Source organism: Sorex fumeus, unplaced genomic scaffold (genome assembly GCF_029834395.1).
Source record: "Sorex fumeus unplaced genomic scaffold, SorFum_2.1 ptg000111l, whole genome shotgun sequence".
NCBI classification, from domain to species: domain Eukaryota; kingdom Metazoa; phylum Chordata; class Mammalia; order Eulipotyphla; family Soricidae; genus Sorex; species Sorex fumeus.
Genome location: NW_026606168.1, coordinates 659829 through 804007, shown reverse-complemented (window position 1 = coordinate 804007; position 144179 = coordinate 659829).

Here is a 144179-nt window from a genome sequence, read left to right as displayed (position 1 = left end):
AGGGCTCTAGGGGGCTACCTGGTGATCTCAGAGCCCCAGGAGATCCCAGTGTGCCAGTGAGCATGGCCTCAACTCCACATTCAGTGTTGTCCTGAATTCTGAATGAGGGGCAGTGGGAGACTGGTATAGGTACGCAGGAGAATGGAATAAAGAGCAACTGATCACTGAGAGTTCACGAAGTAAAATGCGGGGGTGCTGTGAACCGTTGGCAGTCCAGAGCCGCCTCCTCACTTCCCCAGGCTTTTCCAACAGAGAAAGACAGACTGATGGTGAAAATGGTCTATGTAATGCAGAGCAGCTACCATACTTATAGAACATCTGAAGGTGGAGGTTAAGGTAAGGACATAGGTGTGATTGATCATTTACATATATAAACATTTGGCAGAGGAAATTCTCTTGGGGAGACTCATGCAAGGAGACACTCTGTCTCCCAGGAACACGTACATTGCTTTTATCTTTCCCTCTATAGGAAACCACTAGAACAATGCTAGTAAATATGTACTGTTGGCTGGGCCAGAGCGACAGCACAGTGGACAGGACATTTTTCTTGCATGCAGCTGATCCACGTTCAATCCCCAGCATCCTTTATGGTCCACCAAGAATTGCCAGGAGTATTTTCTGAGTGCAGAGCCAGGAGTAACCCCTGAGCATCGCTGGGTACGATCCAAAAAGAAAAAAAAAAAGAGTGTACTGCTAGTGGAATAGGCTCACATAAAGGAGTGAAAAGGTGGTGGCTAGAGTGATCGGTCACAAAGTAGGGGTCTGGAGGAAGGAGAAGTTCCCCAATCCAGTATTTTCAGTGACTCTGTAGCCAGCCCTGGAGATGCAGAGAGGAACTGATCTAGTAACAACTTTGAGACCCGAAGAGAGAATGGAACAGAAGCAAAGGCTTCTACCCCTTAATAACACAAGAGCAGTGGACACTTGTCTACAAGGAAAACCCTAGGAGGCAGTTTCAGAAACAAGGTTTCAAACCAAGAGTATGCGGCCAGGGGCTGGAGTGAGATAGCATAGCAGGTAGGGCGTTTGTCTTGCACGCAGCTGACTTGGGTTTGATTCCCAGCATCCCATAAGGTCCCCTGAGCACCACCAGGAGTAATTCCTGATTGCATAGCCAGAAGTAACCCCTATGCATCACCGGGTATAACCCAAAAAGAAAAAAGAAAGAGTACCTGGCCTGAAGGGTAGTGCAGTGCGTTGGGCACCTACCTTGAACTCGGTCAACCTGAATTCAGTCCCTGATATTCCCCAATGGCGGCATGGGAACCATGAGAAGTAACTCTTAAGAACTGTCAGGTTTCCCCCAAAACAAAAGTATATAAAACAGCATATAGACCAACCCCCAGAAAGGAGGGGATAACAGGCAGCAAACCACACTGGTCACTCTGCATCCTGGCTTGGCCTTCTGCACATATCTACATGGTGTTTACCATTCTGGTGAATATTACATTGTTAGGATTTTAATGCTTCCAAAGTAAAAATCTCAAAACATTTATCCTCAATGTTTGTATAAATTGAATGGAAACCTGAATACAAGGAATGGAGATATGCTACAGCAAGTAAAGTGATTCCTTGCACGTGGCTAACCTGGACACCAAATATAGACAGCACAGCGGGATGTGGCTCCCCAAAATATAACACAAAAGGGCCTGAAGATTGGAGGTTTGACTGTATAACCGAAGTCAAAAAGTTCTCTGCAGTATCATGGTTAATCTCTGCCATGATCCCCGCAAACCAGGGCCTCTGAGCCAAGCCAGAATCACAGCAACGAATGTAACCATAGTAAGCCTTGACAGTACCCAGCAAAATGCAATTTTTGTAACTATTTATTTATTTATTTATTTTGCTTTTGGGGTCACACCTGGCGACGCACAGGGGTTACTCTTGGCTCTGCACTCAGGAATTACCCTTGGTGCTGCTCAGGGTACCATATTGGATACTGGGAATTGAACCCGGGTCGGCCACGTGCAAGGTTAACTCCCTACCCACTGTGCTATTACTCCAGCCCACAACCATTTTTCCCTAAGTTTCATTAGTGAAACAACATGAGGTACATTTGTAGACTTACAAATTTTTGTGCCTGGGTTTCAGTTATACAATGATCGAGTAAACATTGCCCATTCTCCACCACCACTAATCCCAGTATCCCTCCCACCCCGCCACCCCCCATCCCACCCTGCCTCTGTGCTAGGGCATACCCTTTTTTTCTCTCTCCTTTTGGGTGTTGACGTTTGCAAAAGAGGCATTGAGTGGCAGTCATGTTCAGTCTAGAGTCTACTCCCAGCATGCATCTCTCATCCTCTAGCCCCCAAGTATTTACGTTTTATTTTATTCCTTCCACCTCGATTTATCACTAAGATTTATTATTTACCAGTTCACATATTGTGAAGGCAAAATGCCAGGGCATTGTCATAGCCTCGGTCCAGGTGATAATCAGCAAGTACCTTTCCCATATAGTACTAATGTCACAGGAAGCTTTTACATGCACCAGGATGATTTCCTTCCGGACTATACTTTTGTAGCAATTCCCCACCCACTTGTCGAAACTAAAATTGTTTTACCTAAGGGCCATGTTGTGACCCAGGCCATTGTTATTAGGGAATTGATAATTTACTAAGGCTTGAGGGGAACATGAAAGTCTTCCTATATTCCTTACTCACACAATTTTTTGCAATATTAATTCTCTTATACCTTTAAAGGCTGCAGGTGCGAATGATAGACTTCCCATGTTCTTACATGTATATGTGTGTATATATATTTATATACATATATATATATATATATATATATATATATATATGTATATAGTTTCTCCCCATTGTGAATTCTCCTATGCATAGTAAGGCCTGCAGATCCAGGCCTTTCCTTTCCGCACTCCTGGCATATATAAGGTTTCACTCTGAAATGACTTTTCATATGTGTGGTAAGTGCTAAAGGACAAACTGATGACTTTCCTACATTCCTAAAACTTATGAGGTTTCTCTCCAGTGTGAATTTTCCTGTTCAGAAAGTTTTGCTAATTGCATGAAAATCTTCCTGCAGTCCTTACATATGTAAGGCCTCACTTAATCACTTAAATATCACTTAACTTCCCGTTAGTCGTCGATTTGCTCGAGCGGGCGCCAGTAACGTCTCCATCTGTCCCTGTCGCGTGCTAGTGTAGCCCAATGGCATCTCTTCGCTCCGGGAACATGGAGGGCCTCAAACCGATCGTTCATGACCTTGACAAAGAAGTCTGACCATCTGGTAGGTGGGCGGCCACGCGGTCTCTTGACATCCCGTGGAATCCAATCAGTAACAGCTCTAGTCCAACGGTCATCTTTAAATCTCATTACGTGACCAGCCCATCTGATTTTCGACACCTTGGCAAATGAGACAGCGTCCCTGATCCTTGATCGTCGACGGATGTCAGAACTCCGGATTCGTTCTCTCATTTGAGTGAAACGTGATATTCCAAGCATAGCTCTTTCTATTCTTCTTTGGGAGACCTGAATGGCGTTCTCATCTTGTTTGCGTAGGGCCCAGGTCTCTGAGGCATATGTTAATGCAGGAAGAACAGTGGAATCAAAGAGATGTGCCCGGAGCCGGAGGTTCTTCGTCCTCTTAGCTATTTCTTCGACGTTCTTGAAGGCGTTCCAAGCCGCTCTCTTTCTCCTGCGCAGCTCGGGTGCCAGGTCATTTGTCATGTTGACCTCTCGACCTAGGTACACATAGCTGTTGCATTCGGAGATGGTCGTTCCATTGAGAGCGAATGGGGCGTCAGGAACAAGGCTGTTTCTCATAAACATTGTCTTCGTAAGATTCAGCTGTAGTCCTACCTTTCCACACTCACGGTCAAAGTCGGCCAGCATTTGTGCCGCTTGGCTGATGTTTGGTGTTATTAAAACAATGTCATCAGCAAAGCGGAGGTGGTGTAGTTGCCGACCATCTATCTTCACTCGCATTCCTTCCCATTCCAGTCGTCGCATGATGTTCTCGAGGGTGGCACTGAAGAGTTTTGGTGAAATGGTATCACCCTGTCGCACCCCTCTCTTGACATCAACGATCACTTCTTTGTAGAATGGTGAGATCCTGGTAGTGAATCCGCAATACAGCTCACGGAGGATCCTGATGTATTGGGCTTGAATGCCCTGATTGGCTAGGGCTTCAATGACCGCTTCCGTCTCAACAGAATCAAAGGATGTAAGGCCTCAATCCTGGAAAAATGTTTTTTACGCAAAGCAAAGTGTGTGGATTGAGTTAAGATCTTCCCACACCCTAATATATGTTTTTTTTCGAGTATGAGTTTTCCTATGTTTAATAAGGAGTTAAGGGGAAGTGAAGACATTGCCAAACTCTTTACAAACATAAGGTTTATCTCCAGTATGAAATTTTCTGTGCCTCAAAAGGCTTGCAGAATAAGCAAAGGCCTTGCCACACTCCTTACACAAAAATGGATTCACTGCAGTGTGGGTTTTCTTGTGGACGAAAAAGTTTGAGTATAAAGTGAAGACCCGAGCTGGAGTGATAGAAAAGCAGGTAGGACGTTTGCCTTACATGCAGCCGACCCCTGTTCGATTCCCAGCATCCCATATGGTCCTCTGAGCACTGCTAGGAGTAACTCCTGAGTGCAGATCCAGGAATGACCCAAAAAGAAAAAAAATAGAAAGTGAAGACCCTCCCACAGTCGTGACATGAATAATGTTTCATTCCTGTATAAACTTTCCTATGCTCAGAAAGAACCTGAGAATAAATGAAAAGTCTTCCCACCTACCTCACATATATGAGTAGAGCCAGTGCTCCCTCCTGAAACAACTCTAGAGACAGTCAGCCCTGAAGGCCTATGCGCTCCTATCATTGCATCATATCATCTTGTCACTTTCCTCCTCCCTGTGGATGGTGGGTAGGACAGGGCAATATCATCTTCTCCCACCTATAATTCCCGACAATCATCAGGAAGCTCCGGTGCAAAGATCTAGAGGCGTCAGCGCTGTGAGCATGACAGAGGTGCACAAACTCCAGGGTCCTGACCAGAAGTTTCTGCTTTGGAGTCTGAAATTGCTCTCAGGGAGGGCAGGGCAAGCAGCTGACTTGCTCTCCTAACTCACGGGTCGTAGATCCACTTGAAATGAAAATGTTATGATATCTAAACAGAAATATAGTGTAACAGAGAAGAATTAGGACCCGGGCCAGAGCAACAGCATATTGGGGAGGGCAATTGCCTTGAATGCAACTTACTCTGGTGTGGGAAGCCAAGAGCCCTCTCATAGACCCTGGCCGTGGTTCCCATGTTAGGAACTGCTTGGGACAGACATTGGTGACAGTCTCCCAGGACTTCCTGATCTCAGCGGATACCTGATCTATAGCCACACATCAGGCTGACAGCTTATCTGGTCTTATCTATAGTAACCTCCAGGATGCATCTACTCCCTAAGCCCCTTTGATATACAAATGTAAAGCTCAGGATGCAGCTACTGCCACAAGACCCTTTGATGTACAAATGTCTACCTTGAATGTTAGGTAAAGCTCTTGTTGCTGACCTTACCATATATGGTTGTATTGCTTCTGCTCCTGACTGAGCTGCCCTGACCCTATATAAACAGCCTGTATCCCTCAATAAAGCCTGCCCCTTTTTCTCTTTGTTTCTAAACTGTACTCTGTCTCTTGTGTCTCGTGTTCATTCGGTTGGTCCCTCCTTGCACCATCGGATCAATCCTCAGGCCACCTCCGCAGGCCGGAGAGTGGTTGCCGGGGGCCCCCTGCAACTGGCGCCCAAGCGGGGCGGTGTCTAGGAGACGACCTCCGGACTCCCCTCCAGGAAGCAGGAAGCGGCGGCCGCCGGGATGCACAGAAAGGTGAGTGCGTGCCTAATCAAAATCCCCACCTCGTGATCGAGGCCGAGGGGGCAGCATCAGGGGAGAATTGAGTGTTCAGTCTCATATGAGGTATATGAGACGGTCACTGGGTTGGATAAGGCCTCCCCCGCGCTCCTTTTTTGTGTCCTTTGTGGAATGTGTGTGTGAGTGAATGAGCGGTCAGAGGCGTCCTCACCTCTGATTCGAGTCTGTGGTTCCAAGGCTGGGCGCCCTTAAGGTCCCCAAAAAGGCTATGGAATCTGGTTGGGCTGTCTGGTTCCAAGGGGAACATTCGCCTTTCTCTTATGGCTAAGTTTCCCACTGGCCAGACAAGCACCTGAGTGGGCCCCTTTGTTGGGCCTCCCCCGTGTCTTGCATCTGTTTTTCCCAGGTATTCACGCGGGGCTTCAGCCTTCCAGTGACCCATCTCCTGTCTCGTCTCTATTCATGTTTTTTCTTTTCTGCCTTCTAGTCCTTCTATCTGTGTCACAATTGAGTGTTCAGTCTCATATGAGGTATATGAGACGGTCACTGGGTTGGATAAGGCCCCCCTGTGCCCCTTTGTCGTGTCCTTTGTGGAATGTGTGTGTGAGTGAATGAGCGGTCAGAGGCGTCCTCACCTCTGATTCGAGTCTGTGGTTCCAAGGCTGGGCGCCCTTAAGGTCCCCAAAAAGGCTATGGAATCTGGTTGGGCTGTCTGGTTCCAAGGGGAACATTCACCTTTCTCTTATGGCTAAGTTTCCCACTGACCAGACAAGCACCTGAGTGGGCCCCTTTGTTGGGCCTCCCCCGTGTCTTGCATCTGTTTTTCCCAGGTATTCACGCGGGGCTTCAGCCTTCCAGTGACCCATCTCCTGTCTCGTCTCTATTCATGTTTTTTCTTTTCTGCCTTCTAGTCCTTCTATCTGTGTCACAATTGAGTGTTCAGTCTCATATGAGGCATATGAGACGGTCACTGGGTTGGATAAGGCCCCCCTGTGCCCCTTTGTCGTGTCCTTTGTGGAATGTGTGTGTGAGTGAATGAGCGGTCAGAGGCGTCCTCGCCTCTGATTCGAGTCTGTGGTTCCACGGCTGGGCGCCCTTAAGGACCCCAAAAAGGCTATGGAATCTGGTTGGGCTGTCTGTGGTTCCACGGGAAATCCACTACGGCTAAGTTTACCACTGTCCAGACAAGCACCTGAGTGGGCCCCTTTGTCGGGCCTCCCCCGCCCGTGTCTTGCGTCTGTTTCTCCCAGGTATTCACGCAGGGGACAGCCTTCCAGTGACCCATCTCCTGTCTCGTCTCTCTTTATGCCTTGTCTGCCTTCTATTTCTTTCATCTGTCTTACTCCTTCTCTCCTTCCTATATTTCTCATTTTCTATATTCATGTGTATCTGTATATCTGAACTAAGCAAGAAGGAATTGTTTGTTCGTGGTTTAAAGACCTCCCTTAAGCACCGAGGAATCTAGGTAAAGAAAAAGGACCTTGTCAATTTCTTTCTTCTTCTTGAAAATGTGTATATAAGAAACGTAGGGGCTGTGACTGTCTTAAATCCCCATCTCGGCCTTTTCCTACTGGCAATGAAACTTAGAGACCTTCTTAAAGGGCTACGGCTCTTCTGCTCCACAGTCCCCGGCCCTTCTCGGCCTCCCTCTATCCCCTCCCCCTCTATCAGCCCAAATGTGTTTCAGGTGACCCAGTTAGTGGGCCGATCTCTCTCCCTCTCACTCTCTCATTTCCCAGCGTTTCCTCCCTGCGGGCACGGGTTGAGCACTTAAAAGCCGCTAGGGCGCTCGCCACTAGAAGACTCCCGTGACAGGATGAGGGGGTCACAGCCGCGATTCCCAGAATAAAATCATGTCCCCCGTGGAAGAAAAACCTGTGCAACTTTAGGTACTCGTCAGTTAAGCACATCCACGTCCCCAGATTTGAAAACACCGCCTTTCTCTTTCCCTCTCCTTCCACCCTCCTTTCTTAGGACCTTGGGAAATTCGCTTAGCAAAAGGGAACTCTTTGTTGTGGGTCTTAGGGACTCTCTCCCGGTTCCAGTTACTAGCACTACAGAGTAGCTTTGTCATGTTAAATGAGATTGAAAAAAAAAACAACAACAACTTGGGAGTGCCTGAATGATTTCAATCTGACCCTTGGCCCAGGAGAGGTCCCTGGAGCCTTGTGGATTGTAGGGCATTTTGAATCGGATGTAGAAGATGCTGTGAAAGATTCAGAGGCCTTCTTACGAGAGAAAAATCTCTCGGGCCTCCTCTCCCGTGAAGAAGTCCATGTCCCAGTGCCCCTCGGTTACTATCCTCATGTCTGTTTCTGAGGCTAATGTTCCTCGTTTATACCCAGTTCTTAAGGACAATCCCACAGATCCACCCTTTGCTCCCCACCATGACTCCCCTTCTGTCCTATCCCCAGAGGATGAGGCAGACCTCCAGCAGGAGGCTGCCAGATATCAAGAGCCCAAATGGCCCCCACACCTCCCTACCTTTTCTTCCTGACTTCCCCCTTACAACCCTAAAATGTATGCAAGAGAAAACTGACCTCTTTTTGGCTCCAGAATTCCAGAGTTATGCACTGCTAATTAGTAACTTGATCTGGAAAACCTGGCACCAGGAGAAGACTTGGAAGAACTGAAACCCCAAAGGTGAAAATCACGTACATGCCCTTTGGGCAAATTCGGATATCTCTGTGTGACTGGTGAGTGTGGTGCGCACCCGTGTAAGTGGAGGACCGGTCCGAGCGAGTGTAGGAGTGTGACCTGTGCGTGTGTTCCTAGTGTGTGTATTGTCTTAATATCTTTCTCCTAGTTCTGCTTGTTAAGATTGTTTGACATGGGTCAGAATCGATCGACCCCCAAGGCTTTAATTCTTAATCACTTCTCTGAGATCCACAGGAAAGCTCAGGATCTGGGCTTGAGGGTCAAGAAGGGTAAGTTTGGCTTTTATTGTTCATCAGAATGACCTTCCTTTGGAGTGAATTGGCCCCCACAAGATTCCTTCTCAACAAAACATGTGGCTCCAGTGAAAGAGGTAATCTGTAGAAAATCTGCTGTGAAGGTATACTCCCCTGGAAATCTCTAGGGGGCACGGGGAAGGAATGTGATAACCTCTGTGTGAATGGTCTCTGCAAAGAGGCACCCCTCCTTTGTCTGTTTTGCATCACCCTCCATTAGGAGGAAGCCCACTAATGAGAAAGACTCTGGGAAACTAAGGCAGGCCAATTTCCAGGCATAAGATCCTTTTCTCCACCCAGGTCTAACTAGAAGATAGAGGTCAATTGAAATGCTAATGAGACCAATTTACAGGGGGTTAGAATCCCCTTGGAGAGGCCAAAGTGACAGACCTGGAAAAAGTTTTGCCAAGGAACCATTCTTTTTTTATATAGATTATTGCTTGCAATTAGAAAAACATCCTAGGAGCCTTCAGCTAGGTAGTTTAGATAAAGAGTATCTTGTTGACCCCCATAACACCGTGTGGCCTGAGTATAGTGGGGAAAAATAGCCAGTGAATGGCAGTTTGCATTACCAGATCATTTTGCATTCAGATCTTTGCAGGTAACAAAAGAAATAGGAGAGTATCAAAGCAGAGGAGGCAGGAAAATGCAAGATCTTATGATTAACAAAAAAGCCTATCCCCATGTCTGATAAGAAGATACTAGCTCCCTGCCTCAGAATTAGTCTTGGCCAAAAAATGGTAACATCTTTGTGATAATTTATTTTGCCAGCTTATACCAACAAGCTCTTTCCTGACCCATTTTAACAGCAGGAGACTGGCTGTTTAGGCTGGGAAATGGGGAGCAGTGGTCCCAATCGGCTGAGAAGGTTTCTTCGCCATGGGGACTGTTCCTTCCTTTCTCAGACCATCAGTTTCTCCCTGTCATCTTTTGAAGGGTCAGATTGATCGACCAACTGCAGATGTGTGCATATGTATGTTTGGTGTTTTAGTCAGTTCATTGTCTGTCTGTCTGTATGTCTGTCTGTCTATGTGGAACACTCGAGTGTTGGAACCAGGCTGAAATAAGTAGTAGAAATTTTAGAGAAGTTAGTGATATGCTACCCAGTGATTTAAGAAATGCAGTTGTTTTTGGAACCTGTCAGACAAGGGTGAATCCTTATCAGAAGGTTGAGCCTATAGAGAAAGCAGAATTCTCAATCTAAATTTCTTGATAGAATAACATTAATAATTATGTGATTAACAGTTGAAATCCTTTTGAACTTAAGAATCTTGTTCTATCTAGAAGAGCTATGGAACTAGAGCCTGAAACTAAAGTGAAATAAGAGTTCAGAGAAAGCAAGACTTTATCTTACAAGCCTCAGCTAACTTTAATGAAAAAGTAGGCCGCTTTTACAAATTACAGAGGTACTGAAGCCATTAAAACGAAGTTTCCTTATTTTTCTAAACAGTGGCAATTTATAGGATAACAATTGGATTTGTCCATTCTCCCTTGACACAAGGAGCTAAGGTTTATCAGGTTACACCCATCACAGTGCTCCTGAGTCACTTCCATTCCTTTGTTTTTCAGTAAGCACTTCTATATGCTCTCCTCCCCAACCAGTTAATCAGCTTTTCTCCTAGTCAGAATCTGTTAATTTGTAAGATCAGATCCTTCTTGGACACTGAACTTGTATTGTAAATTGTGAGTCGATCTGCTAAGTGAGAATCTGTCCTAGAAGAATGTCCTGACTAGTTTGGATGAAGCTAAACTTTTTTTCCCTTTCAAACTGCCTTCAGTAAATAATTTCAGTATACTGCAAGAGGCAGCTTCCCTTATCTCACAGAAACCTTGCTGTTAGAGGCAGCTTCTCTTATCTCACAGAGCAGATCTCACTCAGGTGATAGCCAGGCCGGATCATTGGGATGTAGATGCCAGGCTCCAGGAAGGCTGATCTTTGAGAGGTAGATTGATCTTTGATGTGCTAATCCAAGTGCTTGTAACTTGTAAAGGTAAGGACAAAATTACTGGCCTGCAGATGTAAAGAAGCAATGTATGTTTTGCTGCCTCAATGTTCTTTCTTCTTTTGATGACATCACTATATTGCCCTTTTAGAGGTACCATGATCTATATCTGGGTGGAGGATGCTCGACTCCAATCCGAGTAGGCTTGGAGGTCTCGGGCCCAGAACCCGCGTGAATTTGTTCCTCTGCCAGTACCTTCATGTGTGCGGAGAGTGGTCTCAGCATGGTGATGGCTGGTCCTGGAGGTCTTGGGCTGCAGGAGCCCTGGTCGGGGCGGGGAGGAAAGCGCTCAACCCGCTCTGGATTGGAATCGAGCATCCTCCACCCAGATCATCCAAATTCCAGTAGGCGGGGATCACACCCACCACCTGGCCCCCTGGCGCCGTGTAATCCCATCAACAGTCAAGACTCAGAGACTATAAAATCCAGATCCCAGACGAGAACAATGCAGTCTTCTGCCCCCGCGCCTGGCTGTTCCTTGGCGGGGCCCCTTGGAGGGGAGCGGGTTGAGCTTTCCTCCCCGTCCCGACCAGGGTTCCGGCAGCCGAAGACCTCCAGGAGCAGCCACAACCATGCTGAAACACTCTCCGCACACATGAAGGTACTGGAAGAGGGACAAAGCCACACGGGTTCTGGGACCGAGACCTCCAAGCCTACTCGGATTGGAGTCGAGTATCCTCCACCCAGATCCTCCAAATTCCAGTAGGCGGGGGTCACACCCACCACCTGGCCCTCTGGCCGCGCGACATCTTATCAAGACATCTTTTTATGACATCTTATTATCTCATTCCTACTTTGGACAAACTTGCAGGCTATTTAATGCAGCCTGCCCACAGGGCAGAGTCTGGCAAACTCCCCGTGGCGTACCAAATATGCCAAATACCAGTAACAATGATGGGTCTCATTCTCCTAAAGAGCCTTGAATATAATCTCAGGGCTAGAATGAAAGAGACATTACTGGGGCCTGCTCGAAGCAATCGACGAATAACAGGATGATGAAAATGATCTATATGAGGAGATTTCAGGGCTCTCTACTAGGAGGTCTGAGAGAACAGGGGAAAACATGTTTGAGAGAACCTGAGTTTCTTTTATGGGATATAATGAGACTGTAAGAATGGGCTGGGAGAGGCAGAAGAGATACGAGAGTGAATGGAGAGAGGATTGGAATAAACTGCAACTAAGGTCAAGCAGCCTGGCCATAAGGTTTCCTTCCTTTTCCTGCCCATTGCCATCCACCTCCCTGGAGTTGGGGAAACTACTGAACGCGGGTGGTGGGAAAGATAGATTGCTGCCATCCTTTTTGTGTTCACACAGAAATTCAAATATTTTCTTATGCTAATATCAAAGTTTGGTTAAAAAATGCAAAGGGTTTTTCTGTGTCTGAAAGCATGTTTGCATTTTTGTAGAATTGTTAAAAATATCTGGTATAGAAAGCTCATGATTTTAAATAATTAAGGTACAAGAACTATTGTAATTAAGCCAAAGAAGTTTTTATCATGTTTTGTAAAAATTGATCATAGGTCTTATGTTAATGTACATATTTGTATCTGCATTGGATTAGAATATTTGATCTAGAAGGAGTTAAAATAACTATGACACATGTAAACAGGTTCCAAAAAGTAATGGTTTAGTTTAAACATGAGTTTCTAGAGTTATAAAATTTGTTGCAAAATTTGTCCTTACCAGTGCTCTATCTGATCTCTGAGACTGGGCCATTTGGATCATCAGTCTGTGGTTCCCCATCTCTTTCTTCCTCTGCTAGGGACCACCATGCATAAACTCACAGGGACCCCATGGGATGCCAGGTATAGAGCCCATGTCCATTGCTTGCAAGATAATCACATTCCCCCACTTTACTATAACTTTAGGCCCAGCACCACATGTACTTTCCTGAACCCCTCTCGAAGTGATCATTAAGGGATGTAAATCCAAGAGCTTAATAAATCCAAAAATGGCCAAAGATGGCAAGACATCCCAATTGAAAAAAATAAAGTATCCATACAGACAGCACAGAAATGCTGCACTTGCCTTGCTCATGGATCATCCAGGTTCATTTCCTAATATTCCCTAGAGTCCCTCAAGCCATCCAGGAATGATCCCTGAGTGCAAAGCCCAGGAGCAAACCCTGAGTCCTGAGGAAGTCTCCCAAGATCCATTCAAGTGACCCTGAGCATTGAAACATGGCAGCATCTGATGGGGTAAAACGAAAAAAAGAATGAACTGTGGTGGGAGAGATATTACAGCAGGGAAGACAAATGTGCTGCCCACATGTACAGGTTGATCCCAGGCAGCCCTTATGGTTCAAGGGCATGGCCAGGCCATTTCCTAAATATATAGTCTTTGGAATTCATAACAAATTCTAGGAAATAAGAGATTTCTGCGTACTAAAGTATACAAATCACAGAAAAAAAGTTGCTATTCTCCCACCTTACAGTTAATGATTAGAGAGCATGTAAGGAAAAAATTATTTTCCAGAAAAAACTTTCTTTCAAAAGATTATTGATGACTTAGGTCAGAACCACTCTCGGGAATTTTCCAACAGGTGAGTCCTCAGCTCATGTCCTCAAGGCATCCTCTTGGGATCTCGTGCACCCGCTTCCCCTGAAGGCTTCTCACACTGGATTGTCTATGTGTTACTGTTTTTTATGTGTTACTGTTTTAAACTTTTTTATTTACATTTATTTAATTTTTCAGGGTATCTTAAATATCCCACCCACACAGCAGAGCCTGGAAAGCTATTCCTGGTCTATTCAATATGCCAAATCCAATAAAAAAAAAAGTGGATCTCATTCCCCTGACTCTGAATACAGCAGAGTCGAAAAGGATGTGGAAGGAGAGGCTGATAAAATCCCAAGGCAGAAATAGGCTGCCAAAACGAAGAAAGACAAAAATGATTGTCTGTACTTTCAATGCACGTATGCTGGCATCTGATGCATCCATCGAGGACCTGATGGTACAAGCGCGGAAGATCAGGTACAACATCATTGGTCTGACCGAAACGAGAAGAAATCGATCACATCATGCCGTTTTCAACAATGGAGAAGAACTGTTCATTGGAACATGTGACAAAAGAGGCGTTGGTGGTGTCGGTATCCTTGTCAACACGAACTTAGCCATGAGCATTGATTCATTCGAATGCCTAACTACCTGAATAGGATGATTACACTTGAATAGATGTGGCTCACTGCCAGCAGTTTCTATCTTTGTTGTTTATGCACCAACATCCAATTATGGTGAAAGAGAAATTGAGAAGTTCTACATGGAGCTGGAGAAGTTCTATAAAGAAGATCACACCTTCTACAAGATCATTGTTGGTGATTTTAATGCCAAGATAGGACCAAGAAGATCAGCCAATGAACTCCACATTGGGACCCAGGGCCTAGAATGGAACGAACAGGGTTACATACTGACTGAGTTCATCATGTCAACCAAGACCTTCCATGGTAACTCACAGTTCCAAAATGCTGAATCTAAACGTTGGACATGGGAGTCTGCCGGTGGACGGTTCCACAATGAAATAGACCACATCATATTCAATCGGCAGTTTTGCCTAACCGATGTTGCTGTTGTCCCAAAATTCCAAACGGGATCGGACCACCGTCTCCTTCGTGCAAAATTTTCCCTCACAGAACAGGGAGAAAAGAATGCAAAGTTTAAGAAGAGAACTCCCAGAAAAACCACCAACTGGGAGCTCTTTGGCTCTGTTGCCGCAACAAGGGAAGATGCAATCACTGACAACATTGATGAGGAATACGATCGAATGATTCAGCACCTCCATGATTGTGCGAGGAATGCCAAGAGAGAGATAACCACAGAAAATGCCTTTCTTCGAACACTCTTGAAATTGTTCGCCAACGTGTCTTGGCACATGGCTCAGGCAACTGCAAGCGAACATCTGAGCTGGCAAAACAATGCAGAGAAGCCATCAAGAATGACCTCAAAGACAGGAGAACAGCGGTGCTTATAGATGCGGCAGAAGCCAGGAAAAGAATCCATAATGCCCGCCTGTCCTTCACCAATTACAAGACCAAGATGACTGGCCTCCGACATCCTGATGGATCCATCACATCTCCCAGAAGGGCAATGGAGAAGATTATTCATGACTTCTACTCAGATCACTTTAATGGCCATGTCCACTTGCCCACATACCACATTCCGCACGATGGATATATCGTTCCCAATGTTCTCCCCTCCGAAATTCAACATGCCATCTCTTCAGTAAAGAAACAAAGAGTACCTGGCCCAGACAAGATCAGACCTGAACACCTGAAGAACTTACCATCAGTACTCATCAATACACTGGCTCGGCTCTTCACACGCTACCTGTCTGAATGCAAGGTTCCATCCCAATGGAAAACCAGCAAGACTGTACTACTATATAAGAAGGGAGACATCCACGACATTCGAAACTATCGCCCAATCTGCCTATTGTCTGTCATCTACAAACTGTTCACTCGAGTCATCCTGAATAGGATTAGCAGAACACTAGATGAAGGACAACCATGTGAACAAGCTGGGTTCCGAAAAGGATTCAGTACCATCAACCATATCCACATGATAACAAAGCTCATTGAGGTTTCTCAGGAGTTCAAGATGCCGCTCTGTCTAACGTTCATTGATTTAAAGAAGACCTTTGATTCTGTTGAGATGGAAGCGGTCATTGAAGCCCTAGCCAATCAGGGCGTACAAACTCAATACATCAGGATCCTCCATGAGCTCTATTACGTATTCACTACCAGGATCTCACCATTCTACAAAGAAGTAATCATCCATATTGAGAGGGGTTCGGCAGGGTGATACCATTTCACCAAAACTCTTCAGTGCCACCCTCGAGAACATCATGCGATGACTGGAATGGGAAGAAATGCGAGTGAAGATAGATGGTCGACAACTACACCACCTCCGCTTTGCTGATGACATCGTTCTAATAATACCAAACATCAGCCAAGCAGCACAAATGCTGACCAACTTCGACCATGAGTATGGAAAGGTCGGACTACAGCTGAATCTTGTGAAGACAATGTTTATGAGAAACAGCCTCGTTCCTGATGCTGCAGTCGATCTCAATGGAACCACCATCTCCAAATGCAACAGTTATATATACCTACGTGGAGAAATCAACATGATGAATGACCTGCCACCTGAGTTACGCAGGAGGAAGAGAGCGGCTTGGAATGCCTTTAAGAGCGTTGAAGAAATAACTAAGTGGACAAAGAAACTCCAGCTACGAGCATGTCTTCGATTCCACTGTTCTTCCTGCATTAACATATGCCTCAGAGGCCTCAGCCCTAAGAAAACAGGATGAGAACGCTATTTGGGTCTCTAAAAGAGGAATTGAAAGAGCTATGCTTGGAATATCACACCACTCAAATGAGAGATAGAATCCGGAGTTCTGATCTCCGTCAACGGTCAAGAATCAGGAACGCTGTCTTATTTGCCAAGGCATCAAAAATCAGATGGGCTGGACACGTAATGAGGTTTACAGACAACTGCTGCACTAGAGCCATTACTGACTGGATTCCACGGGAAATCAAAAGATCGCGTGGACGCCCACCTACAAGATGGTCAGACTTCTTCATCAAGACCCTGAATGATCAGTTTGAGGCTCTGCATGTTCCTAGAACGAACAGATGCCATTGGGCTATGCTAGCATGCAACAGGGATGAATGGAGACGTTACTGGCACCCACTCGAGTAAATAGATGAATAACGGGGGATCAAGTGATCAAGTGACTGTTTTAAACCAATGAGGCCCTTTTACTTTTAGAAAAGACAGTTTTTTTTTTTTGGTTGGGGGGCAGATAGGTTGATTGCCTTGCACGCGGCCAACCCTGGATGGATTCCTCCACACCTCTTGGAGAGCTCGACAAGCTACCAAGAGTATCCTGCACACACAGCAGAGCCTGGCAAGTTCCCCCTGGCATATTCGATATGCCGAAAACAGTAACAACAAGTCTCACAATGTAGACGTTACTGGAGCCCACTTCAGCAAATTGATGAACAACGGGAGGATAGTGCTACAGTGCATAGTCAGGAATAAAACCTGAGCATTGCCACGTGCAATCCTGAAACCAAATCAAAAGAAAACAAAACAAAATTATTGAAACTTGACCGCATGGTGCAGTTGTACTGGGGGTAAGACAGCAACCACTAAAGCTGAACTGGAACAGTTGTGTGTGGAGGATGGAAAAATGCCAACTGATCACCAACCATCCTGGTGGCCCTGTTCCCTCCTTAATGCATCTGTTGGAGGTGGCTGCCGGTCGGGGTGGGAGTAGCAGCTCATGGCCACCAAAAGCATGTGGTGGACGAGAAACAACATGCCACTGCAAGTCTAGCTGACTTACTTATTCTGTGAACTTACAGAACTCACCTGCACATACACCTCTCTTCCCTAGGCCTCAGGGCTACTCCTTCCAGCCAGATGACCACAGGTTTCACCCAGAAATGCCCTAAACCTCACAGACACATCTGTATGAACCTGCATCTAGCACTCACTCTTGTACAGAAATATACTTGAAAATTGTGCAACAATTTTGCTGTATCGGAAAATTATTCTAATATCCAGGGTGTTTACTATACACCAGGATGTGAACTGTGTTTTCCAGTCCAAGAATCTGGAGTGACACTACATTTTTGTGGGAGGTCATACCCGGTGATGCCCAGGGGTTACTCCTGGCTCTGCACTCAGGAATTACGCTTGGCAGTGCTCAGGGGACCATACGGGAAGCTGGGAATCGAACCCGGGTCGGCCGCATGCAAGGGAAACGCCCTACCCACTGTGCTATCACTCCAGCCCCATGATTTTACTTTTAAAAGATGAATATTATACTTCGGAGCCAAGGTGGTGATTCAGTAGAGAAGGTGCTTGCTTTGCATTTCGCTGACCCAGATTCAATACCGGAGCACCCCAAATGGGTTCCTGACCCTTGAGAGAAATGATCCCTGAGCTCAGAGCCAGGAGTTAGCTATGAACACTGCATGGTGTGGCTCCCAAATACTGCAACAACAAGCAGTAACTAATGAAGAAAACAAAAGCAAAAATAAATTCATGTGCAAAGAAAAACTCTACAGTGAAATACTTAAAGGATTGAACAGTGGGTCCTTAGGTAACTTTTTTTTGGGGGGGTCACACCTGGCTTTGCCCAGGAGTTACTCCTGGCTCATGCACTCAGGAATTACTCCTGGCAGTGCTCAGGGGACGACATGGGAAGCTGGGAATCGAACCCGGGTTGGCTGCATGCTAGGAAATTGCCCTACCCACTGTGGTATTGCTCCAGCCCCGTTAGATCACTTTTTTACTTATTTAGTGCTGAAGAAGCCCATGATTTATCCTGAATACTTATTCTTTTTTCTCTTCTCTAACATCCTGTGTGTGTGTTTGCGTGTATGTGTGTGTGTGTTTGCATGTGTTTAGTTTGAGGGCAATAACCAACAATGCTCAGGGATTATTCCTAGTCTGGGATGAGGGATAAGTCACGGTGCGCTTCAGGGAACATATGCAATGCCACACATACACAGAACCTGGGTTAGATGCTTGCAAGGCGAGCATACCTAGTATATGCTGTACACTGGCGCTTTCTAGATAATTCCAGCACACCAGCAGTAAGCCCTAGTCGAAGCTCCTATTTACCAAAAAATCAAATATATTACTTTAAATATCTTATTTTACCAGCACTACACAAAACAACACTGAGGGTAGCCTGCTAAGGGAGAGATGAAATGAGTAAGGTGCTTTGCTCCTTAATATATTCCTACATACTCTTTTTTTTTTCTCTTGGGTTCACATCTGGAGATGCTCAGGGTTTCCTCCTGGTTCCTTTTTTTTCTTTTTCGGTCACACCCAGTGATGCATAGAGGTTAATCCTGGCTCATGCACTCAGAAATTAATCCTGGAGGTGCTCGGGAGACCATATGGGAAACTGGGAATCGAATCCGGGTGGGCCGAGTGCAAGGCAAATGCCGTACCTTCTGTGCCCAATTAAAATAAATCAAAATAATCAATCAAAATAATCAATCAAAATAATCAAAATAAATCTCTCCAGCCCAATCAAAATAAATCTTCTATTTTATATTTTGGAGGCCACACAGCTGATGCTAAGTGGTTATTCCTGGCTCTGCACTCAGAAATCAATCCAGGTTATGCTAGCAGGATGGAACATGGGTTTTCAATGTGGAAAACAAAGACTTTCAGTGCTCTGATATAGGTCTCTCAACCCAAGACCTGCAGTCCCTGTGCTCAGCCCCACTCCCTCCCGCCTCTAACTATTGCTGACATGGAGGCAGTCGTGGCTTCAGGGTCCCCCCAACATCATGGACTCACACCAGGTACCCTACACCCTGGTACAGCCCCCATCATACCCCGCAAAACTGTGCCCCCCGAGAGCCTCCACCGCTCCTTAGGAACCACCTGGATATCAGGGAACAAGTGAAAAAAAAGTGTGAAAGCGCCCCACAAGCTGGTGCAGCTACCCCACTTATAATGCAGAGACAGGGAAGTGTGGGGTGCTCACAGGAAGCCTCGTCTTCTGCCACAAAATTGGCCTTCACAGTCAGCTTTCCAAGAAGAGACCCTACTTTGTACTTTATCCACGAGAACGACTGCTGGGCCTTGTGTCCAGGACACCAGCAACTGGAGGGCCCTGAGTTCACTCTCACGGAGTGCAGAGTCAGGAGTAAACCCAAGCATCCAAGCAAGGACAAGGATGGAAAGTCCCCGAAATTTATATTAAGCTAAAAACAAAGGGGAAGATAGAGGGTAGCAAGTATTACAGCAGGTGGGGCAATGGTCTTGCCAATGGTCAGTCCAGGTTTGATCCCCGACAACCCCATACTGTCCACCACCTGCCAGGCATGATCCCTGAGTGCAGAGACCAGGAACAAACCCTGAGTCCTGTTGGTTTGGCCCAAATCAAATTTTAAAAACCTAAAAGAGTCCAATGAAGGCAGGGCGACAATGCACAGGATTCAGAAACATGCTTTGCATGAAGAACTTCTGATTTGATGCTGGGCGCCACCTGATCACCCAAGGTCACTTGAAGTGACCCCAAGCACTGAGAATAACAGCATATGAGGGGGTGAGACTCTAAGAAATAAATGATCTTAGGGGCTGTAATGACAGCATAGCAGGCAGGCTTGCATGCAAACCACCGGAGTTGGAATCTCAGCATCCCATATGGTCCCTGAGCACTGCCAGGAGTAAATACTGAGGAAAGTTCCAGGAGTAACCCCTGAACACCACTGAGTGTGGCCCAACAGCCAAAAAATAAATGAATGGAATGTAAACGTTACAAATGAAAGAAAATAAAAATTCTAAGTGTGTCCCCGAAACAATACCAAGATCAAAAGCAAAACACAAGTTAAATGTGGAAAGAGAAGTACATTTATTTGGTTTGTTTTGAGTCACACACACAGCAATTTATAGGGTTTATTCATGGCTCTGGACTGAGGAAATACTCCTGGCCATGCCTGGGTTCCATATTGGATGTCAAGTATCAAACTAGTAGTGATTCCTGAGTGCAGAACTTGAAGTCACCATGTGCATTTCCAGCTGGACCCCAAAATGAAACAAAGTAAAAAAAATTAAGTTAGACTCATAATAAATAAGGCCCACAACTGGGGAGATACTCCAGCAAATTGGGGCTGACCTGTACCCTGCACACACTTAGCATTCTGGCCCCCGTCCATTCCTCCGGGGTGAAGCTCATGGCCACATCGGGGAAGGTCACCACGTCCTGAACCGACATACACAGGGGACAGGAGTGAGGCCATCCCACCCCGTACTATGGTGTAGGGCCTGACCACAGCTCCCTCAGGCATAAGACAGCTAGGTGGGAAGAATGAAGAATTGCCTGATTTTTGATTCACAATGATTCTCAGCAAATTATGGTTGATTTTTGCCATAAACCCCTTCAAAACAGGGCCTCTGGGCCAAGTCAGAATCAGAGCAAAGACTGAGACAATGGTGAACCTTGGCAGTCCAGAGTGAGGGGTGGTGATATATGTATGTATTTAATTTACTAAAGAGAAAAATCCCCAACTGCTAATAAAATTTTAGGATTAAAATTGATGAGAAAACAAACTTGCAATATCAATAGATGTAAAGTAAAGTAAAGTAAAGGCCCTTCCGTTGTTCATCGATTTTGCTCGAGCGGGCCCAGTAACGTCTCCATTGGAAACTTTGTTGTTACTGTGTCTGGCATATCGAATACGTCACGGGGAGCTTGCCAAGCTCTGCCGTGTGGGCGAGATACTCTCGGTAGCTTGCCAGGCTCTCTGAGAGGGGTGGAGCAATCGAACTCGGGTCAGCCATGTTGGCTGCATGCAATGCAAACACCCTACCGCTGTGCTATCGCTCAATAGATGTAGTAATAAATTTATGTGGACATTGTTATATTTGATTGCAGGATTTTAAGACTCTAAGAATATTTGAAGCTTTTTGTTGCTTCAAGAGGTTTTCACGTATTGATTTTTAATTTTTATTTAGTCACCTTCCTCTTAACTTTCATCACCAAAACCCATTATTTACAAGTTAACATACACGTGAAGTCCAAATGCGAGTACACTACTAATGCCGAAGCCCGGGTGATAATCAGCAAGTACCTTTCCCTTATAGTACTGATGTCACTGGAAGCTTGCCACACGCTACCTGGATTACTTCCTTCTTGGCTGCACTCCTGCAGCCCCCTAACACTCCTGGTCCAAACAAAACTTGTCTTCTCCAGGGGCACTCCTCTGAATGTGGGGATAGTTATTAGGGATCGACTCATCCAGTGTGCAGTTTATGATGTCTAAAAGGCTTGAGGCATATGCAAAGGCCTTCCCACATTAACAAATATAAGATTTCTCTCCGGTATATGTTTTCATATGGCTAGTAAGGGTTATGGGTTCAGTGAAAGTCTTGCATTTTTCTTACATATTTAAGACTTCTCTCTACTATGACTTTTTTTAAACTTTTCTTTCATAATCTTTTTTTCTTCTTATATTTCTTTATTGAATCACTGTGGAAAAAGTTACTAAGCTTTAAGGTTTGTCTCGGTCATACAATGAACAAACACCTTTCCCTTCACCGGTACTCATTTTTCACCACTAAGAACCCCAATATAACCCCCTCCCACTCCTCCCAATGCCTGTGAGGCAGATGATTTCTACTTAACTCTTCTTCACATTGATCACATTCATTATTTCTACAAAAGATGCACCATTATTGTTTAGAATTCCCCCCCAACAATCAGAATTGCTGAAAAGGCATTGTGAAATACTTTATTTTCTATAGCTGGTTATGAGAATCATATAATGTCACATGGCCACGACTTCGGATTTCTATTTACGAGATTGGTTTCTGTGCGTCTGATGTTATGGTTCGTGGGGGGCAACTCATGACCTCGGTAGGGTGTGAAGGACGAGCCGGTACCGCCCCCCCTTCCCATGAGACAGCAGTTGTCCTGTCACCACCAGCTCATACTTGGTTTTCCAATAAGCCCTGAGGCAGCAGCCACCTTGTATGTGGTCCAGATGCATTTCTGCCCAAAGCTACTGGGTTTGGAGATTTGTTTCTGAGTCTCTGGGATCATGGCCATTAATCAGCTTGATCAGGTGCCAGAGAGGCCATTTGTAGGTGGTGACTCAGGATCTCGCTGGGATGGGGAAGAAAGGGCCGGTTCCAAGCCCATCTGGTGAGGCCTCGTGTGTCTCATCACTGCACGCCCAAACCTGACTGTCCAGTGCCCTCTGGAGGATGTCAGTCACTGGGCTGCCATGGGGAACAGGCCAAGGCACGAAACCTATTCCCACCTAGAGTGGCCCAGCGCCAGTAACCTACTGCAGGAATAGGATGCATTTCTGCCAAAAGTCTTTGGGTTCCGAGATTAGTTTCTGAGGCTCTGGGATCATGGGCGTTAAGCAGTTCAATCAGGAACCAGAGGGGCCATGCTGCCAATTATATAGCTGAGCCGGAGGTGGTTTCTGGGTGTGTCTCTCACATACCAAACTTTTGGCCATTTACTTTATTGGTAAACTTTGGCCAACTTTTTGGGGTCTGGCCAAAGGCACAGCAGCAATTTTGGGGTATCTAAAAGTCTGACGGTGCCATCAGGCTTCTGATGCACTTGCCTCACAGGTACAGATTGACCTGCTGGTGGCACAAACCCCCTTTTACTATGACTTTTAAAATGCACAGAAAAGCTACAGGGTAGAGTGAAGACGTTCCCACATGTCAGACATTTATATGGTTTCTTTCCACTGTGATTTTTTTCTCTGCTTAGTAAAACACCAAGCTTGAATGAAAGCCTTCCCACAGTCCTTCTATATGTAGAGTCTGTCTCCAAGAGCAATTTTCCTGTGATTTGAAGGCTTGAGGGCATAATGTAGGCCTTTCCGCATTGTTGACACATGTAACTTTTCTTTCCATTATGAATACTACCATGTGTAATAAGGAGGAGTAAGTGAATGCATTCCCACAGTCCTTACATATATAAAGGATGACCCGAATTCATCTCAAAGATGGTAAAAGTGATTCTATCCTAAGGTTCTCTGCTCCAAATCCCTGGGACAGGCACATGCCGAGAACTTCATACACAGCATCATCTGAACATAAGACTGTGTGACTGAGCAAGTGAGGCTCTCAGAGCAGGAAGGACAAAATAGGAGAAACACATGTCCTGGGGCCTTAGACATTTGTAGCCATCAGGGTACATATATAAGTAGCACACCTGGGTTCCCCTGATGCCTGTCAAGGGTTAATCTGGAGCACAGAGCCAAGAGGAAGCCCTGAGTATCTCCAATGTAGCACAAAAATAAATAAACATGAAAGAAAATAAAGCAGTAGGATGGAGTAACAGGAAAGGTGGTCTGGGGACAGTGGGAAGGGCTGGTAATACCGCCATCCCTTATAGTTCCTCAAGAACTGGCAGATGGAAATCCTTCGTACAGAACCAGAAATAACCGGAAAATCACTGGGTATGGCCCGTCCCCTTCAACATCTTTCAAAAACAAACAAACAAGTCTAATCAGCGTTGGACCCCTGGCATCCTATACAGTCGGTCTCCCAGTCCTGAAAGGAATGATCCTTGAGCACCACTAAAATGGCCCATTCAAATCAACAAAAAAATAAAACAGTGACCACAGAGAGCTGATCAATCAGGCCAGGAGCCGGATCCCCAGTCTCCTTCCTGAAACAATCAGAGACTATCGACCTGGGAAGCTTGTGCTACATGTCATTGCACTGTGTCATCTTGTCACTCTCCTGCCTGAAGATGGTATGGCAGAGGCCATCTCACCTTCTCCTGCCTGTTTTTCCTGTGGACCAACAGGAGGCTCCTTGCAAGGACCTGAGTCGTGGGTACCAGAGAGGAGCACAACCAGCCCCAGCCCCCACCTGCCCAGAAGTCCCTGCATTGAAACCAGAAAGGTAGTGACCAGCCGGATATTTGGACACTGGCTCACAGAACCATCCATGGTGAGACACTGACAGATGTTCCTTTCTCTCGGGGGAGAGAGAAATGGTTTGTGACCCAGCTGCTGTCAGGACAGGAGTGGTTGAGACCTACAGGGGAGGAAACCGCAGCACTGCCTGAGCCCCGGGACTCTACCCTGGGAACCACACAGGAAGGTCACTAAGGCCAGAGACTTACTCTGAGGCCAGGAGCTCCCGTGCAGCCGCAGCCCCTGCAACCCCAGTGACCACAGCGCCATTATTGGCTCTGCCGTGGGGCCAGCCACAGGAACTCAGGGTGGACAAACCTTCAGTTTCCCTCTTGCAGAGTGGATGGGACATGGGCCTGGGCGCTCTCTTCCGGGCACCACGGTCACTTCTGGGCTCGGGTAGGCCCCAGGCAGTCCCAGCTCTGACGCTCTGGACCTGGACCCATCCTGGTCATGATTTACTCTAATCCCCCAATCAGCACATGAGCCTCATCAAGCACTTTCTCCTATTTTGCAGGAACAACTCTGAAAATCATTTAAACAGTGTGTTGTATCACAAAAGTATCCAAATAACCAGGGTGTTTACTATGAACCATAATGTTATGTGTGTCTAACAAATGGAATTTCTAGAGTGAGTCTACTTTTTTTTTTTGCTTTTTGGGTCACACCCGGCGATGCAGAGGGGTTACTCCTGGCTCTGCGCTCAGAAACCATCTCTGGCGGTGCTTAGGGGACCATATAGGATGCTGGCAATCGAACCCGGATCGGCCGCGCGCAAGGCAAACACCTTACCCGCTGTGTTATCACTCAAGCCCGTGAGTCTACTTTGAAACCATGAATATTATATCTTGGGGCCTGGAGTGGTGATACAGTGGATAAGACATTCACCTTGCACTTGGCTGACCCAGGTTCAATATACTAGAATATATATGGGCCCTTGATCCTTGTAGAAAATGATCCCTGAATTCAGAGGCAGGAATAAGCCACGGACAATGAAGGGTGATTACCAAAAATACTGCAACTTCAAAAGGTAACTCTAATGAAACAAGAAAACAACAAAAAATACCCAAGTGTGAATTCTGAGGCACACACACCAGGTCGCCAGATGTAAAGAATAGTGAGTTGGTAGGTCACATGGTAACACATTCAGTGTTCTGTCTCTCCAAAGAAATACAGACATAGGGACCTCAACAACTGTTGGCCAATGGATAGTGATTGGTCATCCTTTAATTCATAACCGAATAGCATACTTATATAACATCTGAGGGCGTCTGAGGTACAGAACTGCATGTATTGTGATTTACCATTTACAGAAGTCAAGCATTTCAACAGAGACAATTCTTTGCGGGTGAATTAACTCAAGAAGACGTTCTGCCTGAGACTTTCCTGAGAAATTCGCTCACGGGCTATATGCATCTGTGTTGCTTTTTTCTTTCCCTGCTCGTACATATTAAACAAATAAATTTACTTCTTATTAATAACACTCAGCTCCTGGGAGAGAACAAGACAGAGTCTCCTACCCTATGCCTGACTGTCTCCACCAGGGCCCAACAGCTGAAGACCACCGAGGCCCAGCCAAGGCCTTGCTGAGAGCACTCTCCACACACTTGGATGAGCCTCACGCATAAAAGAACTGACAGAGGAACCCAGGTGTGTGGGACCCGGGGCTGAGATCTCCAAGCCTGTACAGTTTGGGACTGGACCTGCCAGTAACTAGACAGTTACACCCACCAACTGCCGTGTAACTCCAACAACGGCCAGGATCCAGAGATCATCACACTCAGCTCCTGGAAACGCGCGGCCGCATTCGCGGCCGCGCGACATCTTATCATCTCATTCCTAATTCGGTCAAACTGGCAGGCTACCAAATGTAACATGCCCACACGGCAGAGTCTGGCAAACTCCCCGTGGTATACCCAATATGCCAAATACCAGTAACAATGATGGGTCTCATTCTCCTAACCCTGAAAAAGCCTTGAATATGGCACTTTAAAAAAAAAAATCTCAGGGCTAGGACGAAGAAGACGTTACTGGCACCTGCTCGAGGCAATCGACGAACAACAGGGTGGTCGTGATCGTGATCATGATTAATATTTGAAATTATCGATACACACAGTAGAGAAACATTCCAAAACTTACTTCTCTGGGGCCAAGGATCTAAGGTTAAAAGCTGGCTGGGATCCAGCTTTCTGCGGTTAAAGACTATGGCAACTGAAGCCTGAGTCAATAATTATGACGGATGCCCAGAAGTAAATATATTTTAGAATCAATTAACTCACAAATATTAAGAGCTTAGCATTAACGATTTTTCTGTTTTGAAGCAAAGAACATTGCTCTATAGTGATAGATTATAGATTATATAGGTTATAGCAGAAAGAGAAATGCAAATAAATGACTACAGATACAAAGTCCAGAGTCACCAGAAGGTTTAACTTTATGATTTAAGGATAGATTAGGAGTGCTCATTAGAGCACTATAACCTTCTCTGAGGGGAGGAAAAGTGGAAATTTACTGACCAAGCCTAAAACACGTAGGGTAAAGACAAACTCTAGAGTGAAACATTAAAAGTAGATCCTTAAGCCACCTTTTCTCAGTCCTAGTGGGGCTCAGGGACTATATGGATTACTAGACATAGAAAGACCTGGGTTGGCTCCTTGCAAGGAAAGTACCCTACTTGCTGTACTATTGTTCTGGCCCTTTCTAAATGAATTATTTCCACCACATAAGGAGTGACCCTGAGCAAAGCTTCCCCAACACCACCACCCTCCCTGGAAATCAACTATTTCTCTTAAAAAAGAAAAACAAAATGTTATCCCCAGTATTCACAACAGCTAGGGGTCATCTGGTCAGGGAGAGATTACATATGTGGGGTGCTTTGTAACTGGACCTTAGGATGGAGAAATTTTTAACCTAGGGAAAAAATACAAAAACTGGGAACAGAGACAGTAGGTGGGTAAGGAACTTGCCTTGCCCGCAGCCAACCAAGATCAATTCCCGGCATCCCTTATGGTCCCCGAGTACCACAAGCAGGAATTCCCGACTGCAGAGCCGAAAGTAAACCCTGAACATCACCAGATGTGGTACAAGAGCCAAACCAAAATGATAATAATGAAAAAGTTTCATTTGCAAACCCCACCCACCTGCAAGTACAGAGACACTGGGTGGTCCTACCCCATCAGGGCACTCAATCAAAGGACAGAGAACAACAGGGTCTCCTGCTGCAGTGGGGCTGGGGCCCTGCCCTTCTAAGTGAATCTGAAGGTTCTACACTAGTGATGCCAGGGCCAAAGGCTCCGGACAGTGTCAAGCACGGTCTGGTGCTGGCAAGTTTGGGAGGGCTAAGCCCCGCCCTCTGCAGGTCCTGCAGCCCAGGCCCACCGGCCTCTGACCCTTCCAGGAGCTGGAGGAGATCCTGGCCAAGGGGGCCCCCTAGGATCACTTGTTTACACCTGCGACCCCTGCACCTGGCACAGCCCCCGCTGCACTTCCCAAAGCCTCTGGGCCCCCTGAAAGCTTTTGCCTTACCTCACCTCAGGAACTGCCTGGAAATACTTAACAGTGGAAAACAATTGCGAAAGCGCCCCCAAATCTGGTGCAGCCTCACCACTCACAGTGCCAAGACGCAGGGCGCTCACCTGAGGCCACTTGCGTTCTGCCACAAAATCGGCCTCACAGTTTCCCTGTCATGCCAGGCACCAGTTCCTCCTCTACCCAGGAGACCAATGGTGGCCAGAGCCAGGCAACCACAACTAGAATAGAAAGGATTTCTGAATGGTTCGTCTATGACATCACTTCTGCCAGGAGCCTTAAAGGGCCATGGTCCAGATGCAGAGACCCTCTGTGCCCACCAGGTGAATCCATTGCTGCAAGGGGGTTGGACTGGATAAAGGAGTGGAGAGGCAGTTGCTAGAGTGTTTTCTCACTCAATGGGAGCCTGGGGATAAGGGGAGGACTCCTGATCCTGTAATGGTCAGTCTAACATTGAAAGAATGCTCTCACACACAGTCCATCAGGAAAAACACATGTGCGTTGATCCAAGGTCAAACAGGCAGGTTGGTACAAGGCACCTGACATTGAGTTGCGTGAGGAAGTAATCAAGATGGGGTGAAAGCAGTGGAAATAGCAGCCTTCTATGACCCTCAGATTCTTCCAGGGAGCACAAAAAATTCCCTAGAGGCCCAGCCAGAGGCCTCAGGAGTTCCTGAGTACCAGCACCCCCTGCAGGCAGGCAGCTGTGCTGCCCCTGGGAACTACAGCCTGGAATGTGGCTCTGCCATGGGGAAAGCCACTGGGACTTAGGGTGGACAAACCTTCAGCCACTCTCTTGCAGGGTGGACAAGGTCATGCGCCTGTGCACTCTGTCCATGGGAACAAGGTCACTTCTGGGTCCAGATGATCCTGAGGCACAGCCGTGCTCTGTTCCGCTGGACCTGGGCCCATCTGAGTCCTGATTTACTCTAATCCCACATCAGCACATCTGCGTGAGTTTCATCCTGTGCTCGCTGCTGTTGTGCAGGAATGTATTTGAAAACGGTGCAATCACCCAGGTTTATAGAAAATAAATCCAAATAACCAAGGTATTTATTTACTAAGGACCATAATATGAACTGTGCCTGACATTTGGAACTTCTCACGACTACTTGTACTTTAAATATTCTATTTTGCGGTGGAGTGGTCTTACACTCAGCTGACCCAAGTACGATACTTGGCCACCCTGGGCCCTGGCTGCAGTGATCCCTGAGCTGAGTCAGAAGTAAGGGCAGAGCACTACAAGGAGTGGCCAAAACTACAGCACCAACAAGACAACTGTAAGGAAGCAAAGCAAACAAACAAACGAAAAGCATGTGCAAAGACAAACTAGCGAGGAACATTTAAATAGTAAGAGTGGGTTCTGAAAAGTCTGTTTTCTGGCATTTCCATAGTTTCCCAGAATCCTTATTATTGTCTTTTCTTGCAATCACACGTATTCTGTGTGTACAAGTGTGTGTGTATGTGTTTTTCTTTGAGCCAAAATAAGCATTGCTCAGGGGGTATTCCTAACTCTGTACTCAGGGTTTCACTCCTGGAAGCTTTGGGGATCACTAGGATGCAGGAGACTGAACCCAAGTTGACTGTGTGCAAGGCAAGTATTTGCTGTACTTTTCTCCGTCCCTTCCTACATGAATTTCTTCCAAAAATACCAGGAGTCCTGTACAAAGTCACACACACACACACAAATAAACAAGTATCTTCCTTTGAATAAAAAGGGAAAACATATTAAAAACAACAACAAAAATCTTTACCCAGTATTTATCCCAATAGCCATGGGTAATCCGCTCAGGAAGAGATGAAGAGTGGAAGGTGCTTTGCAACTTGACATGAGGGAGATGAAACTTGTGATCTGAAAAGAAAAAGGAAAAGCACCAATAGTGTGGTTAGACAGACAATGAAGTCTGTAGGGTTGGGACTGGAGAGATAGCACAGCGGGTAGGGTGTTTGCCTTGCATGCAGCCGACCCAGGTTCGATTCCCAACATCCCATATGGTCTTCTGAGCACCGCCAGGAGTAACTCCTGAGTGCAAAGACAGGAGTAACACCTGTGCATCTCCAGGTGTTACCCAAAAGGCAAAAAAAAGAAAAAATGAAGTCTGTAGGGCACTTGCTTTGACCCGGTAAATTCTCCACGTACCTATGTCCTGCAGCAACAGCAGCAGGAATCATACCTGAGCCCAGAGCCAGAGGAAGCCCTGAGCATCTCCGGGGATGCCACTCCCCCCAACGCCCCACAAAACAACCCCCAAACCAAAAAGAGCCCCAAGAGAACATGTTCACTGGCAAACCCCAGTCACCTGCAGGTCCACTGCCCTGAATGTTAGGGATCAACATGGCGGGAATGAAAAGGATGAACAGGAAGGGGACCAATGGGTGGGCTGAGGGGGGACTGCGGCTCTGCCCTTCAAATCTGGAGATTCTACAGCTACGAATTTAGGGCCAAAACTTTAACATGAGACTGTCCGGAGGGTCGGGACAGCCAAGCCCCTCGCTCTGTGCAGGTCCTGCACCCCCGTGCTCAGCTCCTCCCCCCACCTGCCCACCCGACGCTGCCCCATCACGGAGCTAGAGGCCATCGTGGCCTCAGCGGCCCCCCAAGACCATGCACTCACACCCGCAACATTACACCCCAGTACAGCCCCCACAGCGCCCCCCAAAGCTCTGCATCCCCCTAAAGCCTCCGCCACACCTCAGGAACACCTGGATGACAGGGAACAAGTGAGAAACCAGCGCGAAAGCATCCCCATGCTAGCGCGTTACTCACAGTGCAGAGACGGCGAGTCGCCCCCATCCTGCCCCAAAATCCGCATTCAAGAACCGCTTCCAGCCAGTTTCAGCCATCCTTCACCCACGGTAACAATCGTGGGACTGACTGAATCATCTGTCAGCAAAAACACAGGAACCCGGAAGACCCTCTCTGTGACGTCACTTCCGTTTCCACCCGCAGACCGAAAGGGCCAGGCTCCAGGTGCAGAGAGATCCTTTCTGGACACCCAGGTGATTGTGTGCTGCAAGGGGTAGGGCTCACAAAAAGGAGGGGGAGGCAACTGCTGAGGAGGCCAGTCACAACATGGGACTCTGGGGAGTAAGAAGTTCCCTGAGCCTGCACTGGTCAGTCAAACATTGAACCAATGCACTCACACACGTGTCCATCAAGACAAATGAAGTCCCACACCATGGGACTCTGGGGAGTAAGAAGTTCCCTGAGCCTGCACTGGTCAGTCAAACATTGAACCAATGCACTCACACACGTGTCCATCAAGACAAATGAAGCAGGTTGTTTCACTAACTGGCACATAGGTAGCAGCTGGGGACAGTGAGTTTCTCAGGGAAGTAATAATCCAGATGGGAGTAAAAACAGTGACTCCAAAGCCAGCCCTGGAGAGGAACAGAACAACCCTGAGAGCAACAACCAGAGAGTTGAAGAAAAACTGGAATAAGAGAAAAGAGCTGCTAAGAGTATCTAGAGCACAATAGGTTCAACACTCTACCCTCTGACAACACGCAAGCAATGGACACCTACCTACAAGGAATATTCCACGGGGAGGCTTCAGAAACACACATTTTCAAATGCAAAGCATGGATCAGGTGGGAACAGTATATTGCACTGGACTTGATCAACTTGATCTCCATCCCTTAGTCAGCATCCCAAATGTTGACTAAGAGTGACACCTAAGAAGTGCCAGGTGTGACCCCCAAATAAAAATATTATCTAAAAAAATAAAACCTAGCATAAGGACCAATCGAGAATGGAGGTATACGCAGAGTTCAGAGTTAGCAAATCTTACTGATCATTTTATTGCCTTGCTATCTAAGTGGATCTTAGCATTCGAGTGGCCACTAGATTCTTGCAATTTTAGTGCTTCCAAAAGTAAATGTTTCTGGTTTCCTTATCTCTAATAGTACTGAAATGAGAAAGGAGTGTGATCCACGAATGTGACCATCTGTATTGTCAGTAAGCACAGCTGAATGGAATTGCCTGCTGAGATGGGGGAAAACTTGAGGTCTCTCCCATGGCCCCACCATTTGTAAAATATTTCACTCCAGGGACCCTTTCCACCCTTTCCATTCTTTCAAAAAACTGGCACAAGTTCTTCTATGCACAATAAAATGCATTTAAACTGTCTCCCATCCACCCTATGAAAGAAGATTTCTAGGAACATTTTCTTAAGATGATAGTTTTTGGAAATAAACATTATCAATACTGATTTGAGTTTTCAAAAAACAAAAATCCCAGAATACGAGATATACAAAGATGCGACAGTGGATAAGGTGCTTGTCAGATATGCCAACCTGTATTCCAACCTCAGTGCTCCACAATGAGAATTCCCCTATGAGAATTCCCCCAGGTATGTAGCTCTGAGCTGAGAGCCAGGTGTAGGGCCTGAGTACAGCGCCCTACAATATAACACAGAAAGGCCTAAAGAATGAAGTTTTGGCTGATTTTTGATTGAAGATGATTCCCTGCAGCATTGTGATTGGTCTCTGTGAAAACCCCCCAGAAAACAGGGTTTTTGGGCCATGCCAGGATCAGAGCAAAGAATGGTCCAGCGGTGAACTTTGATGGTCCAGAGTGAGGGGTGGTTATTTATTTAATTTACTAAAGAAAATTAGTAAATTATTTATTTAATTTACTAAATTAGAAAATTAGTAAATTAGTAAATTAGTAAATTATTTATTTAATTTACTAAAGAAAATTAGTAAATTAGTAAATTATTTATTTAATTTACTAAATTAGAAAATTAGTAAATTAGTAAATTAGTAAATTATTTATTTAATTTACTAAAGAAAATTAGTAAATTATCGCTGGAGCGATAGCACAGCGGGTAGGGCGTCTGCCTTACACGCAGCCAACATGGCCGACCCGAGTTCGATTCCTCCGCCCCTCTTGGAGAGCCCAGCAAGCTACCGAGAGTATTCGATATGCCAGACACAGTAACAACAAAGTCTCCAATGGAGACGTTACTGGGCCCGCTCGAGCAAATTGACGATCAACGGGAGGGCCTTTACCTTTACCTTTACCTTTACTAAAGAAAAAGAAAACAACAATTGTTGATAAAATTCTATATTAAAATTGATGAGACAGGGCTGGAGCGATAGTGCAGCAGGTAGGGCAATTGCCTGCATGCGGCCAATGAAGGTTCGATTCCCAACATTCCATATGGTCCCCCAAGCACCGCTAGGAATAATTCCTCAGTGCATAGCCAGGAGTAACCTCTGTGCATCGCCGGATGTGACCCAAAAGGCCAAAAAATGAATAAAATAAAATTTGAGATAACAAATTTACAATATTAATATCAATAGGTGGAGAAAATAAATTCATGTGAACGTTGTTATATCTGGTTGTAGGGTTGGTAAGATTGTCTCATTAATTTTTAAAAGCTTTTGTTGCTCCAAGAGGTTTTTCCTATTTATATTTGGTACTTATTTAGTCACTTTCCTCCTGGCTTCCATCACCAAGACTGTTATTTACAAGTTAACATACATGTGAAGTTCAAATGCCAGGACACTGGCATAACTATGGCCCTGGTGATAATCACCGAGTACCTTTCCCTTATATGATGATGTCATGGGAAGCTTGTCATGCGGGATTCTTAGCTTCTTGGCTGCAATTTTGTAGCCCCCTCCTAACCTTCCTGGTCTAAATAAAACTTGTCTTCCCTAGGGGGATTGTTCTGAACTTGGGGATAGTTCTTTGGGGTCAACTCATCCCATGTGTATTTTACAATGACTACAAAGGCTTGAGAAGTACGCAGAGGCCTTTCTACATTTACAAACATAATCTTTCTCTCCAATATGTATTTTCCTATGGATCATAAGAGTTGAGTGTTGAGTGACGGCCTTTGCACATTCCTGAAATATGTAAGACTTCTCTTCATTATGAATTTTTCCTATGGCTAATAAGGCTTGAATGTAGAGCAAAGGCCTTTTTTTTTACCATGTATGGGGTTTCTCTCTGGTATGAAATTTTCTGTTTAGTAAGACATCAATTTTGAATGAAGACCTTCACACAGTCCTTCCATATGTAAACTGTCTGCCATATGAATTTTTCTGTGATCACTAAGGCTTGAGGACATAATGTAGGCCTTCCTACTTGCCTTACGCACATAAGGTTTCATTCCAGTATGAATGTTCTTCTATGTAACAAGGAGTGAGGGGTAAGTGAATGCCTTCCAACAGTAGTCCATATATATATATATGTATATATATATATTCTCTATATATAGATATTCTATATATATATATTCTCTATATCTATATAGATATATATATAGATATTCTATATATCTATATATAGTCTATATATATATATATATATTCTCTTCAGTGTGTGTTTTCCTGTGCTTAGTAAGTTCTGAGTACAAAGTTCTTAGTAAGTTCTCTTCAGTGTGCGTTTTCCTGTGCTTAGTAAGTTCCACAGTCCTTACATGAGTAAGGTTTCTCTCCTGCATGAATTTTCCTGTGCACAGAAACCCCTGAGAAGGAAATAAAGGTCTTTATACATTCATTATCCTTACATGAATAAGGTTTCTCTAAATGAATTTTCCTATGCTTACTAAATCTTGAGGACTTCCAATATTTTTTGGATGAATAGCATTTCTCTCCTTGTAAATCTGGTATTAAGATCGACCTAAGACTTCCCACATTCTTTACATGTCTACAGTTTCTCTCCTGTGTGGATATTCAGATGATCACACTTGTGTGGCGTCTGACTCAAATTGTGTCTGTGCTGCTAACAGCCCTGGGACTTTTCCCATCTGAAGACTTCCTGCCTATCTCAGAATCCCCACGGTGATGCAGGCACCACTGCTCACTCAAGATTGTCACAGTGTTCAGGATCAGAGACATTCCACTAAGGCTGGTTGCTTCCCTGGAGAACAGCAGAAGAGGATTCTGATTACGTCTTGATTTTATGAGAGTCTCCATGTCAAAAAACAAGTCGAACCCTGCAGGTTTGATGTCTAACATTTGCACCATGAAACACAATTATTGACACATATATGGCTTTTCCTGGAATGACCAAATATTTTTGCAAGAAGTTAATGCAAAATTTACAGAAGTGTTGTCATTAACATGTGTCCATTTTTTTCTCCACTCAATGAAGAACACATTAAGTGGAAATAATTTCTATACAGAAAAAGGAAGCACCAGTTTCAAGCAAATAAAAATACACCCAGTCTGGGTTTGGTTATATCTCAGTATGGAGTTTGAGATGCATGTACGAAGGCAAGGCTGCGTCCCACAGAGCTGAGAACGCAGGGCCATTGAAAACATCGAACCTAATTGAATTAATGTCAGGATCAATGAGGTTTTGGGGTTTTTTGTTTGTATTTATTTGTCGTGGCAGTGTCACACGAAACAGTGCTCATAGATCACTCCTAGTGGGGCTGTGAGGACCATACTGGGTGCTGGGTATAGAACCTGGTTTCCATTCCTGCACAAAGCAGTGCACTTTCCACTACACTATTGCTAGGGCCAACGAACCAGTTCTTTTCAACAAAGACCACAAGAGTTTATACTCTATAAAAGAAAAACTCAGTATTATTTTGGTATTTAAAAAAAAGAATGTCTTTAAACCTTGCAACTACTGATTTTAGCACCCAACGAGGCTAAGAGTCTATTACTCTTGGCATAAGGATGTGGATTTCCTCCCTGCGGTGTCCAGAGTCTGGAGATCTGCTGACAGCAAAGGATGCCAGGTGCCCCCATTCAAGCCACATGCTTGGTCCACTGAAAATCCCACCGACATAATAATATTTATTCTGAACATGCAAATCTTTCCAGCTCACTTGTAATCGATGATCCTGTTGTACTGGATCAAAATGTGGTAATACTGAATCCCAAAGTTGGGGTTTTAGTTGTGAACTCAAACAAAACAGAATGTAAGATTTACTCAGTGGATAGTAGAATGAGGCCCAGCAGATAGCGGATATCTTGATAGTTCTCACAGTCCAAACAGGCACACAGAAAAGGGTAGATCTTTTGTGTGATCACTGTGAGGAGCTTGACATTACCCAAGTAGCTTTTGGGTTTTATATTTTGATCAAACTGGATAATGGGACCATATGGAATGCAGGGGATCAAAAATCGGTCAGCCACCTAAAATGCAAGTGTGCTCCCGGCTGTACCTGTCCTGACCCAAATAATTTTGTTATGGCCTCATTCATTATTTAAAAACAAAGGCAAAAATATGACTAAGAGGAATACGAGAGAACAGCACAGAGACCATGTGCTTAGCTTGAGGCAGACAGGCTCAGGTCTCAGATCCCTGAACACCTCATGTACAATTCCTGAGCGGCTGGCCAGGAATGAGACACCTGAGACCCATGAAGAGTCACGTGTGACTATGGGTGGGCGCAAAACCTAAACAATGATAAATTTCTTACTCGAAATCATATAATGATCCTAGGGCAAAGATAAGCATGGTGTTAGAGAGGGTAGAGGGGGTTCGGCTGCTCCAGAAAAGGGCACCCGGAGTTCAGGCTGGACAGCCACCCTGCTGAGGCACATACAGGAAGACCAAAGGCTGAGAGTCCCATGGACTATTCTACACACCTGACAGATGTGGAAGATTAACAACAAAGCCAGGAAATTAAAGCGCAGATCATTCCATGATGGACAGACTAGGGGAATGAAGGGCAGCATAAACTTGGCACAGAAGCCTGGATCCAGGAGCTTGAGGCCCCGTAGCCTCAACAGCAGAGAACTGGGCACTCAGGCTCGGAGCCACATCTCATGTTCCGTCCTGAAAGAACCCAATATCTGAGAATCCTATGCGCTCCTGTCACTGCACTGGGTCATCTTGTGGCTCTCATGCCTGACGATGGTGTGGCAGATGGAATGACACCATCTCCTGCCTTTGTTTTTCTTGCAGATCAGCAGCAGGCTCCATGGAAAGACCTGAGCCATGAGCACCAGAGTAGCACAGCCAGCCCCGTCCCCCACCTGAACAGAAGTCCCTGCATTGGAGCAAGAAATGTAGTGACTTGCCAGACACTTGTACACTGGCTCACAGACCCATGCGCAGGGATACACTGCCAGATGCTCCTGCCTCTCCAGGGGACAGAGAAGTGGGTTGTGACCAGGCTGCCTGTTGAGAGAGGAGGGATAGTCTCAGCCTACAGGGGAGGAAACTACAGCCCTGCCTGAGGCCCGGGAATCCACTTGGGGCCCTACAGGAAGGTCCCTAAGGCCAGGGACTAATTCTGAGGCCAGGCGCTCCCGTGCAGTGACCGCCCCTGCAGGTCACAGTGACAACAGGCCCATTAGTGGCTCTGCTGTGGGGCCAACCACAGGAACTCAGGGTGGACACACCTTCAGCTGCCTTCTTGCAGAGTGGACGGGGACATGGGCCTGGGAGCTTTATTCCAGGGAAGAAGGTCACTTCTGGGCTCCGGTGAGCCCCAGGCAGTCCCATGTCTTACCTGCGGGACCTAGGCCCATCCTGGTGACGATTCACTGTAATCCCAAATCCGCACATGAGCCTCCTCCAGAACTTGCTCCTATTTTGTAGGAACAGCTCTGAAAACCATGTAAACAGTGTCTTGTATCACAAAATTATCCAAATATCCAGGGTGTTTACTATGAACCATGATTTTATGTGTGTCTGACAACTAGAATTTCTGGAGTGGGTCTACTTTTAAACCATGAGTATTATATCTTGTGGATTGGGGTGGTAATACAGCAAGTAAAACATTCACCTTGCACTTGACTGACCCGAGTTCAATACACTAGCACATATATGGGCCCCTGACCCCTGCAAGAAGTGATCCCTGAGCTCAGAGGTAGGAATAAGCCACAGACAAAGCAGGGTGTTTACCAAAAATACTGCAACTTCAAAAGGTAACTCTAATGAAATGAAACAACAACAAATACTCAAGTGTGAATTCTGAGGCTCTCTTCCCAGGTTGCCAGATGTGAAGAATAGTGAGTTGGTAGGTCCCATGGTACGAGGTATTTGGTGTTCCGTCTCTCCAGATAAACAAAGACACAGGGACCATAACAATTGATGGCCAATGGACCATTGCACAGTGGACCTTTAATTCAGAGTCAGATAGCATACTTAGAGAACATCTGAGGGAGATCGAGGTACAGGACTGCATGTATTGTGATTTACCATTTACAGAGGTCAAGCATTTCAACAGAGGCAATTTTTGGAGGGGAATTAACTCAAGGAGAAATTCTGTCTGAGAAATTCACTCGGAGGTTACAAGATCTGTGTTGCTTTGCTCTTTCCCTGTTTGTACATATTAAAGAATTACGTTTGCTTCTTATTAATATTTGCAGTTATCTGGCTACACACAACAAGAAACATTTCAAAAATTACTTCTCTGGGTCCAGGAACTAATGTTAAAAGATGACTCTGCTTTTTCCATAAATTACCCACGAAGACCTTGGCCCAGTTACCCCATGGGTTCCAGTCTTTTAGGTCATGACGGTTTGAAAACAAGACTGTGCTTTATGATTTCTAGACTGTCCCATATTGAAGCCAATGTAGCTTTGATGCTTGCCCCAGGCCAAACCAGAGATTCTCGGTGGGATCCAGTTTTCTGGGGTTAGAAAATACGGGAACTGAGCCTGAGTCAAGTAATTATGACGGATGCCTAGGAGTAAATATATTTTAAAGTCAAATAACCCTCAAATATTAATCACTTCATATTAACTTTTTTCCTTTTTGAAGCAAAGAACGTTGGTCTATAGTAATAGATTATTGATTATATAGGTGAGAGGGGAAAGAGAAATGCAAATAAATGACTACAGATACAAAGACCAGAGTCACCAGAATGTTTGACTGTATAAGTTAAAGATAAACTCGGGGGACTGGGAGTGCTCATAAGAGTACTGTAACCTTCTCTGAGGGGAAGAAAAGTTGGCAATTCACTGATCAAGCCTAAAACAATTAGCGTTAATGTCCAAAACTCATGTGTAAAGACAAATTCTCGAGTAAAACATTAAAGCAGGTCCTTAAGCCCCCTTTTCTTTTTTTTCTATGCTGCAGAAATCCATATTTCCTCTTAAATACTAGTACTCTTTTTCATTGTTCTCATATCCTATGTGTGTATATCTGTGTGTGTGCATGTGTTTCAATTTTGGACCACAACTGGCAGTGCTCAGGGGTTATTGCAGCTCTGGGATCAGGGCTCAGTCCTACTGGGGCTAAAGGACTATGTGAAATACCATACGTAGATCGAACCTGGGTTGGCCGCTTACAAGGCAAGAACCCAACTGGCTGTACTATTACTCTGGCCTTTACCAAGTTAATTATTTCCACCACATCAGGAGTGATCCTGAGCAAGACTTCCCCAACAACAACACACACCCCAGAAATAAACTATTTCTCTTTTAAAAAGACACAAAATTTACCCTCAGTACTCACCACAACAGCTGGGGGTTATCAGGTCAAGAAGGGATTACATGTGTGGGGTGCTTTGCAACTGGCCCTTAGGAAGCAGAAATTCTTGGCCTAGAAAAAAAGACACAAAAGTTGGGACGAGAGACAGTAAAGTGAGTAGGAATTTGCCTTGCACGTTGCCAACCCAGATCAATCCCTGGCATTCCATATGATCCCCGAGTACCATCAGCAGGAATTCCCAACTGCAGAGCTGAAAGTAAACCCTGAGCATCTGTAGATATGGTACACAAGCCCAACCAAAAAATAATGAAGGGGCTGGAGAGATAGCAGAGCCAGCACGGCATTGGCCTTGCATGTGGCCGACCCAGGTTTAATTCCCAGCATCCTATGTGGTCCCCTGAGCATCGCCAGGAGTAATTCCTGAGTGCGGAGCCAGGAGGAACCCCTGAACATCGCTGAATGTGACCCACAAAGAAAAAAAAAGAAAAGAAAAAGTTTCACTTGCAAGCCTCAACTATCCACCGAGAATGAGCCACTGGGTGGCCTTTTCCCATCACAACAGTCACTCAAAGCACAGAGAACTGGGTCTCCTACTGCAGGGGGGTTGGGGCCCTGCCCTATGAAGTGAACCTGAAGGTTCTACACTAGTGATGCCAGGGCCAAAGACTCTGGAAACAGCCAAGCACCACCCAGTGCTAACAGGATTGAGAAGGCTAAGCCCCGCCCTGTGCAGGTCCCTCACCCCTGCACCCACCCACCTCTGAGCCTTCCCAGAGCTGAAGGTGATCCTGGCTAAGGGGACCCTGTCATGATCACTTGTTCAAATGTGCGAACCCCGCACCCCGGCACAGCCCCCGCTCCACTACCCAAAGCCTCTGGGTTCCCGTAAAGCCTTTACCATACCTCAGAAACCACCTGGATATAAGGAATGAGTGAATAACAAGCGCAAAAGCACCCCTCAAGCTAGCCCATTTCTGCACTCACAGTCCAGGAGACTGGGAGGCCGTTAGTATCCTGCACAAAATTGGCCTCCACAGTCCCCCTGTCAAATGAGCCGCCAATTCCTCCTCTACTCACTAGACTAATGCCGGCCTGAGCCAGGCAACCACAACTATAATAGAAAGGATGATGAAAGTACCATTTCTGTGACATCACTTCCGCACCCGCCAGGATCCTTAAAGGGCCATGATCCAGATGCAGAGAGACCCTCTGTCCCCATCCAGGTGAATAGGTGCTTTAAGGGGGCGGGACTGGATAAAGTAGTGGAGAGGCAGCTGCTGGAGTGGTGGATCACACAGTGGAGGACTGGGGGTAAGGACAAGAGCCCTGATCCTGTACTGGTTAGTCAATTATTGAAACAATCCTCTCACACACAGTCCATCAGGAAAAACACATGTGGTTTGATTCAAGGTCAAACAGGCAAGTTTGTACAAGGCACCTGACATTTTGTTTACTGAGGAAGTAATCAAGATGGGGTGAAAGCAGTGACTCTGAAGCCAGCCTTGGAGAAGCAGAGAATAACTGGCCTAGCACCAGCCCAGAGAGCTGGACAGACACTGGAAAGGGGAAAAGCCTGGTAATATCATCAGAGAGCACTGTCCAGCCAACACACTACCTCTTGAAAATGCCTGACCAGTGGACTTTTGCCTACAAGAAAAACCACAGGAGACAATTTCAGAAACACAATTTGAAATCCAGAGTATGGACAAGAGAGGTAGTATGGTGGGACGGGCGCTTGCCTTATTTGTGGTCAATCTGAGTTCAATCCTCACAGTTCCAAATGGTCCCCTGAGCACCATCAAAGTGAAAATCCAGGAGTAAGCCCTGTGAACTGCCAGGTGTGTACCACAAACAAACATACATACATCATCAATTTCTCCAGAGGGCCCAGTAACGTCTCCATTTGTTTTGAGACTTGTTGTTACTGTGTTTGGCATATTGAATAGGTCACGGGTATCCTGCCAGGCTCTCCGAGAGGGGCGAAGGAATCGAACCCAAATTGACCAGGCTGGCTGTGCGCAAGGCAAACGCCCTACTGCTGTGATATCGCTCCAGCCCTCATCACTTAATCACTTAATCACTTAATTCCCGTTATTCATCGATTTATTCGAGCGGGTGCCAGTAACGTCTCCATTCATCCCGGTTGCGTGCTAGCGTAGCCCAATGGTATCTGTTCGTTCTAGGAACATGCAGAGCCTCAAACCGATCATTTAGGGTCTTAACGAAGAAGTCTGACTATCTTATAGGTGGGCGTCCACGTGATCTTTTGATGTCCCGTGGAATCCAATCAGCAATGGCTCTAGTCCAGCGGTTGTCTGTAAACCTCATTACGTGTCCAGCCCATCTGATTTTTGATGTCTTGGCAAATGAGACAGCGTCCCTGATTCTTGAGTATTGAAGATCAGAACTCCGGATTCTATCTCTCATTTGAGTGAATCGTGATATTCCAAGCATAGTTCTTTCGATTCCTCTTTGAGAGACCCGAATAGCGTTCTCATCCTGTTTTCGTAGGGTCCAGGTCTCTGAGGCATATGTTAATGCAGGAAGAATAGTGGAATCAAAGAGATGTGCTCGTAGCTGGAGGTTCTTTGTCCTTTTAGTTATTTCTTCAATGCTCTTGAAGGCATTCCAAGCCGCTCTCTTCCTCCTGTGTATCTCAGGTGCCAGGTCATTCATCATGTTGATTTCTCGACATACATACATATATATACATATATATACATATGTATATATATGAAGTATTTGTGTTAAACATAAGCGATAGCACAGCGGGTAGGGCGTTTGCCTTACAAGTGGCCAACATGGCCGACCCGAGTTCGATTCCTCCGCCCCTCTCGGAGAGCCCGGCAAGCTACCGAGAGTATTCGATATGCCAGACACAGTAACAACAAAGTCTCCAATGGAGACGTTACTGGGCCCGCTCGAGCAAATCGACGATCAACGGGAGGGCCTTTACCTTTACCTTTTACCTTTACCTATATCAAATTTATATTTATGTACATATATTTACACATAAAAAGTAAAGTATATTCTGTCCCTCCACCCAGATCCTCCAAATTCCAGTAGGCGGGGGTCACACCCACCAACTGGCCCCCTGGCGCTGTGTAATCCCATCAGCGGCCAAGACTCAGAGACTATAAAAACCAGCCCCCGGAAGAGAAGAGTGCAGTCTTCTGCCCCCGCGCCTGACTGTCCTCGCTCGCCGGGACCCCTTGGAGGGGAGCGGGTTGAGCTTTCCTCCCCACCCCGACCAGGGCTCCGGCAGCCAAAGACCTCCAGGGCCAGCCACCACCATCCTGAGACCACTCTCCGCACACATGAAGGTACTGGCAGAGGGATAAAGTCACGCGGGTTCCGGGGCCGAGATCTCCAAGCCTACTCGGATTTGGGCCGAGCATCCTCCACCCAGATCCTCCAAATTCCAGTAGGCGGGTGTCACGCCCACCAACTGGCCCCCTGGTGCCGTGTAATACCATCAGCAGCCAAGACTCAGAGACTATAAAAAACCAGCCCACGGAACCGCGCGACATCTTATTATGACATTTTATTATCTCATTCCTACTTTGGACAAACTGGCAGGTTACCGAATGTAGCCTGCCCACAGGGCAGAGTCTGGGAAACTCCCCTTGGCGTACCAATATGCCAAATACCAGTAACAATGATGGGTCTCATTCTCCTAAAGAGCCTTGAATATAATCTCAGGGCTAGGATGAAGAAGACGTTACTGGGGCCTGCTCGAGGCAATCGACGAATAATAGGACGATTTGTGATTTTTGTAATTGTGATATTCTGACCCAAAGAATAATAGGATAATAGGCAGAAAACCATTCTGGTCACTTTGGAGCCTTTTATGGCCTTTAAACGTATCTGAATCATTTTTATCATGCTGGTGACTACGAGATTGGTGGGACTTTGCTCATTCCAAATACAATACTTATTTTTTTCTCTATTATTGAACTGACGGGTGGAATCCAGGAACTTGACGAACCTTGAGAGTAATCACAGGGAAATGGAATGGCCTGCTGGGATGTGGGGAGCATGGGGAGTGCTGGGATGTGGGGAACTGACCCATATTCCCAACTTTTGTCAGACATTTGAATCAAGGGGCCTCTTCCATCCTTTCAAACGTCTTTCTACGCACAGTAAAGTTCATTTAAACTGTTTCCAGTAAGGGCCAAAGAGATAGGACAGCAGGAAGGACATTTCTCTTGCATTACTTTTAATAGGGTTCCAGAGCACCACCAGGAGTAATCACTGAGTATTTCTGGGTGTGACCCAAAAAGATGGTGCAGGCCCAGAACTGCAAACAGAGAAGCGAGTGAATGCGGGACTGTGTGACCAAGCAGGCAAGGCTCTCCAGTGCAGAAAGGACAAAATAGGGGAAACACATGTCTGAGATCCGAGTCACCGTAGCTGACAGGGTGAAAACGCGGCCAGCACAATCCGGGGGAACCGTGATGCGCATCAGGTGGAAATCCAGAACACAGAGAAAACAAGGCCTGAGCACCTCCACTGTGACACAAAAATTAACAGGAAAGAAAATAAAGCAGCAGGATAGAGTAACAGAACAGAAGGTCAGGCTGTGAACCCAATCTTCCCATATGGTCCCTCAAGCACTGCCAGGTGCAATGCCAGAGTGCAGGGCCAAGAATAATTCCCAGAATCACTGGGTTTAGCACTCCAAACAAAATACCAGACGCCAGCCTTCGACCCCCAGCACCTCATATGGTCCCTGAGACATCTCAGGAGTCAACCTTGAGCACTAAGGTATTAGTACTCTTTAAGCTGGGTGTGGTTCAAAATCCAAATACAACAAAACTGAAACAAACATGATTTGTTTTTCTGATTTTCCAGAGGATTTTCCTGAGGATCAGAGACCTGGGGGAGGAGTCAGAGCAGTGAGCACTGGAGAGGAGCACAACCCGCAGCCCTGACCAGCCACACCCTTGGGCACTGGCTCACAGACCCAACTGGCGAACAATGTCTAATGCTTCTGTCTCCCCAGGAGAAGGAAAATGGGGTGGAATCTGTGTTCCCTTTAGCAACACAAGCTCTCTGCTTGGTAAGAAGGGAGAAAACTCAGTCCTGCCTTGGCCTGAGGACTCCTCCCTGGGTCCCACAGAAGGCTCTCACAGGCACAGCCAGGCTCTGACTCGGAGGCCAGATCACGTGCATCAGCGGCGCCTGCAGGCTGGCTTCAGGACTACCCCGTACATCCATAGCTCAGAATAGTGGCTCTATCACGGAGACAGCCATTCTCCTCTTTAAAAACCCCACTTTCTACACACACACACACACACACACACACACACACACACACCTTTTACCCCCAGTACTCACCTCAATGAACAGGGGTCTAGAAAGGGCTTTACAACTTGACGTGAAGAAGCAGAAATTCCTGTTCCAACAGACAGTAAAACTAGTAAGATGCTTGCCTTGTTGACACCAATCAATCCTCTGCATCCCTATGCATCCCTATGGCCCTCAGAGAACTCCAGGAAAAATACTTGATCCAGGAGCCAGACTAAGCCATCAGGGTATCTTTGGGCATGCAGAGCCGCCGATTCTCCACACCAAAAATAGCCCCAAAAGGAAACTAAAACCCCAGTCATCTATGATCCACTGCTCCGTATGGCCCCGTCATACAAGGGAAGCCATTGAAAAAGCCGGACGATAACAGGGTCTCTTGGCATTGCGGGAGCTGCGACTCTGCCCAAAGAGAATCTGGAGATTTTACAGCAGCGAGACTGGGGCCAAGGTCCCAACGTAGGTCAGCTGGAGGTCAGGATGGCCAAGCCCATGCCCTCGGCAGGTCCCTCACCCCCAAGGCCCGCAGCCCCCGCAATCAGCCCCGTATCCACCCACCGCTGCTCCATTTCAGAGCTGAAGGCAATTGTGGCCGCAGGAGTCCCCCAGGATCACTCACTCACATCCTCCTCCCTTAACCCTGTCAAAGATCCACCACGCCTCAGGAATCGCCTGATATCAGGGAACAAGTGAAAACCAAGTGCAAAAGTGCCCCCCCCCCAAGCTGCCGAGGACCCGCAGCTCAGTGTGGACACCAGGGGAACCACCAGGCATTCACGGGAGATCACCCCCATTCTGCCACAAAGTCGGCCTTCAGAGTCCCACTTCCTCACAGGGGCCCTACACTGTCCGTTACCCACGTGAACAATAACACTGACACAAATTCCAGGAATAGAAGCACCAGGAAGGGCTTCCTGTGATGTCACTTCTGTTGCCGCAAGCAGCCTTAAAGAGCCAGACTCCAGATGTGGAGAGAACCATTATGCCTACCCAGGTGAATCTGTAGCACCAGGGGGATGGGCTCACATAAAGGGGTGGAGAGGCAGGTGCTGTACTGGCCGGTCACACAGTGGAGGACTAGCAAGGGGTAAGAAGTCCCCTGGTCTCGTACTGGGCAAACAATGAGTCAATGCTCTCACACACAGTCCATCAGGAAAATCGCAAAGGGGGTTCATTCAAAGTAAAAGAGGCAGATAGGGAGCAGGTGGGGCACAGGACAATGAATTTCTCCAGGAAATCATCAATCAAGGTAGAGTGAAAGTAGTGACTCTAAGCCAGCAGAAGAGCAGAGAGGAACTGGCCTAGAGCAGCCCAGAGTGCTGGAGAGACGCTGGAACAGTAGCAAAGGCTCATAGAACACTGTCCACTCAACACTCTATAAATGACAACATGGAAGCAGTGAACACTCATCTACAAGGAAAACCCAGGAGGTAGTTTCCGAACCCTGAGTGGGGCTGGAGAGATAACACAGCGGTTAGGGCATTTGCTTTGCATGCGGCCTACCAGGGTTTGATTCCCAGCATCCCATATGGTCCCGTGAGCTCCGCCAGGAGTAATTTCTGAGTGCAGAGCCAGAAGTGACCCCTGTGCATCGCTGGGTGTGACCCAAAAGGAAAAAAAAAGTAGATTCTGAGCATCTCTGGATGTGGTACACAAGCCAAAACAAAACGACGATACTGAAAAAGTTTCATTTGCAAACCCAAACTCCGGCAGGGACCAAATAACCATGTGACCCTGTCATATCACGACAGTCAAAGCACAACTGGGTCTGCTAATACAGGGGTCTGGAGCCCTGCCCTTTGAAGTGAATCTGAAGGTTCTACACGAGTGATGTCAGGGCCAAATGCTCTGGAATAGGGGAGAGCAAAGTCCCATGCTGGATGGGTCGGGACAGCCAAGCCCTGCCCTCTGCATGCCCCGCAGGTCCCGAGCTGAGCCCCTGCGCTCAGCCCCACGCCCACCTGCTGTGACCATTCATGGAGCTGAGGTGATGGTGGCCAAAGGGGATCCCCACTATCACCCACACACACCGCACCCCCTGCACCCCCTAAAGCCCCTGAGTTCCCCTAAAGCATCTCTCATGCCTCAGGAAATGGCTGATATCAGAAATGAGAGAAAAACAAGCACAAAAGGGTCCCCCCAAGCTGGAGCGGCCCTGGCACTTACAGGGTGGAGAACGGGAGGCACTGGGTGCTCACGAACCGCCACTCGCGTCCTGACAAAAAATAGGTCTTCACAGCCCCCCTTCCACGAATGGCAACCATTTCTTCCTCTACCAACAGACCAATGGCTTCCTGATCAGGCAACAGTGGGAAGAGAAAAAATATCTGAAGCTCTCTGGCCTGGAACGCCACTTCCACTGCTGCTAGAACCTGAGCCTTAAAGAGCCCTGGTCCAGATGCAGAGACCCTTTTTGCCCACCCAGGTGAATCTGTGCTTCAAGGGGTATGGACCTGATAAAGGTGTGCAGAGGTGGCTGTGGAGAGTGGTGGGTCACACAGTGGGAGGGTGGGGATTAGAAGACCCCTGATCCTGTACTGCTCAGTCAAACAATTACCCAATACTCTCACACACAGTCCATCAGGAAAAACGCAGCTGGGGTGATTCAAGGTAAAACAGGAAGGTTGGTACAATTCAATGGATGCTGAGTTTCTTGGGGAAGTAATCAAGATGGGGTGAAAGCAGTGATGGCAAAGCCACCGCTGGAGATGCAGAGAGGAACTGGCCTAGCAGCAGCCCTGAGAGTTGAACAGACACTGGAAGAGGAGCAGAGGCTGGTTAAAACATCAGAGAGCTCTGTCTGGTCAATGCACTAACCCTTGAAAACACCAAACCAGTTGACTCTTGCCTACAAGGAAAACCGTTTCAGAAGCACAATTTTAAATCCAGTCTATGGGGCAAGGCCTGGCTGTCCTCGCCAGGGCCCCTTGGAGGGGAGCGGGTTGAGTTTCCCTCCCCGCCCCAACCAGGGCTCCTGCAGCCGAAGACCTCCAGAACCAGCCACCACCATGCTGAGACCACTCTCTACACGCATGAAGGTACTGGCAGAGGAACAAAAAACTATAAAACCCAGCTCCCGGAAGCCTTATTATCTCATTCTTACTTTGGACAAAATGGCAGGCTACCGAATATAACTTGCCCACACAGCAGAGTCTGGCAAACTCCCCGTGGTGTACCCAATATGCCAAATACCAGTAACAATGATCTCAGGGCTAGGACGAAGGAGAAGTTACTGGGGCCTGCTCGAGGAAATCAACAAACAACAGCCCAACGTGATCGTGATCGTGATGGGGTAAGGTTAGTACAGTGGCTTGGGCATTTACCTTACATGTGGCCAATTTGGGTTCAACCCTCAGAATTCCAAATGGTGCCCTGTGCACCATCAAAATGCAAAGCCAGGAGTAGGCTCTGAGCACTGCCAGGCTGCACCAACAACAGCATCAGATATTCCGACCCTAAAAATGGAGGCTAATGGGCAGCAAGCCGTTTTAGTCACCTTGGAGCCTTTTTTGTCCTTTAAGCAGATCTGAATCCTTTTTATCATTCTGGTGACTACTACATTGAGGGGAAGTTGATAATTCTAAATACAACACTTAAATTTTTCTGTAATATTATTGAACTTGGAGGGGGGGGATCCAGGAACGTGACCAACCTTGTGAGTAATCATAGGTAAATGGAACGGCCTGCTGGGATGTGGGGAGCTGACTCATATTCCCAGCATTTGTCAGACATTTGACTCAAGGGGTCCATTCCATCCTTCCATGTCTTTCATTTAAACTGTTTCCAATAGGGCCAAAGAGTAGGTACAACAGACAGACATTTGCCTTGCACCAGGTTTAACAGGGTTCCCGGAGTACCACCAGGAGTAATCTCTGAGTATTTCAGTATATGAACCTGGCCACACGACATCTTATTATCTCATTTCTACTTTGGACAAACTGACAGGCTACCAAATGTAACCTGCCCACACGGCAAAGTCTGGCAAACTCCCCGTGGCGTACCCAATATGCCAAATACCAGTGACAATGATGGGTCTCATTCTCCTAACCCTGAAAGAGCCTTGAATATGGCACTTTTTAAAAAGTCTCAGGGCTACGATGAAGGAGACGTTACTGGGGCCTACTCGAGGCAATCAATGAACAAAAGGATGGTCGTGATCATGGTGAGACCAACCCCTGAGCTCTGTGTGTCTCCCCCAGCCAGATGCTTGCCGCCCTCCACAGCCCCCCACATTAACTTGCCCCACAAGTTTCTCTGGCTTCTTATTTGGGTGTTCAGAATTTGCAATTTCTGGTGGGGTTTTGGGGAACATAAAGAAACGTGATCCTCATCCCCTCCCCACCCACCATACTGACTCACTGGGCAAATGACACTGGGTTCTTTATTGCGGAGGGGGGGGGTCATCCAAACAGCAGAACTTCTGCAGGCACTTAGGGACCTTACATAATGCCGGGAATTGATCTGTGATGAACACAAAGCATTGCCTCCCCGTATTCCATCTCAAATAACCCCCTCTGAAAGGTTTTCTGTCTTGGTCACCCCATACCTCATCACCCCATATTTCAATAAATGCCCTTTCTTTATTCTATGTGTAGGTGATGAGGTCGAAGCAAGATTTAGTTCGGTACCCCAGGTCTAAGGTGAAGGAATCAGCCGACAAGGAAACTGAGGTTATGGTTTTTGTTTGCTAGTTTGTAATTAGGGGCCACACCCGGCAATGTTTTGGGGTGATCCCTGGCTTTTCTTTCCTTAAATACTCCTGTAGGTGCTCAGGGAACTATATGGGGTGCCTGAGATAGAACCCGGTTTAAGTGCTGCAAGGGGAGCCGCTGTTCTACCCAGTTTTCTCCTGCTCTATTGCCTGAAGCTTGATCCTTAATCGCTGAAGCAAAAGCCAGCACTGGAAATCTTCCCTGTAGACCCAGGATGTGCCTCAACCCCTCCGTCACCACAAGACAGTGCTATGGAGCATGTTCGTCCCTGCCCAGGGTCCTTTCTCTCAGTCCCTGGTCCTATCTCCTTCCAGAACCTGTTAAAGCTCCTCGGACACTCTGAGTTTTCTGCAGAGAGATCCCCAATTCTCGCTCACCTCTGCAGCCCCCCACACTGCCACACCAGTGCTCTGCTTTGTTTAGGAGTGGCCACAGCACAGGAGTGGGGATGCAAAGCTTTCGCTAGTGTGGGGGATCAACCCCGGTTGGCCAAGTCAAGGCAAGAGCCTTCCAACAGTTCTGTCTTCTTTTCTCTACCGTTTTATTTTAAAGATTTCTCATCACGGTATTGAAAGTATTTCTTTTGCAGAAGGGCTGGAGCGATAGCACAGCGGGTAGGGCGTTCGCCTTACAAGCGGCCAACATGGCCGACCCGAGTTCGATTCCTCCGCCCCTCTCGGAGAGCCCGGCAAGCTACCGAGAGTATTCGATATGCCAGACACAGTAACAACAAAGTCTCCAATGGAGACGTTATTGGGCCCGCTCGAGCAAATCGACGATCAACGGGAGGGCCTTTTATAAGAAACTTTTTATAAGAAACTCATCACGGTCATCCTCACACCCCTTTCCCATACGTACATTATTTTTTTGCTTTATTCATGATACTTAATTACAGCACATTATAATTTGGTATTATTTACTACAATTGGATTACAACATGAAAAGAACATTTCAAAAAACATAAACCTGAGGGCTGGAGCAATCCCCAACAATCTCCAACCTGTGGTGTCCGTGTGCCCTGGTGCACTTGGGACTGACAGGCATTCCCAGGTGATGGACAGAAGAACAGGTTGCAGACTGTTCACCAGAAAACAAACTTTATTGAAAAATAAACAGGGCTAATCTGGAGAAAGAGGAACTGCTAAAGAGTGGGGGATGGGGATAGAATGGGAAAAATGCAGGGGACGAGCAAAGGAGGAGTTGAACATAAGCTGGAATTTAATACACATGGAAAATTGTGAGTGTCCTTGGGGAGTGTGAGACACGGATGCACTACAATGGGAGGCAAGTAACTCAAATAACATAATCGTCAGCAAGGCAGAAAAGTAGACTCATCATAAAGCCCAACTGCTTGTAATAGAGGGGCAATAATTACACACAGCAATTACAAAATATGACGGGAGAGTGCCCCTTCTAGGAATGCCCTATGCTATCTCTGCAGCAGTACATCTGAAGCCCTCCCACCTCCAGGGGAAGCCCCAGATATTTCTTCAACAGGGTGGTACCCTCAGATGACTCGGAAACAGTGCCTACGTGAACCCAACACATGACGATACACTTGCCTTGCACCAGCTGACCAGAGTTTAATCCCCAGCACCACATATTGTTCACGAGAAACTGCCAGGAGTAATTCCTCAGTGTAGAGCCAGAAGACAGCCCTGACAATCACTGGCTGTGACTCAAATAGCAACAAAATCTATAAACCTGATCAAAATAGAGTCATTAAAAGGCTCTTATAGATATAGAGTGGACATGGCTATCGAAGAGATTTGAGTAGAAGTCATGGATAATCTTCTCCATTGCCGTTCTGAAGGATGTGATAGATAATTCAGGACGTCAGAGGGCAGTCATCTTGGTCTTGTAGTTGGCGAAGGACAGGGGGTGTTACGAATGCTTTTCCCGGTTTCTGCCGCATCTACCAGCACTTCTGCTCTTCTCTCTTTGAGGTCTTCCTTGATCGCATCTCTGCACTGCTTTGCGAGCTCGGACGTTCGCTTGCGGTTTCCTGAGGCATGCGCCAAACCATGTTGGCGAATAAGCTCAAGAGTTTTCAAAGACAGGCGGTTTTTTTGTGGCTATCTCTCTCTTGGCGTTCCTCGCACAATCATGGAGGTGCTGAACCAGTCGATCATATTCCTCGTCAATGTTGTCAACAATGGCATCTTCCCATGTTGCCGCAATAGTGCCAAAGAGCTCCCAGTTGTTGGTCATTCTGGGAGTTCTCTTTTTAAACTTTGCAGCCCTTTCTCCCCGCTCTGTGAAGTAGAATTTTTCACGAAGGAGACGGTGGTCCGATCCTGTTCGGAATTTTGGGACAAAAGCGACATCGGTCAGGCAAAACCGTCGATATGTCATTCCCAATGTTCTCCCTTCTGAAATACGGCATGCCATTTCGTCAGTAAAGAAACGAACAGCACCCGGCCCAGACAAGGTGAGACCTGAACACCTGAAGAACCTGCCGTCAGTACTCATCAATACGCTGGCTTGGCTCTTCACACGCTACCTGTCTGAATGCAAGGTTCAATCCCAATGGAAAACCAGCAGGACTGTACTACTGTTCAAGAAGGGAGATATCCATGACATTTGCAACTATCGCCCGATCTGCCTATTGTCTGTCATCTACAAGTTGTTCACTTGAGACATCCTAAATAGGATTAGCAGAACACTAGATGAAGGAAAACCATGCAAGCAAGCTGGGTTCTGCAAAGGATTCAGCACCATCGACCATATCCACACGATAACCAAGCTCATTGAGGTTTCTCGGGAGTTCAAGATGCCGCTCTGGCTAATGTTCATTGATTTAAAGAAAGCCTTTGATTCTGCTGAGATGAAAGCAGTCATTGAAGCCCTAGCCAATCAGGGCATTCAAGCCTAATACATCAAGATCCTCCGTGAACTGTATTACAGATTCACTACCAGTATCTCACCATTCTACAAAGAAGTAATCATTGATGTCAAGAGAGCGGTTCAGCAGGGTGATACCATTTCACCGAAACTCTTCAGTGCCACCCTCAAGAACATCATGCGACGACTGGAATGGGAAGGAATGGGAGTGAAGATAGATGGTCGGCAACTACACCACCTCTGCTTTGCTGATGACATTGTTTTAATAATACCAAACATCAACCAAGCGGCACAAATGCTGTCCGACTTCGACCGTGAGTGTGGAAATGTCGGACTACAGCTGAATCTTATGAAGACAATGTTTATGAGAAACAGCCTTGTTCCTGATGCCCCATTCACTCTCATCGGAACGACCATCTACGAATGCAACAGCTATGTGTACCTAGGTCGAGAAGTCAACACGACAAATGACCTGGCACCCGAGCTGTGCAGGAGGAAGAGAGCAGCTTAGAATGCCTTAAAGAGCGTCGACGAAATAGCTAAGAGGACAAAGAACCTCCAGCTTCTGGCACATCTCTTTGATTCCACTGTTCTTCCTGCATTAACATATGCCTCAGAGACCTGGGCCCTATGTAAACAGGATGAGAACGCTATTCGGGTCTCTCAAAGAGGAATTGAAAGAGCTATGCTTGGAATATCACATTTCACTCAAATGAGAGAAAGAATCCTGAGTTCCAATATCCGTCGACGATCAAGAATCAGGAATGCTGTCTCGTTTGCCAAGGTGTCAAAAATCAGATGGGCTGGTCATATAATGAGATTTAAAGACGACTGCTGGACTAGAGCTGTTATCGACTGGATTCCACAGGATGCAAAAGTCCGCATGACCGCCCACCTACCAGATGGTCAGACTTCTTCATCAAGATTATGAATGATCGGTTTGAGGCTCTTTATGTTCCTAGAGCGAACAGACGCCACTGGGCTACACTAGCACGTGACGGGGACAAATGGCGACGTTACTGGCGCCCTCTCGAGCATATCGACGACTAACGGGAAGTCAAGTGATCAAGTGATAGATGTAGAATTTGAGAGATTCACTTTTAATGCTCATCAAATACTTATAAATATACACAATAATTTATAACATATAGAAATAAGTAAGCAGGACTGAAAAGATACTATAGCTGGTTCAATATCCAGCATTCCATCTTGTATCCCAGCCAAAAGGTAGTAATTCCTGAATGCAGAGTTAGGCGGAAACATTAATCATCACTAATTTTGACTGAAAAAGTAAATGTACATATACATGTATATATTTATATATGGTTTAGAGATACCATGAATATTCAGGCTGACATTTTTTTCATTTTTTATCATTTTATTTATTGGATCACCATGAGAGCAGTTACAAAGCTTTCGGGTCTAAGTCTTGGTCGTACAATGATACATCCATACCTTCACCAGTGCCCATTCTCCACCCCCAACAACCCAAGTATACCACCATCCTATGGCCTCCCCCTACCTGTGGGGCAGATGATTTCCACATTACTCTCTCTCTCTATTTTGATCACATTCAATATTTTGACACCAGACCCACCATTATTATTTGAGATTTTACCCCAACACTCAGATCGGCTGAAAAGGCAACAGTAGACAATTTGTTTTCTATTGCTGGTTATGAAAAACATATGATGTCTCATGGCTACAGTAGTGGCTGTGCGATTTTGAAATTCCCAAATTTTAACACTTAAATCTGGAGGGGTTTCTGTAAAAAACCTGCTGGGTTCCGAGATTTGCTCCTGAGTCTCTGGGATCATGGCCGTTAAGCAGCTTGATCAGGAGCCAGAAAGGCCGTTCGTGGGTGATGACTTGTGGTCTCGTTGGGTTGGGGAGGACAGGACTGGCTCCACCCCCATCCCGTGAGGCCCAAAATGTCTCATCACTGAAGGCCCAAACCTGACTGTCCAATGGCCTCTGGAGGATGACGGCTATCGAGCCACGAGGGGGAAGCAGGTGGAGGGAACGACACCCTTTCCTCCCTGGGGTGACCCAGCGACAGTAACCTACTGCGGGGTCCTGACACATTTCTGCCAAAAGCCGCTGGGTTTCAAGACTTGTTTCTGAGTCTCTGGGATCGTGGCCATTAAGCAGCTTGATCAGGAACCAGAGAGGCTGTTTGTGGGCGATGACTTAGGATCTTGTTGGGACGGGGAGGACAGGACAAGCTCCACCCCTATCCCGTGAGGCCCAACAAGTTTCGCTACTGTGAGCCCAAGCCTGACTGTCCAATGGCTTCTGGAGGATGACAGCCACCAAGCCGCCAAGGGGGAGCAGGTGGAGTGACAACATCTTTTTCCTCCTTGGGTGGCCCGGCGACAGTAACCTATTGTGGGGTCTGGATGCATTTCTGCCAAAATCAGGGAAGCAATTCGTGGGCGATGACTTGGGGTCTCGTTGGGATGGGGAGGACAGGACCGGCTCCACCCCCATCCCGTGAGGCCCTGCGTCTCGTCACTGCGGGCCCAAACCTGACTGTCCAGTAGCCTCTGGAGGATGGTGGCCACTGGGCCGCCAGGGGGAACAGGCCAAGGCACGAAACCTATTCCCACCTGGGTTGGCCCAGCATCGGTAACCTACTGCAAGGACCAGATGGATTTCTGCCAAAAGCCGCTGGGTTTCGAGATTTGTTTCTGAGTCTCTGGGATCATGGCCATTAAGCAGTTCAATCAGGAACCAGAGAGGCCATGCCTTCAATTATATAGCTGAGCCGAAAGTGGTTTGTTGGTGTGTTTCCCACATACCTAACTTTTGGCCGTTTACTTTCTTGGTAAACTTTTCCCCAAGTTTTTTGGGGGTCCAAAGGCACAGCAACAATTTTGGGGTATCTGGAAGTCTGAAGGCGCCATCAGGCTGCTGATGCACTCGCCTCACAGGTACAGGTGGACCTGCTGGAGGGACCATACTGCCTAGGCTGATTTTTTTAATCCTTAAGAATTATCATAGGAATATGATGCCATTAAAGCCCCAAGAAATGCCGGATAAAGAGCTCAGGGCACAGAACCCAAAAGGATCCACAGAGATGTTCATGTACAAAGCAAATTCGACTTTGTCTTCAGTAGCAAGTAATGATACTAAAATGCCTTTTTCAGCAATGTGATGGAACCAAAAGATTTTGTGTCAAGTGAAGACAAAGCATTTCAATGGTTGCTATTAATTTAGTCATGGTGAGAAAACACTTGGCCTCAGTTGATCAAGAATGTAGAACAGCACCATGCTGACATTCTTGCACTCAGCTTCTCCACTGCATGTCTGCTGACCATGCGCACTGCTCCAGCAGAGAAACAGACATGAAACCTTAGTGTGCAGAGAGAGCTTGTGACACATTGGGAGGTAGTGTGATAACGAAATCATTCGTATGGGCTGGAGAAAATATGGACTTCAGGAAAAAAGTAAGCTTTCATTGAGAAGTGGAATGCATGACCAGAAACTGATCTGTACACTGTTCACAATAGCCAGAAGCTGGAAACAACGCCAAAACAAACAACTGGTTACAGAAACTTTGGTACATCTACACAATGGAATACTATGCAGCTGCTAGGAAAGATAAAATCATGACATTTCCTTATAAGTGGATGGTCATGGACAGTATCATGCTAAGTGGAATGAGTCAGAAAGAGAGGTACAGATGTAGAATGACTGCATTTCTTTGTGGAATACAAAATAACATATTATGAGACTGACACCCAAGGAAAGTAGAGATAAGGGTCAGGAATATTGCTCCAAAGTTGGAAGCCTTCCATATGAGCTGGAGGAGAATTTGCTGGGATAGAGTGCAGATCCCTGAGTTGATGATGGTTGGAGGGAGCACTCAGGATGAGATATGTGTGCTGAAAGGTGATAAAGGACCAAACGTGATAGTCCCTCAGTATCTATATTGCAAAATCATAATGTCCAAAAGTAGAGAAAGAGTATGGTGAAAATTGCCACAGAAGCAGTGGGAGGAGTGGGTGGGTGCAGATACTGGGGACATTGGTGGTGGAAATTGTTCACTGTTGGAAGGACGGGAGTTCTATCATTGTGGGACTGAAATTCAAACATGAAAGTTTTGTGAGTGTATCTCATGGTGATTCAATAAAAATAATTTTCATTTATAATCTTTATTTTATTAACTAGGAGGAGATTTGGTTATTCCCACAAAAAATCGTGAGAGAAAAGTGATTCCTCTCCAAAAGGCTGTCAGAGCTATTTGATCAGAGCAATGAGAACTTTTGATTTACCTGTGAGTACCCAAATATCCCCAAGTTTGTTTCGTGTTCTGCTCCTGCAGAACTCTGAGGACTCAGTCTGATGAAATGGGAAAGTTTCTGAAGTGAACACCTGAGGGAGACTCTCATTAAAAACTTTTGTAAATTGATCCTTTTGAAACTCAGACAGTAATTTGTGAGTCCATGGGCACATCAAAAAGTTTCCTGAGCATAAAGTGACAAGGTCTCTGGGGGCCAAGTCACTGGTGTGTTTTTATAGCCCTGGACTAACACACAGGCATTCACCCGCAGCCTGGCAGAAAATCCCGTCAACTTCGCCAGCTTCAGACTCAGTAAGTACCTCCTGTCTCTGCTCCTGCTTGACGGAAGAGACAGGGATTTTTCTTTAGGAAATTTCCTTTCCCTGGGACTGAGAGTTAGAGCAGGGGATATAGTTTGCCTTACACATGGCTGACCCGGGTTCTAAAATTCCCAACTTTCCATAGGCTCCCTCTACCACTGACAGGACTATTTCCTGAATGCAGAGCCAGGAGTAACCAGTGCATCACTAGGTATCACCCAAAATGACAAAAAAGGGAAAGAATGAATTTATTTTTCTGATTCTGTTTTTGTGCAACACACTTTATAATGCTAAACTCACCTGAGTTCCTACACTCATGATATTCAGGGGTTGATTTCATCTTTGTTTTGTTTTATGCTTTGAACATCACAAAGTGACGCTGAGGGGTTACTCATGCCACTGCAAGCAGGAATCACTCCTGGTGGTGCATGGGGGACCATCTGGGATGGTAACTTCTCAGCTGTGTGCAAGACAAGCAGGAATTACTGTGGTCGTGCTCAGGGGATACTGGGAATGGAATCCTGGTTGGCTGTGTGAAAGGCAATGCCCTACCCACTGTACTATCACTCTAGCCCCATCAATTTATGATTTTTTTCTCTGAAGTTTCAACTATATACTTTGTTATAATTTTTATTCTACTATACTTTCTCTTTTATTTCACTTTGGTTGTTTGGGGGCCACACTAACGGTGCTCAAGACTTACTCCTGGTTCTGTGTTCAGGGATCACTCATGGTGGGTTCCAGAGACCCTACACAATGCCAGGGATCAATCCCAAAACCACCACAAGCAAGGCAAGCATCCTCTGCACTAGACTATCACTCTGGCCCCTTTTATTGTTCTTAATCTGCATTTAAACTTTAAACTTTGTTTTCTGAGTTCACTTTTCTTTTGTTTTCCTCCCCCAACCTATGCATTTCTCATTGATTTTTTTTTTCTTTTGGGTCACAACGATGATGCACAGATGTTACTCTGGTTCATGCAATCAGGAATCACTTCTGGTGTTGCTCAGGGACCATATGGGATGGTGGGAATCAAACCCGGGTCAGTCTCGTGCAAGGCAAACGCCCTACCCTCTGTGCTATAGCTCCAGCTCCTCTCTTTGATTTTTAACTTTTCTCCCAAATGCCCTTTTTACATGTATTTTTCTTAGAGCCTATGATCTAATAACCAAAGTATTAGAACTATTGGGGGCAACAGTGCAGCAGGGAGGGCTCTTGCCGTGAATGCAGCTGATTCAGGTTTGATCCCCGATAGCTCACAGGATCCCTGAGGCAACCAGGAGTGATCCCTGATTGCAGAGACAGGAGTAAGCCCTTAGTACTGCTGAGTTTGGTCCCAAAAATGAAAAAAAAAAGAAAATTAGAACTATCTTATCTAGTTCAGCTTAATTATATGATTTTAGGGTTGTTTGGGGATTTGTTTTATAATTTTTAGCATTTTTTATGTAGGAGTACTGCTATTTATTTAGCCACTGATTAGGCTGATTGAATTGTGCATGAACTCCACTGTTTTATAAATTGTAGAGTTTTTAATTTTGGTAAGAATTTTCTACCGCAATACCAGATGTTCTGATTCATAAGTATTTTATGTCTTCAAATGTCTTTTTCTGTCATCCAAAAATATCTTTCTACCATTTAAAATGCTTTGACCCAGAATTTCTTGGACCATTTAGAATTATTTTATATGAGTAAGGCTGTTGAAAATCCTTTAACTTTGCAACTGCTTTATGACTTCTGTCATCAGAATGATAGTTTTCTTCGGAGGTTTAAATTATTAACCAATGTAATTTTTTTTTTTTGCTTTTTGGGTCACACCCAGCTATGCTCAGGGATTATTCCTGGCTCTGCACTCAGGAATTACTCCTGGAGGTGCTTGGGGGACCATATGGGATGCCAGAGATCGAACTTATGTCGGCCGCATACAAGGCAAACGCCTTACCCACTGTGCTATCGCTCCGGCCCCTCAATTATTAACCAATGTAGATCATTCATTAACATTGAATTAAGACATCTAACAATTTATAATTTCCAACATTTATCTTCTTTATTGCTTTATCATACTATTGAAGATAAAATGGAATAAAGTGGGCTTATGATAGTTGATATGTTCACACGTATGACCTAAAATTGTGAGTTTGGCACCTTCTATATTTTGTTATAATATCTTGAATCAATTATTTCTCCCTTATTTATAATATTTTTGTAATACAAGATTTTTTTTTGTTTCTCTGTGGGCCCATACTGGGTGATGCTCACAGTTTATCTCCAGCTTTGAGTTCAGGAATTACTCAGGGTGGGGTCCGGGACCGTAAGGGATGCCAAGAATCAAACCCTATCAGCTGTGTGCCAGGCAAGTGCCATCCCTCTGTGTTATCACTCTAGCCTTTTATGAGGTGTTTGGTCTGTTGGCTGGATTTTCTTTCTGGATCACACCCGGCAATGTTCAGAGGCTACTCTTGCTCTGCACTCAGAAATTATTCTTGGGAGTGCTGTGGGGACTATATGAAATTCCTGGATCAAACGGGTTGACCACTTGCAAGGTAAATGCCCTCCCCACTGTACTCTCACTCCAGCCCCATGTATGAGATGTTTCAAGGATAGAGCTGCCTGTCTCATTTGTCATTTGGTAATCTGACCTATTTTGCCAAATCTTAAGTTAATATGTTCCTATGATTCCTAATGTGATGATATTTTAGCATGTTTGTGAATTCCCTGAAGGCTTACACTATTTGCCTTATGTTCTTTTTGCTTTTAGGCCACCCTGCTGTGCTCACTTACTCCTGGATCTGTGCTCAGGGATCACTCCTCTGGGGCTCAGGGGATATGCAGTACCAGAGATCGAACCCAAGACAGCTGTGTACAAGGCAAGTGTCCTCCCTGCTGTGCTATTGCTCAGGAAGGAGAAAGACTCACACATACAACAGGTTTGTGTGTGTGCATGTGTGTTTTTAATTGAATCACTGTTAGATAAAGTTACAAGCTTTCTTGATGGAATTACAGTCATTCAATACACCCATTCCTCAACCAGTGTGCGAATCCCACTGCTAATATCCCGAGTCTTTTGCCTCTGTCTCTGTCTCTGCCTCTGTCTCACTCTGTCTCTCTCGCCTTTTGAGCATTATGATTTGCAACACACATACTGATAGTTCATCATGTTTGGCCCTTTACCCACATTCAGCACACATCTCCCATCCAGTGCAATCTGTTCCAACCATCATTGTCATAATTGTTCCTTCTCTATCCCAATTGCCTTCTCCAGCCCTGAGACAGGCTTCTAACCATGGACCAATCCTTCTGGCCCTTGTTTCTACTGTCGATGGTTGTTAGCCCTACACTCTGTGGTGTTTTTTTTTTAATCTCACAAATGACTGCAAGCATTCTATGTGTGTCCCTTTCCCTCTGACTCTTCACTCTGCATGATACTCTCCATGTCCATACTTTTATAAGCAAATTTCATAGCATCCTTTTTTCTAATGCTGTATGGTATGCGGGCCATTTCAGGCTCATGACCCTGCTCCAGCCCAAATGCTGGCCTCACACAAAGGGAAAATGGGACCCACAGAAATGGCCTTGGATTTCCTCCCCTGGGTTATTTCTTTTTTTTAGGCACCACACCAGGCAAAGCTCAGAAATCACTCCCAGCAGAGCTTGGGCACAATATGGGTTTCTGGGAACGAACCCACGTTGCCCACTTGCAAGGCAAATGCTCTACCCCAAGAAAGAGTTCTTGAGAACCTGTGACTCATGGTAGAGAAGTAGATGAAGATAATATCCAGGAAAAATACTGAGACCTTCACTGAAACAAATCTACCTATGAATTCATGGAAACTCCAAGAGACCCGGGTAGGAATAGTGAGATGTGGGAAATTCACTGCCTAAAGGAACTCCATGATCGGGATAGCTCCCTAAGAAAAACAAGTTTAGACCAAAGGGAAGCAGACAGACATGTCCAGACCATAATAGATTAGCAAACTGTCACTGAATCAATCTATCCTTTAAAGATGCTGCTGATTGTCAGTTAGCAATATCTGGGTCTCTTTCTTCATGCACCCCTTAATTGTGCTGTGTTTACTCACAGTCATGAACATGTCTGTCAAATTCAATGGTGGCTCACATAAGGGGAACCAGGATGCTGGAGCGATGTGGGTGAAAAAATGGCCTGTCTGCGTGATCCATGTTTGGGTGACCCTAAAACTTGGATAGTCATGACTTTTTTGTCACATTATCTGTGACCAGATTTTCAGAAGAGATTTTCAGAAGAGAAATCTAAAGAATCAGATAGTCCTGTGATACTCTACGACAGGATCGGGAGAGAGAACAGAATGATGTGATGTAAAATGGTGATCCAATAATATGATAGAAACGATTGAATGAGGGTCGGAGTGATAATATATATGGGAGGGCATTTGCCTTGCTCATGGCACACCTGGATTCGATCCCCAGAACCCCATATAGTCCCCATATAGAACCTCCTGGAGCAATTCCTGAGTGCAGAGCCAGAAGTCACCCCTGAACATCACCATGACTGAAAAACTCAAAGGCAAAAAAAATGACTTAAATGATTTTAAGTTTCTGGAACATATTCCAAATTACAGAAATGCATTAAAGTTGTCAAGTTAAAAATAATCAATTTAAGTCTCATATTACTAAAATATAACCTCTCTGTTATAAAATATATAATCGGTTCAAAATGTTCAACAAGATACTCAATTTACCTCTTTGAAAATAGTCAACTGAAATAATCCAAGAAAAATGAAAAACATAGTTGGGTAGAGACAGTAGAGCAGGGAGGGCGCTTGTTTTACACTAGCTGATCCCCGCCATTCCATTAGATCTCTCAAGGACCACCAAGAATAATTCCTGAGTTGGGGCTGGAGCAAGAGCATAGCAGGTAGGGCGTTTGCCTTGCACGCGGCCAATCCGGGTTCGAGTCCCAGCATCCCATATGGTCCCCTAAGCACCGCCGGGGATAATTTCTGAGTGCAGAGCCAGGAGTAACCTCTGTGCATTGCTGAGTGTGACCCAAAAGGCAAAAAAAGAGAATCATTCCTAAGTTCAGAGCCAGGAGTAAACCCTGAGCATCGCTGCGTGTGACACAAAAATCAAAACCGAAAAATATGGTATCAATAAATCCTGCTAGGTCATATTGATAATCCTCTAAAAATTTTTTGGACTAATTCTTCATTTTCTGAAAAATGACAGTGCTTTTTCAGAGTCTATTTATGTAATGTGTAAGTCACATTCACACCAGCATGTCATGACATTTCTCTCAGGTTCACCAACAAATCTGTTATTTATACTTGGTGCAGGTCTTTATCCAATGAACCAGGAAGCGATGGACACAATAGTTCTGCAAGATGTGATTTGGGGAATATTATTTTTCTTCCAATTCATATTTGGTTTTACTGGAAATTCGCTGCTGCTCATGATACACATGAACACCTTTCTGCAAAGAGCAAAGCCAATAGATTGGATATTTACCCACTTAACTTTAGCCAACATGATGACAGTTTTATTTGCCGGAATTCCAGAATTAATATTTTTCTTTGGAATAAGAAATTTTCTGCACGACACTGGTTGTAAGGCAGTTTTGTTCTTGAACAGAGTGGGCCGGGGTCTTTCCCTCTGTACCACATCTTTCCTCATTGTGTTCCAAGCCATCGTGATCACCAACAACCATGCTCAGTGGGTGTGGTTCAAATCAAACATCTCCTCATGCATTTCTTCTGCTTTCCTCTTCTTCTGGATACTCAACATGCTCATCTATAGCCAGGTCATCATGCAATGAAAGCAACACTCAACACTACTGGAATTAGACTAGTTTATAACCAAAAATACTGTATGGCACATGACTCAGAGACTCTGCTGGTGTCTGGATTTCTGGGAGTAATGGTTTTAAGAGATTTCCTGTGTGTGTCCCTCATGATCTGGACCAGCGTGCATATGGTAAAGTTCCTCTTCAACCATCGCAAGAATGTTCAGCTCATCCTTAGGCACAGTCTCTGCCCACAATCTTCTCTTGAGATCAAGGCCACCCACACCATCTTGGTCCAAGTGAGCTGTTTTGTCTTTTTTTACTGGTTAAGCTGCTGCCTTAACATTTATATAACATACAATCGTGAGGTTCAAGGGTTAGGAAACATCACTGTTTTTGTTTCTTCCTGCTATCCAGGGATCTGTCCTTTCTTGCTGATAAGAAGCCACAGAGGCCCCTTTCTGAACTGCACCTTCTTAAAGATGAGGAAAGCTCCACAAACTACTGCCTTCAGAGACTTGAATACTCTCACACCATCTCTGACACAAAGTGCTCAGACACAAAGTACTCAGGACAGGACATGTTAAGTGCTGTGGGGCTAGAGAGATAGTCTAGGGCACTTGTGTAGGGCACTTGCCTTGCACATGATCTGCAACTTGCTAGGAGTGGTTTCTGAGTACAGAGCCAGGAGTGAGCCATGAGCGTCACCAGATGTGACCAGGATGGAAAAGGAAAGTGGAAAGCTGAGACTAAGTGATGTAAAATGAAAGAAAATAACAACTTAAATGTACTTGTCTCCACCTCCACAGCTTACTGTACATACTTGATAAATGAACAGCCAGATGGAATAAAAAACATCATGGAAAGACTCACCTACAGGGGATGGACATCTGGCTGTGCCTTCCAACCAGGTTGGCTGCGTGCCAGACAAGCACATTACCTTCTATACTATCACTCTATGCTCCCCTTTATTTCATTTACATAATAATTTTAAATATTCATCCCTGAGAATATTGAAGTGGCTCTGTGGAACTGATTTATGTAATGTGACACATTCCTCAGATAATAAAGAGACCAAACCTAGATCTCCCATGTGCAGGGCAAGTGTTGTAACCCACTGTGTTTCTCTCCAAATACATAGACCCATAGCCAAACCGAACTGCTCATAGCAGAGGGGCAATGATTACTCAAAGCATTGACAAATTATGGGGGGACAGCGCCCCTTCTGGAACTACCAAAAAGCCTTTTTCCTTTGTTTTTGATAGAGCCTATGATCTAATGACCAAAGTCTTAGAACTATTGGGGGCGGCAGCCACAGTGCAGTGGGGAGGGCTCTTGCCAGGCATGAAGCTGATGCAGGTTCCATCCCGAAAACCCATAGGGTCCCTGAGATGGCCAGGAGTGATCCCTGAGTGCAGTGCCAGGAGTAAGCCCTGAGAATTGCTGAGTATGGTCCAAAAATAAACAAAAGAAAACTAGAACTATCTTATATAGTTCAGCTTAATTAAAATATTTTAGTGTTGTTTGGGAATATGTTTTATAAATTTTGGAGTTTTTAATGTTGGTAAGAATTTTTATCACAATACCAGATGTTCTGATTCATAGATATTTTATGTCTTCAAATGTCTTTTTCTGTCATCCAAAAATGGGTCTGGAGCGATAGCACAGCGGGTAGGGCATTTGCATTGCATGCAGCCGACCCTGGTTCCATTCTCAGTATCCCATATGGTGCCCTGAGCACACAGGAGTAATTCATGAGTGCAGAGCCAGGAGTAACCCCTGTGCATTGCCGGGTGTAACCCAAAAAGCAAAAAACCAAACAAACAAAAAAACAAAACAAAATATCTTTCTACCATTTTAAATGTTTTTACCAAGAATGTCTTGGAGCAATTAGAATTATTTTATATGAGTAAGACTGTTGAAAAACCCTTTTTTATTAGTACCCATTGAACTTTATTTATTTTTTACTAATAGTATTTTTAAAATTTTTATTAGTGAAACACCATGAGGTACAGTTGTAGACTTACAAATTTTTGTGCTTGGGTTTCAGTTATACAATGATCAAGTACCCATCGCTCAACCAGTGCCCCTTCTCCACCACCACTTATCCCAGTATCCCTCCCACCTCCCATCCCCCCTGTTGAAAATCCTTTAACACTGCAACTCTTTTATGACTTGTGTTATCATAGTTTTTTTTGAGGTTTCATTATTAACCAATGTAGATCGAGACATCTAACTGTTTATAATTTTCAACGTTTATCTTCTTTCTTGCTTTATCATACTATTGAAGATACAATGGAATAAAGTGGGCTTATGATAGTTGATATGTTCATACTTATGTTCATACTCAGAGATTACTCCTTCTGGGGCTCAGGGGATATGTGGTACCAGGGATTGGACCCAGGACAGCTGTGTGCAAGGCAAGTATCCTCCCGCTGTGCTATTGCTCCAGGCCTTTTCCTGTACTATTTTGAAAACATTGTTCATTACTTACATGCATATTTTGTACTTCATTTAATAGTTGACTGAAATAAATTCTTCTTTAAATAATCCTGTGTTCGTTTCTCTCAGGACTATCCCTACTTTGGAAATGTTGTGCAACCTTTGCTTCTATCTAGCTGAAAAATTACATCAACCCAAAGGGAATAAATGAGTTTATTCCTATTCCTAATGACAATTTTTTTCTTTGCCACACATGGTGATGCTCAGGGGCTTCTCCTGGTGCTGCACTCAGGGTTTACTCCTTGCAGTGCCCAGGGTTCCATATGGGATGCAGAGCTTGTACCCAAGCTGGCCTCGTGCAAAGCAAATGTCTCACTGCTGTACTATGGCTTCAATCCAGATAACAAATATCTATATTGTGAGCAGAATAAGAATGTGTGAGGAAGGCCAAAACCAGAGTGAGAAGTGACGAAAAATGAATGTCAGAGGGTTTAGGGGGATGGGTACCGAAAATGAGTTTCCTTAGCATTGCACTACCAAAAGGGAGCAGGGGCTGGGTTAGGCAGTGCCACCGCGAGCCAGAATCTATGGAGGAAAGACATTGTTTGAGGTTCAATGAACTTGTCTGCAGGGAAAGGGACAGAGGTTGTGAGTGGATGAGTAGTATTTCAAAATGAGTGACTGAGAATCAACTGGAAGTAGGCTTGGGATCAAAGGGAACATTCCTATCCTCGGGGGTGTATTTAAGGGGCAGGACGGAGAGAAACTCAAACATTCAAGAAGTGTGTGTGTGTATGTGTGTGTTTTAATTGAATCACTGTGAGATATAGTTACAAGTACCTTAGCACTGCGTCAAGGCTCACTCCTGGCAGTGCTTGGGGGACCCTATAAGATGCTAGGGATCAAACCCAGGTTAATGGTGTGTAGGTCAGTGCCCTCCCCTCTGTGCCATCACACTGGCCCCTGGATTCTGAGACAAGCCGTTCTACCCGAATAGCCGAGTTTGGGTCCCGGGCCTGGTCTACTTGGGAAAAACAGGTTCTCTCTCTGTCTCTGTCTCTGTGTCTCTGTCTGTTTCTCTCTCTCTCTCTCTCTCTCTCTCTCTCTCTCTCTCTCTCTCTCTCTCCTTCCTCAGAGCGTTCAGTTTTCACTCTAAAGAAGTCGGGCCGCGGCAGTTCCGCAAAACGCTACGAGATGGCGCTGTGGGCGTTTCCTTCCCTTCCCAGGTCCGTTCTCTAAGAATTTTCCACCCTTGGATTGGCTTCAGCTTTAAGAATGGGATAATTAAGGACCAAGCAAGCCACTTTCTTTCACTTGGGGAACTTGGGTTCAATTCCAGCCTTCATATCTTGGGAGGTACATAACTGAATCTCCTCCTGGGTCGAGTGGGTTGTTCCAGCGTTGTTTCTGTACCACGAGGGGATCAGAGGATTGAACCTGACGTGTAACGAGCAAGGCAAAGTTAATTTTATTTTATTTTCTGGTCTTTTCACTCTGAGCTAGAAGCCTTCTGAAGCCACTTTAGTATGTCTAAATAGCTTTAGAAATATTTCCTATTATGGGCAACCAACACCCCATCACCCAATGTTCTGAGAGTGCCCAAACCCCTTCTACAAGGAAGAGGCAGCGTGGATAAAGCAAGATACAGCTCAGAAAGCCCCATGTTGGGATGAGGGAATCCTGCAATAAGGGACTGTGGCTGTTTTGGTTTCATTTGGTTCGTTCATGGTTTAGGGGCCATGAACCAGGCAACGCTCATAGATTCTCCTGGCTCTGAACTCAGGAATCACTCTGGCATGATGGTGAGCCTGTATGGACAGCCAAAGAAAGAACCAGGGCCTGTGACTGCAAGCCAAGAGCACTAACTGCTCTACTCCCGCTTCAGCAACCCAAGTGGTTTGCTTGTTCCTTAATGACCCTATACCTAACATTGAAGCAAAGAAATGACTGGAAATCTTAAGTGTTGGAAAGTCGGGCTGCGGCAGTTTTGCTGAAACTCCTCGAGATGGCGCTGTGGGCGTTTCCTTGCCTCCCCAGGCCCTTTCTCAAAGAATTTTCCACGCTTGGATTTGCTTCAGTGTTAGCACTGTAGCACTGTAGCACTGTCCTCCTGTTGTTCATCAATTTGCTCGTGCAGGCAGCAGTAACGTCTCCACGGTGATACTTGTTGTTACTGTTTTTTGCATATCATTACGCCAAGGGTAGCCTGCAAGGGTCTACCCTGTGGGTGGGATACTCTGGGCTCTCTGAGAGGGATGGTGGAATTGAACCCAGGTCAGCTGCGTGCAAGGCAAATGTCCTACCCGCTGTGCTATCGCTCCAGCCCTTTGTTGATATAAGCCAGCAAAATAAGCTTTTACAAACTTGTTGAAACCTAAGGTGGTCAGATGTTACCGTATTTTGGTCAAGGCTAGTTCTGAGGCAGGGAGCTAGTATCTTCTTATCAGACATGGGGATAGGCTGCCTTAGTGACACACTTCTTTCTGATATCAAACAGTTAATCATCTAATCTTGCATTTTCCTGCCTTCTGTTTTGATAATCCTCTTTCTTTTGGTACCTGCAAAAAGATCTGACTGCAAAATGGTCTGGCAATGCAAACTGCCATTGACTGGCTATCTTTCCCCACATTCTAGCTTATACTCAGGCCACATGATGTTACATAGGTCAACAAGGCACTCCTTATTTAAACTATCTAGCTGGAGGTTCTTCCAGTGTTTCAATAAGCAAATCAAAGTAGAATATTTGGGAATCGATGTAGAATTTCCCGTGTCTCCTAAGTGCCAGCAATAACCTATGAGAAGGAAGGAAAAATCCTAAAATAGAATGATTCCTTGGCAAACTTTTCTCCTGGTAATTTCTCCCAAGGGGCTTTGTCCCCTTCTGCCTGAATTGCCATGGTTCTAATGAGTTCCAGCGCAGACATGACCACAACTGCATGCTGGCCTATCCTGGGTCAGAAAATCACAAGCGAGGACATCTCCATCAGTGATCTGCCCAATACCCCAGGTGTCCCTGGTGCCTGCCCAAGCGTCCACACGACCACAGCTTGCGTGTGGAGCCGTATTTAGAGTGCTGTGGGTTTCTGAGAAACCTTGCTACTTTGAGGGGAGAAGAGAAAAAGCTCCGCTAGTTCTTAGCTTGCTAAATGTTCCATTGCTCCCAGCTTTCTTCCTCAAACTTCTTACCTGCCTTTTACACTTTTTTTTTCTTTTTGCCTTGAATTGCCTAGAGTGAAAACTGAAACGCTCTGAGGAAGTGTGAAGCCGCGGCCCGACTTTCCCACACTTAAGAAAGACTGAAAATTATAAAAAAAAAATGAGTGACTGAGAATGAACTGGAAGTAGGCTTGGGATCAAAGGGAACATTCCAGTCCTCGGGGGTGTATTTAAGGGGCAGGACGGAGAGAAACTCACACATTCAAGAAGTGCGTGTGTGTATGTGTGTGTTTTAATTGAATCACTGTGAGATATAGTTACAAGTACCTTGGCACTGCGTCAAGGCTCACTCCTGGCAGTGCTTGGGGGACCCTATAAGATGCTGGGGATCAAACCCAGGTTAATGGTGTGTAGGTCAGCGCCCTCCCCTCTGTGCCATCACACTGGCCCCTGGATTCTGAGACAAGCCGTTCTACCCGAATAGCCGAGTTTGGGTCCCGGGCCTGGTCTACTTGGGAAAAACAGGTTATCTCTCTGTCTCTGTCTCTGTGTCTCTGTCTGTTTCTCTCTCTCTGTCTCTGTCTCTGTGTCTCTGTCTGTTTCTCTCTCTCTCTCTCTCTTTCTCTCTCTCTTTCTCCTTCCTCAGAGCGTTCAAATAAACCCTGTTCTTATTTTAAAAGAACAAGGGTATGTGAGGCCGGAGGGCCAGAGAGATAGTTCAGTGGGGAGGTGCTTGCCTTGCATGCAGCTGGTCCAGGTTTGATCCCCGGTAGCAGGTAGGGTCCCGCAGATCCACCCGGAGTCACTCCTGAGTACTGCCAGCTATGGCTTGCAAACAAAATTAATAATAATAATTGTTTGTCTTCGGGTCACACATAGCAATGCTCAGGGATCACTCCTGGCAGGGCTCTGGGAACTCTCTGAGATACCAGGGATGGAACTCGGGTTGGCTGTGTGTGAGGCAGGAGTCTCCAGTATTATCTAGTCACCCCGAGGGCAAGAGGGGAATGGTGGGTGGTGACAAGCTGGGAGAAGTGGCCCCAAGGGAGCTTGGTTACATTGTCATCGTTGGGAGTACTCGGCTTCACTGGGGACATCTGGGAGACACTGTGAGGCAGGCAGTACTTGAAAATTGCCCCACAGAGGCTGAGGGGGAGCCAAGAACCAGGGGCATTTGTCCACCAGCTCCATCTGTCCATCATTGCTCGACTGAACAGTGGGTGCTTGATTAAGCCTTCCCTGAATCCCACAAACACTCTGGGAGACCCTGATGCCTCAAGTTTCCAGCCTGGGACGACAAGGCCACAAGGGTCAGGGCAGGGACAGGGGAGGTAGCTTAGAAGATGGGGTGCATGCCTTGCACATGCAAAGACCAAGTTTTGATCCAATGTCACCACATGTTCCCCACACACAGGTATAGCCTTGGTGGCCCTCAGCATCTCAAGGCCCGAGCAACCAGCTCCCACCAGGAGGGGCCCCCAACCCCCTGAGCACTGCTTAGGAAGTTGAGCCCCCCAAAAATTATGCCGGTGGCAAGCACCCAGATGCTGTGTTCCACCGACCCCCTTTGTCCCCCAGGTGAATTGGCGGCTGCCGGCTTCGGACAGCCTTGTCAGAAGTTTGGCTCCCAGTTGGGGTCCATCTACTTTAGCAACTGAGAGTCTCGGGGGTTGTGAAGGGGGGACAGACAGCACGCACCCACGGGGGCACTAATGGTACTGAGGCCTCAAGCTGCCCTATTTATCGTCTCCTGCAACTGCTCACGGTCAGACAAGAGGAATCTCCTTCCTTCTTCAGGATCCGGGGGGAACCCCAAACTTCTCCCCTCTGTTCTTGGGGGACACAGTGAAAGTTTAGCTGGAGTTTAGCACCCCTGCACTCCATTCGAAGGACTTCCAGCTTGGAGCTAATACAGTCCCCCAAAACCTGCCTCCCGCCCTGTTCCCCAAAACTCTGGTGATTCCGGAACTCCTTGTTGACCAATGGATTCCATCCTATCCGAGAGAGACTGCTCATTGGCTTCCCCTGACATTTGGGGGAGCAGGGCAGGCGTGGGGTCCCGAGTGTAGAAACCAAAGTTTGAATTCAGAAGGAATTGGCGGAGCTCTGAGCTCCCCCCCAGGCCCACCTCCATCGCTGCCCCACCCCTGCCTCCGACCCCCTCCTCGAATCATCGGGCCAGATCAGGAGGTGTGGACAGGGTCAGGGGGAGTGGGGGTGAGGGGGTGACCCGAACCCCAATGGTGCTGCCTTCATTCTCGAGGGATCCGTGTGCCAAGAAAAGGCTGCCTCTGGTGGATTTGACTCACTTGTACCCGCCGAGTGCTGGAAGGAATGAGAGAGTCCAGCATCTTTCGGCCCTGCCCATGCCCTGCTGGGCCTCAGGTCAGAGAATAAAGTGGTGAACTGTGTCTAGTTGTCTATGCTGCCTGGGTCTCACCCCACTGACCCTCTGCGTGGATAGACAACCAGTGGGCAGTGCTCCAGAGCCAGCTGCCCAAGAGCGAATAGGGTGACACAGGAGAGGCTGCGCCTTCCCACAGTACGATGTCTCCAACCAACTTAGTTTAAAGGTCTCCAGAACCCACTCCCCACATCAAAGCACCCTACATTACTGAGGGTGCCATCTTCTGTCCTGAGTTTTGGGGTTCCTATACAAATTAAAAGTCCCATGTCTTCTGTTCTCCGTGGAGAAGGGTGACAAAGGCCAGATTCAACTCCAGCATTTTCAGATGCCTGAGGTGAAGGTAACAGCCATGAGAGGAACTGGGGGTGGGCTAAGTAGAATTTTAATTAACACAGGAATAATGAACCTAAGACTGGGAAATCTCCTTCCTGGAAATTATAAATAAAACATTTCTGCCAACTATTTTTTTCTTTACTTTTGGGGTCACACTCAGCGATGCTCAGGGGTTTACTCCAGGCTCTGCACTCAGAAATTACTCCTGCGGTACTTGGGGGACCATAAGGGATGCTGTGGATTGGACCCGGTCGGCTCCATGCAAGGCAAACACCCTACCCGCTGTACTATAGCGCTGGCTCCAAGGATTCTTTTAGGGGGGTCTGCTTTGGTGTGGGCACACAGGGTTCTGGGGATCATTAAGTACCTGGTCGGCTGCAGGCAGGGTGAGATTATTTTGTTGTTGTTCTGTTCACTTTGACAAGAAAAGTTCTGAGCCCACTTTGCTCTGTCTGTGGCCCAGCTCTTCGGAAAGGTTTCCAGTTTTACTCAATCCCACGTGCCATCACCCCACATTCTGAGGGTGGCCCAACCCTCTTCTACAAAGAAGAGGGGTCAGGGATACAACAAGATACAGCTCAGAATCCACCACGTTGGGGTGGGGGAATCCACCATCAAAAGACTGAGGCTGTTTTTGTTTTATTTGGTTTGTTCATGGTTTGGGGGCCACAAACCCAGCAATGTTCAGGGATTCTCCTAGCTCTGAACTCAGGAATCACTCTGGCATGATGGTGGGGCTGTATGGAGAGCAAAGAAAGAACCAGGGCCCTGTGACTGCAAGCCAAGAGCACTAACCACTCTGCCTCCGCTACAGCGAACAAGCAACTTGCTTGATCCTTAATCACCCTATACCTAACATCTAAGCTAAGAAAATGTCTGGAAATCTTAAGTGTGGGAAAGTCGGGCCGCGGCAGTTCCGCGAAACGCCAGGAGATGGCGCTGTGGGCGTTTCCTTCCCTCCCCAGGCCCGTTCTATAAGAATTTTCCACCCTTGGATTGGCTTCAGTTTTAAGAATGGGGTAATTAAGGACCAAGCAAGCCGCTTTCTTTCACTTGGGGAACTTGGGTTCGATTCCAGCCTTCATATCTTGGGAGGTACATAACTGAATCTCCTCCGGGGTCGAGTGGGTTGCTCCAGCGTTGTACCACGAGGTACAACCACGTGGTACACCAGGTTGTACCACGAGGGAATCAGAGGATTGGACCTGACGTGGAACAAGCAAGGCAAAGTTAATTTTCTTTTATTTTAGGGTCTTTTCACTCTGAGCTAGAAGCCTTCTGAAGCCACTTTAGTATGTCTAAATAGCTTTAGAAATATTTCCTATTATGGGCAACCAACACCCCATCACCCAATGTTCTGAGAGTGCCGAAACCCCTTCTACAAGGAAGAGGCAGCGTGGATACAGCAAGATACAGCTCAGAAAGCCCCATGTTGGGATGAGGGAATCCTGCAATAAGGGACTGAGGCTGTTTTGGTTTCATTTGGTTCGTTCATGGTTTGGGGGCCACAAACCAAGCAACACTCAGAGATTCTCCTGGCTCTGAACTCAGGAATCACTCTGGCATGATGGTGAGCCTGTATGGACAGCCAAAGAAAGAATCAGGGCCTGTGACTGCAAGCCAAGAGCACTAACCGCTCTGCTCCCGCTGCAGCAACCCAAGTGGCTTGCTTGATCCTTAATGACCCTATACCTAACATTGAAGCAAAGAAATGACTGGAAATCTTAAGTGTGGGAAAGTCGGGCTGCAGCATTTTTGCTGAAACTCCTCCAGATGGCGCTATGGGCGTTTCCGTGCCTCCCCAGGCCCTTTCTCAAAGAATTTTCCACGCTTGGATTTGCTTCAGTGTTAGCACTGTAGCACTGTAGCACTGTCCTCCTGTTGTTCATCAATTTTCTCGTGCAGGCAGCAGTAATGTCTCCATTGTGATACTTGTTGTTACTGTTTTTGGCATATCGTTACGCCATGCGTAGCCTGCAAGGGTCTACCCTGTGGGTGGGATACTCTGGGCTCTCTGAGAGGGATGGTGGAATTGAACCCAGGTCGGCTGCGTGCAAGGCAAATGTCCTACCCACTGTGCTATCGCTCCAGCCCTTTGTTGATATAAGCCAGCAAAATAAGCTTTTACAAACTTGTTGAAACCTAAGGTGGTCAGATGTTACCATATTTTGGTCAAGGCTAGTTCTGAGGCAGGGAGCTAGTATCTTCTTATCAGACATGGGGATAGGCTGCCTTAGTGACACACTTCTTTCTGATATCAAACAGTTAATCATATAATCTTGCATTTTCCTGCCTCCTCTGTTTTGATAATCCTATTTCTTTTGTGACCTGCAAAAAGATCTGACTGCAAAATGGTCTGGCAATGCAAACTGCCATTTACTGGCTATCTTTCCCCACATTCTAGTTTATACTCATGCCACGTGATGTTACATAGGTCAACAAGACAATCCTTATTTAAACTATCTAGCTGGACGTTCTTCCAGTGTTTCAATAAGCAAATCAAAGTAGAATATTTGGGAATCGATGTAGAATTTCCTGGGTCTCCTAAGTGCCAGCAATAACCTATGAGAAGGAAGGAAAAATCCTAAAATAGAATGATTTCTTGGCAAACTTTTCTCCTGGTAACGTCTCCCAAGGGGCTTTGTCCCCTTCTGCCTGAATTGCCATGGTTCTAACGAGTTCCATGACCACAACTGCATGCTGCCTATCCTGGGTCAGAAAATCACAAGCGAGGACATCTCCATTAGTGATCTGCCCAATACCCCAGGTGTCCCTGGTGCCTGCCCAAGCGTCCACACGACCACAGCTTGCGTGTGGAGCCGTATTTAGAGTGCTGTGGGTTTCTGAGAAACCTTCCTACTTTGAGGGGAGAAGATAAAAAGTTCTGCTAGTTCTTAGCTTGCTACATGTTCCATTGCTTCCAGCTTTCTTCCTCAAACTTCTTACCTGCCTTTTACACTTTTTTTTCTTTTTGCCTTGAATTGCCTAGAACTGGGTGGGAGTGATAGCACAGCGGGTAGGGCGTCTGCCTTACACGCAGCCAACATGGCCGACCCGAGTTCGATTCCTCCGCCCCTCTCGGAGAGCCCGGCAAGCTACCGAGAGTATTCGATATGCCAGACACAGTAACAACAAAGTCTCCAATGGAGACGTTACTGGGCCCGCTCGAGCAAATCGACGATCAACGGGAGGGCCTTTACCTTTACCTTTACCTGCCTAGAACTAAGCCTGCTGGCTGCCTCCATTAGTATTTGAATTGACCTCCAGCTGATCTTCAGTTTAGACTGGGTGGGGAAAGGATTTTTTGCCTAGGATTTGATCTCTGGCCCTACGTTTCCCAGAACCTTCTTACTAGTGAGTTTTTCTCCCATTCCTCTCATAGTGAAGGGTGCCTATGTTAAGTGTAAGTATGGGGCTATTAAGGATCAAGCAAGTGGTTTCCAGAGTTGCAGCGGTAGGAGAGCCTATGTCTATTGTCTTTCACTTGAGTAACCTGGGTTCGATTCCAGCCTTCAGATCTTTGTGGGGTACATAGCTGAATCTCCTCGGGGAGTCAGTCAGTGGGTTGACCTAGCTTTGTGTATGAACCTCGAGGGGAGCGGAGGATTGAACCTGGCCTGGAGCAAGCAAGGCAGCGTTATTTTCTTACATTGGTTTTTCTCTTCGCTCTGAGCAAGAAAACTTTTGAACCCCCATTGCAATGTCTGTGTTGATCAAGCCCTTTGAATGTTACGTGTAATAGGCTACCCAAACAACTCAACCCCAAATTTGGGTTGTCATGGGCAACCCAAATTTTCTAAGAATAAAAAATTCTTAGAGAAACGGGCCTGGGAAGGGTCGGAAACTCCCCACAGCGCCATCTCGTGGCATTTCAGCAGAAATGCCATAGCCCGACTTTCCCAGGAGTAAGATTTCCATCCCTTTGTTTGCTTCAATGTTAAGTATAGGGTCATTAAGGATCAAGCAGGCAGCCTAGGGCCATGGATCAAATATTGAGTCAGGAAGGCGCTTGTCCTGTATGAGGTAATCCAGGTTCCATCCCTGCACCCCATATGTCCCCCCCCCCCTCCCAGCACCATCAGGAGTGATTCCTGAATGCAGAGGCAGGGATGATCCCGAATATCGCTGGGTGTGGTCCAGAAACACAAACAAACAAAAGCCTTTCATGGAGGATTCCTTCACGCCAAAGTTGGGGATGCCGAGCTGAGTCTTGCTTCCACCACCTTCCTCCACGGAAGACCGTGAAGTTGTGTGGATAACCTGGACAGGAACCGTTAGCAAAAGGGGGCTTAGAGGGAGAGATTCTACTGCGGGCAAAGCAGTTGCCATGCTGCTGGGTTCAATCCCGATGCCCGGGTCGCCCCATATGAAGCAAGCGCCCTGGATGCTCGTCTACCGCTGCACGGCCTGAGGTGGCCTGCTGGATCCTAGTGACACACAGGGTAACATGAAAGCGAACCAAAGGGCTGGAAATCTTTAGGCAGGAAAGTCGGGCCAAGACTCTTCCGCCAATGCACCACGACAGGGCGCTGTGTGGCGGCTCCGTCCCTCCCCCTGGAATGTATCTGTAAGAAAGATTCATTCCTGATCCTGATCAGCCTCTATCACCCGCTATAGCTCCCCAGGACCCTCAAAATTTCTGCAGGGAAAAATTATTTCTGTACAGAGGAGCTGTATCCACAGCCCCCAGAGCTGACTGGCCAAGCTAGTGTCTCTGGCTTATTTTAGGGTGTGTGCTGTGCACAGCCGCAAACTTTTACAGGGCAGCCCAACATGACCCTATATGGTGCCTGAGATGGAACCCAGGGGGAGAACAGAAGACAACTGTGCTTTCCCACAGTACCATGTCTTCAATCCGACCCGTTCTTAAAGGTCTCCAGCCCCTGCATCCCACACGTCAGCTCCCCACATTTTTGACCGTGTATCTTCCTCCCTCCCTAAGAGATCTTTGGGGTTCACATACAAATCCCAAGTGCTCTGATCTCCATAAGGAGAATGGCAGAGGCCAGATTCAACTCCAACATCTCCAAAGTTTGGGGTGATGGTACCTACTGTCAGAGGAACTTGGGGTCAGTTAGGAAGAACTTTTATTTAAAATTGTAATAATGAGCCTCGGCAGCCAATCTCCTTCCCTGGAAATTCTAAATACAACAAATCTGCTGAGGATTTGTTTTCTTTTTGGGTCACATCCAGCTATGTACAGGGGTTACTCCTGGCACTGCATTCAGTAGTTACTTCTGGTGATGCACAGGGGAACATATGGGCTGCCGGGAATTGAACCCGGGTCAACCAGGTGCAAGGCAAACGTCCTAACCGCTGTGCCATCGCTCCAGCCCCACTGCTGAGGATTTTTAATTTTTATGAGGGTTTGGTGTGGGCCCACGAGGTTCTGGGGACCAGTAGAAATGCCTAGGATTGAACCTCATCTGTCACAAGGAAGGCAAATTTTCACTTTTTAAAAATTTAAATTAAAATGTTATGTTCTCTCTCTGAGCAAGGCAAGTTCTAACCCCTCTCTGTTTATTCTCTGGCTGAACTACGTAATGAAAGTTTCCTGTAATTGTGCACCCACAACCTGACACCCCAAATTTCTGACGGTGTCCTCCTCCCATTCTGTGAGAATGAGGGATGTGGAAGCAAGATTGATCTTGGTACCCCACTAAGGTTTAATCCAAAGGAATCTGACGGCATTAGATTGCAGATGCTCTGATTTCTTTCCTCTTTTTATTTTTTGTATTTTTTCATTATTGGGCTGGAGCGATAACACAGGGGTAGGGCATTTGCCTTGCACGCAGCCAACATGGCCCACCTGAGTTCGATTCCTCCACCCCTCTTGGAGAGCCCGGCAAGCTACTGAGAGTATATCGCCCGCACGACAGAGCCTGGCAAGCTACCCGTGATGTATTCGATATGCCAAACACAGTAACAACAAAGTCTCCAATGGAGACATTACTGGGCCCACTCGAGCAAATCGATGAACAACGGAAGGACAGTGACAGTGACATTTTTTCATCATTATTATTATTATTATTTTGCTTTTTAGGTCACACCCGGCTATACTCAGGGGTTACTCCTGGCTTTGCACTCAGGGATCACTCCTGGCGGTGTTTGGGGGACCATATGGGATGCTGGCAATCTAACTCAGGTCGGCCATGTGCAAAGCAAACGCCCTACCCGCTGTGGTATTGCTTCAGCCCCTCCTTTTTTATTTTTTGGGGGTCACAGCTGACGATGCTCAGGGATGACTACTGGCTATGGACTCAGGAATCACGACTTGCATAATTGGGGGACCATATGGGATACCAGAGAAGGTACCCAAGTCTGCAGAATGCAATACAAGTGCCCTAAGGGTTTTGCAACTGCTGCACGCCCCAGGCTGCATGCTTAATCCTTAATTACCCCACACCTGAAGCAAATGCAAGGGTGGAAATTTCTTACAGAATTGGGCCTAGGGAGGGACGGAAACGCCCCCACAGCGCCATCTCGTGGCGTTTAAGCGGAACTCCCGTTGCCTGAGTTCCCCACCCTTAAGATTTCCAGCTCTCGGATTGGCTTCAATGCTGGGGGTCATTAAGAACCAAGCACGTAGCCTGGGACCATAGTGGGGTAACAGTGGGTAAGGTCTTGCATCAGTTTGGAACTCTGGACCCCATATAGACCCCAGCAACCGACAGGGATATTTAACAATGGGCAGGACCAATCCCTGAGCATTACTGTGTGGAACCCCCCCAAACAGATGCTTGCCGCCCTCCAGAGCCTCCCCCCCACACACAAACACACTGACTCCGCAAGAGTCTCTGGCTTCTTAATTAGGTGTTCAGAATTTGCTGTTCCTAGTGGGGTTTGAAGCAACATAAAGAAACATGATCTTTGTCCCTTCCCCACCCACCATACTGACTCTCTGGGCAAGTGACACTGGGTTCTTTATTGGGGAGGGTGGTCGGTGGCCACAGCAGACCTTCTGCGGGCACTCGGGGACCCTACATAATGCCGGGAATTGACCTGTGTTGGGCACAAAGCATTGCCTCCCCCCCCATCTTCTATCTCGAAGAACCCCATCTGAAAGGTTTCTTCTCTTGGTCACCCACATACCTCATCACCCTACATTTCAATAAAAGTCATTTCTCTGTTCTATGTGTAGCTGGTGAGGTCGAAGCAAGATTCAGCTCGTTGTTACTCCGGGCCTGAGGTGAAGGAATCCGCTGACAAAGAAACTGAGGTTATGGTTTTCGTTTGCTAGCTTCTGGTTGGGGGCCACACACAGCAATGTTCTGGGGTGACTCCTGGCTATTCTTTCCTTAGTTACTCCTGTAGGTGTTCAGGGAACTATAGGGGGTGCCTGGGTTCAGATGCGGTTTAACTGCTGCAAATGAAGCGCTTTACTACCCACTTTCCTCCTGCGCTATTGCCTGAGGCTTGATCCTTAATCACTGAAGCAAAGCCCAACTCTGGAAATCTTCGTGTAAACCCGGGACGAGACACTTCCTCTCCGTCGCCACAAGATGGCGCTATGGAGCATGTTCGTCCCTGCCCAGGGTCCTTAATCTCAGGAATGTTCACCCCGGCCTCACCCAGTTCCAGAACCTACTGAAACTTCCCAGGACTCTCCAAGCTCTCTTCAGAGAGACCCCTGATCCTTGTCCCACTCTGTAGCCCCCAACACTGCCACACCAGTGCCCTGGATTTATTTGGGGGTGGTCACAGCAGGACTAAATGTGTGGGGAGTGCAAGGCTTTCTATGGTGTGGAAGATGGAACCCAGGTTGGCCAAGGCAAGCCAAAAGATTTCTCAGAGTTCTGTCTCCTTTTCCTGACCCTTTTTCCATCATGGGCATCCTCACACATCTTCCCCCTATAAAGTTTTTTGCTTTTTGTCGTCACACGGGATGTTGCACAGGGGTTACTCCTCGCTCGGTACTCAGGGATTACTTGTGGCAGTGCTCAGGGGACCATAGGGGATGCTGGGTATCAACCCCGTGTCGACCACGTGCAAGGCACACACCCAATTTGCTGTGCATTTGGGAGGACCCCAAAACTTGTCTTACTCCCTGCCAGAGTTCTGGGGATTCCGTAGATTTGAGATGTTCAAAACATTGTGCTTGTGGCACTTTTGTAGCAGCCACGAAGTACACTTTCTGCACTCCCCACTCCCTTGGGCAAACAAAATAGGTTCCACTGAGCGATCCTGTTCTGATATTGTGAATTTTTATTAGTTATTCTATATGGAGCTGGAGCGATAGCACAGTGGTAGGGCGTTTGCCTTGCACGCAGCCAACATGGCCGACCCAAGTTCGATTCCTCTGCCTCTCTCGGAGAGCCCGGCAAGCTACCGAGAGTATCTCGCCCGCACGCCAGAGCCTGGCAAGCTACCCGTGATGCATTCGATATGCCAAACACAGTAACAATAAAGTATCCAATGGAGACGTTACTGGGCCCGCTCGAGCAAATCGATGAACAATGGGAGGACCATGACTGTGACCGTGATCGTGACCATTCAATATGAATTTTACCATGTTTCCAAAGATCAGAGGGAAACAAGGTTTTCCCAAATTCTTTACTTACATAAAGTTTTGTTGTGTAAGCCTTTTGATACAAGCAGTATATGAGGATGTAGTAAAGTGGCTGGAGATGTAAATAAAGGTCTACCCGCATTCTGTACAGGTATGTGGTTTCTCCCCAGTGTGGATTCTCCTATGTACTATAAGCTTTGAGGATCAAGTAAAGGATTTCCCACACTCCTGACATATATTAGGCTTCTCTCCAGAATGAGTTTTCATATGCATAGTCAGGGCTGAGCATTGAGTGAAGGCGTTACCAAACACCAACATTTATGAGGTTTCTCTCCACTCTGAATTTCCCTATGTGTAATGAGGAGTCATCTGGTATGGAAGAGCTTTCCCACTGACCTCAAATATAACAGGCTTTTCTCCAGTTTGTATTTTCTTGTGCTTAAAAAAGGCTTGAGGGATTGGAGCGATAGCACAGCGATAGGGCGTTTGCCTTGCACACGGTCGACCCGGGTTCGATTCCCAGCATCCCATATGGTCCCCTGAGCACCGCCAGGAGTAATTCCTCAGTGCAGAGCCAGGAGTAACCCCTGTGCATCGCCGAGTGTGACCCCCAAAAAAAAGCAAAAAAAAAAAAAAGCTTGAGTAAGAAGCAAAGGGCTTCCCACTGTCCTTACATCTTACATGCATATGGTTTCTCTCCGGTATTAACTCTGCTATGTATAATAAGGTAGGAGGATTGATGTAAGACCTTCCCACATTGTTGACACGTATATGGTTTCTGTCCTGTGTGGATGTTCACATGGTCACACCGGGGTGATGCTGGACTCAAAGTTTGTCCTTGCTGCTGACATTCCTGGGGATTCTGTCCACCTGTGTGGTTTACTAAGGAAACACAAAGGTGTCGAGGACATGGGAAGGCTCCCCCACATTCCTTACACTTGAACGGGTTTGGGCCACGGTGTTTTTGCTTATGAGAATGTCGGTGTGAAGGACTCTCTATAAACTGTGACCTCTCCCACCGTCCAGGGGCTTCTCTCCTGGGGCGGTTTGTGTCCATGGACTGAGCAGAACAGTCTCTGAGTAGCTTTTCCCAGGGGAGAGCTTGGCATGCTCATGGGGCTGAAAAGACAACTGGTCACTCGACATTCTGTCACAGTGCACATGATCAGACAACCCACCTAGGCTGGCTGCTTCCCTGAAGAACAGCAGAGAAGGCTTCCAATTAGTGTGCTGTACCTGAGAGTCTCCTTGTCCAGAAGGTTCTACATCTGCAGGTTGGTTTCTAACATTTAACCCCCTCAATAGAAATTCTGGCATGTGACCAGATTTTCCAATCAACAACTAATGTTTCAATAAAACGGACAAGCAAACGTGACCGATGCGGGGTCACATAGCTATATAATTTTTTTTCAACTCAATGAACCGACATAGTAAGTGGAAATAACTCCCTCTGCAGAAAAATGAAGTACTAGTTTAGACTGAAAATAAAAGGGACCTGAGACTGGGTTTGGTTCCAGCTCAGTGTGGAGCCCAGGATACATTTGCAAAGGCAAAGATGCATCTCCACACACCCGAGAGGGACACTGTGAAAACATCTCACCTGAAGCAGATTCCTCTCCAGGATCAATGAGTTTTTTCTTTCTTGTTCTGTTTACTTAGGTGGGGAGAGGGTCACACCAAACATTGCTCAAGGATTCCTGCTGCTGGGGCTCTGGGGGACATGTGGGGTGCTGGGATGGAGTCCAGGTTCCCTTCCTGGTGCAAAAAAGTGCCCTTCCTAATGCAAAATCAATAGTGTTGCACCATCCTGTTCTTTTCAACACTCGCCACTTGTCTTTGCTGTCTATTCAATGTAAAATCACAGTATTTCCTCTGTATTAAGAAGAGATTTTGGAGGCTCAGAGCCATAGTACAGGGGTAGGGCTTTTGTCTTGCATGCGGCCGATCTGGGTTCAATCCTGGATATCCCATATGGTCCCTCAAGCATCGCTAGGAGTAATTACTGAGTGGAGGGTCCAGAGTAAACACTGAGCATCGCTGGGTGTGACCCAAAAAGGAAAAAGATAAATAAATACAAAGAAGTTTTTTTAGGTTTTAGAATTACTGATTTTATGCAGCAACAGGGTTGGAACGAAAAGATACTGTGTTGCATAAAGTTAGGCAGAAAAAGAAACACAAACAAAATGATGTCACTCATCTGTGTAACAATGGATGCAGAAATTTACTGTAAAGGGTGGGCTTAAATCATCCCTGATTCCAGTATTTAGAGACTGTCATAGTGCACAGGATCAGAGACATACCATCGAGGCTGGCTGCTTCCCTGGAGAACAGCAGAGGAGGATTCCAATGATTTCTTGATTTCTTGAGTCTCCCTGTCAAAAAATGTCAAGCGCTGCAGGTTTGGTGTCTAACATTTCCACCAGGCAAATGCAATTACCGACACATGTATGGCTTTTCCTGGAATGACAAAATGTTTTTGCAAGAAGGACATGCAAAATTGACAGAAGTGTTGGCCATTAACGTGTGTTCATTTCTTTCTAAACTCAATGAAGAACACAATAAGTGAAAATAATTCCTATACAGAAAATGGAAGCACCAGTTTCAAGCAAATAAATATACACCAGAGTCTGGGTTCGGTTGTAGCTCAGTATGGAGCTCGGGATGCATGTACGAAGGCAAGGCTGAATCCGCACAAATCTGAGAACACAGGGGCCACTGAAGACATCGAAACTAATTGAGTTAATGTCAGGATCAATGAGGTTTTGGGGGCTTTTTGTTTGTGTTTATTTGTTGGGGCAGTGTCACACGAAACAGTGCTCACAGATTACTCCTAGTGGGGCTGTGGGGACCATATTGGGTGCTGGGTATAGAACCTGGTTTCCATCCCTGGACAAAGCAGTGCACTTCCCACTACACTATTACTAGTTCTTTTCAACAATGTCCACCTGTGCTTACTTTCTGTAAGAGAAAAACTCAGTATCATTTTGGTATTTAAAAAAAACAGAATGTCTTTAAACCTTGAAACTACTGATTTTAGCACCCAATGAGGCTAAGAGCCTATTACTCTTGGCATAAGGCTGTGGATTTCCTCCCTGCGGTGTCCAGAGTCTGGAGATCTGCTGACAGCAAAGGATGCCAGGTGCCTCCATTCAAGTCACATGCTTGGTCCACTGAAAATCCCACCGTCATAATAATATTTATTCTGAACATGCAAATCTTTCCAGCTCACTTGTAATCGATGATCCTTTGTAGTGGATCAAAATGTGGTAATACTGAATCCCAAAGTTGGAGTTTGAGTTCTGAACTCGAACAAAACAGAATGTAAGAGTTACCCAGTGGATAGTAGAATGAGGCCCAGCAGATAGCGGACATCTTGATAGTTCTCACAGTAAAAACAGGCCCAAAGAAAAGGGTAGACCTTTTAGGTGATCACTGTGAGTAGCTTGGTTAACAAACTAGCTTTTGGGTTTTGTATTTTGACCAGACCAGATAACGAGACCATATGGAATTCAGGGGATCAAAACTCGGTCAGTGTCCTAAAATGCAAGTGCGCTCCCTGCTGTACACGCCCTGACCCAAACTAATTTTGTTACGGACTCATTCATTTTTTAAAAACAAAGGCAAAAATATGACTAAGAGGAATATGAGAGAACAGCATAGAGACCGTGTGCTTAGCTTGAGGCTCAGGTCTCAGATCCCTGAACACATTGGGTACATTTCTGAGCGCATGGCCATTAATTATACCTGAGACCCACAAGGAGTCACGTGTGACTATGGCTGGGCGCAAAACCTAAACAATGATAAACTTCTTACTCAAAATTATATAATTATCCAAGGGCAAAGATACGCATGGTGTTAGAGAGGACAGTGAGGGTCTGGCTGCTCCAGAAAAGGGGACCTGGAGTTGCAGGCTGCACAGCCACCCTGCTGAGGCACATACAGGACGATCAAAGGCTGAGATTCCCATGGACTTTTCTACGTACCTGACAGATAAGGAAGACTAACGACAAAGCCAGGAAATTAAAGCGCAGATCATTCCATGATGGAGAGTCCAGGGGGATGAAGGGCAGCATGCACTCAGCACAGATGTCTGGATCCAGGAGCTTGAGGCCACCCTGCGTGCTCCTGTCACTGCACTGGGTCATCTTGTCGCTCTCATTCCTGAGAATGGTGTGGCAGAGGGCACATCACCATCTCCTGCCTTTGTTTTTCCTGCGGATCAGCAGGAGGCTCCAAGGAAAGACCTGAGCCGTGAGCACCAGAGGAGCACAGCCAGCCCCACCCCCCCACCTGACCAGAAGTCCGTGCATTGGAACAAGAAATGTAGTGAATTGCCAGATGCTTGTACACTGGCTCACAGACCCATCCGCAGGGATACACTTCCAGATGCTCCTGCCTCTCCAGGGGACAGAAGTGGGTTGTGATCAGGCTACCTGTTGGGACAGAAGGGCTAGTCTCAGCCTACAGCGGAGGAAACTGAAGCCCTGCCTGAGCCCTGGGAATCCACTATAGACCCTACAGGAAGGTCCCTAAGGCCAGGGACTAACTCTGAGGCCAGAAGGTCCCATGCAGAGACGAACCCTGCAGGTGACAGTGACAATTGGTCCATTAGTGGCTCTGCTGTGGGGCCAGCCACAGGGACTCAGAGTGGACAAACCTCCAGCTGCCCTCTTGCAGAATGGTCAGGGACACAGGCCTGCGAGCTCTAGTCCAGGGAACAAGGTCACTTCTGGGGTCAGGTGAGCCCCAGGCAGTCCCATGTCTGACCTGTGGAACCTAGGCCATCCAGGTCATTATTTACTGTAATCCCAAATCAGCACATGAGCCTCATCCAACACTTGCTCCTACTTTGCAGGAATAGCTCTGAGAACCATGTGAACAGTGCCTTGTATCACAAAATTACCCAGATATCCAGGGTGTTTACTATGAACCATGATTTTACGTGTGTCTGACAACTGGAATTTCTCGAGTGAGTCTACTTTTAAACCATGAGTATTATATCTTGTGGATTGGTGTGGTAATACAGCGGGTAAAACATTCACCTTGCACTTGACTGAACCAGGTTCAATACACTAGCACATATATGGGCCCCTGACCCCTGTCATAAGTGATCCCTGAATGCAGAGGCAGGAATAAGGCACAGACTAAGCAGGGTGTTTACCAAAAATACTGCAACTTCAAAAGGTAACTCTAATGAAACGAAACAACAACAAATACTCAAGTGTGAATTCTGAGGCAACTTCTCAGGTTGCCTGATGTTAAGAATACTGAGTCGGTAGGTCGCATGGTATGAGGCGTTTGGTGGTCCATCTCTCCAGAGAAACAAAGCACAGGGACCACAACAATTGATGGCCAGTGCACAGTAGACCTTTAATTTAGAACCGAATAGCATGCTTATAGAACATCTGAACATGCTTATATAAAGGTACAGGACTGCATATATTGTGATTTACCATTTACAGAGGTCAAGCTTTTCAACAGAGGCGATTCTATGGGGGAGGGGGGATTAAATCAAGAAGACGTTCTGTCTGAGAAATTCACTCAGGGGATATAAGATCTATATTGCTTCACTCTTTCCCTGTTTGTACATATTAAATAATTAAGTTAACTTCTTATTAATATGTGCAGTTATCTGGATACACACAGTAAGAAACATTTCAAAACTTACTTATCTAGGTTCAGGAACTATTGTTAAAAGATGACTGTGCTTTTTCCATAAATTCCATACGGAGTCCTTGGCCCTGTTACTCCATGGGATCTGGTCTTTTAGGTCATGATGGCTTGGAAACAAGAACATGCTTGCTTTTTGGTTTCTAGACTGTCCCATATTGAAGCCAAATTATCTTTGATAATTACCACTGGTCAAACCAGAGATTCTCGGTGGGATCCAGTTTTCTGGGGTTAGAAAATACGGCAACTGAAGCCTGAGTCAAGTAATTATGATGGATGCCCAGGAGTAAATATATTTTAAAGTCAATTAACCCTTAAATATTCAGCACTTCATATTAACTTTTTCCTTTCTGAAGCAAAGAACGTTGCTCTATAGTAATAGATCCTAGATTCTAGACTATATAGGTTAGAGGGGATAAAGAAATGCAAATAAATGACAACAGATACAAAGTCCAGAGTCACCAGAATGTTTGACTTTATGAGATAAAGATAAACTTGGGGGATTGGGAGTGCTCAAAAGAGTACTGTGACCTTCTCTGAGGGGAAGAAAAGTTGGCAATTTACTCATCAAGCCTAAAACACTTACGGTTAATATCCAACACTCATGTGTAAAGACAAATTCTAGAGTGAAACATTTAAAGCAGGTCCTTAAGTCCCCTTTTCTGTCTTTTTCTATGCTGCAGAAATCCATATTTTCTCTTAAATACTAGTACTCTCTTCCATTGTTCCACACATCCTATGTGTGAGTATGTCTGAATGTGTGCATGTGTTTTAATTTTGGACCACAATTGGCAGTGCTCAGGGGTTACTGCAGCTCTGGGATCAGGGCTCAGTTCTAGTGGGGCTCAGGGAGTATGTGAAATACCAGACATAGATCTAACCTGGACTGGCTGCTTAAAGGTAAGCTCCCTGCTGGTTGTACTATTGCTCTGGCCCTTTCTAAGTTAATTATTTCCACCGCATAAGGAGTGACCCTGAGCAAGGCTTCCCCAACAACACCTTACACCCAAGAAATCAACTATTTCTCTTTAAAAATGACACATAATTTACCCCCATACTCACCACAACAGCTGGGGGTCATCTGGTCAGGAAGGGATTACATGTGTGGGGTGCTTTGCAACTGGACCTTAGGAAGCAGAAATTCTTGACCTAGAAAAAAAGACGCAAAAGTTGGGATGAGAGACCGTAAAGCGGGCAGGGAATGTGCCTTGCATGTTGCCCCCCCAGATCAATCCCTGGCATTCCATATGATCCCCGAGTACCATAAGCAGGAATTTCCAACTGCAGAACCAAAAGTAAACCCTGCACATCTCCAGATACGGTACACAAGCCCAACCAAAAAAATAATGAAGAGGCTGGAGCGATAGCAGAGTCAGCAAGGCCTCTGCCTTGCATGCGGCCAACCCTGGTTTAATTCCCAGGATCCCATGTGGTCCCATGAGCATCGCCAGGAGTAATTCCTGAGAGCAGACCCAGGAGTAACCCCTGTGCATCGCCGGTTGTGACCCAAAAGGCAAAAAAAAAAAGAAAAAGTTTCACTTGCAAACCTCACCCACCCACAGGGAATGATCCACTGGGTGGTCTTTTCCCATCACAACAGTCAATCAAAGCACAGAGTAGAACTGGGTCACCCGCTTCGGGGGGCTGGGGCCCTGCCATTTGAAGTGAATCTGAAGGTTCTACACTAGTGATGCCAGGGCCAAAGGCACTGGAAAGAGTCAAGCACAGTCCAGTGCTGGCAGGTTTGAGAGGGCTAAGCCCCGCCTTGTGCAGGTCCCTCGGCCCCGCACCCACCCACCTCTGACCTTTCCTGAACCTGGAGGCGATCCTGGCTAAGGGGACCCTCCCACAATCACTTGGTCACACATGTGAACCACAAAATCGGCCTCCACAATCGCCCTGTCAAACGCGCCACCAATTTCTCCTCTACCTACTAGACCAATGGCGACCTAAGCCAGGCAACCACGACTAGAATAGAAAGGATGCTGAAAGTACCAGTTCAGTGACATCACTTCCGCACCCACCAGGATCCTTAAAGGGCTATGGTCCAGATGAAGAGAGACCCTCTGTGACCACCCAGGTGAATTGGTGCTTTAAGGGGTCTGGACTGGAAATAGTACTGGAGAGGCAGCTGCTGGAGTTGTGGGTCACACAGTGGGGGGGCTTGGGGTAAGGACAAGAGCCCTGACCCTGTACTGGTTAGTGAACCATTGAAACACTGCTCTCACACACAGTGTATCAGGAAAAACACATGTGGGTTGATTCAAGGTCAAACAGGCAGGTGGTACAAGGTACCTGACATTGAGTTTCGTGAGGAAGTAATCAAGATGGGGTGAAAGCAGTGACTCTGAAGCCAGCCCTAGAGATGCAGAGAGAAACTGGCCGAGCACCAGCCAAGAGAGCTGGACAGACACTGGGAAGGGGAAAAGTGTGCTAAGACCATCAGAGAGCACTATCCAGCCAACATGCTACCTCTTGAAAATGCCTGACCAGTGGACTCTTGCCTACAAGGAAAACCACAGGAGGCAGTTTCAGAAACACAATTTCAAATCCAGAGTATGGACAAGAGGGGTAGTACAGTGGGGTGGACATTTGCCTTGTATGTGGTCTGGGTTCAATCTGGGTTCAATCCTCAGAATTCCAAAGGGTCCCCTGAGCACCATCAAAGTGAAAATCCAGGAGTAAGCCCTGTGAACTGCCAGGTGTGTACCAAAGACAAACATACATACATACATACATACATACATATATACATACATATAATATATGGAGTATTTGTGTTATACATAATATATACCATATAAATTATATATATCAAATTTATATTTATGTATATACATGTACACATAAAACCTAGAGTATATTCCAAGCCTAAGAATGGAGGATAATAGGCAGCAAACCATTCCAGTCACTTTTGAGCCTTTTAAGGCCTTTTAACTGATCTGAATCCTTTTCACGATGCTGGTGACTACGAGATTGATAGGACTCTGCTCATTCCAAATACAATGATTATTCTTTTTCTCTGATATTATTGAATTGACATGTGGAATACAGGAACTTGACGACCCTTGTGAGTAATCACAGGTAAATGGAAGGCCCTGCTGGGATGTGGAGAGCCTGGGGAGTGCTGGGATGTGGGGAACTGACCCATATACCCAACATTTGTCAGACATTTGAATCAAATGTTTCCGTCCTTTTTAACGTCTTTCTACATACAGTGAAGTTCATTTAAACTGTTTCCAGTAGGGGCCAAAGAGATAGGAGAGCAGGGAGGACATTTCTCTTGCATTACCTTTAAGAGGGTCCCAGAGCAGCACCAGGAGTAATCCCTGAGTATTTCTGGGTGTGACCCAAGAAGATGTCGCAGGCCCAGAACTGCAAACAGAGAAGCGAGTGAATGCAGGACTGTGTGACCGAGCAGGCACAGCTCTCCAGAGCAGAAAGGACAAATAGGGGAAACACATGTTTTGGGATCTGAGTCACCGTAGTTGACAGGGCGAAAACGGGGCCAGCACACCCGGGGGACCTGTGATATGCATCGGGTAGGAATCCAGAGCACAGAGAAAAGAAGGCCTGGGCACCTCCACTGTGGCACAAAAATAAACAGGAAAGAAAATAAAGCAGCAGGATGGAGTAATAGAACAGAAGGTCGGGCTGTGAACCCAATCTTCCCATATGGTCCCCCAAGCACTGCCAGGTGCAATGCCAGAGTGCAGGGCCAAGAATAATCCCCAGAACCACTAGGTATAGCCGTCTAAACAAAATACCCAGACCATAGTCCCTGAGACATGTCAGGAGTCATCCTTGAGCACTACTTTATGAGTACTCTTTAACCTGGGTGTGGTTCAAAAGCCAAAAAAAAACAAAACTGAAACAAACATGGTCTCATACAGAAAGATTCGGGCCCTCCAACAAGAAGGCACAATGCAGGATCCTTCCTGGAACAACTCAGAGACATTAGGCACAAGAAGACTGAGCGCTCCTGTCACTGCATCACCTTATCTTGTCACTCTCCTCCTACCTACGGATGGTGTGTCCAATGGCACGTCACTATCTTATCCTGCATCTGATTTTCCTGAGGATCAGAGACCTGGAGGAAGAGTCAGAGCAGTCAGCACTGGAGAGAAGGACAACCCCCAGCCAGGACCAGCCACACCTCCGGGCACTGGCTCACAGACCCGCCAGGGGGAAACTGTTTAATGCTCCTGTCTCCCCAGGGGAGGCAAAATGGGTTGGCATCTGTGCTGCCTTTCGCAACACAAGCTCTGGGCTTGGTAAGAAGAGAGAAAACTCAGCCCTGCCTTGGCCTGAGGACTCCTCCCTGGGTCCCACAAAAGGCTCTCACAGGCACAGCCAGGCACTGACTCGGAGGCCAGATCACGTGCATCAGCGCCCCCTGCAGGCTGGCAGGAGGGCTGCCCCCCACAACCATGGCCCAGAATGTGACTGTATCACACCACAGCCCTTCTCCTCTTAATAAAACCCACTTTCTCCCCATGCTCCCCCACCCTGCGTCTGGGATCATTGGTGGTGGATAATGGGCACTGGTGGAGAGATGGGTACTCAATCATTGTATGACTGAAGTGCATTCACGAAAGTTTGTAAGTCTTTAATTGTACCTCAAATAAAAAATTAAAAAATAAATAAATAAAAAAACAATTTCTGCACACACACCCTTTACCCCAGTACTCACCTCAATGGATAGTGTCTAGACAGGGCTTTACAACTTGATGTGAAGAAGCAGAAATTCCTGTTCCAAAACACAGTAAAACTAGTAAGATGCTTGCCTTGTTGACACCAGTCAATCCTTTGCATCCCTATGCATCCGTATTGGCCCTCAGAGCACTCCAGGAAAATACTTGAGTCAGGGACCAGAGTAAACCCTCAGGGTATCTTCAGGCATACAGAGCCCCCCACTCCCCACACCAAAAATAGCCCCAAAAGGAAATTAAAACCCCAGTCACCTATGATCCACTGCTCTGGATGGCCCGTCATACAAGGGAAGCCATTGAAAAAACCGGACGATGACAGGGTCTCTTGGCATTGCAGGAGCTGCAACTATGCCCAAAGTAAATCTGGAGATTTTACAGCAGTGAGACACGGGCCAAAGTCCTAATGTAGGTCAGCTGGAGGTCAGGATTGCCAAGCCCATGCCCTCGGCAGGTCCCTCACCCCCAAGGCCCACAGCCCCCGCACTCAGCCCCGTATCCACCCGCTGATGCTCTATTGCAGAGCTGGAGGCAAATGTGGCCGCAGGAGCCCCCCGGGATCACTCACTCACATCCTCCTCCCTTGACCCTGTCAAAGATCCACTGCACCTCAGGAATCGCCTGATATCAGGGAACAAGTGAAAAACAAGTGCAAAAGTGCTCCCCAAGCTGCCGAGGACCCGCAGCTCAGTGTGGACACCAGAGGAACCACCAGGAGCTCACGGGAGATCACCCCCGTTCTTCCACAAAGTTGGCCTTCAGAGTCCCACTTCATCACAGGTGCCCTACACTGTCCTTTACCCACATGAACAATAACACTGACACAAATTCCAGGAATAGAAGCACCAGGAAGGGCCTCCTGTGATGTCACTTCTGTTGCCACAAGCAGCCTTAAAGAGCCAGACTCCAGAGTAGGAGAGAACCATTATGCCTATCCAGGTGAATTTGTAGCACCAGGGGGATGGGCTCACATAAAGGGGTGGAGAGGCAGCTGCTGTACTGGCCGGTCAAACAGTGGAGGGCTAGCGAGGGGTAAGAAGTCCCCTGGTCTCATACTGGGCAAACAATGAGCCAATGCTCTCACACACAGTCCATCAGGAAAATCGCAAAGGGGGTTCATTCAAAGTAAAAGAGGAGATAGGGAGCAGGTAGGGCACGGGACAGTGAGTTTCTCCAGGCAATCATCAATCAAGGTAGGGTAAAAGCAGTGACTCTAAGCCAGCACAAGAGCAGAGAGGAACTGGCCTAGCAGCAGCCCAGAGAGCTGGAAAGACGCTGGAACATGAGCAAAGGCTCGTAGAGAACATCAGAGAACACTGTCCAGTCAACGCTCGATGATTGCCAACACGCGAGCAGTGAACACGCATCAAAAAGGAAAACCCAGGAGGCAGTTTCTGAACCCTAAGTGGGTCTGCAGAGATAACACAGTGGGTAGGGCATTTGCTTGCGTGCAGCCTACCTGGGTTCGATTCCCAGCATCCCATATGGTCCCTGAGCACCACCATGAGTAATTTCTGAGTGCAGAGTCAGGAGTTACCTCTATGCATCGCTGAATGTGACCCAAAAAGACAAAAAAAATGTAGACCCTGAGCATCTCTGGATATGGTACACAAGCAAAATCAAACAAATGATACTGAAAAGGTTTCATTTGCAAATCCTAGCCTCCTGGAGGGACTGAACCAACATGTGGCCCTGCCATATCATGAAAGTCAAAGGACAGAGGACAACTGTGTCTGCTACTACAGGGGGGCTGGGACCCTACCCTTTGAAGTGAATCTGAAGGTTCTACATGAGTGATGCCAGGGCCAAATGCTCCGGAACAGAGCAGAGCAAAGTCCCATGCTGGGAGGGTTGAGACAGTGAAGCCCTGCCCTATGCAGGTCCCACAGGAACCGAACTCAGCCCCTGCGCTCTGCCCCATGCCCACCTGCTGCTGACCATTCATGGAGCTGGAAGTGATGGTGTGGAGAAGCAGCTGCGGAGAGTAGTGGGTCACACAATGTGGGGCTGTGGATACGGAGACCCCTGATCCTGTCCTGGTCAGTCAAACAATGACCCAATGCTCCCACACACAGTCCATCAAAAAAAACGCAGCTGGATTGATTCAAGATAAAACAGGAAGGTTGGTACTATTCACCGAGTGCTGAGTTTCTTGGGGAAGTAATCAAGATGATGTGAAAACAGTGACTGCAAAGTCAGTCCTGGAGATGCAGAGAGGAACTGGCCTAGCAGCAGCCCAGAGAGCTGGACAGACACTGGAACAGGAGCAGAGGCTGGTAAGAACATCAGAGAGCATGGTCTAGTCAACACACTACCCCTTGAAAACACCAAACCAGTGCACTCTTCTCAAAAAAGAAAACAGTTTCAGAAGCACAATTTTAAATCCAGAGTATGGGGCAAGAGTGTAGTACAGTTGCTTTGTCACTTGTGGTGCTTGCCTTTCATGGGGTCGATCTGGGTTCAACTCTCAGAATTCCAAATTGTCCCGAGAACCATCAAAGTGCAAAGCCAGGAGCAGGCCCTGAACACTGCCCGGTTGCACCAACATCATATATTCTGACCCAAAAAATGGACGTTAATTGGCAGCAAGTCATATTGGTCACCTTGGAGCCTTTTTTGTCCTGTAAGAAGATCTGAATCCTTTTTATCATTCTGGGACTTTGCTAATTCTAAATACAACACTTGGAGGTCACGAGTTGCTCCCCACGAGTGGGTCTCTGGCACGACCATGGCTCCAGAAGCACAAGGACTTAATGCAGAGCCCGGCAGCTTGCAGCAGAAAAGTAAATGGACTATGCTTTAATCCATGCCACCATGCCTGCCCGGAGGGGAAAGGGTGTTGCTCCCTTCCTCCTTTTCCCTCTGGAAAGAAAGATGGCAGCTGCTCCGGAGCTTTATGGAAAGCCAGGTATGAGCTGGGCGTGATGGGGCAACTGAAACCTCATGGGCATTCCCAGCTTGTTCTTCACGCCCTACCGAGGTCAGGAGTTGCCCCCCACGAGCGGCTCTCTGGCACAGCCACAGCTACAGAGCACAGAAACCAATCTCATAATTATCTGACTCTCAGCAGAAATACTTCCAGGCTTAATAAGCAAAATACCAGAAATCCAAAATCGCATGGCCACAAAACATCATTTAATTCTTGTGACCAGCTGTAGAAAACAAATTATCTCACAATGCCTTTTTAGCATGTCTGATTTGGGGATGTAAACTATAAATAATAATGGTGAATCTTTTGTCAAAACAATGAATCTAATCAAATAGAGTGTTAACTAGAATTCATCTGCCTCACGGGCATTGGGAGGGTTGGGGGGGTTACTGGGGTTCTTCGTGGTGAAAAATAATTATTGGTAAAGGGAAATGTGTTTGATATTTGCATGACTGAGACTTAAACCTGAAAGCTTTGCAACTTTCCCCACAGTGATTCAATAAATAAAAATAAATAAATATATAAATACAACACTTACCTTTTTTCTGTATTATTATTGAACTGATGGGGAACGTGACCAACTTTGTGAAAAATCAGAGGTAAACATAACGGCCTGCTGGGCTGTGGAGATCTGACCCATATTCCCGGCACTTGTCAAACATTTGATTCAAGAGGCCCCTTCCATCCTTTTATATGTCTTTCTACACACTGTGAAGTTCATTTAAACTGTTTCCAATAGTAGGTACAACAGACAGGAAATTTGCCTTGCACCAGGTTTAACAGGGTTCCCGGAGCACCACCAGGAGTAATCCCTGAGTATTTCAGGGTATGACCCAAAAAGATGGAAAAAACAAAGTTTAAAATTTAAAAAACAAACTGTCTTCACGGCACTCCACTAAGGAACCTTGCCTGAGTCATTTAACTAAGATAAAACTTTCAGAATTATTTATCCTTTAAACTGACACAAAACTAACCAGTACCTGAACACATGGGTGGCAGAGATGGCATGGGGGAAGGAGCTGGTCACACACAGCCCACCTGGATTCCAACCACAGTACCCCATAATGATCTTGAGTCCCCCAGGTATGGGTGACTGAGCTGAGAGCGAGGAGTAGGACTCAACTGGTTGTGGCTCCGAAGAACAGGAATCAGGAGGCCCTGAAGAACGAAGATGTGGTTGTTTCTCTGCCATAATCCCCCAAACCCAGGGCCTCAAAACCAAGTCACTGGGACTTGAGCAATAGTCCAGAGGGGAGGGCTTTTTCCTCGCATGGGGCAGCCAGTTTCAATCCCTGCCATTCCATATGGTCCGCAGGCCCTGCCAGGAGTAATTACTGATTGTGGAGGCAGGAGTAACCCCTGAGGATCACTGAGCGGGAACCAAAAAGCAATAAAAAAAGTCAAACCAGAGTCACAACAAAGAATAAGACAATGGTGAGCCTTGACAGCCCTGAGAGAAGAGATTTTTTTTTGCCTTTTTATTCACATTTTTTAAAGATTTTTATTAGTGAGACACCATGAAGTACAGCTATAGACTTATAAATTTTCATGCTTCGGTTTCAGTTATACAATGAACAAATACCCATCCCTCAACCAGTACCCTTTTCCCACCACCAGGGACCCCAGTATCCCTCCCACCACCCATCCCCTCATCCCACGCTTTCTCTGTGGTAGGGCATTCCCTTTTGTTCTCTCTCTCCTTTTGGGTGTTGGGGTTTGCAAAAGAGGCACTGAGTGGTAACCATGTTTGGTCTATATTCTACTTTCAGCATGCTTCTCCCATCCTGGGAGGATCCTCCTAACACCCTTTATTTGGTGCTCCCTTCTCTAACTGAGCTGCCTTTTCCCCTAGCAAGTGTGGCTGGCCTCCAAGCTATGCAGCAAAATCCTGGTATTAATCTCGGCCACTCTTGACCTTGACAGCCCTGAGCAAAGGGAATTTTTTTGCATTTTTATTCACATTCCTCTTAGCTTTCACCAGAAAATCTAAAAAATACATATTAACATACACATCAAGTTCAAATTCAGGGACACTGGCATAGACTTTCTCTTATAGACTGACATCACAGACAGTTTGTTACACATTACCAGGATTATTTCCTTCCTGGCTGCACTTTTGTAGCACAGCATCCCATGGTCCAAACACAATAGACTTTACCAAAATGTTCTATTTATGAATTTTATATTTCCTAAGAAGAGAAAGAAACAGAAAGGCTTTTCAACATTCTTGACATATAAAAGATTTCGCTCCAGCGTGAACTGACCTATGTACAGTAAGGCCTGAGGGCCGACGAAAGGCCTTCCCACATTCCTTACAAACAAAAGGTTTCTCTCCAGTGTGAATTCTCACATGAACAGTAAGGTTTGAGGAACAAACAAAGGCCTTCCCACATTCCTTACAAACAAAAGGTTTCTCTCCAGTGTGAATTCTCACATGATCATTAAGGTGTGAGGAAGAAACAAAGGCCTTCCCACACTCCTTACAGACATGAGGTCTCTCTCCAGTGTGAATTCGCATATGGGTGATCAGTCTTGAGGATACAACAAAGGCCTTTCCACATACCTTACATCCATAAGGCTTCTCTCCATTGTGAATACTCATATGCAAATTAAGGCTTGAGGAACTAACAAAGGCCTTTCCACAAACCTTACATACATAAGGCTTCTCTCCATTGTGAATTCTCATATGCCGAGTAAGGCCTGAGGATTCAACAAAGGCCTTCCCACATTCCTTACAAACATAAGGTCTCTCTCCAGTGTGAATTCTCATATGGCTAATAAGGTTTGAGGATGCAACAAAGGCCTTTCCACATACCTTACATCTATAAGGCTTCTCTCCATTGTGAATCCTCATATGCACATCAAGGCTTGAGGACACAGAGAAGGCCTTTCCACATAGCTTACATCCATAAGGCTTCTCTCCACTGTGAATTCTCATATGCCGTGTAAGGCCTGAGGAATAATTAAACGCCTTCCCGCATTCCTTACATATATAAGGCCTCTCTTCAGTATGAGTTTTCATATGCCCAGTAAGGGTTGATGATTGAGTGAAGGCCTTTGCACGTGCCTTATATTTATGAGGTTTCTCTCCAGGATGAATTTTCCTGTGTCTAAAAAGGTGTGAGAAGTTAGCAAAGACCTTCCCACATTGCTCACACACATATGCTTTCTCTCCAGTATGAATTCTACAATGTTTTAAGATTTCTGAAGGTCGAGTGAAGGCCTTCGCACAGTCCTTACATGTATGTGATTTCCCTACATTGTGGATGTTCATGTAATCACAAAGGGGTAACAGTGGATTCAAACCATGTCCTTGCTGCTGACACTCCTGGGGATTTTCTGCACTGTGGGTTTCTAAGGGAACATCATGGTTCTGGGAACAAGGGAAAGCTCCCCCACATTCCTTACTCTTTGACAGGGTCAATCCATGTTGACTTTGCTTGTGGCCCTTTTGGTGTGAAGGACTCACTATAAACAGTGCTCCTCTACCACATTCTAGGTTCTGCCCCAATGTTGGGGTTTGTGTCCGTGGACTGAGAAGAACAGACCGTGTGAACATTTTCCCAGGAGAGGAATTCTTCAGAGTGAGGTTGCTCTCTTCATTCTGATCACCCTCAAGAGGCCATCCTGCCTGCCTTGGCATCCCCATGTGGCTGAGGGCACAAATGCACACTCGAGACTTTTTCACAGTCTGAAGGGTCAGAGTCATTCCACTCGGGCTGGCTGCTTCCCTGTAGAACAGCAGACAATTCCAATTATCATTCTATGCCTTAAGAGTCTCCATGTTACATGAAATTGGTACATGCAGATTGGTTTCTAACATTTGCACCACACCAATGCAATTCCCGACAGGCGGATGGCATTACCATGAACTAACCACACATGGGAAATTGATGAATGAGGGGCCATTAATTTGTTAAATATTTTTTTCAACTTAATGAACGAGCAGAAATAACTCCCTCCACAGAAAACTGATGCACCATATTCAAGAGAAAATAAAACACTAAACTCTGGGTTCAGTTCTACTTCAATGTGGAGTACAGCCCGGAAAGCATTTATGAAGAAATGCTGCATCCAACACTGCTGAGACTGATCACAGGGGCCAATGAAAACATCTAACCTGCTGGCAGATTCTTTTCAGGATCAATGACTTTTTCTGTTCTGTATTTTGTTTTCACTTCGGGGTGGGGGTACACCATACAGTGCTCAGAGATTATTCCTGGTAGGCCTCTGGGAAACACATGGAGCAATGTTGATGGACCTGTTTAAAAGACCAGGTCTTTTCACAATTACCATTTGTAGATACTTTCAATCAAATGAAAAAGCACGGCATTTACGTGAAACATATTACAATTTTCTTTAGGTTTTGAGCAGAGATGTCAGCACCCAGTGAATATAAGGGTCCTCGACCTCAAGCATCATACTCTGAATTTCCTTCCGGCCATTCCTGGCCCTGCACTTTAAAAATAACATGCTGGTCCACTGACATTTTCCATTAGTATTATAATATTGATTCCAAAGTTGCAAATCTTACCGGCTCACTCATACTCGGTGACTGAGTTCCCAAATCCTGAAGCCGTCCTTTGATATCTGAAACCAAACCCAATATACAATGTAAGAATTCTTCGAATGGAACACCCTTAACCAGGTAGTACAGCTTGAGGACATCTCTATGGTCCTCACAGTCCAAAGTATCCCACAGAAAAGGGAAGGTTCCGCAGAGGATTGCTGCGAAAAGCTTGGCAATCCTACAAGACATTTTTCCTTTTTTTTGTTAAAAATTCGCAGTGATGCTCAGGGAACTATATGGGATGCTGGTTATTGAACCAGGTGGACAGTGTGCAGGACAAGCACATTTCCTGCATTACTATCACTCAGAGGCAAAATAGTTTCATTGTGGCCTTACTTATTAACTAAACGAAAATGACAAAAAATATTTTGAAGGTACAGCAACATTATAGGCTGTACAGACAGGTCAGTAAGGGAAAGACAGGGGGACCAGGAGTGAGAATTTTATCGACTGGAAGAAGAGGAAAAATAATGTCAAAGCCAAGAAGGTAAAGCACAAGATTATTCCACGACAGACAATCCATGGCAGCGTGAATGTAGCACAGATGCCTGGATCCAGGAACCCAAGGTATCAGGGTCAATAGCGAGTTTCACGTGTGCTCAGGGCACCCACACACTGCCCAGGGCCTGAGCCAGGGAAGGTTCTCAGACACTCACCTGCATACATGCTTCTCCTCCCCAGCCTCAGGGTTCCTCCTTCCAGCCAGGAGATCACCGCAGGCTTCACCCCAGAATGCCCTGAACCTCACAGAGATGGAGCATGGATGAGAGACAAGGAGAACATGACAAATAAATCCCATGTGTACCAATAAAATAGAGTAAATTACTGGAAAGCCATGGACAGAATCTGCACGAATAAATGCTCCAGATTTGGAGTTATCCAAGAGCTAACATTCAGGTCTTAATTTAAGAGTGAAATATGGGGCCCCAGAAAATACCACAAACAGTATAGCCTAGGTCTTAAAGGGCCATCAGGGGTTTGATCACAGCACAGTATGTAGTATTTTTTTTTCTCTAGTTCAGGATCCGCACCTGGGGATGCTCAAGTCTTCTCGCTGACCATGTACTCAGAAATCTTACCACTGGTGGTGCTTGAGGATCACATGGGATGTTGAGTATAGAAAGCATGTCCAGATCTTGCAAGACAAGCACGGTGCCCGCTGTACTGTCACTCTAGGCTCGGCATCACATGCAATGTCCTGAGCCTGCGTGAACTGATGCCTTAGTGCAGTAAACCCCAAAGCTTAACAAATCCAAAGATGGCCAAAGATGACCATAGCCCCCAGTTGGTTTGAAAAATAAACAAAAGGATCCAGACAGACAGCACAGCAGGTCAGGCACTTGCTCAAGGTCAATAAAGGTTCGATCCAGACATTCAGGAGGGTCTCTCAAGCCATCATCTGTGATCCCTAACTGCATAGTTCAGACGCAAACCCTGAGTCATGATGAACTGAGAACCACTAGGATAGACCACGAGCACTGAAATAAAAGTAGCATCTGATGGGGTGAGGCCCTAAGAAATAAAGGAGCTATGCTGGGAGCGATATTACAGCAGGCAGGACATAGACACTGCTCACACATACAGAATTGATCCCCAGCAGCACACAATGTCCTGGACCACAACCAGGATGAATAACTGAATACACAGCCAGAAATAATCCCTAAGTATTTGTAAGTATAACCCCAAAACCAAATCAAAACAAAACAAAATAACTGAAGCTGTGGGCCTGGTGCAATAGTATCAGGATTAAGGTAGCAACCTTTTAAGCTGCCAAGCGTGTTCAATCCTCAGCACCCCATGACCCCTGAGCACCCCCAGGAGTGATCCCTCAGCACAGAGACAAAAGGATTCAGATTTTGCCCCAAATAAAAACAAAACCAAAACAAATAAATAAAAATTATGTGTAGCACTAGAAGTGATCAGAGAAGAGAACTCAGCAATGGCAGGAACCAGGAACTATTTAGAGAGACCTGAGCGATGGTTCAGCGTGCGGGGAGACTGCATTCAGAGGCCAGCCTGGGTCAATCCCCAACACTGCAGATTCATCCAAACCCACAAAGAGTGATTCATATGGACAGAGCTTAGAGTAAGCCCTGAGCATCGCCAGGTGAGCACCAACAAGAGAAAGAGGAAAGGAACTAGAGAAACAGCTACTGCACGGATGTTAGTCCTGGACCATCAGACTGTTGGACACACAATCAGGACCCAGCACAAGAAGCCCACACGGGTCTGTCCAGACAAGGTTGGCCCCGCACTGCTCTCACCAATAGCCTGCAGGTGCTGGTAGGTCTCCAGCATCACGTCCTTGTAGAGCTTTCTTTGAGAGGCATCCAAGCATGTCCACTCCTCGGGGGTGAAGCTCACGGCCACATCAGGGAAGGTCATCGTGTCCTGAGCCGGCATACAAAGGGGGCTGGAGTCAGGGTCTGTCCCCACCATGTTCCCTGGTCTGTGAGGCCTGGTCCACAAGGTCCTAGAGGGGCTCAGGGTCTGTCCCCTTGGGAGGAACCAGGCTTCACCCGAATTCCTGACAGACAGGTCCCAACTTCTCTCTAAGACAGCTGCATCTATGAAAATGTGAGAATGCTGTACTAGAATGTTCCTGAAGGTGGCAGACTTGCTCCTGACCCCAGGGAATTCCACCACTGCTCCTATGAGCACTGCCGAGAGTAAAAACTGAGCACACAATCAGTGGGACCCAAATGAGTAACCCTGCTTTCAGCTCAAAACACGAAACACACACCCCCTGCATCCCACAGCCCATGCTCTAGGGAGAAGGGGACACTCAATATCCAGTCACCGACTGAAAACTGTACATTCACGTATGTGCCTGTTAAACTCTGATCATGATTCAGGACCACCGCAAATGCCTCTCAAAGTGTCTTAATCCCAACAGCTTTGATGGCCCCAGAGATCCTTTGCTCCGTCTCCCTGGGACAAGCACATGCCCAGAACTGCAAACAGAGCAGCCAATGAATGCTGGACTCTGTGATAGAGCAGAAGACGCCCTCCAGAGCGAGGACAAAATAGTGGAAACACATATCCTGGGGCCCGAGTTACTGTAGCTGGCAGGGCATAAACAGGACCAGAGCACCCGGGGAACCATGATGCATATCAGGTGGAAATCCGGAGCACAGAGGCAAGAGGAAGCCCTGGGCATCTCCCCTGTGGCACAAAAGTGACTACGAAAAGAAACAAAGCAGCGTGATTGTGTAACAGGACCGTAAGTTGGGGACAGTGGGTAGGGCTGGTGATACCCGCCATCCCATAGGGTCCTCTAAGGACTGCCAGGTGCAATGCCAGAGTGCAGGGCCAAGAGTATAATCCCCAGAATCACTGCATGTGGCTCTGAAAACAAAATACCCAGACACCAGCCTTTGACGCCCAGCACCCCATATGGTCCCTGAGACATGTCAGGAGTCATCCCTGAGCACCAGTAATCTTTGAGATGCTGTGGTTCTAAAGCCATATATTTGTTATATTATGAAACTGACACAAACGTGGCTGCATACTGCAGAGAGTCAGGTGCTCTCACAAGGCGGCAGGATCCTTCCTGAAGCAAGTCAGAGACAGACATCCCAGGAAGCCTGACGCTCCTGGCACTGCATAACCTCATTTTGTCACTCCTACCTGGCTTCGGTGTGTCCGATGGCAGCTCACCATCTTCTCCTGCCTCTGTTTTTCCCGAGGATCAGAAACCTGGAGGACAAGTCAGAATTGTGAGCACTGGACAGGAGCAAAACCCCCAAGTTCTGACCAGCCACACCGTTGGGCACTGGCTCAAAGACCCACCTGGGGGACACTGACTAATGCTTCTTTCTCCCCAGGAGAAGCAAAATGGGTTGGCATCTGTGCTGCCTTTCGCGACACAAGTTCTGGGTTTGGCCACAAGAGAGAAAAGTCAGCCCAGCCTTGGTCTGGAGACACCTCCCGGATCCCACAGAAGGTCCTCACAGGCCCAGCCAGGAAGGACTCTGAGGCCATGAAATCCCGTGCATCAGTGCCCCCTTCTGGCCCCATGAAAGAGCCACAGTTTGGGTTATGATTGCATGGGGGAGCCCCTCTCTTCTTTAAAGAAAAAAAAAAAGAAAACAGGGGCTGGAGTGGTCAAACAGTGGGTAGGGCAGTTTCCTCTGCAAGTGGCCAACCTGGGTTCAATTCGCAGCATTCCATATGGTCCCCTAAGCACCACAGGAGTAATTCTTGAGATAGAATCAGGAGTAACCCCTTGAATCGCTGGGTGTGAACCAAAAAGCAAATAAGTAAAAAGTTTTAAAAAATTTCTACAGGGGCTGGAGCAATAGCACAGTGGGTAGGGTGTTTGCCTTGCACGCGGCCAACCCGAATTCAATTTCCAGCATCCCACATGGTCCCCCAAGCACCGCCAGGAGTGCTTCCTGAGTACAGAGCCTGTAGTAATGCCTGAGCATCGGCTGGGTGAGACCCAAAAAGCAAAAAAATAAATAAAAACTTTCTACAGACATACACTTTTACCAGCAGTACACGAATACACAAGCACACACAGATACACCCTTTACCCCCGAATACTCACCTTGATAGCCAGCAGTCTAGGCAGGACTTTGCAACTTGATATGAGGAAGCAGATGTCCCTATTCCAACATACAGTAAACCTGTTAGGATGCTTGAGTTGCTGACACTATCAATCCTCTGCATCCCCACGGCCCCCAGAGCACTGCCAGGAATAATATCTGAGGGCAGAGCCAGAGTAAGCCCTCAGGGTATCTCCGGGATTGCAGAGTCCCCCATTCCCTACTCCAGAAATAGCTCCAAAAGGAAAGTATCACTGGCAAACCCCGGCCACCTGCAGACACACCTTCCCGGCCCGACCCACGAGGGCAGCCAATGAAAAAGCTGGACTGCAACAGGGTCTAAAGCCTTTTTGAGGGGGGGGTGTCGGCTCTGGCCCTCAAAGTGAATCTGGAGATTCTACAGCAGCGAAACTGGGGCAAGGACCCAACATGGATCAGCCGGGAGGGTCGGGAAGGCTAAGGCCCCGCCCTCGGCAGCTCCTGCACCCCAAGGCCCACAGCTCCCGTGGCCACAGCGGACCCCCAGGATCACGCACTCACACCCACGACTCCCGCATCCCACTAGAGCCCCCGATGAACCTCCCAAAGCTCCGCGCCCAACAAAAGACTCCATCATACCTCAGGAACTGCCTGGATATCGGGGAACACAAGAAAAACAAGCGCGAGAGGCTGGCTTTGTCTGCGGCTCACAGTGTGGAGCCGGGGAGGTGCGGGGCGCTCACGGGAGGCCACCCCCGACCTGCAGCAAGACAAAATCAGCCTTCAGATTCCCGCTTCCTCGCTGGGGCCCACTTGGTCCTTCACCCACCTGAATAAGAACTCTCTGGCGCCGTTTCCAGGAAGAGAAGCACCAGGAAGGCCCCACTGTGATGTCACTTCCGGTCCTCCAAGCAGCCTTAAAGGGCCAGACTCCAGATGTGCAGAGAACCGTTATCCCCACCCAGGAGAATCAGTGGCTGGAGGGGAATGGATTTAATAAGGGAGTTGAGAGGCAGCTGCTGCAGTAGCTGGTGAGCATGGGAGCTCGTGTAAGAAGAAGTCCCCTGATGCATTACTGGCCAGTCAAGTGTGGAGTCAATGCTCCCACACACAAGGCCATCAGGAAAACTAAAACAGGGTTGATCCGGGTAAAACAGGCAGATAGGGAACGGGTGGGGCACAGAACAGTGAGCTTCTCTGGGAAGTAACAAATCAAGATGGTGGTGAAAGCAGTGACAGGGCAGCCAGCCCTGGAGAAGAACTGGAACAATCCAGACAGAGAGCAGCCACCTGAGAGCTGGACAGAAACTGGAAAGGAAAGAAAGGCTGCTAAGGACATCTGAAAGCACTTTATGTGTTAATGGTCTACCCCTGACAACACTCAAGCAATGGAAAGTCACCGGCAAGGAAAGTTCCATGGGGAGGCTTCAGAAATACATTTTCAAACCCAGAGTATGGACCAGGAGTGATGAGTACAGTGGGTTAGCACTTGCAGTGAACTTGGTCAACTTGAGTTCCATCCCTGGCATCCCAAGTGGTTACCTGAGCACCACCTGACACTAGGAAGTGTCAGGTGTGCTTCCAAATAAGAAACATTATTGAAAGAAAACAACCCAGCATGAGGACCCATCCTAGAATGGAGGTGTATACTGAGCTCACAGTTAGCAAACTTTCCTGATCAAAAGGCCTTATTTAGCCTTTTCGAAAACCTAAATGATTTATAGCATCCTAGTTACCACTAGATTATTGGGGTTTTTACTGCTTCCAAAAGCAAAGAGTTTCAGGCTTTTTTCCCCTCTAATATTTGTAAAGTGAAAAGTGCTCTTCATTTTTATTTATTTTTTTGCTTTTTGGGTCACACGTGGAGATGCATAGGGGTTACTCCTGGCTCTGCACTCAGGAATTACCACTGGCAGTGCTCAGGGGACCTTATGGGATGCTGGAAATTGAACCTGGGTCAGCCACGTGCAACACAAGCACCCTACCCGCTGTGCTATTGCTCCAGCCCCTCTTCTTTTCCTTTTAAAAAAAATTGTTAATGGCTAATACCTGGCTCTGAACTCAGGGGATCCTATAGGATGCTGGCTTCAATCCTGGTCAGCATCATACAAGGCAAAAGTCCTCTTGGTGTACTAGCCTCCTGCCCCGTGGGGGCTTCAGGGGATGATTCTTTACTTGCTTGGGGCGCAATAGTATTTGGTGGAGCTATTTGACTTTCACATGCTCCTCACTCAGAAATAGGTTCTGGACGTCCCACAGGAAACTGTAAGAGAATGCAGAGCCTGGTGCTGCATGAGGGCTGTGCTGGGCTTTGTGTCCTGGTGCGCCCCCTCACTCCCATCCAGGGGCCTGTTATTTGACCCAAGGCCCAGCTCCCAACTGTCCCACCTGGAGACTAGCTGGTAGCCTGGGGAGGGTCACTCCACTTCCCCCATCTCTGCTCTGGTCCATTACCTGGACCAGGTTGGTCTTCCTCACGTGGTCCCAGGTTTCGATGCTCACGACCTTCACCTCCAAGTCCACCTGACCGGGCTCCAGAGGAATGAACATGTAGGGCACCCTCTTGGATGAGCTTGGGGGCACGACCACCCTCTGACGCAAGGGGGATCCTGACTTGGACATGCTGCACAGAGCCTCCTTGTGGGTCAATTCCACTCAGACCTGGGAACAGGGGTGGGGTGGTGGTTGGGGTGATTGGCCATCCTCCCTACTTCTTGCTGCCCTGAATATCACCAGAGCAAAGATCCTCCTTCATGCTGTGTGACCTCAGGGAAGCTGCTGCACCTCTCTGGGCCTCCTTTTTCTCCTCTCTACACGTGTCGTTGCAGGGACTGGGAGATGATACAGGAGTGAGGTTGCAAGCATGGTATGTGTGGGTTCAATCTCCAGCACCACACAGACACTTGGTCTCCTAGGAATGGCTGGGTTCTCTAAAGGCCCTTTCGGGTGTCAGCCCAGGGTTGCCCAGGTGACCTCCAGTACCTCATCCTCGAGACTCTGCAATGAACTGCCACCCTATTGTCCAGGAATTGCCAGTGGAAAACCCCATTGATTTCTTGAGCACTGCTGTTGCCCTCCCAACAGAAAGCATCATGGTTGCCCCCTCTCCTCCACTTGGGTGCTTGGGAGGGAAGCAAAGGAGAAAACATCATCAAAAAAACAGCTTTGCCAAGGAGTTCGGTGGTTTCCAGCCCCTTAGCCCCTTTAGAAAAGCGGGTAGGGCGTTTGCATTGCATGCAGCCGACCCATGTTCCATTCCCAGCATCCCATGCAGCCGACCCATGTTCAATTCCCAGCATCCCATATGGTACCCTGAGCACTTCCAGGAGTAACTCCTTAGTGCAGATCCAGGAATGACCCAAAAAGAAAAAAAAAAAAGAAAGTGAAGACCCTCCCACAGTCGTGACATGAATAATGTTTCATTCCTGTATAAACTTTCCTATGCTCAGAAGGAACCTGAGAATAAATGAAAGGTCTTCCCTCCTACCTCACATATATGAGTAGAGCCAGTGGTCCCTCCTGAAACAACTCTAGAGACACTCAGCCCTGAAGGCCTATGCGCTCCTGTCACTGCACCATATCATCTAGTCACTTTCCTCCTCCCTGTGGACGGTGGGTCAGACAGCGCAACATCATCTTCTCCCACCTATAATTCCTGAGAATCAGCAGGAAGCTCCGTGCAAAGATCTAGAGACGTCAGCACTGTGAGCATGACAGAGGTGCACAAACCCCAGGGTCCTGACCAGAAGTTTCTGCTTTGGAGTCTGAAATTGCTCTCAAGGAGGGCAGGGCAAGCAGCTGACCTGCTCTCATATCTCACGGGTCAAAGATCCACTTGAACTGAAAATGCTATGATATCTAAACAGAAATATAGTGGAACAGAGAAGAAGTAGGCCCTGGGCCAGAGCAACAGCATATTGGGGAGGGCACTTGCCTGGAACACACCTGACTCTGGTTTAATCCCCCACATCCTATAGGATCCCCCAAGCCCACCTGGAGTGACTCCTGAGTGCAGAGTCAGGTTACTCCAGTACCCAGAGTACTGCTGGCTGTGGCCCCAAAACAAAAACACACAAGTAAAAAAGTGAATTGTGTAGTTAATCGGAAAAAAAAAAACACAAGGTTCTGGACTTTACTCAGCATAAAAGCATTTTTATGATGGCTACAGAGATAGCACAGATCACAAGGTGCTTGTCTGGCACACAGCTCACAAGGGTTCTGTCCCCATCACCCCACAGGATCCCCAAACCTAGAGCAATCAATGAAAACAGAGCCAGAGGTAAACTCCGCGGGGTGTGGCCAACCAAAAAAAAATTAGGTGTCAGAACTATAGTATGGTAGGGTATGGGCCTTGAACATAGCTGACCTGTGTTCAGTCCCTGGCACCACACTGGGTAACAAAAGCAGCAACCACAGGGTATGACCAGAAAAAAAAAGTTTTTGTTCATGTGTCAACATCCACCAGTTTTGGAGAATGCAGGTCAGACTTGGGTTTTGGAGCCACAGGTGGCAGATCTTTGGGCTCACCCAGATGGTGCTTGAGGAATCCTGCGTTGTGCAGGAGATTGTACCGTGTGACAGGCTGCTTGCAAGGCCAGGGCCTGCACTCCTGGCCTATCACTGACCCCAGGAAATCAAAGTCTATATAAGTACTGTGACCCTTATGAGAAGGATACAGGCAGGAAACAGGGATGAGGCCCAGCTGGTAGAGGTCCAGGCAGTGCCGCTGCCACCTGGGGCCTCCCGGTGCAAACCTGAGCCAGAAGTACAAACTGCAATTTCAAAGGTTTGCAGGGGCCAGAAAGAGCACACAGTGAATGGCAGGGCACTTGTCATGCATGCGGCAGACTCAACTTCACGTCCTGAATCCCAGGAGTGATCCCAGAGCACTGCTGGGTTTGGCAAAAGCCCACACAGACAATCCCCCTCCTGCCCAAATAAAGGCAATGAGGAATTTATCTGCCAACAACAGAGGTCTGAAATCTAGTAATATATTCACAAGGGTCAATCCTTTGGGTTTTTTTTTTTTTTCTGTTTTGGGACCACACTCAGAAGTGCTCAGGGCTTATAGGCCAGGTTTTCAAACTATATGATTTTACTCCTATGGGTACATGATTTTATAAAAGAAAAAGGGGATGAAAAATTACACTTGGGGCCAGAGTGACAGTACAACGGGCAGGGCATTTGACTTGCACCCAGCTGACCTGGGTTTGGTTCCTGGCATCCCATATGCTTCCCCGAGCACTACCAGGAGTGCATCCTGAGTACAGAGGGTGAGTGCAGAGCCAGGAATAAGCCCTGAGCATCGCCAGTGTGACCCAAAAAGTGGAGAAAAAAATTGCAATTATCCCAAATGAAAGTTTAAAGTCCATAATTTCACTCAGAGCCTACAAGTCCTTCCTTTCCTCCTAACAGCCTCTTGGTCAAAGGACTCAAGAATGTTCATATTTAAGAACTTCCAATTAAGGTATGAATAGAGGAGTAGGAGAGAATACACCAGACTGAAGCAGATATTGGCCAACTGAAAGCCTGAGGGCATTCCCTGGTACCCCTAGTCCCCTGAGCAGGACACAGACCTCAAGCACTGCCAGGTATGGTCCCAAATCTCACCTCATCTGCTCCCCAAGTAGTGAGTTAGACCCAGGGAGAGGAGCTCAGAGGGCTAAGCACCTGCTTTACCTTTGGGGGACATGACATGGCTCCCCCTGCATCCCAGACACACAGACACTGAGTGGGGAGAGTCTCTGACTATCTCCAAGTTTGTGGCAAACAGGGAGGAAAAGACAGGTGAAATACCCCAACACCAAAAAGAAGTTCAAAGAATACTCGTGTGTCAAAACAAATTCTGGTGTGGGAGGGTTGCGGCCATACCTACTGATGCTCAGGGAACCCTATGGCGTGTCAGGGCATAACTCTGGTCATTATAAGAAAGACAAATGCCCTCCTGACTATACTAATGACCAGCCCCTAAGAGTGAGACATTTAAAACCTATTGCAGCTGGTCCCCGGAAAACCCCTTTCTGCAAGTACTCACTTCAACAGCAGGGCACACCCCTGGTCTGGGAGAGACGGACAGTGAGGGATGCTTGAAATCTTGACAGGTGAGGCAGAAATTCTTTTTTTCTGAGGAAATATAATCATATAGGGTTAACAAAGACAGTAAGTAGATAGGGTGCTTTTCTTTCAAGCAGCTAAGCCGGGGTCAATATGCAACAGTACATATGATCACCCACCCCAGCACTGCTAAAAATGAAGCCTGAGCTCAGAAAAAAGAGTAATCCCTGAGCACTGAGTGGTGCTGTGGCCCAAAAAAGTATAATAAAATAAATTATAAAGGGATTGGAGAGATCGTATAGCAGGTTAGGTGCTTGCCTTGCACTCAGGTTTAATTCTGGGCATCCCCTATGGTTCCTAGCACCACTACGAGTGCTTGCTGAACGGAGAGCCAGGAGGAACCTACGTGCATCACTGGGTGTGACCCAAAAAGCAAAATTAAAAAAAGAAAGAAAAAGTAAAGAGAAGCTCCCCACCTCCCTGTACTCCCAGAACCCACTGAATGCACAAGGAACAAGTGAAGATCAAAGGCTCTGCCAAGGGGGGCTAGAGCAACAGCACAGACGGTAGGATGTTTCCCTTGCACGCGACCAACCTGGATTCCCAGCAACCAATATGGTATCCTGAGCACCGCCAGGGAAAATTCCTGAGCGCAGACCAGGAGTAACCCCTGTGCATTGCTGGGTGTGAACCAAAAAGGAAAAACACTCTGCCAAATGCTTTTGAGCCACAAGCACATAAATGTGCTTCCCCTCCCCCACCCACCCCATTACAGGCCCCTGGCTCTGGGCTGGCTGGTACTGGGACGCTGTCGGGTGCCAGGATCGAACCAGGCCAGCCCCGTCCCCCCCCTTAAGCATCTTTCTAAGTAAGTTCTCCTTAGTAACAACGACCTTCTTTCCATCAAACTCAATTTATAAACAAGAAAAAGCTTTCGGCAGGGGCGCTCAGTGCATCCCGGGTGAGGGGCCACCAACCCGGGCCACCGCCACGAGCGACCCCGCTGACCACAAGGTGGAGACCGCTGAGGTTCAGGCACTCAGAGCGACCACTCGGGCGGGCTGCGGGGAAACCGATCTTCCCGGACCCCTGGACCCCCCTGCCTGCCCTGGGGGGGCGTCACCCGCTCCTCACCTTCTGTGGCAACGTGGCCCGCCTGCACTTCCGCCCAGAACGCCAAGGCAGTGCGGATAAAGGACCCGGATTCTGTGACGTCACCTGTACCTTCGCCCAGAGTCTTAAAGGGCCAGGCTTCAAGTATTCCTGACCAGGTACTTTCCTGCTCAGAAAGGTCCATTTTTCCCCGTTTCTGGGATAGGATAGGACACTGAGGGTTGCCAGGTCTGGGTCAGATAGAGACTGACAGACTGGACAGATAGCAAGTCGATCAGAAGCCTTTTTTTTGACGAAGGAAATAAAATTCACAAAGATTCTTTGCAAATAGCCACCCAGACCATCTCTCTGAGTCCCCACGTACATTTATATAGCACTGAAAGTCCAGGTCTTGAGTAGCTTCAACTGTTTATTTTCACAATTATAGGAGAGAGCTATTTCTAGCTCTAAGAGAATCACGTAGCTCAAAAAGGGGTCAGGGGTAGCCCAGAAGGGGACTCAGGGATTGGTGATGACTGGGAAGATATTTGTGTATGCCAAAATTCCTGTGTCTGTATTTGTGAGTGTTCAGAGTAAATGGTGCTCTCCAGTTATTCCTTGAGAGCTGTGTGCAGCAACTCTTCAAACAGTGCTCAAGCTCTACATAGCCATGAATTCTATATGGATCAGACAAATGAACGGAAAGTCCCTTAACTGCTGTGCAGCTAAATAGTCTTTTAATATTTTTGTACTAGATGATTTATTAACCTATAATTCTTCAAAATTTGAACCAGTTGCCAAGAACAACGGTATAGCAGGTGTGCAGGAGAAAGTCTCTTTTTCAGACACGTTGATCTATTGTTCGGCTACGATGATTTGGTGTTTGTTACAGTAAGAATATGAAATTTAGTTCACAAGCTTACTTCTTAGCGGAATTATTCCATAAACATACTCAATTTCTTGTAACCACTCCACTAGGGTGCCAGATCGTCACAGAGTGCAAATAGGAACAATAGGTTAGGGTCACTCCAAAGTGAGGTAGTAAGTGTCAATAGCTGATTTCTTTGTGTATTTGCTTTTTCTTGCTTCAATAACTATGATTACATAAATTTACGGGGTAACAGGATGTAGGCCTGGTGAATCTAATTTTGTAGGTGCTTATGAAAAGGACAGGTGCATCAGGATGTGCTTTTTTCTAACCAACAGACTGTGCTTCTCTTGCAGGGAGCCTGCTGCTTTGCCTAGCAGGACAGCCTGCAAGCTGGTGTGAACAAACACTCCAAATTTTGGAGTTCATCCAGATTTGATGGTGTGGGGGCCCAACATCCCAAGTCCCAGGGATGTCCACAGAAAGCCTTCAAAGGACCTGTTAGTGCTGGCAATCTTCTCTCTGGTCCGTGAGTCAACTCTGGAATGGTGTAGAAGGCTGGACGCAGCACAACCTCCCCTATCTTCAATTTCCATATCTTCCCACTACACTGTCCTCCCGTTCATTGTTCATCGATTTGCTTGAGCAGGTCCGGTAACGGCTCCATCGTGAGAATTGTTACTGTGTTTGGCATATCGAATATGTCACGGGGACCTTGCCAGGTTTTGCCATGTGGGTGCGATACTCTCGGTAGCTTGCCGGGCTCTCCGAGAGGGGCAGAGGAATTGAACTCGAGTCAGCCTCAAGGGCCTTGCGCAAGGCAAACGCTCTACCCGCTGTGCTATTGCTCCAGCCCAAGTACTACACTATTCTGTTGGAAATATAGCTCTAAACATTCTAGGTTTAACACTGGTATGTCCACTCTCCCTTGTCACAGTGAGTTTAATTTTATTGGATTACACCCATAACAATGCTCCTGAGTTACTCCCATTGCTGTTTCTTGGAATATAGCTCTAAACACTTTAGGTTTAACATTGGTATGTCCTTCCTCCCTCACAACAGGGAGCTTAGGTTTACCACAGTGCTCCTGAGACACACACATTCTTCTGTGTTTCTCTGTAACTTCCTTCTCTGTAATTTGCTTTCCCAACTGGCCTGTCATACTTTTCTCCTAATCAGACTCTGTTAACTCGTAAGGTCGGATTCCTCAGAAATCTGAGTGAAATACTGGTTTTTTCTTCTCCTTATGTTCTTTGCATAGTTATTTTAGAGCAACGTCCTTTTCATATAGACATAGGAAAACAGTTAATACTATGACTATGTAACTTGGGAGTTAATTGACTCCAAATAATAATTCATACCTGGGCATCTGCTTTCTCAATCTAAGCCTCAGTTGCCCTTAGTTTTTAGCACCCCAAAGGCAGGGTCTTGATGAGGGACTGAATGGACCCAGAGCTAGCTGTTAGGTACACTGGTATCAAAATGGGCTAAACCACAATGCCATATAAGTTAAGAGCATGGCCATGGACAAATTCTGTCATGTTCCAAAGAGTAACAACTAGATTAGGACCATGCTAGGGTTAAGAAAGACTGATCTGACCTGAGCACTGTAGTCTGAGATCTATATTAAGATGTCCCCAGCGTAATGTATCTATTACTGTGTTCATACAAAATGATTAATTTTATTAAGGAGTAGAATTAAGATGAATGTTTATATGGTTGCTGGACTAAGGGAGGAAAAACACACCCATAGATGGCATTTCACATTTAGGTGGGTCTTCTTGCTGAAAGAGTTTGTCCTAGAAGAAGCTTCCTCTGAGAGAGGGACCATGCATCCATTGATTGTATGACCTCACTTATGTGTAATTGCTACCCCAACTCCCTCATGATTTGGGAGATAACTAAGGCTGTAAGACTCGCCAAGGGAAAAAAAAATCAAGATAGAATCCAAGAGGGAGAATCCAAGTGGAATGAAGGAGATTCATGAAAGGAGAATCAGAGGAGAATTGAGATGAGATTGGAGGAAACTGCAATCGATACCAACCAGCCTGGCCCTCATTCCCTCCGTCATCCACCCATGGCCATCGGCTGTCCAAGGGTCGGGGAAGCAGCCTGATACCATCAAATTCATCTGGGTGCAGAGGAAAGAGAAGCGAGAGAGGAGAGAGGGCTTCATATTTATTTTTTGAATACACAACATGAACTGACAAACCAGTTCTTTGAAACAATTACCACTTGTGTTTGCTTTCAATAAAAGAAAAAATTAAAGTACTTTATTGATATGAAAAATAATAGAATTTTTTTTCAGTTTTAGTACCCAGTAAGGCTAAGTGCCTTTTACTCCCAGGGTAAGACTCTGGATTTCCTCCTTCCAGTGTCCAGAGATCACAGATATAATGGCAGGGAGAGAGCTCGGACCCCCACCTTTCAAGTCACATGCTTGCTCCACTGATCTATCCTGCAGGGTATAATGATATTCATTTTTAAATGTGTGAATCTAAACAGCTCACGCATATTCAGTGACCCTATTCCCAAGTCAGATCGCAGCTATGCCAAATCCTGACACTGTGGTTTGAGTTCTGAAATAAATCACAGCAAGTAAGGTAAGAATTAGTCGAATGACACCTGGGTGAACAAGCCGAGCAGGTAGATGACATCTCTGTGGCTCTCACTGTCCAAAGAGGCCCAGAGAAAAGGGAAGATTCTTTGGGAGTATCGCTGGGAGGAGCTTGACAATCACACACTAGCCTTTTGGGTTTTCTATTTGACTAGACCCAGGGATATTTGAGGATCATATGGCATACTGTGAATCAAACCCAGTGTAAGGCAAGCACCCTTCCCAATATACTATGACTTCAGCACATACTAGCTTTATTAAGGGCTCACTCATTGACTTTTTAACATAAAAGCAAAGAATATTTCATAGTGGGTCAGAGAGAGAACAGTTATCTCTCTTGCATATGGGCATCTGCCTTGCACAAGGCTGACTAGGGCAGGATTCTGAGCACTGCCCAAAGGAACACCTGAGGACCGCCAGGAATAAACCCCTCGGCAACATCAGAACCCAAACCAAAACAAAACAAATTGTCTTCGTATACTCAAAAAACGGGGCTGAAGCGATAGCACAGCAGTAGAACATTTGCCTTGCAAGCGGCCAACATGGCTGACCCAAGTTCGATCCCTCCACCCCTCTCGGACAGTCCAGCAAGCTACCGAGAGTATCTCGTCCACACGGCAAAGCCTGGCAAGCTCCCCGTGACAGATTTGATATGCCAAACACAGTAACAACAAATCTCACAATGGAGAAGTTACTGGGCCCGTTCAAATAAATTGATGAACAACAGGAGGACGGTGACAGTGACTTAAAAAACATGCTAATGATTTGAGGGCAAAGACAAGCATAGTGACAGAGAGGGCAGGGTGCAAGGTGGTTCTGCTGCGACTGAAAAGGGCACCCCAACATTACAGGCTGTGCAGCCAGGCTGGTAAGGGAAAGGGGTACAAAGGACCCTATATCTCATGAACACATGACTAATGAAGAAGAATGAAGCACAGGATCACCCCAAGGGAGCGAAGAGCCCTATGAGTACAGCACAGATGCCTGCATCCAGGAGCCCGAGGCCCCCGGGGTCAGCAGTATGTTTCACAGACACGATGCCCAGGGCCCAAGCCTTGGAGGGTCCTCAGATACTCAGCTGCACACACACACCTCTCCTCCCTGGCGTCAGGGCTCCTCCTACCAGCCAGGGGATTACAGCTGGCTTCACCCTAGAATACCCTGCCCCCACAGAATCAATGTAGAGATTAGTGACAAATGAAAAGGCGAGAGGCCTAACCCATATGTCCCTGATATAACCAGCCAAGTTACTGAAAGTATGCAAACAACACAATCTTCACTTTTGCTGCCTTGCACGCAACTGGTCCAATTCAATCCCCGGATCCCATAGGATCTCCCAAGCAAACCCCAAGACTGATAAGTGAGTGCAGAATCCAGAGTCACACCTGAATATCACGGTGTGGCAGAAAAATGAAACTAAACAAAAAAAAATGGACGCATACAAAATATAAAGTTGGTGCTGAAAGATAGTACAGCAGGTGGGGCAGATTCTTCAACTACACGTACCCAGGCTTGGCAATTCCCAAATTACCTTTCTGAGTTTTCATTTTTGACCAGACCCAGTGATGACTGGGAGAACATATCTGATGTCCAGATTCAACCTGGGTTGGCTCTGTGCAAGGGAAGCACACTTGTGTGTACTATCTCTCCGGCTACATTTAACTTTGTTATGTGCTCCCTCATTCAATATTTAAATATAAAGTCAAAAAATATTCCTTAGTGGGTGGAAGAAAACAGCAGGTAGGGCATTTGCCTTCCAAGAGGCTGACAGGGGTGGATCCCTGAGCACCACCAAAAACAACCTCTGTGAACAGCCAGGAATAAAGGCTGAGTCTTTCAGGCCCAAAACAAAAACAAAATCATTTTGTTGATATTATGAAAAGCCATGCTAATTATCCAAGGGCAAAGATAAGCACAACAGGGCTGGAGTGATAGCACAGTGGGTAAGATGTCTGTCTTGTATGTGGGAGACCTGGGTTTGATTCTCAGCATCCCATATTGCCCCCTGAACACTGATAGGAGTAATTCCACAGTGCAGAGCTGGGAGTAACCCCTAAGCATCGCCGGGTGTGACCCAAAAAGAAAAAAAGAGATAAGTATGACAGTGAGGGCAGAACATCCAGCTGCACTTGGAAAGAGATCTGACATTGCAGGCTGTACATCTGTGTGCAACCGTCCCCCCCCCCACTTTTTGACCTCTTAGGCAGCCCCTTGCCTTAGTCTATATCAGATGCCCCCTCCCGTGAGTGGGCCTCTGTCCTCTTGACATTTTCCCTCCTAGATGTATCAGGTCGTGGGTTTTGTGTTGGTGCCGCACCTCCTTCCTTTGACCCTTCCAATCTATGTGCCACCCATATCCCTGATCCTTCTCTCCAGTTAGACCAGTGGACTCTCCCTTCATCTGGATCCTGGTGGCTGTGCGTTTGAGCAGGACTTAACCCACATCTGGCCGGATCCGTCTTTCGCCCCGCCCAGGACTTCTGTGTCTCCGTTGTTGTTCTGCCCCGAGCTCTCTACCATCCGGTCAATTCCTTTTAGGAAGCTTGGGACAATAGGACTGATCTCCATCGTAATCATCGCAACCTGTTCACACTGTTGCTACCCTCCTGACCCTGACCCTTGCGGGCGCAGGGACAGGCATCGCATCCCTGGTGACTCAACACTCTGCACTAGCCTCCCATCATGCCACTGTCGACGCAGACATCAGCCACTTGGAAGGCTCGATCGCCCATTTGGAAGAATCCCTCAATTCCTTGTCTGAAGTTGCCCTGCAGAATCAGAGAGGACTGACCTTCTTTTTGAAAGAGGGTGGACTCTATGCTGCACTGAGGGAGGAATGCTGTTTCTATGTCAATCATAGTGGAGTCATTCGGGATACCATGCGGGAAATCCACGAGGGTTTAGAGCTCAGACAACGCCAACGAGAGTCCTCTACCTCTACCTGGGGCTTTCACACTCTTCTCCCATACCTACTCCCCTTCTTCGGCCCCCTTACTGCACTCTTGTTAATTGGTACTATTGGCCCTTGCGTGTTTAACCGTCTAATCAGCTTTATCAAACAGCAAGTTGCCTCACTGGTCGCAGCACCTATACAGGTGCATTACCACCGCCTGGCAATGGAAGATGCTCCCCTAGACCATGCGGCCGCAAATTCTGCTGCTACAGAGGACAGCTAGCAGGTCGTGGTTAGTTGGACCCAAACTTTAGTTGTTCATGGCCAGCTCCCCTGCCCCTCTCTGATCTGACAATCTCGGTATGAAAGAGTCGGACTTTACCCTATTCCATTTTGTTCAGCCACTAGGTGTCTGGCAAAGCACTGCAAGGGAGGCCTCATGGCTGATTCCGACTACCTGTGGAGGACACTGGGCCTGCATGGAGGTTTCCTCTGCCTAACACTGGCCTTTTTCCACGGTTCCCCTCCGCTAGTAGGGTGGGCAGGGGAAAATGGGCTCTGTCTACTTTCCTCCCCTCTGCAAAACAGAGGTTTTCTTGATATCCTGGAGGGGCCCAGTCAATGCTCCCCCTAGCTGGCGTCTTTTATAATAAAGGAAGGGGGAGATGTGGGAAGCTGGCCCTTTAACTGACCAAGAGCCTACGTGCCTGTGCTAGGTATGGCTATCTTAACCTATGTGACCCTCGGCAGGTAAAGCCTGTGGTATGGTAATCGTGACCTATGTGACCCTTCTCAGGTAAAGCCTGTGGTATGGTAATCCTCAACTACATGACCTTTGGCAGGTAAAGCCTGTGCTATGTATGATTATTCCGAGAAAACAATTGTCATGGCTGTAAGTGACAATGATTAACTTAGTATAAGCTTTGTAATGCATGGTATGTCAAACTTATAGACTCTGTAACTTTCCTAACCACATTTGGGCACGACACTTTGTGTAGATACCTCACTAATATATAACCCCATCGCCCTCAATAAAGTCTGTCCCTTTTTCTCTTTGTTTCTAAGCTGTATTCTATCTCTTGTGCCTTGTGTTCATTCGGTCAGTCCTTCCCTGCACCTACGGATCCTAGGGTCATATCCGCGGGCCGGAGAGTGGTCTGGCGGGGCCCGCCATATCCCCAGAGCTGACCAGCCACACCCTCGGGCACTGGATCACAGACCCGCCTGGGGGATACTGCCTAATGCTGCTGTCTCCCCAGGAGAAGCATAATAGGTTGGCATCTGTGTTGCCTTTCACAACACAAGCTCTGGGCTTGGTTACACAGGAGAAAACTCAGCCCTGTCTTGGTCTGAGGACTCCTACCTGGGTCCCACAAAAGGCTCTCACAGGCACAGCCAGACGCTGACTCAGAGGCCAGATCTCATGCATCAGCGCCCTACAGGCTGGCAGCAGGGCTGCCCCCCACAACCATACCCCAGAATGTGGCTCTATCACGGGGACAGCCCTTCATCTCTTAAAATAACTCACTTTCTACACACACACACACACACACATACACACTAACACACACCCTTTTCCCCCAGTACTCACATCGATAAACGGGTATCTAAACAGGGTTTTGGAACCTGATATGAAGAAGCAGAAGTTCCTGATCCAGCAGACAGTAAAACTAGCAAGATGCTTGCCTTGTTGACACCAGTCAATCCTCTGCATCCCTACGCATCCCCATGGCCCCCAGTACACTCCAGGAAGAATATCTGAGCCAGGAGTCAGAGTAAACCCTCAGGGTATATTCGGGCATGCAGAGCCCCCATTCCCCACACCAAAAATAGCCGCAAAAGGAAACTAAAACCCGTTACCTGCGGATCCACTGCTTCGGATGGCCCCATCATACCAGGGAAGCCATTGAAAAAGCCGGACAGTAACAGAGTCTCTTGGCATTATGGGAGCTGCAACTCTGCTGAAAGTGAATCTCGAGATTTTACAGCAGCGAGTCTGGGGCCAAGGTCCCAACGTAGGTCAGCTGGAGGTCAGGATGGCCAAGACCCTGCCCGTGGAAGGTCTCTCACCTCCAAGGCCCACAGCCCCCTTGCTCAGCCCTGTACCCACCCGCTGCTCCTCCATCGCAGAGTTGGAGGCGATTGTGGCAGCAGGTGCCCCCCAGGATCACTCACTCACATCCTCCACCCTTGATCCCGTCAAAGATCCACCGCATCTCAGGAACCACCTGGTATCAGGGAATAAGTAAAAAAGAAGTCCAAAAGTGCCCCCCTACAATACTACTGAAATACAATACAAAGGCCCTCCCGTTGATCGTCGATTTGCTCGAGCGGGCCCAGTAATGTCTCCATTGGAGACTTTGTTATTACTGTGTCTGGCATATCGAATACTCTCGGTAGCTTGCCAGGCTCTCCGAGAGGGGCGGAGGAATCGAACTCGGGTCGGCCATGTTGGCCGCTTGTAAGGCGAACGCCCTACCTGCTGTGCTATCGCTCCAGCCCAATACTACTGAAAGCATTGTATAAATTCAATGCAATGCCTATCAGGATACCCATGACATTCTTCAAAGAAATGGAGCAAACACTCCTGAAATTTATATGGAACAATAAGCCCCCATGAATAGCTAAAGCAATTCTTGGGAAAAAGAAAATGGGAGGAATCAACCTCCCTAACTTCAAACTGTACTACAAAGCAGTAATAATCAAAACAGCATGGTAATGGAACAAAGGCAGAACTGCAGACTAGTGGAATAGGATTGAATACACTGACATCACCCCTCAATCATGTGATCATCTAATCTTTGATAAAGGTGCAAGTAATGTGAATTGGAGTAAGGAAAGCCTCTTTAACAAAGTGTGCTGGCAGAACTGGATGGCTACATGCAAAAAAGTGGGCTCAGAACTCTGCCTAACACCATGTACAAAAGTAAGATCAAAATGGATTAAAGACCTCAACATCAGACCAGAAACAATAAGGTACATTGAAGAAAAAGTTGGCAAAACCCTCCATGACACTGAAGCTAATGGTATCTTCAAAGATGTCACGCCACTGGCCGAGCAAGTGAAAACAGAGATAGATAAATGGGACTATCTTAAACTAAGAAGTTTCTGCACCTCAAAAGAAACAGTGACCAAAATACAAAGGCAGTCTACAGAATGGGAAAGGATATTTGCCGAATACACATCTGACAAGGGGTTGATATCAAGGATATACAAAATACTGGTTGAACTCCACAAGAAGAAATCATCCAACCCCATCCAAAAATGGGGCAATGGAATAAACAGAAACTTTCTCAAAGAAGAAATTCAAATGGCAAAAAAGCACATGAGAAAATGCTCTACATCATTAATCATCAGGGAGATGCAGATCAAAACTACAATGAGATACCATCTCACAACTCAGAGACTGGCCCACATCCAAAAGAACAAAAGCAACCGATGCTGGCGCGGATGTGGCAAGAAAGGGACACTCCTTCAATGTTGGTGGGAATGTCGACTGGTTCAGCCCTTCTGGAAAACAGTATGGATGATGCTCAAAAAATTAGAAATTGAGCTCCCAATTGACCCAGCAATACCACTCCTGGAAATATATCCCAGAGAGGCAAAAATGTGTAGTCGAAGTGACATCTGCACTTGTTTGTTCATTGCAGCACTCTTTACAATAGCCAGAAACTGGAAGAAACCTGAATGCCCAAGAACAGATGACTGGTTAAAGAAACTTTGGTACATCTACACAATGGAGTACTATATAGCTCTTAGAAAAGATGAAGTCATGAAATTTATATACAAGTGCTACAACATGGAACATATCATGCTAAGCGAAATGAGTCAGAAAGAGAGGGATAAGCATAGAAAGATTGCATTCATCTGGGGGATATAAAGTAACAAAATATGAGATTAATACCCAAGAATAGATGAGATCAGCACCAGGAGGATTACTCCATAACTTAGAGGCTAGCCAGGCATTCTAGGGGAAAGGGCAGCTCAGATAGAGAAGGGAGCACCAAATAAAGAATGTTTGGAGGATCCTCCCAGGAGGCAAGATGCATGTTGAAAGTAGACTATGGACTGAACATGTTTGCCACTCAAAGCCTCTTTTGCAGACCACAACACCCAAAAGGAGAGAGAGAACACAAGTGATCACCCTGCCATAGAGACAGGGTGGGATGGGAGGGATGGAGGTGGGAGGGATATTATCTATGGTGGTGGAAAATGGGCACTGGTGGAGGGATGGGTATATGATCATTGTATAATCTAAACCCAAGCACAAAAAATTGTAAACCTACAACTGTACCTCATGGTGTTTCACTAATAATAATAAAAAAAATGAAAAAAAGTGCCCCCCTAAGCTGGCGAGGACCCGCAGCTCAGTGTGGAGAAGGGGAACTGCCAGGCGCTCGCGGGAGATTGTCCCCTTTCTGCCACAAAGTTGGCCTTCAGAGTACCACTTTCCCACAGGGGCCCTACTCTGTCATTTACCCACGTGAGCAATGACACTGACCCAGTTTCCAGGAATAGAAGCACCAGGAAGGGCCCCCTGTGATGTCACTTCTGCTTCCACAAGCAGCCTTAAAGAGCCAGACTCCAGATGTGGAGAGAACCATGATGCCCACCCAGGTGGATCTGTGGCATAAGGGGGGTGGGCTCACCTAAAGGGATGGAGGCAGCTGCTGTACTTGCCGGTCACACAGTAGAGGGCTAGTGACAAGTAAGAAGTCCTACTGGGCAAACATGAGCCAATGCTCTCACACACAGTCCATCAGGAAAAAAAAAAAACAACAAAGGGGGTTCATTCAAAGTAAAAGAGGCAGATAGGGAGCAGGTGGGGCACAGGACAATGAATTTCTCCGGGTAATCATCCATCAATGTGAGGAAAAAGCAGTGCCTCGAAGCCAGCACAAGAGCAGAGAGGAACTGGCCTAGAAGCAGCCCAGAGTTCTAGAGAACTGGTGGAACAGGAGCAAAGGCTCGTAAGAACATCAGAGAAAACTGTCCAGTCAACGGTCTATGATTGCCAACACGCGAGCAGTGAACACTCATCTACAAGGAAAACCCAGGAGGCAGTTTCCGAATCCTGAGTGAGGCTGGAGAGATAACATAGCAGGTAGGACGTTTGCCTTGCATGCGGCCTACCTAGGTTTGATTCCTAGCAACCCATAGGGTCCTGTGAGCACTGCCAGGAGGAACTCCTGACTGCAGAGACAGGAGTATCCCCTATTCATTGTCAGGTATGACCCAAAAAGCAAAAACAAAAAGTAGACCCTTATCATCTCTGGATGTGGTACACAAGCAAAATCAAAACAATGATACTGAAAAAGTGTCATTTGCAAAGCCCAGCCTCTGGCAGGGATCAAACCACCATGTGGCCCTGTCATATCCCGACAATCAAAGAACAGACAACAACAGGGGGGCTGGGGCCCTGCCCTTTGAAGTGAATCTGAAGGTTCTACACGAGTGAGTGATGCCAGGGTCAAATGCTCTGGAAAAGGGCACAGCAAAGTCCCATGCTGGGAGGGTCGGGACAGCCAAACCCTGCCCTCTGCAGGTCCCACAGGCCCCGAGCTCAGCCCCTGCGCTCAGTCCCACGCCCACCTGTTGCTGACCATTCATGAAGCTGGAGGTGATGGTGGCCAAAGGGGACCCCACGATCACCCACACACACAGCAACACCAACACCCCCTAAAACCTCTGGTTCTCCTAAAGCATCCCTCGTGCCTCAGGAAAAGGCTGATATCAGAAATGAGAGGAAAAACAAGCACAATAGGGCCCCCCAAGCTGGTGCAGCCCCAGCGCTTTCAGGGCGGAGAACAGGAGGCACTGGGCGCTCATAGACCACCACTAGTGTCCTGACAAAAAATAGGTATTCACAGTCCCCCTTCTACAAAGGGCCGCCATTTCCTCCTCTACCACCAGACCAATGGCAGCCTGATAAGGCAACCACAATGGGAAGAGAAAAAAACATCTGAAAGTCCCTGGCCTGGGACGCCACTTCCACTGCTGCCAGAACCTAAGCTTTAAAGGGCCATGGTCCAGATGCAGAGACCCTTTTTGCCCACCCATATGAATCTGTGCTTCAAAGGGTATGGACTGGATAAAGGTGTGTAGAGATGGCTATGGAGAGTGGTGCGTCACACAGTGGGAGGATGGGGATAAAAAAAACCCTGATTCTGTACTGGTCAGTCAAACAATGACCCAATGCTCTCACGCAGAGTCCATCAGGAAAAATGCAGCTGGGATGATTCAAGATAAAACAGGAAGGTTGGTACAATTCATCAAATGCTGAGTTTCTAGGGGAAGTAGTCAAGATGGGGTGAAAGCAGTGACTGCAAAGCCAGTCCTGGAGATGCAGAGAGGAACTGGCCTAGCAGCAGCCCAGAGAGCTGGACAGACACTGGAAGAGGAACAGAGGCTGGTAAGAACATCAGAGAACACTGTCTGGTCAACACACTACCCCCTGAAAACACCAAACCAGTGGACTCTTGCCTATAAGGAAAATAATTTCAGAAGCCAAATTTTAAATCCACAGTATGGGGCAAGAGGGTAGTACAGTGGCTTGGGCGCTTGCGGGACTTGCCTTGCATGTGGTCAATCTGTGTTCAACCCTCAGAATTCCGAAAGGTCTCCTGAGCACCATCTACGTGTAAAGCCTGGAGTAGGCCCTGAACACTGCCCGTTTGCACCAACAACATCATATATTCTGACCCAAAAAATGGAGGCTAATGGGCAGCAAGGGATTTCGGTCACCTCGGAGCCTTTTTTGTCCTTTAAGCAGATCTGAATCCTTTTTATCATTCTAGTGAAAACTACATTGAGGGGACTTTGCTAATACTAAATGTGTGTGTATGTGTGTTTATCTATATCTATATCTATATACCTATATATAAATATAATATGTATGTAATTTGTTCACAGTCAACCTCCACCAACCAGTTTTGTAGAATGCAGGTTTGGATTTTGGCGCTACAGATGGCAGAACTTTGAGCTTACCTGAGGGCTGAGCACCTGATTTACCTTTGGGGGACATGGCATGGCTCCCCCTGCATCTCATACACACAGACACAAGAAGGGGAGAGTCTCTGACTATCTCCATGTTTGCAGCAAATGGAGCGGGGTGGGGGGGAGAGGGAAAGACAGGAGAAACACTCCAAACCCAAAAAGATGCTCAAAGAATGCTCATGTGTCAAGACAAATTCTGAAGTGGGAGGGTTGGAGTCATACCTAGTGATGCTCAGGGGACAGTATCACCTAGTGATGTGGCTGGGATAACTCTGGTCACCCCAAGAAACACAAACACCCTCCTGACTGTACTACTGCACCAGCCCCTGAAAGTGAGACATTTAGAACCTATTGCAGCTGGTCCCTGGAAAACCCCTTTCTGCAAGTACTCACTTCAACAGCAGGGCACACCCCTGGTCTTAGAGAGATGGACAGTGGAGATGCTTGGAATCTGGACAGGTGAGGCAGAAATTCTTTTTTCTGAGGAAATAAAATCACATAGGGTTAGCAAAGCTAATAATGTGATAGGGGGCTTTTCTTTCAAGCAGCTAAGCTGGGGTCAATATGCAACAGCACACAGGCTTCCCCACTCCAGCACTGCTAAAAATGATACATGAACTCAGAACCAAGAGTAACCCCTGAGCACTGAGTGCTGCTCTGGCCAAAAAAAAAGTACAATAAATTAAGTAATGAAGACATTTCTGGGGCTGGAACGATGGTACAGCAGGTAGGGAGTTTGCCTTCCATGCGGCCAGCCCAGGTTCGATTCCCAAAATCACATATGGTCCTCGAGTACTTCCAGAGGTGATTCTTGAATGCAAAGCCTGAGGAACCCCTGAGCATCGCTGGGTGTGACCCAAAAAATCAAAAAAAGAAAGAAATTTCTGTGTAAAGAGATTGGAGACACAGTATAGCAGGTGAGGTGCTTGTCTTGCACTCGGCCTAACCAAGTTTGAATCCTGGCATCCCATACGGTTCCCTGAGCCCAGCAGGAGTGATCCCTGAGTGCAAAGCCAGGAGAAATAACTGAGTCTTGCAGTTGTACTTCCTACAGACTAAATAATTAATTCATTTAAATGAATAAATGTGTGGTGGCCAATAGTGATCCTAAATTGCATGATTAGAGGGTCTAGGGCCACTCTGGAAGTGCCCAAGCTACTTCCTGCTAAGATGGCATATTTGGTTGCAAGACCCACTGTAGCACCACCCTGATGCACCCCTCTAGACCACAACCTGAGTTGGCTTAGAGCTCCACACCTTGGAGCCTGAGTGACAACACAGACAAATGAGCATTTCTTTTGAAGGTGGCCAACCTGGGTTTAATTCTGGGCATCCCGTATGGTTCCTAGCACCACTAGGAGTGCTTGCTGGATTTAGAACCAGGAGTAACCATAATGCCTCGCTGGGTGTGAGTCAAAATGCAAAATAAATAAAAAAAGAAAAGAGAAGCTCCCCACCTCCCTGAACTCCCAGAACCCACTGAATGCACAAGAACCAGTGAAAATCACAGGCTCTGCCAAATGCTTTTGAGCCCCAAGCACATAAAGAATATGCCGCGCCCCTCGCCCCATCCAGCCCGGCCACCCCCAAAGAATGACAGGCCAGAGGGGAGGGGTTGTTTTCTTTCATGCTGCTGACCCAGATATGGGGTACCCTGAACAACCCCATGAGTCACCCCTGAACACTGCCAGGTGGGGCTCAACAACCCCCAGGAGGAAAAAATATGTGCACCCAGGTCCCTTTGATGAGGGAATCCCATGTTTTAGCCCTACTCCACAATCTGCCTAAGGAACGACAGGGGGCCAGTAACGGGATGTCCTGGGGACACAGCTGGGATGATCCACCCGCCCCTGTGACTGACCAGGTGCTGGAGTCGCCCCGAAACTAAGATAACGCTGAGCTGCCCTCACACACCCCATCAGATCTGGGGGAGACTGAGGCTCCCTCTAGCTCTGACACTTTCTGCTTTGTGAGGGCCCCGAGCGATGGGTCAGCAGGGAGGGCGCTGGCCTCACATCCCGACACCCTAAAGGGTCCTCGGATCCCCAGGGAGGGAGTCCTGGGCGCCACCGGATAAGGGTCTAAAACACATAAAATAAAATTAAAACTTTTTTTGCCACTTTTGTTTGTTTCGTTATTGTCCTTGTTTCTGGAATTTTCAGAACGACCTTAGCGCTTCAAATTCGTTTTTCTCCTCGACCCCGTGCTTCCTCTGCCCACCCACCCTTTTTGGAGGGGCTGGGGGGCTTTGCTCAGGGGTTACTCCTGGCTCTGGGCTCACTCCAGGCCGTGATCCGACACTGTGACGTGGCGGGATCGAACACAGCCGGCCGCGATCCCCCCTTACGCATCTTCCTAAATAAGTTCTACTTAGTAAAAACGATGGTTTTTCCCTCAAAATCAATTTATAAACAAGATAAAACTTTCAGGAGGGGCTCTCAGTGCGACCCGGGTGAGGGGCCGCCACCCCGGGCCACCGCCACGGAGCGACCCCCACCGCCCACAAGGCGGAGACCGCGGAGGTTCAGGCACTCAGAGCGACCACCGGCACCGGCAACGGTGAAACCGACCTTCCGGGACCCCCCTACCCCCCCTGGGTGCCCCCTCACCCACTCCTCACCTTCCGCAAACACGCGACCCGCTGGCACTTCCGCACAGAATGCCTAGGCCGGAGGATAAAGGTCGCGGATTTTGTGACGTCACCTGCACAGTTGCCAAGAGCCTTAAAGGACCAGGCTTCAAATATTCCTGACCAGGTAATTCCCTGGTCAGAGAGGTTCATTTTTTCTCGTTTCCAGCATCCCATACGGTCCCCCAAGAACAGCCAGGATTAATCCCTGAGTGCAGAGCCAGGAGTAACTCCTGTGCATCTCTGGGTTTGACAAAAAAAAAAAAAGGGCAAGAGAAAACAAAAAGAGTGACAGTTGTGATCGAGGGGTGGTTTTTGTACCCATACACTTAGTTCCTATTTAATCAGTTTTCACCTGAATTCCATCATCAATACGCATTATTTACAGGGGCAAGAGCAATAGCACAGCGGGTAGGGCGTTTTCTTTGCATGCAGTCGACCCAGGTTCGATTCCTAGCATCCCATATGGTTCCCCGAGTACAGCCAGGAGTGATTCCTGAGTGAAAAGCCAGGAGTAACCCCTGAGCATCTCCGGGTGTGACCCAAAAAAGAAAAAAAAAGGACATATTATTTACAGGTTAACATACATATCAAGTTCAAGTGCTGGGACACTGGCATAGGAAATAGTAATCATTTCTATAATTATTATGGTTTGCTATATAAGGTAACTCAGGAGGTTAATTCAGGTTCATAAGGAACTCAGGCCTTAGTAGGCATATGAAAATACACAGTGGCAAGAACTCTTAAGAGTGTACAGAATGGGAAGAAATTTGTGTTTCCCTGAACTGCAATCATCAGCAATTCCCTTTCCCTCATAGTACTGAAGTCACCAGTTTAATTTGAACTTAAGAACTGTAACATAAAGAATGAACTAGGAGTGTGTATTTAAGATATCAAAAGGTTGAAGCAGAGTGTTTGCCGTAGGATCCCCCAAGCACCACACTCCCAGAGTAATTCCTGAGTGCAAATTCAGGAGAAACCCCTGAGCATCACCCAGGTGGGAAACAAAAATGAAAAAAAATGGTCAAAGGGAAAGCCCTGAGGAACCCAGAGATAATGGAGGCATTGTGTATCCCACCCAAGGCCTGGGGGAGATTAAATGATGCATTCAAGGTAAATTGAAATTCAGATTTTAGGGACTGCTGGGCGTTTGTCTTGCATGGTATGATTGGATATGATCTCTTTCCCTCCCAGACCCACCAGGAGTGATCCTGCCTGTGGAGCCAGAAGTAACTCCTGGGAATTTCTGGTTGTGCCTTACCCCCACCTCTACAAAAAAGTACTTGTTTTGTGTATTGAACAGAAAGCGCTATGTCAGGGGGATCAGTTTTATAAATGACAGATGTGAGCAATTTCAGTGATCCCTGTGATCAAGGCTTTCTCTGCCTGTAGATGGTTTTTCTGGGCTCACCCCCAGTATCACATGGTCTCCTGGTACCACAGGGAGTAATCAGCTACCTGGGCAGCACTGGGAGCCTTAGGATTTGCATCTTTGGGGAGGGAGACACAGTTAGCAGTGCTCAGGGCTTATTTATTCCTGCCTTTGCACTCAGGTGTCGCTCCTCTGGGGCCAGGGTTGAGGTCTCCTAATGTCCTAACATCCAACACCTCCTAATGGTTTGGAGGGAATTGATGTAGGCATGCAGGCAGATAGAGAAGGTCCACCCTCCCAAGGAAAAGGCAATAAATTTCCTGGGAATAGCTCTGAAGTTGTGAAGGCCAACCTTGCAAAAAACAGGAATTAAGGCCTGATCAGGCCCTCACCTATGGCCAGCAACAGACCCAGAGAAACTCCTGCTGAAACAAAAGGCCAGAAAAGGAATTTCAAAGAAGATCATCACCACTCCCAACCTGCCTAGGCAACCTCCTTAGCAACGGGACTTTGACCTAGGTAAAAGCCTAGATTGGATTCCCTCCTGTTCCAGGGAGACCACTCATTGGCTTTCCCAGACATTTGTGGGAGCAGGGCAAGTGGGGGGGTCCCCGAATGTGGGAACCAAAGTCGGACTCCAGAAGGATGTGGAGCCCCCCACCACTGCTTCCGACCCCCTCCCCCAAATTATATAATCAGATCAGGAGGTGTAGACCAGGTGGGGTGGGGTGGGGGTTGGGGGATGACCCCAGACCTCAATGGGGGAGCACCCCAATGGTTCTGCTTCATTCTTGAGGAGTCCGTTTGCCAAGAGAAGGCGGCCTCTGGTGGATTCAACTCTCTTACACCCGCAAAGGGCTGGAGGGGATGAGAGAGTCCAGCATCTTCCGGCCCTGCCTGCGTACGACTGGGCCTTGGGTCAGAGAATAAACTGGGGATCTGTGTCCGGATGTCCCTGCTGCCTGGGGCTCGCCCCACTCACTCTATGTGTGGAGGCACACCCAGTGGGCAGTGCTCCAGAGCCAGCTACCCAGGAGCGATGAGGGTGACACAGGAGAGAGGCTTGCCTTCCCGCAGTAAGATGTTTCCAACCAACTCAGTTCTACAGGTCTCCAGACCCCACGTCCACATATCACAGCACCCCGCATTGCTGAGGGTGCCATCTTTCATCCTGAGTTTTGAGGTACTTATATACATGAGAAGTCCCATGTCTTCTGTTCTCCGTGGAGGAGGGTGGCATAGGCCAGATTCAACGCCAACATCTCCAGATGTCTGGGGTGAAGGTAACAGCCATCTGAGGAACTAGGGTTTGTTAAGAATTATTTTAATTAACACAGCAATATTGAGCCTTAAGACTGGGCAATATCCTTCCCTGGAAAATCTAAATATATCACTTCTTCCAAGGATTTTTTTTTTGCTTTTTGAGTAATAACCAGCAATGCTCATGCGTCACTCCAGGCTCTGCACTCAGAAATTACTCCTGGTGGTACTTGGGGGACCATATGGGATGCCGGAGATTGGACACAAGTTGGCTGTATGCAAGGCAAACATCCTACCAGCTATACTGTAGCTCTGGCTCCGAGGGGGTTTTTTGAGGGGGAACTGTTTTGGTGTGTTCCAACAGGGTTCTGGGAAACACTGAGTACCTGGGATTGAACCTGGTTGGTTACAAGCAGGGTGAGATTATTTTGTCGTTGTTTTGTTCACTTTGAACAAGAAAAGTTATGAGCCCTCTTTGCTCTGTCTGTGGCCCAGCTCTTTGGAAAGGTCTCCAGTTATAGTCAACCCCACATGCCATCACCCCACTTTCTGCGGATGCCCCAACCCTCTTCTACAAAGAAAAGTGGTCACGGATACAACAAGATACAGCTCAAAACCCACCAAGTTAGGGTGGGGGAATCTGCCATCACGGGACTGAGGCTGTTTTGGTTTTATTTGGTTTGTTCATGGTTTGGAGGCCCAACACGAGCAATGCTCAGGGTTACTCCTGGCACTCAGGAATCACTACAACATGATGGTGGGGCTGTATGGAGAGCCAAAGAAAGAATCTTCTTGGGGGTCGAGTGGGTTGCTCCCGCTTTGTCTCTGGTTCACGAGGGGTACAGAGGATTGAACTGACGTGGAAAGTGCGAGGCAAAGTCATTTATTTTCATTTTTGTTCTCTTCACTGAGCTAGAAACCTTCTGAAGCCACTTTGCTATGTCTGTGACCAAGCCATTGAGAAACATTTCCTGTTATGGGCAACCCACACCCCACACCCCACATTCTGAGGGAGCCCAAACCTCTACTACATGGAAGAGGCAGCATGGATACAGCAAGATACAGCTCAGAAACCCCACAATGGAGTGAGGGAATCCCCCAATAAGGGACTGGGACTGTTTTGGTTGTACTTGGTTTCTTCATAGTTTGGGGGACACAAATCCAGCAACAACAGAGGTTCTCCTGATGTTGCATTGAGGAATCCGGCATGATGGTGGGGCTGTATGGAGAGCCAGAGAAAGAACCGGGGCCTGTGACTGCAAGCCATGAGCACTAACCGCTCTGCTCCCACTGCAGCGACCCAAGTGGCTTGCTTGATCCTTAATGACCCTATTCCTAACATTAAAGCAAAGAAATGGGCTGGAAATCTAAAGCGTGGGAAAAGTGGGCCGCGGCAGTTCCGGCGATACGCCAAGAGATGGCGCTGTGGGCGTTTCTGTCCCTCTCTGGGATCGTTTCTTTGTTATTTATTTATTTATTTATTTATTTTATTAGTCAATCACCATGAGGTACAGTTGTAGACTTACAAATTTTTGTGCTTGGGTTTCAGTTATACAATTATCGAGTACCCATCCCTCCACCACCACTGATCCCAGTTAGTCCCTCCCATTCCCATCCTCCCATCCCACCTTGCCTCTGTGGCAGGTCATTCCCTTTTCTTCTCTCTCTCCTTCTGGGGGCTGTGGTTTGCAAATGAGGCATTGAGTGGCAATCATGTTCGGTCTATAGTTATCTTTCAGCATGCATCTCCCATCCTGGGTGGATCCTCCCAGCACCCTTTATTTGGTGCTCCCTTCTCTATCTGAGCTGCCTTTTTCCCTAGCATGTGTGGCTGGCCTCCATGCGATGGAGTAAACCTCCTGGCACTTGCCTCGGTTATTCTTGGGTGCTAGTCTGAAATAAAGGGACAGACATAGAAAGAATGCTTTCATCTGGGAAACATAAAGTAACAAAACGTGCTCGTTTCTCTAAGAATTTTCCACCCTTGGGTTTGCTGCAGTGTTCAGTATGGGGTAATTAAGGATCAAGCAAGCTGCTTCCACAGGTGCAGCAGTAGGAAGGAAAGCCTGCAGTTGCTTGTCTTTCACTTGAGTAATCTGGGCTCGATTCCAGCCTTCAGATCTTTGTGGGGTGGATATCTGAATCGCCTTGGGGGTCGAGTGGGCTGCCCTAGCTTTGTCTCTAAACCTGGAGGGATACAAAGGATTGAACTGAACCTTTAATGAGCAAGGCAAGGTTATTTTTTCACATTAATTGTTCTTTTCTCTCTGTACAAGAAAGGTTCTGAATGCACCTTGTGATGCCTGTGACCGAGCCCTTTGAATGTTTCCTGTTATGGGCAACCTACATCCCATCACCCCACATTATGAGGGTACTCTGTCTTCTCCACCGTTGTGGGGAAAGGAAGAATATACAGTTCTGACACCCTCAAGTCAGGGTGATAGAATTCGACATCAAAGAGTGAAGTTCTGTGTTTTACTTTTCTTTCTTGTTTGTTCCTTTATGGCCATACCCGGATATGCTCAGGGCCTTCTCCTGCCTCTGCACTCAGTAATCACTATGACTGAAGAACTGTAGGGGAAGTCTATGACTATACCCGGGTCCTATAGATGCAAGGCAAAAACCTTATCCGCTCTGATCCCATTGCAGCGGCCCAAGCTGCATGCTGGATCCTTAATGACCCCATACTTAACATTTAAGCAAAGAGAAGGGCTGAAAACCCTAAATGTGGGAAAATTTGGACCGCGGAAGTTATGATGAAACGCCATGAGATGGAGCTGTGAGCGATTCCGTCCCTCTCCAGGCCCATTTCTCTAAGAATTTTGCACCCTTAGGTTTGCTTCTGTGTTAAGTATGAGGTAATTACATATCCAGCACGGAGCTTCAAAGGGGCAGTGGTAGGAGAGCCTTGAATTTACGAGTCTCTCACATGGGTGACCAGCATTCGATTCCCGCCTTCAGATCTTGTGGGATACATGGCTGAATCACCTCAGGGGTTGAGTGGGCTGCTCCATCTTTGCCTCTAGACCAAGAGGGGTGCAGAGGATTGAACCTGACGTGGACAGAGCAAGGCAAAGCTGCAAGGCTGGAGTGATAGCACAGTGGGTAGGGCGTTTGCCTTGCATGTGGCCGACATGGCCACCTGGCTTCGATTCCTCCACCCTCTCAGCAAGATAACAAGAGTATCTTGCCCACACGGCAAAGCCTGACAAACTACCCGTGATGTATTTGATATGCCAAACACAGTAACAAGTCTCAAAATGTTACTCGGCCCCCCTTGAGCAAATCAATGAACAATGGGAGGACAGTAAATGTGACACTCTGAGCTAAAAAACATCTGAAGCCACTTTGTTATGTCTGTGGCCAAACCATTTAGAAATATTTCCTGCTATGGGCAACCAACACCTCATCACCCTACGTTCTGAGGGTACCCAACCCTTTTCTACGAGGAAGAGGCTGCATGGATACAGCAAGATACAGCTCAGAAACACCCACGTTGTTGTGAGCTAATCCTTCAATAATGGACTGAGGCTGTTTTGGTTTTATTTGGTTTGTTCATGGTTTGGGGGCCACAAATCCAGCAACGTGCAGAGGTTCTCCTGGCTCTGTACTCAGGAAGCACTCAGGCATGATCGTGGGGCTGTATGGAGAGCCAAAGAGTGTGAGAGCTTTCTTCCACTTGGGTAACCTTGGTTCAGTTCCAGTCTTCATATCTTGTGGGATACATAACTAGTACATAACTGGACTCACTATAAACAGTGCTCCTCTCCCACAGTCCAGGGACTTCTCTCCTGGGGTGGTTTGTGTCCATGGGCTGAGCAGAACTGTCTCTGAGTAGCTTGTTCCAGGGGAGAGCTTGTTTGCAGCATGGGCGCTCACTTCCTACTGGTAACCCACAGAAGACCTCCCACCTGTCTTGGCATCCTCATGGCGCTGAAGGCATAACTGCTCACTCGAGATTTTGTCACAGTGTGCATGACCAGAAGAATTCCACCTGGGCTGCTGCTACCCGAAGAACAGCAGAGAAGGATTCCAATTACTGTGCTGTTCCTGATAGTCTTCTCGTCAAAAAAATTCTAGACCTGCAGGTTGGTTTCTAACATTTACCCAACTCGGTTGCAATTCTGACATGTGGATGGCTTTTCCAGGCAATGACCTAACGTTTCAGCAAGATTGACAAGCAAAATAGACCAACGGCAGGTCACATAGCTGTGTAATTTTTTCCAACTCAAAGAACAGACACAGTAAGTGGAAATAACTCCCTCTGCAGAAAATTGAAGCACCAGTTTAGAGTGAACATACAAGGCGCCAGAGACTGGGTTTGGTACTAGCTTAGTGTGGAGCTTAGTGGGATAGCTTAGTGGGATATACGTGCGAAGGCAATGATGCTTCCCAACACAGCCGAGACAGACCTTTGAAAATATCTCACCTGCAGCAGATTCCTCTCGAGGATCAATGAGTTTTCTGTTATCTTGTTCTATTTACTTATGTGGGGAGAGGCTCACACCAGCATTGCTCAGGGATTCCTGCTGCTGGGACTCTCGGGGCTGAGAGAGATAACCACGAAAAAACCGCCTTTCTTTGAACACTCTTGAACTTATTCGCCAACGTGGCTTGGCACATGCCTCAGGCAACTGCAAGCGAATGTCCGAGCTGGCAAAACAATGCAGAGAAGCCATCAAGGATAACCTCAAAGACAGGAGAACCGTGATGCTGTTAGATGCAGCAGAAGCCGTGAAAGGCCTTCGTAATGCCCGCCTGTCCTTCACCAACTACAAGACCAAGATGACTACCCTCCAACATCCTGATGGATCTATCACATCTTGCAGAAGGGCAATGGAGAAGATTATTCATGACTTCTTCTCAGATCTCATTAATAGCCACGTCCACTTGCCCACATACCACATTCTGCACGATTGACATATTGTTCCCAATGTTCTCCCTTCCAGAATTCAACACGCCATCTCGTCGGTAAAGAAACAAAGAGCAGCTGGCCCAGACAAGATCAGACCCGAACACCTGAAGAACTTACCATCAATAGTCATCAATACACTGGCTCGGCTCTTCACATGCTACCTGTCTGAATGCAAGATTCCATCCCAATGGAAAACCAGCAAGACTGTACTACTATACAAGAAGGGAGACATCTATGACATTGGCAACTATCGCCCAAACTGCCTATTGTCTGTCATCTGCAAACTGTTCACTCGAGTCATCTTGAATTGGATTAGCAGAACACTAGATGAAGAACAACCATGTGAACAAGCCGGGTTCCGAAAAGGATTCAGTGCCATCTACAATATCCACACGATTACTAAGCTCATTGAGCTTTCTCAGGAGTTCAAGATGCCCCTCTGTCTAATGTTCATTGATTTAAAAAAGGCCTTTTTTCCTGTTGAGATGGAAGGGGTCATAGAAGCCCTAGCCAATCAGGGTGTACAAACTCAAATCATCAGGATCCTCCGTGAGCTGTATTGCGGATTCACTACCAGAATCTCACCATTCTAAAAAGAAGTAATTATCCATGCCAAGAGAGGGGTTGGGCAGGGTGAAACCATTTCACCAAAACTCTTCAGTGCCACCATCAAGAACATCATGAGATGACGGGAATGGGAAGGAATGGGAGTGAAGATAGATAGTCGGCAACTAAACCACCTCCACTTTGCTGATGACATCGTTCTAATAACACCATACATCAGCCAAGCGGCACAAATGCTGACCTACTTCGACCGTGAGTGTGGAAAGGTCGGACTACAGCTGAATCTTACGAAGACAATGGTTATGAGAAACAGCCTCGTTCCTGATGCTCCATTCGCTCTCAATGCACCACCATCTCCAAATGCAACAATTATATATACCTAGTTCGAGAAAGAAACATGATGAATGACCTGGCACCTGCGTTATGCATGAAGAAGAGAGCGGCTTGGAATGCCTTCAAGAGTGTTGAAGAAATAACTAAGAGTACAAAGAACCTCCACCTACGAGCACATTTCTTCGATTTCACTGTTCTTCCTGCATTAACATATGCCTTAGAGACCTGGGCCCTACGAAAACAGGATGAGAACGCTACTCAGGTCTCTCAAAGAGAAATCAAAAGAGCTATGCTTGGAATATCACGCATCACTCAAATGAGAGATAGAATCTGGAGTTCTGATCTCCATCAACGGTCAAGAATCAGGGATGCTGTCTCATCTGCCAAGGCATCAAAAATCAGATGGGCTGACACGTAATGAGGTTTACAGACAACCACTGGCCTAGACCCATTACTGGCTAGATTCCACGGGACGTCAAAAGATCGCAAGGATGCCCACCTTCAAGATTGTCAGACTTCTTTGTCAAGACCCTGAATGATTGGTTTGAGGCTCTGCATGTTCCTAGAATGAACAGATGCCATTGGGCTACACTAGCACGCAACAGGCATGCATGGCGACGTTACTGGCAAACACTCGAATAAATCGATGAATAAAGGGAGATCAAGTGATCAAGTGATATATTTTTTAGGTTTTAGAATTACTGGTTTTATGCAGCAACACCGTTGGAACTGGAAGATACTGTCTTGAGTGAAGTTAGCCATAAAGAGAAACAAAAACAGTATGCTGTTCACTCATCTGTGGAATACCGAACACTGGATGTGGAAATGTACTGTAAAGGGGCTGCTTCAATCATCCCTGATTCTAGTGTTTAGAGAGAAGCCGGACAAAGAAGGAAAGAAATTTGGGGTGGAAGAGACACAGAAGTTTCCAGGGATCAGGGATTCATTTATGCCTGTGACATGAGGGAGAGGTGTAGCCATTTACCCAAAACACAGATGCAACAGAACTGAAAACAGGAGATCTAAGCTGTAACCACTGAAACCTAGTCATGTGCTTGTCCAGATGACAGGCGGGGGTAGAGTGGGGCCTGGGGTGGGGAGGGAATATGGGAACACAGGTGGAGCGTAGCTGATGCAGGAATTTGTGTTCAATTATTGTATGCCTAAATACAACTATCAATAACTTTAAAAATACTGGCACTTTAATGAAAACTTTAAAAAACAATACAATAAAATAAATTTCCAGATTTCAGCACCCACTGAGGTTAAAGACCCGCTAGTCCCAGCATTAGGCTCTGATATTTTTCCTGTGATGATGAGAGCATAGATGTGGTTGTGGGGATGGATCCGGACACCACCTTTGAAGTCGCATGCTTGGTCCACTGAGCACTCCAATGGCATAATAGTTAGTTTCAACAAGAGAATCTTACAGCACACTTGTATGCAATACCTCTGTTCCCTAAAGAAATTGCTGTAATGCCACATCCTAAAACTGTGATTTGAGTTCTGAAATCCAACAAAATGCACAATGAGAATTAGTCCAGTGTTGAATGGAAAGCAGTTGAACGACCAAGCAGGTGGAGGACAAGTCCATATTTCTCACAGTCCAAGCAAGTCTACAGAAAGGGAAAATCTGCGGGATGTGTTGCTAGGAGGAGCTCGGCAATCCCCAAAAAGGCCTTTTGGGTTTTGTTTTTAATCAGACCCAGTGATGCTTGGGATACCATAGGGGATGCTGGACATCGAAGGTAGGCACCATCTGTAAGGCGAGCACCCTCCGTATTGCACTGCTGTTCTGGTCCTAATTAACTTCACTATGGGCTCACAGTCACAATTTAACATACACACAATAAAACAATTTTTGGTGTGTACAAGCGTACAGCAGGTAGGCATTTGCCTTGCATGAGGCTACAGGGGTTGATCCTTGAACACTGTGAAAAGAAACTTACGAGAACCACCAGGAATAACTGCTGAGCATCCCCAGGCCCCAAAACAAAAGAAAACTAAATTTCTTTCCATATTCAAAAAACACTACGCAGTCTCCAGCCCCTGCGTCTGGCTGTTCCTCACCGGGGTCCCTTGGAGGGGAGCGGGTTGAGCTTTCCTCCCCGCCCCGACCAGGGCTCCGGCAGCGGAAGACCTCCAGGACCAGCCACCACCTTGCCGAGACCACTCTCCGCACACACGAAGGTACTGGCAGAGGGACAAAGCCACGCGGGTTCCGGGTCCAAGATCTCCAAGCCTACTTGGATTGGAGTTGAGCATCCTCCACCCAGATCCTCCAAATTCCAGTAGGCTGGGGTCACACCCACCACCTGGCCCCCTGGCGCCGTGTAATCCCATCAGCGGCCAAGACTCAGAGACGATAAAATCCAGCTCCCGGAACTGAGCGGCCATGCGACATCTTATCAGGTCATCTTTTCATGACATCTTATTATCTCATTCCTACTTTGGACAAACTTGCAGGCTATCGAATGTAGCCTGCCCACAGGGCAGAGTCGGGCAAACTCCTTATGGCGTACCAAATATGCCAAATACCAGTAACAATTATGGGTCTCATTCTCCAAAAGAGCCTTGAATATAATCTCAGAGCTAGTATGAAAGAGACGTTACTGGGGCCTGCTCGAGGCAATCGAAGAATAACAGGATGATGAAATGAAAAAAATGAAAAAATTGAAAAAACAAAGGCAATGATCCAAAGGCAAAGATATGCATGGTGTCAGATTGACTGAGCGGAGTCCAGAAAGGGCACCCGATCCTTTAGGTGTACAGTCTGGCTAATTATACAGCCGGGAACAAAAGGGCCTTGAAACACATGGACTACTCGACATACCTGACAGATAAGGAAGAATCACAACAAAGTCAAGAAAGCAAAGCACTGGATCTATCCGTAATGAACAGATCCGGGGAAAAGACACCCCTTCCCCGTGCCACACCTCCACATTACATGTTCTATGAATGAGAAGGGGATACTCAATATCCAAAGAGCAATTCAAAGATGTTGTGGAATGGAGGACTCCTGGGTTGGCCACATGCAAGGAAATCATCCTACTTGCCCTATTATTGCTCTGGCCATTTCTAAATAAATGGGAGAAAACGGGAAAAAATAGGAGAGCAATTACAGAGCTTTCAGGTTTAATTCTCGGTCATACAATGAAACACCCTTCCCATTTCCCACCACTAAAAACCCAAGTATACCATCATTCCACAGCCTCCCCTTACCTGTGGGGCAGATAATTTCCACACTCTCCTCTCTACTTTGATTACATTTAATATTTTGATACGAGACCACTATTATTATTTGGGATTTTACCCTAACACTCAGATCTGCTGAAAACGCAACAGTAGACAATTCTTTTTCGATTGCTGGTTAAAAATAACATATGATTTTGGAATTCTAAAATTTTAACAACTAAATCTGGAGGGATTTCTGCCAAAACCTGCTGGGTTCCGAGATTTGTTCCTGAGTCTCTGGGATTATGGCCATTAAACAGCTTTACCACAAGCCAGAGAGGTGGTTCGTGGGAATGACATAGGCTCTTGTTGGGGTGGAAAGGAATTAGTCGGCTCCACCCCGTCCTGAGAGGCCCCACATATCTTCCTGAGTGTGGGCCCAAACCTGACTTTCCAAAGGCCTTTGGATGATGGAGGCCACTGAGCCACCAAGTGGGAGCAGTTGGGGGGACAGCACCAATTCCCCCTGGGGTGGACCGTGGACAGTAACCTACTGCAGGGTCGAGACACATTTCTGCTAAAAGGCGCTGGGTTTTGAGATTTGTCTCTGAATCACTGGGATCATGGTCATTATGCACCTTGATAACGAGCCACATAGGTCAATCGTAGGCGCCAGAGAACTTGGGGTTTCGTTGGGGTAGGGAGAAACAGGCCAGCTCCACCACCATCCAGTTAGGCCCTGCATGTCTCCTCACAGCAGTCCCAAACCGAACCGTCCAGAAGCCATTAGAGATGGCGGCCACTGAGTCGCCAGGCACGAAACCTATTGCCACCTGAAATACCCAGCTTTGATAACCTACTATGGGGACCAGACACATTTCTGCTGAAAGCCGCTGGGTTCCGAGATTTGTTACTGAGACTCTGGGATCATGGCCGAGTGATCAAGAGCCAGAGAGTCCGTATATGGGTAGCGAATCGGGGTCTCATTGAGGTGGGGAGGAAAGGGCAGAGTTCACCCCAATCCCATGAGGCCCCGCATGTCTTGTCACTGCAGGCCCAAACCTGTCTGTCCAATGGCCTCTGGAATATGGTGGCCACTGAGCCACCAAGTGGGATCAGGCGGAGATACACACTCTTTCCCCCTTGTGATGGTCTGTTACTGGTAGCTCATTGCGGGAACCGGGCGCATCTCTGCAAAAAGCCGCTGGGTTCTGAGATTTGTCTCTGAGTGTCTGGGATCATAGCCTTTAAGCAGTTTGATCAGGAACCAGAGAGACCTTGCCTCCAATTATATAGCTGAGCCAGAAATGGTTTGTTGGTGTGTCTTGCACATACCTAACTTTTGGCCGTTTACTTTCTTGGAAGACTTTGCCCAAAGTTTTTGTTGTCTGGCCAAAGGCACAGCATCTATTTCGGAGTATCTGGAAGTCTGATGGTTCCATCATTCTGCTGATGCACTTGCCTTACAGGCACAGATTGACCTGCTGGTGGTACCATACACCCGGGAGGTAGAAATTATAAATATGGAAAAAAAACACCAATAGTGGGGTTGGACTTACTGTAAAGTGAGTAGGATGCTTGCCGTGCTGATCCAGATCAAATCTCCCCATCCCATAGGAGCCCAGCAGCACCGGAGAATAACTTCTGAGCTGCAGAACCAGAGGTAAACCATGAGCATCAAAGAATCCCTTCCAACTCCCCTGAATAAAAAAGCTATTAAAATTAATCCAAAGTAGGGCTGAAGAGATAGCAGAGCGGGTAGGACGTTTGACTTGCACATGACAAACCCGGGTTCAAATCCCAGCAACAGTATGGTCCCCTGAGCTTTACCAGGAGTAATTCCTGAGTGCATAAGCCAGGAGAAACCCGTGTGAAACGCTGGGTGTGACCCAAAAAGCAAAAATAATTAAATAAATAATAATAACCCAAAGAGTAAATTTTCAGAGGCAAATACCTCTCACTTGTCCAAACACGGCCCAAAGTCCCAAACCCAGCACAGAAACCAATGAAAATGACTGATCGCAAAAGTGGCCCTTTCCTTTAGGGGCTGGCTGTGAACATATCTGGAGTTTCGATAAGTGTTATGTCCAGTTCAAAGGCTCCAAACATGGTCCTGCGCAGTCTCGAGTAGGGAGGAATGAGATGACCAAGACCCCCACTCTCTGTAGGATCCTCACACCAAGGCCTGAAGTCCATGTGCCCACCCTCCAGTGCCATATTGGACCTGGTTGTGATCGTGGCTGCAGGGGTCCTCAGGATAACGCACCCTCACCCATGAAACCTGATCCACAGAACAGCCCCCAATGCACCACTCAAAAGCTCCATGTCCCGGGCTGGAGAGATAGCACAGTGGGTAGGGCGTTTGCCTTGCATGCGGTCAACCCAGGTTTGATTCCCAGCATCCCATATGGTCCCCTGAGAACCACCAGGAGTAACTCCTCAGTGCAGAGCCACGAGTGACCCCTGTACATCGCCGGGTGTGACCCAAAAAAGCAAAAAAAAAAAAAAAAAAAAAAAAAAGCTCCACATCCCCTAAAGCCTGGATATCCAGAAAAAGTAAAAAAAAAAAAAAACGCGTGAAAGCGCCCTACAAGCTGGCGTGACCTGCCGCTCAAGTTCCCAAACCGGGATTTTCAGGGTGCTCAAGCATTCGAAATCCTAACACAAGAAAGACTGAAGAATGAAGGTTTACCAGTTTTTCCATTTTCAAAGAATTTAATGCAGCATCTTGGTTGATTTCTGCCATAATTCCCACCAAACAGCCCCTCTGGGCCAAGCCAGAAACATAGAAAACAATAACAAAGTAGTGAGCCCTGACAGCTCTGAGCAGGAGGGTGTTTCTGTACCTGTTTATTCAGTCACCTTCCTTCTTATTTTCATAACTAGGACCCATTATTTACAAGTTAACACACAAGTAATTCCAAGCACTAGAATATTGGCATAGGTGCAGCCCGGGTGAAAATCAGCAGGTACATTTCAATGACATGAGAAGCCTGTCCCAAGCAGGCAGACTTACTTCCTTCTTAACTGCACTTTTTTTTTAACACCCTTGACCATTGTGTCCAAAGGAAACTTGCTTGACTGACTTGTCCTGTTCTGTCCTTAGAGACTGTTATTAAGGGATTAAATCATCCAGTATGAATTTTTATGTGTTTATTATGGTGTGAGGGGTACATGAAGCCCTTCCCACGTTCCTGTCATACATGCAGTTTGTCTCCAGTTTGAATTCTCATACACAGAGTAAGAGAATAGCACCAAATGAAGGTTTCCCATAAGTCGGACACTGATAAGGTTTCCCTCCACTGTGAATTTTCCTGTGCTTAGCAAGGATTCAGAATGGCAGAAGGCCTTCCCACATTCATTGCATATATAAGGTTTTTCTCTGGCGTGAATGCTCCTTTGTACACTAAATCTGAGGCTTCTCAAAAGGCCTTTCCACAATTCTTACATGTATATGGTTTCTCTCCTGTACATATTCTCCTGTGTACATTAAGTATTGAGGACATACAGAGGTCTGCCCACATTAATTACATATAGAGTTTCTCTCCAGTTTGAATTTTTCTATGTACACTAATATTTGAGGCTGTAGCAAATGCCTTCCCACATTCCTTACATATATATGGTTTCTCTCCACTGTGAATTCTCCTATGTACAGTCAATTGTGAGGAAGAAGTAAAGGCCTTTCCACACTCCAGACATATCTAAGACTTCTCTCCAGTATGAATTCTCATGTGTAGAGTAAGGGAAGAGAACCGTTTGAATGCCTTCCCAAATATCTGACACTAAGATGAATTTTCATATGTGTAGTAATTCTTGAAGACCCATCAAAGGCCTTTCCACATTCCTTTCATATATACGGATTCTTTCCAGTGTGAATTTTCCTATGGTGACGAAGTGTTGAGGCTACAGCAAAGGCCTTTCCACATTCCTTACATATATGTGGTTTCTCTCCAGTGTGAATTCTCCTATGTACACGAAGGCTTGAGGCTTCAGCAAAGGACTTCCCACATTCCTTATATATATACGGTTTCTCTCCAGTGTGAATTTTCCTAAGTTCTCTAAGTGTTGAGGCCCAAGTAAAGGTCTTTCCACATTCCTTACATATATATGGTTTTTCCCCAGTTTGAATTTTCCTATGTACACTAAGTACTGAGGCTCTAGCAAAGGCCTTTCCACATTGCTTACATATATATGGTTTCACTCCAGTGCGAATTCTCCTATGTACACTAAGTGTTGAGGATTCAGCAAAGGCCTTCCCATATTCCTTACATATATACGGTTTCTCTCCAGTGTGAATTCTCCTATGTACAATAAGTTTTGAGGCTCTAGCAAAGACCTTTCCACATTCCTTACATATATGATGTTTCTCTCCAGTGTGAATTCTCCTATGTACACTAAGACTGCAGGCTACAGCAAAGATTTTCCGACATTCCTTACATATATACGGTTTCTCTCCAGTGTGAATTCTCCTATGTACAATAAGTTTTGAGGCTCTAGCAAAGACCTTTCCACATTCCTTACATATATGATGTTTCTCTCCAGTGTGAATTCTCCTATGTACACTAAGACTGCAGGCTACAGCAAAGGTCTTCCGACATTCCTTACATATATACGGTTTCTCTCCAGTGTGAATTTTCCTATGTACACTAAGTACTGAGGCTCTAGCAAAGGCCTTTCCACATTCCTTACATATATACGGTTTCTCTCCAGTGTGACTTCTCCTATGTAAACTTAGTGTTGCAGCTCAAACAAAGGCCTTTCCACATTCTTTACATCTATACAGTTTCTCTCCAGTGTGAAAAATTGCATGTCTCCTGAGGCTTGACGACTGAGTAAAGACCTTGCCACACTCCTGACATATATAAGGCTTCTCTCCACTATGAGTTTTCATGTGTCTATTAAGATGTGAGGTCTGACATCGATTTCAGAGTGAGGAAGGTCATAAGAGATAGTGAAGGCCATTTCTTATTGATCAAAGGATCTGTACAACAGGAAGAACTTACAATAATAAATGTATATGCACCTAATGAGAGACCAGCAAAGTACTTAAAACAACTACTCATAGATTTGGAAAAAGACATCAATAGCAACACAATACTAGTGGGAGACTTCAACACTGCTTTGTCACCTCTTGATAGATCAACCAGACTCAAGATTAGCAAGGACATACTTCATTTGAGGGAAACAATGGAAGAAAGGGACTTAGTAGATATATACAGGACACTTCATCCACAAAAAGCTGAATACACATTCTTCTCAAGTGTACATGGAACATTCTCCAAGATAGACCACATGCTGAGCCACAAAACATGCCTCCATAAAATTAAGAAGGTAGAGATTGTATCAACAATCTTCTCAGACCATAATGCGCTGAAATTAGAAGTAAATCACACACAAAAACAGAAAACTAAATCAAACACCTGGAAATTAAACAGTGCACTATTGAACAACGAGTGGATTAGACAGGAAATCAAAGAGGAAATCAAAAGATTCCTAGAAACGAATGAAAATGAGAACACGAGTTACCAAAACTTATGGGACACAGCAAAGGCTGTGTTAAGAGGAAAGTTTATAGCTCTACAAGCATTCCTCAGGAAGGAGGAGCGAGCACACATAAGTAACCTAACCTCACAGCTTAAGAGCTTGGAGAAGGACCAAAAAAAGGATCACAACCCGAACAGGAGAAAGGAAATAATAAAACTCAGAGCAGAGATTAATGAGATGGAAACCCAAAAAACAATCCGAAAGATCAATGAAACCAAAAGCTGGTTCTTCGAGAAAATTAACAAGATCGATAAGCCTCTAGCAAAACTCACAAAGAAAGGGAGAGAGAAAACCCTAATAAACCGAATCAGAAATGAAAAGGGGGTCATTACAACAGAAACCACAGAAATTCAGAGGATCCTCAGGGAGTACTTTGAGAAGCTTTATGCCACAGAACATCAAAACCTCGAGGAAATGGATAAATTCCTAGACTCCTACAGACTCCCAAGGCTGAACCAAGAAGACCTGGAATACCTGAACATCACCTGGAATACCTGAATATCACCATCAAGGAAATTGAAATGGTAATAAAAAGTCTCCCCAAGCACAAAAGTCCTGGCCCGGATGGATTCTACGAAGCAAATATCACACTGATACCAAAAGCAGACAGAGATACCACAAAGAAAGAGAATTACAGGCCGATATCCCTGATGAGCACAGATGCAAAGATCCTCAACAAACTACTAGCAAATAGAATCCAACTACTCATCAAAAAGATCATACACCATGACCAAGTAGGATTCATCTCAGGGATGCAAGGATGGTTTAACATTCGGAAATCAATCAACATAATCCACCATATCAACAAAAGAAAAGATAAAAAGCATATGATCGTATCAATAGATGCAGAGAGAGCATTTGATAAGATCCAGCACCCCTTTATGATGAAAACCCTAGCCAAAATGGGTATAGAGGGGACCTTCCTCAACATAATTAAAGCCATCTACCACAAGCCTACAGCAAGCATCATCATCAATGGGGAAAAACAGAGAGCCTTCCCTCTAAGATCAGGGACGAGACAGGGATGCCCACTCTCTCCACTGGTGTTCAATATAGTACTGGAAATACTTGCAATAGCGATTAGGCAGGAAAAAGATATTAAGGGCATTCAGGTAGGAAAGGAAGAAATCAAGCTCTCACTATTCGCAGATGATATGAAACTCTACTTAGAGAACCCAATAACCTCCACCAAAAAACTCCTAGAAACAATAGACTCGTCTAGTAAAGTTGCAGGTTATAAAATCAATACCCAAAAGTCCATGGCTTTCCTATATGCAAACAGTGAGAGAGAAGAAAGCAACATGAAAAAAACAATCCCCTTCACAATTGTGCTCCAGAAAATCAAGTACCTAGGAATCAGCTTAACTAAGGAAGTAAAGGACCTGTACAAAGAAAACTACAAAACGCTACTTCAGGAAATAAAAGAGGACATGAGGAAATGGAAAGATATCCCCTGCTCATGGGGCGGGAGACTTAACATTGTCAAAATGGCAATACTACCGAAAGCATTGTATAAATTCAATGCAATCCCTATAAGGATACCCATGATTTTCTTCAAAGAAATGGAGCAAACACTCCTGAAATTTATATGGAACAATAAGCCCCCACGAATAGCTAAAGCAATTCTTGGGAAAAAGAAAATGGGAGGAATCAACCTCCCGAACTTCAAACTGTACTACAAAGCAGTACTAATTAAAACAGCATGATACTGGAAAAAAGGCAGAACTGCAGACCAATGGAACAGGGTTGAATACAGTGACATCTCCCCTCAATCATATGCTCATCTAATCTTTGATAAAGGTGCAAGTAATGTGAAGTGGTGTAAGGAAATCCTCTTTAATAAATTGTGTTGGCATCACTGGACGGCTACATGCAAAAAATAGGCTCAGAACTCTGCCTAACACCATGTACAAAAGTAAGATCAAAATGGATTAAAGACCTCAACATCAGACCAGAAACCATAAGGTACATTGAAGATAAAGTTGGCAAAACCCTCCATGACATTGAAGTTAATGGTATCTTCAAAGATGCCACGCCACTGGCCGAGGAAGTGAAAACAGAGATAGATAAATGGGACTATCTTAAACTAAGAAGCTTCTGCACCTCCAAAGAAATAGTGACCAAAATACAAAGACAGTCTACAGAATGGGAAAGGATATTCGCCGAATACACATCTGACAAGGGGTTGATATCCAGGATATACAAAATACTGGTTAAACTCCACAAGAAGAAAACATCCAACCCCATCCAAAAATGGGGCAATGAAATGAACAGAAATTTTCTCAAAGAAGAAATCCGAATGGCAAAAAAGCA